General features: G+C 40.9%; 1 protein-coding gene across 1 annotated transcript; it reads left to right on the top strand.

Moving 5' to 3' along the window:
• The first annotated feature begins 13,877 nt into the window (after positions 1 to 13,877).
• Positions 13,878 to 58,328, top strand: ajap1 (adherens junctions associated protein 1). Its single transcript, XM_062392975.1, has 6 exons — positions 13,878 to 14,747; positions 37,274 to 38,034; positions 50,957 to 51,044; positions 51,180 to 51,422; positions 52,403 to 52,536; positions 53,437 to 58,328. The coding sequence occupies exons 1-5, from the start codon at positions 14,719 to 14,721 to the stop codon at positions 52,473 to 52,475; spliced, it is 1,194 nt and encodes a 397-aa protein (XP_062248959.1). The 5' UTR covers positions 13,878 to 14,718; the 3' UTR covers positions 52,476 to 52,536; positions 53,437 to 58,328.
• Positions 58,329 to 144,179: the final 85,851 nt, after the last annotated feature.

The following is a 144,179-nucleotide window of genomic DNA, read 5'->3' on the forward strand; positions in this document are numbered from 1 at the left end:
TGCTGAATTCTGTGAGATTTGCTCATGTGATGTATTCAATAATAATAAACCTTGAATATACAGGCGGCATGGACTCTGTTACGTTCTATGATTGGTCTTTTTTCCGACTGAGTTATTGGTTATCGGTCCTTCCATCTCCCTAGGACTCCTCCAATACCCAGAGAGGCCGGTCTGGGGTCGGAGCCAAATGTTTGCTTTTCTTATTTCGGATTAAATTCCTCCCATATTAACAAAGTAGCCAAAATTACACCAACACATATCCAGTAACCTGACTTATTTTGCAACACATTTTTCTAAAACTCTCAAATTTTCTCTAAACTGCCAAGTTTCCTCCACAGTAACTGATGATATTTTGCAGCTCTCAAAGGCTCAAATATACCCCTATATCAGTTTGATCAACTTTCCATGAAGCTGTTTCTTCTCCCCGCGCTCTCTCGTGTCTCCTGTCTCTTCCTGTTCTGTATGTTGGCGGTTTCGGCTCCTGTCCACTACGGATTCACCTGACTGCGCCTGTCAGCGATCTCCCTGCACAGCTGTTCCTCATTTGCTCACTCGCTCCTCAGTAGCTCCACAAAGCAGAATCCCGCAAATGCTCGTCTGACTGTGTTGTGGAGCTGATGCAGCGTTTGAGCTCTCCCTGTTTGTCATATCACACTTACTGCCTGACTTGACTCCCCCAGTAAAAAAAATAAATAAATGAAAAGAAAGACCAGTAAGTGGAAAAGCCTTGCACCTGACTTGACTCTGTTGAGTCTGCTTTTCATCCAAACCAGTCAGAGAGGCCCGGCGACCATTCACCAGCAAACATGCTGCAACAACATCAAGCCCACTTCATTATTCCCAGGTACAATCAGCTGTTCATATGGCTGAGACTTGCATTGCACAATATAAGTGACTAGAGGATGAGTCTGACTTACCCAGCAAGCAGCACCTTTATACTGAGCTCAATCAGAAAAGACCCATTTATGAATGTAAATACACTTAAATAAATGATTATGTTAATGTTAATTTTTTTTTAGTGTCTTTCGTACAAAGGATTGTATCTTTTTTTAAATGTCATGTAAACTGTCTTTGAGTGTATTGAAAAGTACTATACAATTGAACTGAATTTAATTATGATTATTATTATGATTATTATTATTATAATTATTATTATTATTATTGGGATATCAGTATAAACATATGATGCCATTTCATTTAAAACATCATCCAGTCAAATGCAATCTGGTAAACAGCACTGACACGAAGTGGTAATGCTTCATGTAGACCACATAGTATACTTTAAGTCCCCTCAATAGAAATCCATGCACGTTTTTTTTGTTTATTTTACTTGGGTCCGCAAAATCCAAAGAAAATTGTTCAAGATTATAGAAAATAGGCCTGTTCAGGGATTAAGAAACAGATTAATTAAAAGCTTTCCAGGAGCAATTGAAGTAAAATAAGCCTTCAAAGTAAATGCAAAAAATTCCTACAGCTTCCACAACTTCTGTTGATGACATCGCAGCATCACATATAGACAGCAGGAAATAGCAAATCATTTGGATACAAATTTTGATTTACCCGACTCTCACCATACAAAGCATCAGGATGGAATTGAGAGAATTGAGGGAAGCTTTTAGGATCTTTGCCGGACAGTTTGAAGAACTGCTGCAACAGCTGACACCAAGATACTATTCATTTCTCTAATGGATGAAGGTCCTGTTTGTTTGTAAACAGTCCCAGCTGTGCACATTTAGTTCATTCATTTTCTTCGACAGGAGTTGGGTCACACATAGCTTCATCCCTAGTTTGGTACATCATATCCTTTTCGAGACAGAAATATCTGTGAGTAATGGCTAAAGACAAATATATTAAATAAATCCGCAAACATACTTTATATATTCATATATATTTATATTGATGGTAGTTTTTCTTCTTCTACTGCTAGTGGTTCAGAAGGTGAGGGGGGCCATATCTTGAGAGCTGTTAATCTTATCACCCTCAAATTGGCATGTGTATTTTTAAGGGCCCAATGAAGCGCAGTATCAATAGACTCTGAATGAACAGATTACCAGTGCTCTGCAGAAGTGGTAGCTGGGACTTTTCAATCTAAGTAGAGTTCATAGAAGCAACAACTGCTCTTCCAGTTCGGTGTTCTGTGTATTAAGTCGAGCTTCACTGAACTTAGAATAAAAAGGGGAACACTTCTTTGTACACCTCAGGCCAAGCAAACAGCCCATTCCAAACAGACATGATTAAAGCGGGCACTGCAAGAACCCGTTTAGTGCCAGAGCAGACACCCTAATCCGGGTCTGTAGGAACATTTGAGAGGTAATGTGTCAGGACTACACATGGAATAATGTGAGAGAGTGGGATACAGTATACATCAATCCACTGAGGGAGAAGGGAGAGAAGATGTAGTAGGACAGTAATACAGGCTCTTTATGGGGAGGATAGGGATTGGTGAGGGACACGATAGATGCTCTTATTTTGTTGATTTTAACAACTTAAAAGGACATGCTCATGCTCATGGCTGGATTATTTAAGTGACAGTCAGTAAAATTATGATGTAATCTGTCTATGTGTGTGTTGATGAGTTCATTGCAACAGTTCAGGCATCCTTAGTTTTTGAATCAGCACGACCATCAAGTTTTTCATTTGACTGTTGTCGTGTTTACATTATCTCTTCACATACAACTCATCGTTTATTTAGGGAAATGACGTGGATTTAAAAACTGGTTTGGGCCTTAAGTGGAGCAGCAACTTCCAAGGCATACTCAGATGTATCATTTAAACAGTTACCCATGTGATTAATATGTGACAATGATGAGCCACTTTGATTCAACACAGAAAACCCAGCATAGACTGACAGTGCACTTCTGACTTTAAAGGTTTGGATGTAAAACAGCATCAAGAGTTAAACATTTGTGACCTGAGATTAAATCAGTTTTATAGAGTTGAGTGTCCAAGGTGAATAATCGGTCAGGAGAGTTGCCGCGGTTGGTGCTGAGACACTCGACATGTTGTAAAATATTTAAAAGACTCAGTTACACTAATAAAATCGCTTGCAGGGTATTTTGTTGCATCATCTGCATGAAGATTAAAATCATGAACCATAATGACTCCATCACACTTGACGATTGCAGCAGCAATAAACTCAGAGGACTCAAATAAAAAAACGTAGTGTTCGTAGAGGAGGACCGTAAATGACAATGCAACATGCAGGAAGAAGGCAGTGGATTGGCAGCATCATAGACTGAAAGTTGGTACATTTTCTAGCTTTGAGAGGAGAGCACGGAATTTGACTTCTAGCCATGTTTGAGTTAAGAAAACAGAATCTATATTCTGGGACCAAGTTAAGTAATTTAGGACAAATGTCTTATTTAGAAAGGCACCGAACATTTAGCAAACCCAATCTGACCAGGTTGACTGATCCGGCCAACCAGCTTATGTCTCTCTGTGTCGAGAATTATTTAAGCTCTAGGGGGAGCTGTGTAAAATCCGGAGATGAAGGTCACTGGGGACAAAAGAGCACAATCAGTGACTGATATGTAATCCTGTTGTCGAGTAGGTATGATTGGATAGGGATTGAGAAGACAGGAGGGAACTGTGGGAGAAGCTCTCTTGGGAAAAAGTTACATGAGGCTGGGATGAAGAGAGAGAGGGTCTGGGCAGTGTGTGTGTGTGTGTGTCCACGTGTGTGTGTGTGTGTGTGTGTGTGTGTGTTAGATATTAACAGTTGAATGGGAGGGACTGTAAAGCCTGAAACATGCTTCTGCGACTGCGTCTGCGTCTTTTCACGCCGCTGTGGCGCAAGACTCGTTTTCATTCATGCTTCCCCAACCGTTGCGCGTCTTACAAAGCAATTCCGCGCCAGAACACTAGGCGGAGTAATGCTTTTTCGAGACGACCTTAGAGACGCCTTCTTTCTTCTTCGTCGATTGTTTATTTACATAGCCACTGCGGCTCCTCGTAGCCTTTTTCTGGCGGACAAATCCGCCAGTCAGTGACAGGTTATACAAGTGATCATACTATCGGATATCTTCTGCCAAGTGCTTTTCTATTTGGTCCATATTCGTTCTTCTAAATCTTCCGTGATTTCTGCCGCTATTATGCGGCATGAAACCGGAAATGCAGCTCCAGAAGGGATGTAGAGCAGACCAATCACAGCCTTGCGGGCTGAGTGAGCTTGCGGAGCTTTGCCGTAAATTTTAGAAAAGGGGGTCGACACCCGTCAGCACGTAAGGAGGGATACATAAGCACGTAAGGGACCCGGAAGGGCTCTTGCGCTTACGGGCCCGTGAAAACGCAGAAGCATGTTTCAGGCTTAATGCATGCTGCAAGTTAGCTTATGTCACTTGGCTAACCTGCTTATTGTTAAAAGAGAAACTACAGCCAAACAGATATATTCAGTATCTCTGTTGTACTGTATGTGTAGCGGTTTAGCTATGTAACCGAGGGGGGGGGGGGGGGGGGGTAGGGCCGGATGGATAGACACTGTCTTTCCACAGTTGTTTAAAAGTTTAAGAGGAAATTATAATTATTTTTGGTGCACTCAGACTCCCGTACAGTGAGAGTCATTTGTCTCCACATTAGCTATTACTTTCGGAGTGAAGGCCAGAAGTTGATCCAAGGTGTAAGGGAATGTGGCTCCAGGGAGAAACTGATATTGCACTGCAGAAGTGGATGTTTTATGGTTATGGAATCGCCCATAAGGAATGTTGTGGGTGTGAAGAGCGGTAAAGGGATGATGCAAGTCGGATACCAGGGCAAACAAGAAGCCTGATTTAGGCCAAAGGCATGCAGAGAGGAGAAGGTGGCACGAGCCGTTACGAGAGAGGGGTCCATCAGGTCAGATGGCCGAGGGACTGTAGGGGCAACGAGTGGGGGCAACAGGGGGGTAGCTAGAGGAGGGTCAGCTGGGTGGGCCGGATCATCATAAGGCTGGGTCAAGTAGCAAGTTTAATAATTACATTTCTTATGGAAACATTCTACATTTGCTTCCCTTCTCTTGACAGTTGACATGAAGTCCATGGAGCAATATGTGAGTACATGACTCGTTCACCCTGAGCGTGACCTCCCAACCATACAGTCAGAAGTGAACTGCACTCAAAAAGGATTATTATTTCTTATTTATTACAATGTTTTACGACAACTGGGTTGTGTCTGTGCCTTAATCTTACCATTATCATTGTAAGTAGTAATTTTTGAATTTGTTGTGTTGTATCCGAAGGAACCAATGACCAACATATAGGCTGGAAGACAATTTGTTCTATTTTTCATCGTTTGTGTAGGTTTAATTTAGATTTGACTATATCATTGAAGAGGGACTTGCCTTTTAAATCGCACTCTGGCAGAGCTGAAGAAATAAATGAAACTATATGAATGAGTGTGAGCCAAGAGGCACGGCTAAGAGGGAGTAAGAGGAACAAATATTTAACATGAGGTATTCTCCCCGACTAGACTGCCAGTAAGTTCATTTATTCTTTTTTAACAGACCAGTCGATGAACATCCTATGATGCAGGTAATGCCTGCTGTTATTCAAAGTTAAGGTAGAGGGCTCGCTTTAGTGTTTTTCACCAGTTGGCACAACAATTATATTTTAAGCACACACGCAGTCAGACAAATCATTGGACGAACAAGTGTCGTTCACAGATCCCTCAGCTCCTCCTTGAATTCCCTGAGTCATGAGCTGAGAGCCAGCCGTGACCCGAGAAGAGCTCCCATCCAGAACAGAGGAAGTGAAGAACCAAAGGACAGTTTGATTGCTTCAATAAATCCCTGAACCATGTATCTGACCATTTCTGAATACTTGTAACCTCACACATCATGGATATGGATCTACTCAGGATGATTGTGGCAATAGGCTAAATCAGTGAAATTGTGCAGTACTACAGGTGTTTTCAGACATGAACTCTAGAGAATTTCCACACAATGGGGTCCACACTATCTGCACAGTTTGCCTTTTAACATAGGAAGCAGCAGGAGATTCTCCACTGAGCAGCATTCACAACAACCCAGGAATGTCCAGGAGCGTTCAGGTGAGAGGTTGGCATGTTGAGGCCGGGCTCAACGGATTCATTTGACTTCAGGGATCACGTCTTTATGTTTCTAGCGCATTGACATCGGCATTGACTCTTATCACCGAAAGCTCTTGAATGGTGTTTCCATTCCAACTTGAATTCTTTGCCAGTGATTTATGCTTGTATACCTCCTCTTTTTCATCATGACATATTTGGTTTGTGTTTGTTTTACTCAGATTTGTGTCTGTCATGTGTTTAAAACGTCATCAACACTTCACCTCCTCCGAAGAATATACCGCTATATTCTCACATGGGCAAACTCGGAGATCTTACTAGAGGGCCGGCAGGAGAAACCCCAGAGAAAGTCTGGTGCGGCTAACTCTGTGATTTATGTGGTCAAATTGCCCCCTGATTAATTTAACTAGATATCAAAGTATAACAAGTATCTTTGAGTCCTATTAATGTATTTATGTCACGTCTTGAGCTCTGTTCACAGGGCATTCATATTATCCCATAGCTGACTGCATGTCTGACCTAAATAAAACATGCAACTTGATCTACACTTGACCTAAATACATTTTTGAAGGAAACTTTCAACAAAGTAAGTCAATCTACCTGAGTAAAAAGTAATTTTACAACAGCGATTTCACTGTTTTTGGGGCTTGAGGAAGAAAACATCTGTGATCCTATGCTGCTGTGATTGGCAGCACCTTAGATACCAGTAGCATAAAGGAGAAACTGACAACTTCCCGTATTGCTGAGTAGCAATATATTTTTTCTGCGCTTGTGATTTCAGTTTAAAATTCCCACTAGCAGTGACTTTGAAAGTTGGAAACCTGAGAATATAAACGTCTTGGAGTCAGTGCCTCTCAAGTTTTGGCAAGAAGCCCGTCACACAGATAGAGAATAATTACAATGCGTTGCAAGAGGTTTCATGAGGTATATTGCTTTTTTTTGTCGTTTGCTTGTAAACTATCCAGTAGTCTGAACCTGCTGATTGTTAATCAAATCAAATAATATGACATGTGTGTGATTTCTTTACACTGACTAAAGCCTGGAGTTAAAATTCTTAATTCATCTTAATTATAGCGCCTCAAACCGTTTTCCATTTGACATCGATCTACAATTTTTTTTTTTACGTAATCTTTATTATCATTTCAAATGCAATTCAACTAATATTGTCTCTTGCACTGCAAAAATAGCATTAAATACTGACAAACCTGTCCATCAAATGATTTGGATTCCCTTCCTAATGTAGGAGCGATGTACTGAGTGGTATTTTAAATGTAACTAAACTGTGTAATAGTGCATATACAGTTGAGATAGCTCCTGTGTAATCAAGCAAATGCAAACCTGAAAAGCTGCCATAACACTGGATTAAAGGATTCTTATAACTGAAGCACATGGACCTGTTGTGTTGCTATCACTCGACGAGAATCAACTCCATCACAATGCGTTTTAACATTATTATACGTTTTATTCTGAGTGTGCTCAGTTCACCCTGTGATGTAAGGGCAGACTGCTGTATCTAACATGAAATATGAAAGGCTGCTTTCCTCATTCTAAAAGCCAATCTTACTGTAATATCAGTAAAATATAATCATATAAAGTCAGTGTACAGATTACAAAGTGTGTTAAATGTTCAAAAGATAGACCTTATTAATCCCAATCTTTGCCTCAAGGTTCAAACACTCAAAATTACATGTTTGCATTATAAATGACACAGTATAATAAGGGCTGTAGTTTCAGAAGAGCAAAATGAGCAGTGCAGTGTGAGTGTAATTACATCTAAACATTCAGACATCTCCTGTTGCAGTTAATTATGGTAACATTTCATTAACACGTTCTATATGCTGTGTGTTAATGCTGTGTGTTAATGTTCTGTATGTGTAAGTGTAATGGTAAACAAAGTCCCTTTAGGAAGTACTAGCACTTTAATCTGATTGGTTGTCAGGTAAAAAAAAAAGGTGTATCCCACTGTATTTTTTTCTTTCATAGTCCTGAGCAATGAGTGTACATAGAAATACAAAATGATATAATAGTAACAACATAAGGGAGGCTAATTTAATTTGTATTTATTACAGTTACTGTTGACTAAATACAAATTGTAGTAGAATGGATATTTATTATCCATCAAGTCTAATATGTCCCTTTGGTTGTGGTCTCTTACATAATCAGAGATAGTAGTCTCTCATCATTGGTTTTGGGGCTGTGTATGAATAAGGCAGGTGGTCTGAATGCACAACACGTTTTTTCTTCTTTTTTTAACTTAACCACTTCAATTTTTTTACGGTCCCTCCCTCTGAAGTGACCCCCCCTGTTAATTGCTCCGGAAATATACACAAATTCTAAATCATAAAATATTATCATATAAGTGATTCATCAAAATAAATCCCAAAAGCTCACGGCTTCCCTGGGTTAACCGATACTGGGCGATTGCTATCTAGCAGTGCTTTGCCTATTAAAGCTAAAATCATAGATATTAGTGATGTCTCACCTCATCAAAACTCTAATAACTTCTGTTCTTTAAATTATTTGAATTTGCCGGTTTGCATTAAATGTTATAATGTACTGCCCTCTTGTGGAAGACGTTGGCAGTTGTCTTTGGAAACTAGCTTAACTTTCAGCCGTTGTATCTATTGTATCGCTTATATCACCTATACTGTCACACCGACAAAAATGCCAAGCCTAAACTCTGGGGCTTGTCAAGCGGAGGACAGGACAGCATGTTTGGGATTGAGGATTAAGTGTGGAATCTCTGATGGGGATACTAACTATAGCAAACTACACCCTTGACTCAACTTCAGCCATTCTGACATCAGGTATCTTGCAAATATCAACATCCCCATGTGCAGATTTGTGTGGAATACCATGGCTGAATCTAATTTAGCCCCTGATAGCATGAGCTGTTTGAATGTGAGTGGAAATGACTCTTCTGTGCGATACCTCTCCTCCCTCATTAGCCCTCCTATCCACCAGTAAACCTGTTCTCTGAACGATTCCCCCTGTCCCTTCTTATACTAAAAGCCTGTCTAGTGTGTTTAATGGTTGTGTTTTCTTCTATTTCCATTGTTAATTTATAAATAGTATTAACAGATTGAATAAAACATCCAAATTCCTAGTATAACAAACCCAAATTCCTCCTGGGTCCTCAAAACTGAGGAGTGAGCTTAAAATAGCAAAAACAGGAAAAGGTTGTTGCTTACCATCGCAGTCCTATATCTGGAAAGACTGTGCCTCATGCACAAAGTTGCCAAATGACCCTTTTTACCTAACCAATATTGTATGACCATGTGTTATCTCAGAGAAGTGAGTCATAATGATGAATCTAGAGAAACCTAATACTCTGCTCTCATTAACTGTTTCTAGCCACAGAAGGCACCTAATAAACATGTTAAAATATGTTTTTATCTGCTATAGTCTTTAAGACTTCGAAGCTCTAGCAATACTAAGCACATACCCTTTTAAGATTAAAATTCAAAAACTAAAGATACCTATTGTTATTTTTATTATTACAACAAAGGGCAAGATGGAGATTATATTATTCTTATTCTTATTATTATATGATGAAGAAAGTTAACATGACAATAATGACACAAACCATGTGTAAACACTGACACTGTGTACTTGAGATTGCAGTGCAGAATAAAGCCTCCAACTAGCCCCTCGTATGTGTCTCCCACAGTAAAATAAATGGGTTTTAAAAGAATGACATGAGGGACAGTTTGCTGACAACAGATCAGAACAGACTGAACTCTCTCTTGCCCAATAAGAGCCACATGACCTCACTCTGTCCTCAGTCGGTGACCCCAGCAACCCCCTCCACAGCGTCCCGCTCACCCTGCACACGTGAACTGTATCATCACAACTTCTGCTCAGAGTGACTCAGTCCAGCTTAGCAGATATAGCGACGCTCAAATCCCTCTTCCTTTTAATTCGCACTCTCGCGGCGGGGGTGTTAAGTGCTTACACAGCAGATGTTTAGGATGCTTGCGTTTAGGTCTGTGTAAGCTGAAGTCTTCCGCTGCATTGAGACATGCATGACGACCTGTGACTCCCGTCTCGGGGGCAGAACGGGCCCCTTTCACACCGCATCACACTTGCGTCACTTGCATGAAGCAACAGAGCACATGTGAGGTAGACTGCACACGGACACTGGAGCTCACACACGCTCGAACATGCAAGGTGGGAAGACGACATGCAAAACATTGAGTGTGAGAGAGGGGAGTGCGAATGAGGGGGACGGCGATGGAATAGGTGACAAGAGAGACGGAAAGAGAGAGAGCGCGAGTGAGAGAAGGAGGGGTGACAGCTTCCATCTGCTGAGGAGCTGCCGACAGTTCCCTCAGACAGAGTTACCCACTTGGATCAGTGTGTATATATACACTGTAATGCAGTAATGATGGTATTTGACAGAAGTGTGCTCCGTGGCAACACTTAGTGGGGGAGGAAAGTTGCCTCATCGTGTATAGAGCAATCAGCTTCATAAACAGCTGCAGTTCGTCTGATTGGGAGAGGAGTGTGCTCACAACGACAGTGAAGCGGGTGAAACAGACAGAGCTCCACAGCCTCACCTGAGGAGAGAGAGGGCTCAGTTTCTGAGGCTTAAAGAGACACTGAGATACCACAGTGGTTTTCTGAGAATTTTGCTCTAGATCAGTGTTTCGACCAACGAACATCAATGCATACAAAGAGATGCTGCACAGACTGTGGCTTATGAAACACAATAATGCTGGTTTTAATATCACATATTTTATGATTTTTTTGAATAACAGCATTCATGAGTGGATCATGGCTCATGGCACCACCTAGTGTGTCAAACTGTCTTGGACTTTTCAGGGCCAACGCTTACGTAGAGTCGACACTTTGGGTTCACACTGCGTTATGATATTCAGACACGTTTGAAAAAGTGAACACCCTCTTATCAAAGGTGAGAGGCCCCATGCCACCAGTGACCGCTCCTGGGAATCTAGAAAGTGACTTTTCAAATCAACGTGGAAAACCCTTCACCGCCATATCTCCCACGTCCTCTCCCAACCCTCCATGTCCTCAGACGCGGCTGCTTTAGCTCCGGCTGTCTCACACACACACACACACACACACACACACACACACACACACACACACAGCGTTTGAACTGCTGGCTGTGACGGCCGCCTGTGACAGCAGTTCCAACAGCTCAGAACCACTGCGCTATTTGTTCCTGGTTGCCTCAGCCACGACGTTCTCAGTGCCGACCGCCTGTGATGGCGTTTCACACGCACAACTTCATGACAACTCATTTCTTTCGCAAAAGTGTGTGAGAGCCTAGCACACAACTAGCGGCTGACAGGTGAGTGACAAGTTAACGCTGACGTCGTCCTAGCAATTAGTAATAATTATGCATAACTTCAAACTTTCACATAATTCAAATGACTGAGTTATAAAATAAATGACATAAAGTCTGCTGCAAAGCTGTGCATTTTAACATGGGAGTCTATGGGGATTGGCTTGCTTCATGTCTCAGCCCAGGAGGTTCTGAATGCATTTTCATGTTTTAAGCCAAAATTTTGGGCTGAAGTTAAACTTCAATCTGAGAATTGGAACACAACTCAAATTCAAACACTGCAAACACAAACTCTGGGACCCTGTATTATTTCCATTTTTCAGGAAAGGACTCGAGCACAGAGGCTACAGCAGGTGTTAGGTGCTCATTGTTTTGACACCTTGACCCCGAGGGGGAGCAAGAAGGCCGCCACACTCTCCCTTTTCTCTCACGTAAAAGCTGATCTTGTCATTTGTAATGTTTTTCACCTGTCACGTCAGCACATTGATTTTAATGAAATGGGATTTTGCCTAGCGCTGACAACATGTAGTACAGGTGTGCAAAAAGCCTCCAGGATGACAGTTTAATGTCAAACTCGTGTCATGTGGGAGCGATGGTAAATATGAGCGCGCCCCCCCCCTCCCTAAGTACCTTTCACTTCAGCGTTCAGCCGGTGAACATCACCAGAGCACACAGTCAACCTCTGCCCAGGGAGTTATCGCTGCTCTGAAGCTCAGGGTGATGTGATAGATCCTGATGTCTACGTCTTCCTGAGTTCTGACATCACTACACATTCATCTATAAATATACTGTAAACCAGAGTATAAATTCTTTCTCTCTCTCCTCTCTCTCTCTTTCTCTCTAAAAACTGGGCTTGCACATTTGATAGAGGGTGACAAAATATGGAAATGCGCTGAACTGAGATAAACTTTAATAACAGCACACAGAGAAATATTTGATGCTTTAAAATCTTAAGTTGTCTGTACATGAAAAAATAATAAATTTTTGTTGTCCTTCTAAATATGATCCTGTGTAGCAATGACACCAGTTTTAATTGGAAACCTTTTGTTATAATCAAATATAAAAAATATTTAATTGCTGAGGGCAATTAAACTTATTGTGTTTTTAATTGACTTTGTTCCTTACTGTTTATTCAATTGATTCCTGTTGTGTACTTTTTCCAGTTATTTGTGCCAACCGATATTAAAAGCCTCTTTTTCTTGGTTCTTTCTGTCAGCCATTGCTAATGCCACGGCCAGTATCTGCCAGCATCAATTATAAGAATAATTAATATAATAATAATTAGCCTAAGCTCTTTCCACTTCAATTTTGAGGTGCGGCGTGGAATTATATTTAGCAAAATCATGGTTGTCATATGTTTAATGTTGTGGTTTTCAAACTTATTTCTACCGAAGGGAAAGCCAGAATAGCAAGGCAGTATTCTTATCATGTAAAACCAGTGTTATCATCAATTTGAGCTCCGTTTCTCTCTTTTTTAAGTTGCTCTCCTTCACACTGGCTGTAGATCGAGGTCTTCCATATGTCACACACTACTAGTTCCAGCATCTGACAACTGCACCAACAGCAATTGATATATATGGTGATGATGATTATGTGGTTATGATAGTGATTATGGTGATGGTAATGGTGCTGATGCTGATGCTGATGCTGATGATAATGATAATGATGATGATGATATTTTTGATGATGATGATACAAATTATGATGGTGAAGATTATGATAATGAGGAGGATGTTTATGGCAATGACGGTGAAGATGATGATCATGATGATTATGATGATGGCAATGGTGATGAAAATGAAAATGATGATGGTGAGGATGATGATGATGGTGGTAGTGATAATGATGATGATGAGGATGATGATGATTATGATTATGATGATGCAAATGGTGATATGGATGATAACAAATTATGATCATGATGATGATGATGATGATGGTGATAATGATGATGATGAGGATGATGATGATGATGATCATACAAATTATAGTGATGATGATCATGATGATGAAGATGATGATGATGATGATGATGATGAGGATGATGATTATGATGATGATGATGATACAAATTATAGTGATGATGATCATGATGATGAAGATGATGATGATGATGATGATGATGATGGCGATGATGATGATGATGATGATACAAATTATAGTGATGATGATCATGATGATGAAGATGATGATGATGATGATGATGATGGCGATGATGATGAAAAAGATGATGATAATGATGATGGCGATGAGGTTGGCGATGATGAGGAGAAAAATAATGATAATGATGATGAAATGATGATGATGATGATGATGATGATGATGATGATGATGATGATGATGATGATGTCCCTCCTGTCATACACCCGGCCTGAGGAGAAGCGCGCGCGCGAGGACGCATGACGCGAGCCCCTCCGGCACATGACATATCTTTTGGCTTTAAAGTGACGTCAGGGCGGATCCGGGCTGAGCAGGCAGGTCGTTCGTCAGTGTGAGGAAGAAGAGGAGCAGCAGGGGGAGACGGAGCAGCCTCCTCTCCTCTGTCAGACACAGCCTCTCTCTATTCCCCCTTCTCTCTCTCCAACTCCTCTGGAACAACTCTCATCCTCCAGGATTCTCCTCCGCCGCTTCCCCCTCGTCCTCCTTTTCTCAGTTGAACCTCTTTTTCTTTTACTTTCTCCGCCTCCCTCCTCTTCCTCAACACCTCCAGAAATGTGAGTAGATAACGAGGACCCCCTGCCATCGGTGAGTTGTCTCCTGCGCGCGCTTCAGAGAACGGGAGCATCTCCATCCTCTGCGCCCCCCCTCCCTAATTCTTTCTCTTCTTCTTTTCCTTTTTTTTTGGGACTATCATCATCTTGCCTTTCAGCAATGTAGAAGAAGGTGCGCGGTCATTCCAGCGAGAGGATGCCAACTACAGCAGCCCCGTGCTTCTCCAGCCGATGATGATGAGGAGGGGGGAGACATGACAGATATGCGCGAAGGCAAAGTTTGAGGGCTCCTCTTTCGGTCTCCGCTCACCTGTGCGCCCCCTCTTCTTTTGAAAACTGAGGAAGACCACCGCCACCATCACCACCAGAACAATTCTCAACTTCCCTGAGACCTGACTCTTTTTTTTTTTGTGTTGTGCTCGGGCATCTGTTTTCGTTCTGTGGGATTTGTGCGCGACATTTGGAGGAATTTGATGTGCGCAACGTCGAGGGATATGTGGCTCAAACGATGTTTGCGTTAAAGACAGCTGGAGTAAGGTCCGTCACTTGAGTGTGTGTGTGCTTCGGCGTTTTTTTTTTTTATTTTGTTGTTTATGAGCTATTGTCGACTTTGGTGGAAGCCCGTGTCGATGGGAGGCTACCTGGAGGACTGAGACGGATCCGGGCGGTCGAGACAAAATGTGGATAAAACGGAGCGTTGCGCGCAGGTAAGACGCCAAACATCTTTCATTTACTGACTTTGATGTTGTCGCCTTCGAGTCGCACGCGCCTGTGGGGCGAGCGAATGCAATATTTTGATGACGTTTTTCCTCCGCTGGTCCGACAACATGTAGTGTCGGTCGTTTTGAATCTACGCCACTGCAAGTTGCGAGAGTCTGCAGGAACTGGGGATGGGGTAACATGTAGCAGTAATAAATAAGAAACAAAAACATGTACCGGTAGAAGTCAGGGGGCCGGGGTTCTTCAGACACACGCACTATTTTCTCTTAGACTGTTGACACTGTGGCTCATTAACGCGCAGGCTTCATAGAAGACACGTTTTATCATGTTTAAAGGAAAGAAAAGGAGGAAAAATTCTCATCCTGTACGCTGGGGGTCGCCAGTAGTACGGCGCAGGCGACACACGCACGCACGCACACGCATACGCACACGTACACACACCACAAACGCACGCGCAAGCCCAGGCTCAAGCTTAGTGTGGGTCAGCTTCTCCCTATTTGTGAGAACAAACACATGCACGCACCCCCTCATAGGCACCCACAATTAATTAATTGAAAAACTTAGGCCATTGAAGGCATGAACACAAATTATAAATCGTAAATCAGTCTTCACCATCTCACACCCACACTCACAGCAGCATAAATAATGGAAGGAGTGGGTGTATATACACGGAGCGGTGCTTATCCGAGAACGAGTAGAGGGTGGCATGGAGACTGGGTGGATGAAGAGGTATAAGCTTTACCCCATTCAACTAAATCCACTCACTCTGCCCCTCCTTTGCGCCTGCTCTCACATCACAATGACGGTGTCACACAACCAGACGACAAAAAGACTTTTATACGATAAATACAAATCGTATACCTAAAGTGAAGCAGGTGAAGGAGACCAATCTCCTGACTCTGACTCAGTCAGGAAGTCTGCAATCAGAAGCTCAAATTGAGCCCGTTCATTTGGCGTAAAATAGGTTTAGAGGGAGGGAGTGACACGCTGTGCAATGAGACCAAACCTGCCAGCGGTGAGTTTCTCTTGCCACCTGCTGGATCTCATTTCCCAACCGAGAGCTGTAACTCCTGCCCATTTCGCAGTGGTGTGTTTATTATGCGTGACACACACACACACTGTACATCTTGGGGCTGACCTCGCAGGGTAACGGCAGCACACACAGGGCAGTTGTAAAAGGAGGGTTCAAATAGAATGCACCTAGGTCCCCTGTGTCTACCTGCGTGGGTCAGAGGCACAGAGGAACCAATTTCCATCTGCTGGAATTACCCTGACGAGTGTCAAAATGGGATGTGTGGTGAGCAGCAGCTGCAGCTAGGGACTGAAGTCTTACAATTCACCATGTTGCAGATTGGGATTCATGCTGAACGCTTGTATTGTTATTGTTATTATCGTTTATCACCAGACATTGATGGAGCGACTTGGGGGGGGGAATTGCTGGGATGAAATTGTTGTGGTTTTATGGGTTGAGATTAATAAAAGACAAATTAAAGAGAAGAAATGGGACAGTGAACATGTGCCGAGAAAGATAATGTTCCCGTTGAAACAGACAAAGAACAGACCACCTACTGCTCCTGTGTACGTGGGCGTGAGCGCTACAGCCCTGACTTCAGCAACGCTGGAGAGGAGGACTGATGGAGAGATAACTGATAAATGAGTTTTAAAGGCGACGATTTGAAAGATGTGCTGCTGTTGTTGCTCCTCATGTGTCGTGAGGCGCAAACAGACACCGCGCGTAAATCAGTGTTCAGTGACCTGATCATATCTCGACTTCGTTTTACCAATTCTTGTTATTCAAAACAACCATTCTTGTCAATTGTAATTAAAACAGAAATAAATTGTTCAGGTTTTCTATCTAAATATGTGAACTTTTTGCAAATGCAGTACACGTATTAGTTAAAATCTATTTGGTAATTACATTTTGATGTTTATCTCTATCATAGCGAGATTAACACATTTTAATAATCTGACATTTAGGGCTGCACGCAAGCTTGAATAATCAATGAATTATTACATAAATTATATTTGAAGAGTCTTTAAACAAATTTAATAGCACTTCAGCTTCATGAATTACTGATCAAAATGGCGTAAACCGTGGATGATGTTGATTGACATTTAAATATTGATTTAGGGTGTCATCAGATATATGATTAATGGGTGAAAAAGTGAATCAAAATGTTGGCCTTTCAACAGTCACATGGGATTGTTCATCATTTGTTCAATGGCCTGAATAGTGAGAGTACTTCAATAATCTCTCCAAGCTATTACTGGGGATGAAAATGAAAAATCAGTATCTTGCTGTGATATGTTGTTCACCAGCATGACCTGTAAATCCAAGTAAAAAAGCACAATTAAACGTGACATTTTTTAGTCAAAGTAATGGGTTTTGTCTAGTTTCATGAATACACCATGCATTTCAATGATGATCAATTTAGATTTGATCTGAGATGCGGGCACTTGTACTGGTAGAAAATGATAATGAGCTTGAACCGGAGAGGGTCTCACTGGAGACCTACCCTGTCGGGATTAGTGTCTCTCGGGCTTGCAGAGTCCGCGCTCAGTCTTTCATGGACGTCACATGGTTTTATGTTCCCTGTTGGGAGCTCTCATTCCGCTGAGGCACTGGAGATGCTATCAGGCCTCGGTGCGCTACAGCAGCAAAACTGCACTGGCACAGACACTAGTTGCCTTTCAGAAGGGCTTCAATTGTCTGTGTCCACTCGCTTCCAACAGGACTGTTCAGGACAGGTGGCTGTTTCCTTCAAGTGTCCCGATTTTTCCAGCCTGGATAAATTCTGGTATTAAATGGGGGAAGAGAGGGAAACTGTGAGTTTGTTCGAGAGGAATCGTAGTCTACACTGCCACAACAAAAGGGAGGGCACTTTGATGAATAATGAGCTTGGGTACTACATCCTCATATCAATATTCCTGGTTATGACATGCTTAGTATTCTGTGTGTTATCCCTGTGTTAAAAAGGAAATGGACTAATAGTCTTTTCTGAATAATATCCCTGGCTTAATGGAGCAGGGCCTCAGATGCATTATACTTTATGCTGAGATGTTTTCTCCAGTGAGAAACAACTGCTCTTGCACAGCATCATCCGTCCAGTGTGCATGAGCAGTCCTCATCCTCACAGCTCGCTCTACTGAGAACACCAGTAGTGGCACTACTGTGCAAGGGGCCATCAGATATTCAGATATTCCTGTGATTTAGGTGCCATCTTAATAGCCTCGATGAGGCTTATTAACTGGGCCTCTCCGGAGCGTGATTAGCCTAATTTGCGGCGAAATAGGCTGTGTTGCTTCTCTGAGAACCTATCCTCTGGAGATACAGATGCATGTGTGTGTCTGTGTGTGGGCATGTGCGTGCGTGCGGTAAACACCCTGTGCTCAGCAGTCTGTTAAATCCAGAAGGACCAGAACAGGTTGTCCCTGTGAAGCAGCGAGAGAGAAGAAACAGACGAGGATACTCGTTCATCTGACCATCCTTAAAATACCACAGAGAGAGACAGACGAGAGAATAAGAGAGAAGGTAGCTGTTGTTCAAAGACTTGCCTACTCACTCACACCGTAGTTAATATGGAGAAGATAGGGACATAAAAACGGCCTTCATTTCATTTTCCCACTATTACACATAACTGCATATTGGATGCTTCAAATGAAAAAACTGGGATAAAGACTTGTACAGCGTTTTAAAAAGTACTAACACCAAAATATCCGAATTTGTGCTGTGAGCTGTTAATTGGGATAATAATGACCCTTTCTAAACCTAAATACCCACATTCTGATCTCATGAAATGGAAATACAACATCCCATCACAGTTCTGACAACCCATCGGCTGGTTTGGGTTTAATGACAGGCCGTGTCCAGTCGGAGCTACAGGAGAAAGTGTGTGCTTCTGTTGCACTGAAGCACATCCATCCCACAGCGTGAGGGAACCAACAGCTCAGAGCTCATACTTGATTCATGTAGTGAGCTTTGCTGGATCAATACTGCCTCTACAAAGGATCAGATTTATCCGTCATGGCCCTTTCCACTAACTGGCATTCTCCGGGCCTGGGGTGGGGCGGGGGTGCCGTCTCCCAGCAGGCCGTTTTCTACTAAAATACTTAAAAAAAAAAACTTTGAAGAGAAAAAGAACAAAAAGGTAATTGGTATGAATTTTTACACAAGTCAAAATCAAAACATTTGACAGTGAGGGCCTGGTTTGATTGGAACATTGTCCCCTTTCTCCGATTTCCTTTTCTCCACATTCCCATCCTCTGCTGAACTCAGATTATCTTTCTGGGCATGTGGGCCGTGCACCCTGTAGTGTGCAGTGGAAGTAATAAATGGGATGATGCAGCACCGTTGGCTGTTGCATCTAGGACCATGACACCACATACATGTGCACACCCCTTTTTCTCTATGAATTATGTTCCTACACATGCAGCCGTAGCAGCAGTGGGTGCAACTCGGCCTTACAGGCATTTGTGTGTGTGTGTGTGTGTGTGTGTGTGTGTGTGTGTGAGTGTGCGTGTGTGAGTACTTGTGCATGCTTATGTGTGTGTGTGTCTTGCATAGTCGAAAAATGTTTTGGAAGATTTCATAGTATATTTGCCTTCCAGAGGCGTGCGCCACAGAAGCAATCCATAACTCTGTGGAACTCTTTGGAGAGCCAGCTGGTATTTATCTCCCCAATTCTGGATATCTACTGAGGAGAGCTTAACTCCTACACCTCAGAGCCTGCATCCTTCAACAACACAACCACAGGCAGCTGATACCCTGGGAGCAAAATAATAAACACAAGCAAGGCACAGAGACAATTCCAACCAGTGCCTTGTGATTTATGATGAAAAGGTGTTTAGAGGTCAAAGTTATTGCACAGTTCCAGTGGAACATGGAATTTGTACTGCCACACACTAGAAGACCATGTATCTACGACAACACACACACACAACTGAGTCACACGGTGTGTGAATTTGTTTCCTGGGGAGGGATGTAAATCCTCAAAGCTGCATTTCAATTTCTCGTACTCAAAATAAGAGTTGAGGTAGGAAGTGTGTAATTGCAAAAAGAGATTTTGTTCAAAAATCAGAGTGACACGTCTGCCCCTCGTGTTTAGTTGTTAATCGCTGAGAGCAGGGATTGTGAACACCTGGCCCATCTCAATGCTTATCACAGCCAGTGATATTAGTGGCATGTCACTAAGTTGCAGAAGGATCAAGAGGATTTAGCAACCATAATCAACAAATTAGAAACACACCATAGTGGGAATAAGAGATTTGGTTCCTGTGTATCTTGGCAATGGAGCTTGCCACCACGGAGCCATTTGCATGTGTGGGTGCTTGTATACATGCTGGGTTATATTTGCCCCGTCTCTTTGTCTGAGAGCTTGAGCACACAGCCCCCTCCAGTTCAGACAAAGACATGATTGCATATTCAACAGGCTGCAAATAGACACTGAGGTATCACAGCTCCTCCTGTTAGTGGACGGACAATGACGAACGCCCTCAGCTACACTGTGATTAACTCGGATACTTCCACAACTGGCAAATGTTGAAATGTAAAGGCTGGTACGTTTCAATAGGAAATTTGAAAAGATTCTGACTTTGAACTATTGAACCGTATTCTCTGGCATTTACCATGCAATAATGCCAGGACTTAATCTTGAGTCTCATGTACAATCACCTTCCTGCTGCTATAAATAATCAGAAGAGGAACAAATTTATTAATCTCAGGCAGAACATAGTCTCAATTCTTTTTGAGTAATGTTCACATCTTCAGTTGGAGAAAATGTGCTTGATAAGATAGGAAGTATTGAGAGAAGGACAAACTTATTGCAGATTTACTGTGGTCAATTTGTCGATAAAGGTATAATGTTAAGGCTCTCAGTATTTTGCACTCCTTTCACCAAGGCCATAACAGTCCCCTTATGAAAGCACATCAATTCTCTAGACTTTTATTTGTATCTGCACCAGATAGTACACACTCATAAATATCAGTCCTATAAACATGTCACGCTTTTTTTTAATCAGGATCCATGAATTATTCTCTGAAAAATGAAGTAAAACGTTGAAAACTCGATCTCACAATGTTACAGAAAGTGAAAAAACAATCCTGGAACTGGCCCCTGATCTGGATCAGGCCAAAATGTAATGGTTTATCCCCTGACCCACACCGCATCGTTCCACCAAGTTCCATCTGTCCAGTAGTGTTTATAATCCTACTAAGCAAAAGACAGTGGGGGAAACATAACCTCCTTAGCTGAGCTAAAATGTATGTGTTACTAACAAGTGATAACCCTATAATGCAATTTTACCAATATCTGAAATGCTGCTAAATTACCACCTGGTTCTGAAAAACAAGGAACATGAATTTCATCATCTATGAATCAAACACCAGTACAGTTTCCAGACCTCAAGACCTTAACCTCCCCGATCTGCCCCTGTGATCTTCCCTCAGGAACAAAAGGGCTGCTGGAGCTTTATCACTGAAAAATGTGATGAACAATGACAGAAGAGAGGTTTGAAAAAAAAAGTGCCAAGCCAAGGGAAAAAAATAAGCAGCACTGGATTAAAATAACAATAGAGCGTTTTTGCTAATGGTCCTTTTATAGCTTCTGCCTCAATATGATACTGTGTGTGAGAATTACAGTGGATAAGAAAGGTGCTGATGTGTCGGAAGACGTCCTAAATGCTTTGCATGCTGCACTGTGTGACAACGCTCCTATTTGAAAACAGAAGCATGCTTTCGCTTTTTTTTGCTCTCAAACTTATTAACACACATTAAGGCCTGCAGACAGTTGTGATGAATGAGGTCTTGATTTCCTTTTGTGAATAATTCGCATTATTCACAAAATAGCGAAAGTTTGCTCTCAGTGTGGGAACAGATTCTATTGTGTCCAGGACTGCGGGCCAGGTGCCAGTTAAAATGAGTTTTAAATGGAATAAAAGGGATCGTGTAGGCTCATAATTCATAAATATCCAATATGCAGCACGATTCATCAGCGTTGCAGAGAATTGCTTTCAGCATTTGTATACTTTCGTTTTCAATTTGCTGTTTACAGTTTATTGGGTTTATTTGACTGGAACGGCGGCCCTGTCATATTTTTCATGTGAATAACACATTTCTCTGAGGAGTTGGGCCTTTCTAATGGCTGTTTGTTTTTCTTAAATGACAGTCGGGTGTTTCGTTCACACTTTAAGCACGAGCCTTCTCCCCAGTGTGGATTTTACTATCGTGGGCAAGTGGAGATGATTCCAGTCAATTTAGGATTATATCTCAAGAGATCACAACATTATACTAGACAGCATACTGATCCACATGTGAGGCGTCAGTGATCCTTGCATCAGAGCATCCAGGGTTTGGGGATGAGGTCAAGACAACCTCACAAAATACTGCAGCATCCCTGAGCACATTGGAGCACCATGATCAGCAATTACTTACACAGTTGGGACATGTTTCACACCAGCATTGTATATGCAGGTTTTTTAAAACACAAGTAAACACCCTTTAAAAAAGCACGTCACTGCTTTCCCTCTGCACGTTTGCCTTTCTTGTTTTTTTCCGCCCAGTGAGTCCTGATTGACAGCACAAATGCACTGAAAAAAAGCAATGTGTTGGGAGAAGTGGGAAACACAGCTCACATCAGAAGAAAGCCCCATGGAGACCAGTGACAATGTTACCGTGGTTACCCTTTGGTTCTATCTTTCACCTCAGTCCCTCTTTTAAGCTCGAGGGCGAATTAATGGTTTTCGATCGCTTGCATCTTGCACGATACGAAAACAGAAATTGATGATGCACGGTGTTACCAAGATGTAAAAAAACAACAAGTACATGAATGTTTATTGCTGTTTACACGCCAATGCCCGGAGGCTCAATGTGCATCACAATGTCGTACAGGAAAAGGGGAAGCGTCAGCATCTAGATTGCTGGAATAAAGAAGAAATTAGCAAGTTCATCCCGGCGTCAACTTTCCATCCCTGCTGATGGTGAAACATCAGATGCAGATTCTGTAAAGCAGTAAGCAACACTCAGGAAGAACATTGCTTTATACTGTAGGTCATGGAAGTCAGTTCTCTGGGCACACAGATGATGTGACTTTCAAACAGCTGGAAACAAATATGGTGCCGCTACAAATAAGGCAGAGTTAGTTCGCTCCCTATGATGTAGTTTTATGTGTTTGCTGGCCCGAGCGTGTCAGTGTAGAAGAGGAAGGAGCACGTGAGAGACAGGTGGATTAAGAGCAGCAGAATAGTCAGGGAGCTCGTTGAATTGAAGCTTCTCCTCATTCCCCTTCGAGACCTTTTTTTTTTCTTCTTAAGTGCTTCACGTTTACTCAGTAACCTAAAAGTCACAAATGTCCCCATGCAGCACTTTCACCAGCTTTATCCCACACGTGCACACAGGCAATAAAGCGGCACTGCAAAATATGTTTAAATAAGTCTGTGTCAAAATGAATGCCAATCAACCAATATATACAGTATATTAGTTAGATTGGATGCAGTACTCTACCCCTGTTGCTGCTCAAATATCTATTATAGGTCTGATAACTGATGCCTGTCGATTCTACTAATCTTTATGATGGTCATAGCAGCACCTGACAATCTGACTGTAAATAAAATAACTTTCTCAGTTTGTCAATTTATTGTGCTGGGTGGAAGTTACAGTTGTATTATCAGCAGCAAAATGTAGTTAAATTATGAAACTACAATTGTGTTTTGGCCCAATGGATGAATATATAATATATATGACATCATTATATTTGATTGGTTTGATCTATTTTATAAAAATCTGTTAAATGAAAACGTGAGATGTCTAGAAGATTCCCATGCTGATTATTTGGATTGTAGATTTGAAATTGAAAAAGTGTAATAACGGAATGGAAAGTAAGGTACAAGTACCTCAAAATGTTACTTAAGTATAGTACTCGGGTAAATGTATACCGCCACTTTCCACATCTGATTTTAAAAGGTACTCTAACATGTGCTGCAGGTTCAGTTCCCTTTGTTACCAGTACTCAACAGTCCTTGTTCTAATTTGGACTAATTTGATCCTCAAAACGTAGATATGTTTATAACTCTTGTCTGACTCTGACTGTGCTGTTCAATATTTCCTCCAGCGTTAGCATTTGGCTCAGGGTAAAGATTTTGGGAAGCGACTTGCAGTTGCAGCCAAACCCCACTCGGGTGAGACAGCCATGACAAGCTTGGGCTTCAACCCAGTCCTTGTAATTCCTGACCACTGAATCTGTCAGTCTCTCATCCGACCTCTAAAAAAGCCAAGGGTTTGGAAGAAAAGTCTGTCTGAGGTGAGCGGCGTGCTCTCTTTTCTGCTCATTCAGCAGGGAAAACTTGATTTACTGAAAGTATTTGAAGCTCCAATGGAGTAGAAAATGTGCAATAAAAAGTAAAGTATTATTTTTTCTGTCCTTTTCTGCTGAAAAAAACAAACAATATATGTCTCCAGTTGTAAATTAAATTTGGACTTTAACCGATTGTTATACACAGATCAGAACACATTGCCAATCCTGATTATATTGATTGTAGCTTTGGTTGTAGTGCTTCTCTTAAAAAAAGAGCTGCAGTGAAGTTCAAATGTTTAGAGCGTCCCTACTTGAGTCTGTCTCGACTTTACAGCACATCTCTGCCGCCCTCCTCTTGAAACCAGAGATTATTCTAGGTCAAACTCTCTTAAAGCCACATGCTGGAATTAATGGAAGTGGGAAGGGCAGAGAAGGACTGTTATCATGCCCTCATTTTCTCAATATGCTGCAGGCGAGGCAAAATAAATATATAAATGTTTTCCCACACTAAACCCAGAGGGGTCAGAGCAATTTCCACGAGATGTGAATTTATGTTTTCTATAGGACAGCAAGGCAATTACCAGTATATTAAAGGCGTTGGCAAAAACAGAGTGATGTTAGTGTGTGTTTCAGGGCTGGTTCATGTTTACTTTAGAGGTCAGCTTAGTCTTTGGACATTGGACAGCACAGCTCACAAAGGCAGATGCTAAGACACGATGAACCCTCCTCTATAATGCAAAGCTCAGGTCAGTTAGCTCAGTGTGACAGTGCATGATGTCATTGATGTACTATACATCCATCAGTCTCAGTTGAGTGAGCGGTGATCTGCCGAGCAGAAGATGCTGCTGGAGAGAGGTCCTTGCGACATGGATTTTATTTTCCGCAATCAGCAATAATATGTGAGATTAAAAAAAATCTGTTTTAGCTGTAGATTTAGTCAAATAACTGTACTGTTTTATTGATAGCTGAATGTAGAGCATCTGGGTGAATTGACATAGACACAAATAAATAATAATACAAATAATAAATAATACACTGTCAATAGAAAACACTTGAATAGTAAAATCATACAGTCATACTTTCACTTTATTAAATTTGCTGTCCAACCTAATGGTTCCAAGATCATTTCCAGAGTGGATTGTCCACTAAATAGAAGGTCGACCGCTCAATCCCAGTCTCCAATGATTGACCATTGCATGCTTAAGTGTCCTTGAGCAAGATACGGAAACCTAAATTTCCCCTGACGGCTTTGCCAGCAGTGTGTGATTGATGTATGGTAGAGAAAGTGCTGCAAACAGATGTACTGTGTGAATGTGTGTGTGAATGGTTGAATGGCAAAACAAGAAAAGTGCTCTATAAAAACAGACCATTTACCATTTGAGATTAATTTGATCTTAAAAGAAAGTCAAGGGTTGTAAGGAAACCACATACGATTGTATCATATCAAGTTGTGTTGTATGGTTTTCTAAATCACATTGACATTTGCAATACACTAGAACTTTTATAAAAACTCATATCATTCAACAACATCTTTTGTAGTTTGATCATCTAAATGCACTTTTTAAGACTGACTGCTATTTCTATTACACTATTCCTGATTAAGTGACCATTTTCCACATTTCCCACATATAGTGGGTCTGAGACCACGTTGTAAGTCTGTCATATTTTTAAATAAACCTGGGCTTTTTCAGAAAGTTTGAGTATTCAAAAGAATTTAAAAACACAACACAGTTACGACGTGCAAAATGAAGAAGAAATGATTTAGAACTATATATCAACCTACAGCCAATTTAGGGCATTAACCAACCTGACTGATGACACTTAGATTTGATCTCTTGTTCAAGTACGTCAACGTTCATCGAATGTTCACCTGTTATAAATATGGCTGTGTCTCAAGTTTCCATCACATCATTGTTGTCTAAGGAGGAAAAATCTGAAAATGTATAGCCTGTTCGTGTGGGTGTGAGTGTGTGTGTGTGTGTGTGTGTGTGTGTGTGTGTGTGTGTGTGTGTGTGTGCTTTGCCAGTGGGGTCCAATCTGCACTCCTGTGTGCACTGCCCTCACAGTGAGTCATCTGGAAGAAGAGAAGTGTCCTTGTTCTATGGCCTGGATGTTATCAGAGAGTTTTTACGCCCCACAGGGGTAAGACTGCCACACAGCTTCTTCCCTGTTCTTTCTTTTCTTTCTCCATCTCTGTCGCTCTCATAGGGTAATGCAAATGCATACTCTGTAACCCCCCACCCGTCCCAGCTCTATTTTAAGAAGCTTCTCCCCAGTGTGAACGGGCTGTGCTTAGGGCTGGCAGAATCAGGGAAGGTGGAATGAATGAAAACACATTGTATGCGCTCCAACCAGCATACCCCTGTCTCTCTATGTATTCTTAATCCATGACCTTTTAAAGTTGTTCAGCCTAGCAACACAGCTACTGGAGATACTTAATAGTAGATCACAAAGTGTATGTATGAATTTAAAGAAAGACTGAACCAACCCACACATCCCCCTCAAGGCTTTTAAGGAGAGCAATGACACTGTATGGTTAAACAGACAACTTAGCTATAAATAACATCTCACACAATGATCCACACAGGCACTGGAAGCCGGAAACATGTGTCTCCACTGACACTATCAAAGAAAAGATGAACATTCTGTTCTGACAGAGCTTCCCAATAGTCTATATAAAGTATATTGTGTTACTGTGAATAGATAGCTTGATAAATATTTTTTTTATTCAGCATCATATTCCCCAAATCAGATGGAAACATATGCATACTTTCCCTCATGTTCTGCTCTATTAGAATTAACTGTAACTGTAAGTTATGCAGATGTAGAAACTCTGCGTTCACAGTTCCCTCCCGTCTAAAACAGAATTAGGACCTTAAAGTTATCTCCACTGTAAACAGCCATTGTGGAGCGGCTGATGAGCTAATCCTTACTGTGCTGAAACCAGCAGTCTGTTTGGCTCTGTTCAAGTGTTTGGTTAAGCTCAGAGGCTTCACTCTCTGAAAGTGGTGATGATACAACAGTTGAACACAAAAGCATGAATCACGGGTAGGTGGAGAATTCCTTCATGGTTTGTTCTTGAAGGGATCTTTTTCCATGAAAAGAAGTACGCAGGAAAAGCCCCCCCCCCCCCCCCCCCGTCTCTGCAAAGTAAATATTCTACGTGACCACTGGCAACTAAACACCAACGAATATTCGCAGTCAGTAGTGTAGTACAGGGGTATACGCAAGTCTATGGAGTATACCCTCTTATTTCCCATCAGCTTGGCATACACCCACTTTTAAATCGCCTGTTGTGCGCATCATTCGTGTCCTTCAAGGCAGTTTGATCCTAGGCCAGCGAAAGCATCACACACGCCTTTCTCTGCATCTGATTGGTGAGTGATGATAAGAAGTCAGAGTAAGCCGAGTAAGGGAGGGTCATGTCCGTGTTTGTCTTGCTGGTAAAAAAGAAAATCCCCTGCTCTTTACCTGACCTCCTGATTAACCAAACTCATTTCAAAAACGCAACTAAATTTGGCCTTGAGGGAAATTCAAACATGTAGCGAACAACCCAAACAAAAATGCTGACGGTGACAGAGATTTTATCTTTTGTATAACGATTTAAAGTGAAGACTAACCCTAACCCAACCATGGTTCCATAGACGACTGAGTGGCCTCAAAACGCATCATGTAGTTACATCCCCCTGAAGTCTGTGGGCCAGTAGTGATGCAAAATGTGCATCAGAAATTAAGTGACAATTTGAACCATCACTGGGTGAACTAAATATGCAATACGAGTAGTTTTGCATGTCTCTATTTATAACCCACAACGTTTATCCTTTGCTGGATGGGCTTAAAAAATAAAGAAGTATACCCACTTCTTCAAGCACCACTACGCCACTGACCACAGTATCGCACATACAGTGGTTACTGAATCCCTGTCCGTAGCACTGGCTGTATACATTTGGCAGTGACGTGCAGCAGTGAGGGGATTTGCCGGCTCATTACTGTTTGTGCTTTCACAACATGGCGACTTTGCGTTTCCGTCGCCTGACTTACAAACACCCCTGTTGAGATCAAATGAAGTAATGGATTAGGGTTTAATGCATGTCTCTCCTTACGTCCTTGTGTCGGGGGGGGGGAATTAATAAGGTTGTATGCCTGCAGCTAAGGGGCACCTCAAAATGTCTCACACCGTCTCTGCCAAAAATCAGTGTCTTTAAAAGCATAACTTTTACTGCGATAAAGAAAGCAGGCAGTAACATTTTTTGGCAAATTCATCTCAAATTTACTGCATGTAATTTATTATAAAGACTCCAGAAAGCTGATGCATGTACTAGGCTGTCAAGTCCGTAAAAAACTAGTTTGTTGTTGGGATGTGACCTAACTGTGTATGCTCATAAAGTCTCATTTTAACCTCTCGCTGTTTCTGTTTGGACCCACCAGAGAAAAACACCCACTGCTGCATGAAAGTTCATCAACTACAGTTGGCGAACCTTTTCCCCGCAGGAATCTTTTTTTTTTTATACCAAGGGCTGTTTATAGAAGTGTGTGGGAGAAACATGGATACCATAGTTCAATGTGTAAATGCTCCATCAATTGCTAGCGCCACCCTGAAAAATATAACTCTGGTTCGTTTTTTTGTACTCTGATATTGTTAACTTGAGGCTGAGATGCGCGATTCTTCCAGGGCAGGGAAAACCCCACTGAGAGGTTAAAAAAAGCCAACCTCTGATTCAGTCTAAATCCTGCCTGGCAGATTGCGTCTGGCATCACACGCAGCTTTTCAGCCGAGGTGGAGTCACCTTCAACAAGGCACTTTTCAATGACTGGAAAATGATGTGTACTCAGTGGCAGGGCTGCCGGGACCATGCTGATAGAATTTGGGTTTATGGCAGCACGGGGACGTGGGTAGTGGGGATTGAAGGAGGCATGCCTTCTTCACCTCCCTCAGGTGGGAGGCCCATCTGCTGAGGCTTCACTTCTGCAAACTCCCAAGAAGTTCTAATTAAGACCTACCTCGCACAAGTGATCACAGTGTGATGATGACACAAGAAGTGGGCCAGAGGTGCAGTGCAGGAGACAATTATTAGGTGCAATATCTGATTAGCTGCAGAGATAATAGTTTTGTTCCACTGGGTCTAAGATGATGCAAAGGAGTTCACGGAGTCAGATAATCCTTCATCAACCGCTTGTACTCACTGGAAAAAAGGCTATTGGCTCTAAATTTAGACTTTTTTTTGTCATTCCCAAGTGTAGCGCTGCTTTAATGTATTCTTAACTGCTGTGCCACTTTTTGTTAAGGATGACATCGTGTGATTACTAAAACATGGAGGCTCTGTGAATCATTTTATAAAGGCTTCAGATGAGCCTTTAAAGTTGACCTCGTTCACACACAGACTGTATCCTGCCCTTTGTTTCTTTGCTTATCTTGGCCCCACTGGCACATGGGTTGCGGAACTGCTCTGCATAATAGCCTGCACAGCACTCGACTGCTTTGATCTTCTGTGAGGGGAGAGCAGAATCATCAGCTCCTGGGCGTTGCTGGGCTTTTTCGAGATGCTTGACATGATGCAAGCATTCAGTACATGTATGGTATACTTTTACGATTCTATAATATAAAGTTATGCCTGTAGTCAGTCAAAGAAAATATAAAGAGAAAATCACGGAGTTCCTACAGATCATTTAAATAGGCACTGTGCACTAAGTGAATTGATTATAAATAATTATATAGAATTTGCTGCATATTCATTTTAAATGTATTAATAAACCTAACATACTGAAATATGCCACTTCTGAGAGAGATGATGGATTATCCTAATGCAGACAAGTTAGTTCACTGTTTTTTGACTTATGACTCATGTTGGCTCTAGAGCTGAGATAAGCAAATCGCTGCTGGCTCATTCTGTTAATCAGTTAGTCTGAGCCGTCTCCTTTAGATTGGGTTGAGTTATGAAACAATTCTGTTCTAATTAGCACTTTACTCCATATCAATACAACACTGGTGATTGTCTGACCAAATACTCATTAGTAGGACAAGAGCATAACAAACAATTCAACCAGTCCGATGGGAAACTGCAGCCCTAGAACCAATAGTAACTACAATTTTATATTCCAGTCCTAAACACGATGAGCATATGAATAACCTCGAGGGCGCTCTGAATTCAGTGGATGGCTGATAAAAGAAAAGGCAATACACATAAATAAATAATAAATACCTCTGAAGGAAGACAAGGGTTATGATCTATACCATCATCACCAAGCCTGCCATTCTGCACTTAGGTCATGTGATTATACCGAGTAAGTTTCATTAGCTAATAAGACTGAGACAAGGATGAAAAATCTAGTACGTGTGTTCTTCAGTGAAAATCATTTTTGTATATTTTGTACATACTGTTTCCTTGCTCACTCAACCGAAAAAATGTGTTTTATTAGATATGAGATCATAATAAAGCTGAGATTGTGAAATGATAAATCATCTGCTTACAGACTCTGCCACTGCTATGATCATTATTTTTCATGTGTCTCATTTGTTAGTAAAATGTATATCTTGGGTAGACAAAAAAAGTAATCAGAAACCGTCACTTTGACAAACATCTTGAACTATTTTCTGACATTTTATAGAACAAAAAGGATAAATCCAAGATGGAGCTGTAGCTGCAGCTGATTAATCTACAGTGAAAATAATAATAGATGCAAGCATATAATATTCAACATAGCACAAAGTATTCATCAGTAACAGTAATGTTACATTGGTGCTTCATATTCAGCTGTTAATGCCTGATCGAACTGGCCTGAATATACAGTAGATCTATAGTGAATGATGCAGTGAGACGTGTGTGATCCTCTATGAATTAGCATTTGCACATATAAAGATTAGTCAGCTTTGCATCAGATCACTGATGACTACATACATACACATGATGTGAGTCATACAGTGACTGACTTAATACACAGAGAATCCTGCTTTGCTTTAATAAGTAGAAAATGATACTGGATACAAAAAACAGTTTTGATGCTTAACCTTGACTAAGATTAAGAAGGACTCCTTTGTCATCATGTTATTATTGGGGCAGGGCTTTTTTATATATATATTTTTTTTTTCCGATACTTGGCTAAATTGATACTTTTAAAATGGTTCCAGTGCCAATCGTGCCAGAATCGATACTTTTGGGCAAGATGCTGAACACCAAATTGCCCCTTATAGAACAAAAAAAGTGCTGCCAATAGATGCACTGTATGAATGTGTGTTTGTGAATGGCAAACTTTAATGTAAAGTGCTAGTGTAGAGTGGTCGTCAAGACTAGAAAAGCTCTATATAAATACAAACCATTTAAATAAACAACTATGAATAACTAAAAAGGCTAACCTATTTACAAAATATTAACACTTAATAAGTGTTTCAGCGCTTAATACAACAAAATATTCAAGCTCCAAACTCGTTATCGATTGCGTCCCAAATGCCGGGGCCAGGGACATCCACGCTCCCAGCTGCTCCCAGTGCTTGTCATGGGGTCACACCTTGTGGGGCAACTATTTCAAGTCATAGTTCAGGCACTGCATGAGGTACCAGAACCAACAGCTTGGTTTTAACACCTAACCATGTTTTATTCAAACCAATTCACATTCTGTTCGGAATTTTCTGCCTACTTGATTCACATTATCAGAGCTGGGAGTGTTTGATCCCGTAAATCCCATATAAATTCACAGAGTGCAGACACAGTGATCCTCTAACTGCACAGTGTAGACAACCTTTTGCTGTCACAAGGCAATATAGCGGAGGAGCTGGGTGGGTGGTTGGTGGGGGGCTGGGTAATTATTTCATTAAGAGCGCCTTAGTCATTGTGCTGCTGGGAAGAAGAGCAGTCAGCTGCTGGTCTGGCTGAATGCGCACATCATGAAAGAGTGGAAGAGTTTGGAATCGGGCAACACTTCAACAGCAGTAGAGCTCTTCACGTGTCAACAATGTGACATGTGAGGTGTAGACAAAATCTCTCCCGTGCAAAGTGATCTTCAAGGCAGAAGCATGAACGGCCTTTTTTCATTAATCCGCTAACTCTCTGCTCAAGCATTTGATTCAGGACTATGCTGTGAGTCTTTCACACACTTCAAAGGCTACTTTTCTTTTTGGTCGTTTGATGGTGTTATGTTGGTTATGTGAGGTTTCCAATTTCAAGGGCAGGTAAATGGTATTAAGTACTGTATGCAATGGATTACTCAGCTATTCCCCCCCCCCCCCCCCTCCCTGTTTGCACAGCAGCACAGCGTGGGTTTTGAAGAGGAAAGTGACAGGGAATCAGTAAAAAATGTCCACTTGTTTGCAGCATTAGCGTGACGGACAGTGTGTGCTCTAGCCACCAACAAACACTCCAGGTCTAAATCTTATATTAAAGTTTATATTTTTTAAAGTTTTTATCCCCGTGTGCAAGTCTGCACTTTTTAGACAGCCCTTTTTTGGCCATAGGCACGTTGTTATCATTGTTGCAGAATGTTGTTCCTTATGACTAACACTAAAATGCAATTTAGCTGAATAAATCAGAGCTTGAGTCATATGCCAATGATATTTTAATAAAGGCGGGGGACCCTAATTATGTACTGCAGACTGCGGTTGTCAACCGTGAAGTTCATGTGTTTAATTTGGAGTGCCTGTCAAGGACTAATCCTAACCCCCCTGACAGTGGCATTTGTAGGAAGCTGCAGAATAAGTTGGAAGTAGATTTACTGAATATAGTACAGCTTAAACTGGCAATGAAGAGAGAGAGAGAGAGAAGTCAAGCTTGGTGAACCCTCCTCCAGCGCTTTTTCGTATTTGGACTGAGAAGTATAATCCAAATATATTGCTCCGAAATATCACATCTTACACATACTGTTACATCACTAGGTCTCTGTTGAACCTCCACATAGCTGGAGTTTGTTAAAGGGCAGCAGAAACATACATTGCACACACACACGCGCGCCCACACATGCAAGCACGCACACATTTGGAGTTGATATGGAACACATAAGGAACAACAGTGTCGATTTAACCAGTGTGGTGGATTTACCTAGTCCCTCAGTGGTGAACATGTCGCTTATTCTGCATCATGGAGCTGGTTCTGTGGTCTTTCTCTCTTTTCTTCTTTCTTCTTCTCTCTATCTTGCCTTTTCTTCACAACCACAACAACTGTCCATTTTACTCGGAAACTTGTCTAAAAGTTTATCTGAAAGGAGGCTGGACGATCGCTATGTGCATCGCGAAGAGCAGAATTTTTTGCCGCTATCCTTGATCGAACACACACAAATAAGGTCACACATACACAACCACACACACATACATTTACAAGTATTCTACTGAACACTATACAGTCTGTTATTGTCTTGGCGGAAATGCACGTGTGTGTGTTTGTGTAATTACATGCTGGACACTACAGGAGTGTATATGCGTGTGATGCAGTTAGATTTCGGTTTGTGTCTGTGAGCAGAAGCCCTGGCTGCCTCTTTCATCTGCTGTCTGTCAACTTCAGGTTAGAAACATCACTCAGGGTCGTCTTAACCTGACCTTCACACCGAGTCCTCCAGGCCAACAGAGATGCTAATTAGCGGTTCCCTCCTCAACCTCACAAAGTAATTGTACGTTCGGATCTGGAATGGCATTGGCATACTGAGATCTGGGACTTGAATATAGCCACTTGGATCACTGAATCCTGCCTATATACTGCATATAAACATGCTTAAAGTCAACTTTAACGTTGTCCAGTTCTTATCCGTCAGCCTGGATTCACTGTAGGGACTGAATGTACAATCACAATGCTTTGTGTCGATAGAAATGTGAGGTGGGGGTTGTTGGAGCTCAGCATCAGGGGACGTCACAATCTCCACTAACGGGATTTCTTGCCGTATTGTTAGGGCTTAACTGTATTCCGAAGTTAGTAATGATGGTATGATGCAGCATGTGCTCATAAAATAGGACACCAGACACACATTCCCACCAGAAAGCAATCTGCTATCCTGTGAATACTGCCCTTTATCTGCCATCTGTGCCATATATTTCCAAATTATATTTTCATTATGTGGGATGTCCACGTGAATTACAGAGAGAGAGTTTTCACATTATGAAACTACAAGTCTCAGGGAATGTTATTGGCAGTCCAGTTTATCCACCCCATGTGCTGGAAATACAACACGTTTCTTTTTGTTTGTTAAAGTACCAAGACCAAGAGAGTACTTTACAACGAAGACTGGACCATCCAAGTGTAAATGTTTTACATGCCCCTTGCTGGCGTATTTAAAATGAATTTTAGAAACAATGCAATAACTGCTTATTAATAATTTACAGATATGTGCATTTGATTGTATTTTTAACAAAAAATTGATAATTCATGATTAAGACTAAAGAGAAAACAGTTGAGCTACTTATTCTAGCATTATTCAAAACAGGCTTACAGCTTTAAACTGTAGAGTCGTATTTTACTGGCCCCAGAAATCCGGACTGACAGCTAGCGAAATGCAGGCAAGGGAGCATTGTGTAGCCAAGATATAAAACATTGGACTGTGGACTGACAGAGTGGTAACCACAGTGAGCATATTGCCCAGGTCAGAGCTCATGGCACAACATGATGCCGAGGAACTAGAAATGTGAACCTTATGTCACGTTGCTCTTATCATTACTTGTTACTGTCTGGCTTACACCCTTACAACCTGCTTCTTCCAGAGATCAGGCTTCCGTCTATAAATCAGTTAATTACTTACTACATACTTAAATAACATGATTGATAAAGTAATTACATAATAAACAATGCATTCTTCACAGTGATAATTAAATGGGTTGATATGTTAGACGTTATAAATTGCTACCCAATTGTTTTAGGAAACATAACTCTACCGGCTGAGTCATGTCAGGGACTGGATGTTCAATATCCTCTCAATCAAATCCAGCACTAGGCTTTCCAAAGTAGTTTTAATTGGTTCACAGTTAAGGTTCCTTTACTCCTCGACTTGTTGAGTTTTTACTCTGGATTGACTTTCAGCCAATTAACACCATATTGTGTAAATGCTGCACTACATCAGTAACAACATATTACAATGAAGGTGCAAGCTGAACAAATAAACCATAGTAGTAAATGTTATCATCCTCCAGACCAAGTTTGAACATGATAACAGATTTAAAAATGGTGTTGTTGTGAACAGAGGACTGGAAAAAGCGTAGACCACACAGTACATGGTGAAGAACATTTCAAACTGATGATTTTCAGTGAACCAGAAGCTGTTATATTTGCGAACTGGTGCCGTGCTGGCCAACAGCACTAAGGATTTTGGAAACATTCCTCATCCTTTAATGGTGAGCTACTTGAGAGCTCTGATCCTGATTGTGACACAACAGAATACGTTGGTGCAGCAGTAAAAAATCCCATGAAACCAGTTACATCACTGCTTACTAGGCAAGAAAGTGGAGTGTCACTTTTTGCAAGTCTGTAGCACCAATGATTATTTTTATGACGTGTGCAAGAGAGGAAAAGAGACACGTTTTTACTTACATACACCCATTTTTTAGAAAGTCAGCTTTATTTACACTTTTAATGACTTGACTATAGACTATGGTCGTCACAATTTTATCTTTTTCCCTCCTTCGAATCTTGTGTGCTGATTGGGGCCTTTCCAGGAACTCAGGTTGTTGCCCTAACACTCACAAGACAAATTATTACCCACATTTTAACTCACAATACTGCACCGATCTTGTAGATGCTCTTTCATGACCACATAAGTCACCATTTACCATTGCACATTTTTTCTCAGTTAGTGGTTTGTAGGTTGCAAATAACTGAAATTCAATGTGGGGTGATTAAGAAAAACATGGGTCAGAATTACTTATACCAGTTTAAGGTGAAACTGTTGACTAAAGAGTCTAAAGTCCTGTTACAACATCAGAGTCATTGCCTTGACAGTAATATAAAAATGTAAGTGTACAAACACAAAATTGCATCAAGAAGTAGGGGTGTCGCTCTTTAAGAAGAATCAAGTTTGAATTCATTATGACGCAACCCAAATATACTAGCGTGTGTTATAGGCTAGAGTCTGCCCCTTCACTGAGGTGACAAGCCAACATTTCTGTCAGGCATTTTATGACCTCTGCAAAGAGCCATAGCTTTATCTTTATACCTACATCAAACCCCAAATCCCAGGTTTGGTTTGGGAGAGCCATTATCATTCCTCAGATTACTTGTGTTTACTCGGCATAGTGTAGTCTAATTCTTTGTCATTTCCTGAAACTCAAATAGATTTGTAAGTGATTGATGAATAGAAAACGGTGTTTCCGGTCATTTGTTAATTCATTGCAGCTAGATGATATTTAAGAGACTTGTAAAAACATAACTTGGTAATTATATGATCGATATACATTGCGATGTTGCCTCTGACAGTCGATGAACCCATTCACACTTTCCCATCTGTCATCACCTCTCTGATGCTGCTAAAATGAGTCCTCAGTGTGGGCTTAAATTGGCCAAGGACAGCAGAGATGAAAGATAGCCCATAATGAGCTTTCTTCCTTAAGAATCAATGTGAAGCGCTGTACCCCAAGGTTGTCTTTAAAATCAGTCCACTTCAGGACCTGAACAGCCAACCTATCTATAATTTATCCATCTTTTGAAGAGAAGAAGGGAGGTTGGCATTGTAACAAAGGGCATTTCGGGGAACACTCTGGTAGAAAATAATTCAATGCCAGCGATGTATGGCCGAAGATTTCTTGTATAAACTTGTCATGCTGTGTCTTCTGCTGGCTTAGCGTGTTACCTTCCCGATCATTGCACTGCATAATCTAATTGCCCTTTGGGAATCAGATGACATTGTGTCTGTGGGAGATAATACACAATATGATGATCAGCTAAACCAGGTCTGACCTTGTGTGTCAGTGTAATCATCTGTGGACTGATATGAATCTGTAACATCAAGGATAAGTCCTTACTGCAAAGAGTGCAAATCCATAATCTTTCCCATGTTTTACAACATTTACTTTGTGTCTGACCTTTATACTGTAATTCAAAAAGATAATTATTATCGAAGCTCAATTAAGTAGGAGTCTAAGAAGTTGTGGAGTAGAGCTTTGCCGACAGCGCAAATGGACGGTGAATGCAGATGTGAATCTTTACAATGGTCCCCTAACTTGAAGGTGGGGGACGAAGGGAACTTGATTTGTATGTTTGAACATGTACCTTACTCTGTTGGAATCTTAAACGGTTTCTCTCATTTACTCTCTCTTTCCTCTGCAGCCCGTCTGCTTTGAGGCCAGGCAGCTGCGTGGGGCACCGGATGTGGATCCTGCTGGCGATGACCCACCTCACCCTGGACCTCTCAGTGTGTAGTCCCCTTAACCAGGGTCCGGGGATCAAACTCACGCCAAAATTGGTGCCTCGCTCAAGGCCCCGCTTGCAGCCCCTCTGGGACACTCCTAATAAGCTTCACTGGAGAACAGTGAGCCCCTTGGCCCACCGGCTCTTCAACCCTATCCCTCCACCCAAAGACAGCAGGGCAGGGATAGGGCCAAAAGTCAAGGGTCAACAGCATCGGAAACCGACACATAAAGGAAAAGCAGCGTGTAAGGATTGCCAGTTGAGATACTCTCAAATGCAGACAAGTGGTCTTTCAGCTGTTATAGCAGAAGCTCCAGCAGCTTTATCCAATGGGAACAGAGGAGACACGATGAGGTTGTTACTGAGAGCCAGAAGGCAGCTGAAATGGGACAGCTATGACAAGTCTCAGGAGGGCCGGACTACCACGGTGGCCGGATTTATCGACTGGGGACCCACAGGTACTGATAGCATAGATGGCGATGACAAGCCGCAGCCGAATGTAACGCTGTTCGCCAGGGCCTCATCTACCACAGTGACCACAACCACTAGTACAGCAACCAGGCTCTCCCAAAGGACGGTCACTGTAGGGACCACACAAGAGCCCAAGAGGCCAGGCCCCACCAAGACCCCAATCAGCTCGGGGACTGTCAAACCATCAAAGCCATATGGGGACACACCAGGTAAGACATCGAAATCAGCTGCAAATCTGATCACTCAGTGTGATTTCATTGTTCATAAATATGAGCTAGAGAAATCCTTGTTTTATTCTCCTTTGATGCATTTTCCCCAGCAGGCGCCATGTGCAAACTCACCCTTTGTCTTAAATATAAAACAGAAACAGTGCTGTCAAGGAGTTCTCTCAAAGTCAACAGTGTTTGGTTGGCTTAGGTTGGTGGGTGCCCAAGAGTGCTTACGGTTTAGTTCCGCATGATGTCGTTTTGATAAAGCAATAGTTAAATTCATATATAAGCAGATATTTTATAAACTATAAAACAAATAAGAAACTTGCATGTTACAGAAATAAACATTATGGATTAAAAGTAGTGTTTCAACTTTTTTGGTATATACATGAACAGAAGTTTATCCAGTGCATTTTTACAAATTCATAAATTGGCCTTACATCTTTGTATGGCAACCTCCCAGATTGACTCGAAGAGTAATGTAAGTAAATGTTCACTTTCGCCTATTTTAACAAAAATCACCTCATCAACTGATTGTGTGCCTGTTGTGGACATCCATTCATTTGTGTTGTGTATGTGTGTATGTAGTCAGAAAGCTCAGGACAGTCTAGATATAGGGAGAGACCTGAAAGCTGAACAAGATAAAATACACACCAGTCGCATAGATGCAGAATTCTGAGCTACCACCATCACCACTAGAGGCCTGTGGTGTGATGATCTGTGGTCGTCCATCTATAGTCTGCGTGATTCAACAAACACAGTTGGTGTGTGTTCACAAATTATAATTTATGTTGGCAGCCAAAGAGACACATCATATGTGTGGTGGAGGTGGCAGAACACCCTGAATTTCCATATCGGGGTAAAATGCTAAGATCAGATCAAATTTAAGACCACTAATACTATTAATTTTAAAATAATATGTTTTCTGGTACCTGTTCCCTGTAATTATTTTGCTGAACTAAACATTTTTACCTTTTGACTACAGTGAATGACTTCGAGTAATGTGATTTTGCAACTTATCCTTGACAATACAGTAGCCTTAAATACTGTATCTGGGCATATGGGATTTTTATGGACCGTCCCTCTTTGCTGTGGACATACTGAGCCAGGATATTAGATTTACCATTTCATTAAGTCCTGCGGGAGTTGGCTTTTTTAATGGGCTATACAGGTAGTCATAAAACATAAGTCATGTTTAACAACTTCTGAACAAGTGCTATGCTAATTGAGCCGTTCCCATTTGGTGCATTAATATAAATGTCATAAAATTAGGCAGCCAACAGTTAGGGTGATCAGAAGTCCTTGGCCACCTCCTATTCAATTACATTAAAACTATTTTTTTTAAAGCACAGAGGAATGGGAGAAAGTATGCAGTGCAGACATCCAAAACAAAATATCCATTTTAACTCAATTAGCTGAAGTCACCAGACATTTAATTTGTGCAGTTTTTAATCATTTCATTAATTATTCTGGCTTTGTGGAACTGTAGAGAGTGCCTGTATTTGGTGGTGCTAAATGCATAATATTTTTTAATAAATGTGTAATACCATAATGCTACTATTCAATTAAAAATACAGGCACTAGAACCTGGATTGGTGCCAAAAGCAAACAAGGATCTGTTTGTTGATCTGGGCGTGTTTAGTGTCTGCCTAGTTAAAGAATGCAGAAAGAAAGGTAAAAAAAAAAGTAGGTTTTAATATTCGTCATATATAAACATACAGTATGTTTAAGTGAGACAATATGAAGTGTACGTATTGAATGTGGAATGTAATAGTAGAGACCAGCTGTGAATCAAAATCATGGCTTCATATTGTATCCGGGAGGAAATCAGTAGCCTCTGCTGAGCTGATGATGGGAAAAAACAAGTCAGATTGTTTTCCGACTCAATACACATTGTTGTATCAATACTACGAGCAGACTGTGTCCCATTACAATCACTTTCAAAAGTTTTCTCCAACTTCGTGTCAGCCTCATACTGACCCCAAGGCAAGATATAATTACCGGAGCGAGGGGGGCACATCATTGGATTGCTGATGAAATGAAGCTATTAGTGAAGGAGAGGTACTTCACTTTGTCTCTGTCTCTTACTTTCTTTTCTACTGCTTTGTCTTTGAGTGTTCTTTTGATACATTACATTCAACTTTTGTCTGATTAATGCAAACTAAAATGCAAATGCCTAAAACTGTTTTTGTAATCAAGGTAATTTAGAACTCACATAATTATACTCACCTACATTTCTGCCTTTGTGATTTATTATGTTATGTTCAGCTCATTTAAAATAGGCCTTCTGTTTTATCACCTCTGTCACTTAAGAATAGATTGCATGCACAAGTAATTGCTGGGATCTGAGACCATGACTGCATCAGGGTTTGAGCAACAAGCATTCATGGTCCTTTCAGATGAAACACAACAGCACTGCAAAACCCATTCTTCTCAATGGCATGTGCTGCAATAGGACCATCTGACGCTCAGGAAGCTCTCTTGCGCACCATGGTAAAAGGTCATCGATAAACACTGACTGCTGCTGCCGGGCATGTAATACTCAATGAAGAAAAAGTGATATTGTGCTTGAGAGTGCAGTATGGGCCACACTTGTATTTCCGAACCTGTGCGAGGCCAAGAGGAAACCAACCGAGCCCGGTGCAAACCTGGCAGGATTCCTGTTGTATGTGTCTGAACCTAATCCGAAACCCAATGCACTTTAAATAATCTGCATTGACTTTGTGTTATTCTGTCCCACACACATGGTTATTGCTTGTTTTCCCTGATTATTATGTGCTGTGTAAAAAAAAAAATCAGAGCAGCCAACTTGACTGATCCGACCTAAATAACCACCCCTGCCCAACGGGCTCAGGTTGAATATCTACACTCCAGTGACTCTCTGAGTTCACTGATCTCCACTAGTTAATATTACACTTACACATTTTTACAAATCATTCCGAATCAGGTAGGCAAGTCAGGTGTGATTCAACACTCGGGTAGCTTGTTGTAGATAGGGAAAATATTTAAGCGAAAAAAATGACTGTATGGCCAGCCTAGTGCAGACCAAAAGGGGCAATGCGCTGAACGTTTCCATTTGAAAGAGCCTTCAGTCAGTCTTCAATGCTTGTTGGCTGCATTTTCATTTTTTTTTTATAACCCACAAAGAAAGTGAAGTTTTAACTTGATCAAAGAGCAACATTTAGTAGCATCGTATCCTCACGACATCACTGTAGCGCGTGAGTTTCCCACAGAGCTGCACGTTCATTTTTTTTATGTAAACTTCCTTTGAAAAAGCACAATGTTAAATGTAGCGGCCAAATGAGATGACTTCCAAATTCTGTAATATGTTCATAACAAAATATGTCAGTGCTTAACTCAAAGGTGCAGCCTTTGGCACTGTATTTTGTACCAGACCAACAGGTTAGTGCTCATGCAGTGTCAGGATAATAGAGACATACTACATAGAAAAATGTAACACTTATTTCAGGTGAAAGATGTAAGATCTGTTTACAATTTGAGCATTCGCAAACAAGCAGGGAAGATTGCAAATCATGCCCTTTCAGTAGCAATGTTATTAAACTCAGGGTTCGGGTTAGCATCTATGTCTCCTTAAACCTTTCCCTCGGTTTCTCTCATTCAGTTCGAGCTGAGACGAAACCTCTGGGGGAAATTAACCCAGTCACACTAACATCCACAGCACTCACAGCTAATTGTAATCTCAAAGCACTGATGCAGCAATGACAGTTGGCTCATGTCTGTATTAAATACACAGCTGAGACCAGGATTTATTGTTGTTTTCTTAATTTTTTTTTACTTTGGATTCAGTTAACTGGGAAAAATTGCTTGTCTCTAAAATGTCAACAAATAATCAAAAGTGCATGTCAAGTTAACAAAGCCCAAATTTATGTGCTGACAGCGTTTAATCAGCTGGATCAGCAAATGACAAAAAGTTGAATTTGCATCAGATAAATTACAGAAGCAATTATCAGCTCATAAAATATTTGTGCAGTTTTTGTCATTCATCCTTTTGCTTGTTTTCTTTATCTCCTTATCCTGTGAGCATGGTTCCAATATGGGGTCATAAGATCCTGTGTTTCCTTATAGAATGAAAATACATATGTTTTTAGCAAAGAATACTCATTATTTTTACATGGGTCAGAAAATGTATCTTTCAATGTCAGCCCTGCAGTAACCATGAGGTTAAAGTATGTGCATTCACCCCTTGCAATAAATGGGCTGTGTAAATTACTTCACTATGATTCATGAATACTGTAGGCAACCAGCACAAATACAGACCATTAGTGTACTTTGTCTCAGGCCTGTATGGCGTGTGTGCATCATGGCCGTTATCGTATTATGTTATATATATGTTACATTGGTTATTTATACTATAAACTGTATTCTCATGGCTGTCTTTGGCTTGGTCTGTTTGTTTTTCTTGTACTGTGACATTTTGCCGACCATTTTGGCTCGGTTGGAAACCTGCTATGTAGTGACACATAGAAATTCACAGCTTGTGTTGTACGTGTTGACTGAGGGCTATGTGTCTTAACTCCCACTCACTGTTTGCAGTGATGGCGATGGACCACAAAAGGAACAATTCTTTCAGTTACTGTGGAAAATCTTCTCTCACAGTATAAAGGCCGTCGCATATAGCAGGTTGAAAGGCCTTTAGCAACTACCCTATACATGTTTTCTAACATGGATCATTTTTGCTCTATACACAAGCATAGCTTTCCATTAGTTAGTGTGCACACATACTGTAGGTCTCAGTTCAAGTTTAATGACTTTCAGCCTGAAGTGGCTCTATTTCTCCGGCAATCAAAGAAAAACTATTAATCTGAATTCCTTATATTTTTGTGGAGGTGGATGACCCAATAAAAAGGCCAATTATTTTTGTAGTGGATCAGAATAAACGGGGGGGGGGGGGACCAGCATTTGAAATTTCTCTACAGCATTGCACACATCATTATTTCAATATATGGCGGTAGAGGAGCTGCATGCACACAAAGCACACAAGATTCCTAGGGACAGGTACACAGACACAAGAGTGAAAGACATGCTCTTATTTTACTCATGCATTAGTCTTAGTGGAGGAATTCACCTTTAATGTGTAATATCCTGGTAAGTGTGTTTACCACCAGTTTATTCTACACGGTCAACATCAGAATTGATCATGTGCAGATCCCAGTCAGTCTGGATACACGTTTGTCTGGACGCTGCAGCTCTGAGTGGACAACTCCTGTTGATCCTGTTCTCACAACACTCTGACCGTCATACAGGAGCTCTCAGATGACTGGCGGGAGGGAGGGACGGGTGGTGGTGGTAATAGCTGTGATGCCTCCAGATGCTCGCTGATTGTTCCTGGTGATTGTGCTGCTAGTAACTGTGACCCCCCTCTACTCCACACAGATGGAGCTGTCAGCTCCATTAAGGATATGAGATGATTAAAACTACAGTCGGCAAAGCCACAACAGATAACTTGGGTCTTGCCTGACGGGCTGTGAATCGCAGTTTTAAATGTTGAGTGTTAGTTCGGAGTAAGCGAAAGGTCCCCAGTGTTTCTTAAAGACGCATTGAAGCCTTAATAACTGTAGTCATGAAACAGACACAGTACGTAGGAGTTTGGAATAAAAGTTAACATCCAGTGATAAGGGAGATAAAATGTATAATAAAATCTTTAAAAATTTAAATTACAAAGATGCAGGTATTTAAAAATAGATCCATCTGGTCGCAATTCACCTGGAGTTTGTGAAGGAAGTGGAGGGTTAAATGAATGGAGTAAGTAAGTAAGTCAATATCCACTGTAGGCCAGAGTGAGCGCATTTAAAATGTATGTTAAGTGTCTTAGAAATCTATTTTTAAAGAAGCGAACATTGTGTTGCATCATTTTGACCTGCGGTAGACCTGTAGAGGCGTAATGCAGCCTCTTCAACACTGAGAGACGCACAGAGAGACAGAGAGAAACCACTTCTCCCAACGGTTACCATGGCAATCCAATAAATGTGCCATTACTCTCTGTATTGACTCTCAATAAAGTGGGTAGAAATGAATCTCCTTTTCTGGAGCGTTAAATCGGGGCTTAAATGCTGATGCCTGATGACAGGCGTGCAGAGTCAAAGCCCCTTTCCCTGATTTACAGAAAACCCGGCCAAGAGGAGATGAAGGGGCCAGACTGAGCAGATGCTGTTTCAAATTCTGTTTCTCCGCTGCTCAGCTCTTTCTTCATGGCTTGACACATCTGCCCAAAGGAAGTTCAGATGTTGACTGAGGCACTATTTGGTATACAGGAGATTGTCCTGTCAGTCTGAACTGATCGTTTTCATTTTAATATGAAAGCCTTTATAAAAATATTCATTTATTTCAGCTTTTGAGACTTGACTTTTTTTGGAATGTGTTACTTGATAGAGAACATAGAAACAGATATAGTATGGAGAAGAGAGTCAGACTCAGAAACATTGCAGGCAGGCAGTGTGCTGAAGAGCCTGTTCACAAGAATTCAACTGCGCTTTTGTCTGGTGAGAAAAAGAAATAGCCTCCTGTCACCAACATGACAGTGCACAGATTTCAGGATGGTTGATTGAAGCCGCCTCAGCAGCGATGCCATCTAACACCCACCTGAAAATTGCAGTGATTTTCATTTGTCTGTTAACAGGATGAGCTGTTCCTACACAGGCAGGCACACAGGACAAGCATATCAGGGTTAGTCCAGATTGATGAGTTTGGTGCAAATTCAATGCCTTTTCCTCTTTGGTTTGTTTCTTATTACCCAGAGAAAAAAAAAATCGAACTCAAATTCATCTCTTGTAACGATGTGACACATAGACTGTGTAGAAAGAAAGACGACACAGAGCAATACACGCACACCATTTTGAGTAGGTCTCACCTGAGTAGGTCTCACTCAATCATAATGAGTTAGCTGTTTTTATGGAATTATATCATTTTTCTATTAAATTTCTAATTAAAACCAAACACATGACAAAAATCAACACCTACTTCAGTGCAGTAAGAACTACCTAATATGACAGAAACCATCTTTGAAGTTAGTTTATTTGATGTGTCATTTGACTTTTTTTCGCTCCACGTCCCATCTGCTAACATGGAGATGTATATTCACTACCCATACTTCAGCCCGCCACCAGGTGTCGTCGAGATGCTTAGGCTTCACTTTTGGGAGCCATCGTTTCATCCATCTTTTTATACAGTCGATGGTTAGAGATGACCGGGGCAGGAAGGTATATACAGTCAGAAGATCCTGTGTTCAGGCCTTAAGCATATTACTTTGGGAGAAACATTGCCATGCAATTAACATGGAGCTGCTACTACCACTACCCACAATACTGCAGTAGTTGGGTTAGATCGAGGTTAGATCATTATCCCACCACAAACAAACCACAGTTTCTTTGGAAGTGGACTGAGATCAACTCCTCTCAAGGGTCTCATTGCAGTAGTTTTTCTCGATGCCAAAATATTAAAACGTGCAGGTGTGAAAATACCTAAGGATCACCACCATTGAAGCTGTACACTCGGCCTACCTCCTCCTTTCGTTGGCCATTCTGGCGTTTGCTGTCCAGCTTAACGGAGCAAAAAGGAATGTCGAGTAATTGTTCCTGATCTCTCCCTCCTCAACTTTCCCCCCTCTCTCTCCCTCTGTCCATCTCTTGTCTCACCCTCACCCAGCACCCTCTTCTTCCATAAGTGTTTTAGATTGCTTGGGTACTCAGTGGAAATCAGCCCAGATTGACACCCTGACACCAGCGTTAATTGCCAATTCCAAACTATCAGCAGCCTTTGATGGAAGTCTTCCCTCAACCTGGCCTGCTCAGGTGTCTGCTTGTGGGAGAGGCTGTCTTGGATTGGTCATGCGGCGTATTAGTGTGCATTGAATACTCCTGTGCAGATGTGCTGTGTGGCGTGTGGGAGTCGAGTGGCTCCACCTTTGGAAGCTGTAACCCTGTTGCACTAATGAGGGGCCTTTCCTACATTTGTCAGGAGTTCATAAGGCAAGTCTCAATGGGTGTAGGCACCATTAGCCTTAAATGTGCTTCACACGCACACTAAAGACTCTTAAGCTATTGACAATAACTCATGTATACATGCATATTACATTACATTACATTACATTACATGTCATTTAGCTGACGCTTTCATCCAAAGCGACTTACATTTTTAGAACACTCATCATTTTTTTTTATGAGGGGCCATCTAGGGGTTCAGTATCTTGCCAAGGACACTTAGGCATGCAGATGGGATAGAGTGGGATTCGAACCGGCAACCTTCTTGTTGCAGAGCACCCACTCTATCCCCTAGGCCACGCTCTCCCCATACAACTAGTATTGTCATATTGTGCATTTGTCAGAGCTTAAACTGCCTGTGCTTCAGATGGTGTCATATAATTCACCAGGTAAATTACTTAAACTACTCACTCAGGAATTCTGCAAGGTCCTAAACTGTATAGACAAACTACATATGCATGCAGTGTCAAGGATGGATTGTCTATTACATGTTACTGTATAACAGGCCACAACAAAATGTTCTCATACATGCCACATGTGGTCTCAAGTACATCATTTCATATCAGTGTAAAAAATCTCTGACATGTCACAGTAGAAAAAGCACAGGGGTAAATAATAAAATGGATGATCGCTGAAATTCCATTTAGCCGCTTCAGGGTCCCCGGTATCGTGTAATGGCTTACTGGGACACTTGGATATAACATCCGTCGTTAATTTTGACAATTTAAAACGTCTGCTGTTCAAAAAAAAAGTACAGTTGTCTCTCATTAGAAGCATTAAAATGCTCCTCATCACGATAACAACAACACATTCACATGTTGTTGGTTTACTGGAAGTGCTTTGTGTGGAAATAAGAGCTCAAGCTGATGATGATACTGCAGGTTAGTAATTGCCACTCGTAAAAGCTCCCCCCGTAAGACTGATCGATGACTCACGTCAGAAGTTTTTGTAAGTTTCAGCTCAAAAAATTTTACCTTCACAAATAAGAGAATGAACAAGGTACAGAAATAAACACAGCAACAATATAATACATTTCATAAGCACTGTTCTAATTACCGCATGACAGCTCAGGAAATTTGTTGAGCTCATTTGTGACTGTAGTTATGAAGGCTCAAGTTTGAGCTCACAGCAGTACTCATCGATTTGTCTCCTTCGCCGCTTAGGGGCAGCGGAATGAACTGTAAACACAATGTTGACATTTTAACACAGTCTCCTCATGAAACCACATTTAAACTCCCTAAATCTAGATTTTTATTTGGGTCTGCACCAATTTACACACACTTGTAATTATCAGTCTCCTAAACATGGCAAATTTTTCCTTAAGATCAATGAACTGATTCATGGCAATTACGTAGAAAAAATAAATTAAAACAAACTTGCAATGTTAGAGAAAGTGATACAAATTATCAGGATCCACCTCCTGTTCCAAATTTGCACCAACAGTTTATGGGTACTGGCCTGACCCAAACCACAACGTTTTTTGTTAATCCATGTAGTAGTTTTTGTGTAAACCTACTTGCAATTAAACGGACAGGGGTCTGTATATTTGTGACAATACCAAGATCGTTTGATGTGAAGGGGTTTTGAGGTCCTACAAACCAAATATCACCAGTCAAAATCATTTACTAAAGTCATGCCAACTTTTCATGTTTAAATTAGGAATCTTTTAGTACAGCTAGGTATCCAGGGGAGATTTAATCTAAATGCTATGCTTTTCGTTGACATGTTTATCAAACCGTCATGGCGGAGAGAAGGTGAAAAATCTCATTTATTCCCTGCTGGGAGCGCTGATGTGGTCTCTAATCCTGCTGCCATAGAGGTCATGAGTGAGATGTCCCTACTCTCTGCATCCCTTTCTGTCACTCCCTTTTTATCTGTCCCTCTCTCTCCCTCTCCCTCTCTCTTTCCGCCTCCTTTTGTTTGGCTTGGATTTGACCAAACAAAACCGAACTGGGTATCTCTTAAGCAAGGTGACTGCCAAAGGTGATTTTTCTACCTGGCTGCCAGGACACAATGATTTTTAGATGGACAGGCCAACTCCTCCTCCCTCCAACTGGCAGTTGTGGATGAAAATAGCCCTGGCCTCTTGCACTCAGATTTGTCACCGATGTCATTAGCTGCTCTATTATCCTCGCACCCTTAAATGTATTGCCCTGAAAATGAGTTTATAATAGACTTAATGTTGGTGTTTGTGTTTCAGGGCCTCACTTTCTCTGGTTCATTTGTTTCATTAAAGAACTGCACTTGGAATGGATACACACTTTTGGCTCCAAATGGCAGAATGAAATAACTCTCAAAGCCCAATTTAGACTTAAATACCTTAAAACACGGGACGTAGCATCAGTAAAGAGCCAGTTGGATTCTTCTGGTATAAAATTACCCACTGGCAAAGCTGCTGAACACATGTTGTGTGTTTACTGACAATACATTCACCAGTCGGCGGAAATTGGATGTTTAAATGACTTGTAATTTCCACTGGTGTCCTTTGCATGGACAGAGGAGAAGTGTCTGCAAGTAGCACGGATAGAACCCAAACTAAGGCAGCCTTGTGAAGTGATTTAATCAGTTGTGGTGTGGAGGACAAAGTGCAGCTCTGGGTTTTAAACCTACTGACTGTGGAATTGCCCCCTTTCACTTTGACACTAACGTAAAATGAAACGATTCTCACCAGAGACTTCAGCTATTGATCAAGGTCAGGGGCGAGCTCTATTATGCCTGAACTCAGACAGATGTTAACTTCTAACCGAACTTAAGAGCCTTGATGTCGGCCGGAGACAGGCAGAGCGGCCGACAGAGGGCTGAGAGGGGATAGGAGGGAAATGCAAATGACTCCCCGGATAAGTTAATGTGCCTTTGCAGTCGCAACACACTCTGATTGCACTGGAGAGGTAAAGCTTCCCCGAGACGGCCTGAGATATCATTAATCCAAGGCTGACCTGGCCTGTCTTCAGCGGGGCCCTACCCATAGAAGTTTATTATAAAAGTGGAGGCTCTCCAGGCAGCAGGGACACCGAAGAGAGACCATGTGCTTTTCCAAAATGACTGAGCGGCATTTCCTTTTAAGCATTCCTGAAGACAAATTGGCTTGGATCAGCAGTTAGGCAGCTGGCTGATGGAGAGGTGAGATGTATAAGGCCCACGTGGGCATTTTCATCATGAAGGCTTTTCTTTTCCTTTTTTTTTTTTTGCCCTGCTGCGGCACGTCACCTGCTGCAGTGTGTCATTGTGTCCTAGTACCTCTCACGCTCGATCACTCACACACACACACACGAAAACACGCACACCCACACACACACATACACACACATGCACACTCGCGCACACAAACACACACAAACACACACACACACACACAATACACTAACCATTCAGTACAGTGCAATAGATTTGCACTAATCCTCACTTTAGACGTGTACAGCCCGGTTTTGTTTGTGGATTACTCGTCTCTGGCAAAAGTGAGAGATCAGCACACAGGGGAGTCTTAAGAGTTTAAATAAGAACAATGCTTTGGTACTGTAGTCATGCAGAACAAAGGGAGAGGGCAGAGAACAGTTGGTCCACAGTCATATCTGTAAGCCGGTAAGATACAGTGCACAGGCAGAACACTGCATTCAAAGAAAATTCACATCTTTGTTCTGGCTAGAAATCTCAGTATAACAAAGTTAGACTTTAACTTCGATACCTAGAAGATTTCACATTTTGATAACTTGCATGTTTACATTGCTTTGACTTGTGCAGAGATGGGTCTGTTTAAAAATTCCTTAATTACACAACAATTGGTGAAAGGCACCAAACCCTCCAAGAGTTTATACACAGGGTTTATAAGATATTGTGGATTTGATCGTGTTCCTGCTGTGCATCATGATTGGGTTCCTATAATGATTGTCTAGGAGTAGACACACAAATTCAAGGCGAGGAGTTCAGGCACTGTTGACTGTTTGCTGTTTTTCAGATATTTAGTTTAAAGGCAGATCATTGTATTACTAACGAAATAATGAGGGGAATAAGCCTTCCCAGGAAGTAAAAGGGCATCTTATCTTAAGCCACATTATTCAAATGTGTTCTATATTCACAATGAATGAATGAATGTATAGTGGGAGATGGGGCTGCTTTAAGTTGGAAGTCAACTATTTGCGTCTTTATTTTGGTATTGAAGGAGTCTTTCTAAATCTAAGGTATGGATCTCTTTTTGTCTCTATTTTTCCCTCCTAAACTATTAAGAACAACATTATCTAAATAAATTGTGCCCAATGAAAATAGTTGCATTGCTTGCATGTGATCTCATTCCTCTATCCTGCATTTACATGCGTCACCTCCCACTCAAACTCATCTTCTCTATAAAACATTTTATGTGACGCACCACATTAGATAATTTGCTGGCATTTGACATTCAAATAAAAGCCTCAGGTAAAACTCAATATAGATTATACAGGTTTGGAAAAAGATAGCTCCTCTTGAATGAGGCTGCTGGCGAAGGAGTCATTTGGGAGGACAATAAGGAAGGTATATAATGTATTAAATAGGAAAATATATATTTTATGTAAAAATGATAGACTATATTAATTTTGGTGAAGTTCCCTATTGTAATGACAAGACTGATAACTTCTAAGTACTTGGAGAAAAGTTTGACATGAATTTAGCCATCAATTACAGTTGGCTGTACCGTAATGGAATAATTGATATCACTCCTACATGATGCATAGGAGAGGATGACACTGTCATGAATACTTAGTAAAGAGGAAAACTGCTCTGGGTGTCACCATCTACTCTCAACAGTGAGCTGCCCTTGATCCTGTGGAGTGAGGTGGGCTTGCACAGATCGGAGAAGGAAAGAGAACAGAAGTTGAGTGCAGGACGAGGGGAAATATTTCCTCCACAAAATGACTCTAATCCTCTATTTTGTGTTTATGTGTGTCTCTGTGCAGGTTTGGCAGTTCACCAGATAATCACAATCACTGTGTCTCTCATTATGGTTATCGCAGCCTTGATCACAACACTGGTCCTTAAAAACTGGTAGGAAAGATTCTTTGACTTTTCACACATCCCAACTTTACTGTGCTCGCCCGCTGTCACAAACCCTTACCCAGGGGCAGAGGTACGAGGTATGATTTTATGTTTGCTTCTTGTCTTTGGTACGTGTTTTTGTAGCTGTGCACAGTCGGGAAATGGTCGCCACAATAGCCATCAGCGCAAGATCCACCAGCAGGAGGAGAGTTGCCAAAATCTGACAGACTTCACCCCGGCCCGGGTGCCCAGCAAGGTGGACATCTTCACTGCTTACAATGACAGCCTGCAGTGCTCACATGAGTGCGTTCGGACTGCCGTGCCCATCTACACCGATGAGATGATTCAGCAGACACCTGTCTACAAGAGTGCATACAACGGAAACAGGTACGCTGACCCAGGAACGTCTGGCACTAAAAGGTGGATGCATACGAGTTTTTTTTCACTTGGGGTTTTTCCACAGGAAAGTAAATATAAGCAGTAAAGGACGGTTGACGATTACAGCACCTTTTTTTATTAAGGCAAATCGGGAAATTGAAATTTAAAAAATTAACTGTTAAAAGTTGAAAGTATAGTTTTTCTTAAATATAAAAAAACATAAATAAGTGCAAAACTATCAACAATTTAAATACCAAAATAATAAATAAAACACGAACCAACTACAACAATTTCACAGTAAATAACTGTTTCAGTGTTTAATACAACAAAATACTCCAACTCGCCATCGGACGTCTCCTCAGCGACGGGGTCACGCCCACACTGCGGCTAATGTTTTTGTCATGTGGTCACACAAACAGCCAAACACTCTACTGGGCCATTTTCTTAATAATCTTGCTGGCAGCTTTTCATAAAGAAAATTGTTGCAGTATATACACTTTATATATATGGAAATTGGAAATCCTAATTTCAATACACCTCCCTTCACTCTGAGCTTAAATTTCTCTGTCTGTGGACGAGGACGCGTCGCTCTTAGTCATTCAAACTGACAAGGCAGGTGTGTTTTGCATAATGATCTGGCCTATTGTAGGGGGGTAAACCATCATTATATTTGTTTTGATGTTATGTGCTCCGTAAAGTGTTTATTATGTGGAGGGATAACAATAGCAGTCATCTAAGCTCATTACACTGGCAATAAATAGCTTTAGATAGTCCTGAGCGTCTGGGCTTGTTAGTTTAAAGTCGTGGGAGGATGGAAGGACCTCCTGAAAGAAGTGATTACCTCCGTGTGTTTCTCTGTGACCAATGGCACAGTGTTGACAGTGGCAGTAAAAGCTAACCAGGGGGTTTGTTAAGCCATATGTAATAAGATCAGACTGCATCACGTTAATCAAAGTCACGTTCTAACTTCTTGCACGTTTACCCCACAGGCCCTCCCCCACTGAACGTCAGCTGATTCCCGTGGCCTTCGTGTCGGAGAAATGGTTCGAGATCTCCTGTTGACGAGCCGAAAGGCCTTGTTCTTTTTGTGTGGGTGGAAGGGACTCCCTGAAAGCACGCTCTGGTGAGTACTGTGCCACTCTGTCCCCCCTTGCAAACCATCATATGAGCAGTGGCCACCTCGATCCCTGTGGTGATGCTGCCCCACTTTGGGAATAGAAGGGAACTTGGCATATGTTTGTTATTTGTGTCTTGATTACGGCCTCCTCCCGGCCTCAGTGCAGTGATGAAGACATCCTGTTCAATGCAGGATCAGAGGGCTATGATTAAGATAAGAGACCAATTATGTATACATCAGGATTAATAAACTACATAATCATCCTCATTTCTGAAACATTTACATTAATATTTATTTTTGCCACTCTCTCTCACCAAGAGCATATTGATTTGAACATTTCAAGGAGTAAAGGAGCACTTTCACTTGACTTGAGAGGCATTTTTATGTACGGCTAATGTGTGCCTGAACAGCCTGCATTTGAAATTCAAAGTGTGAAAGTTAAGCACATGCTCCGGCCCCACAGTGTTGCTGGAAGCCCGGAGGGAGGAGTAACGTCTGCTATTGACCCAGATTTTAAAAGGAATAGATTGCCTGCAGGTAGCGTACTGGGAGGACAGCGTCTCTCCATTGTCTGGACACACATTAGTCTCAGTCAGCGCTGCTCTCCACGGCACGCTCCCAGTGCTGCTGTCTTAAAAGACATACGATTCTTTATTATCTCACCAGACCTAATGTATGTCCACAGCAGACCCTAAAACAGCACAGTCTCAACACAGCCTCGTCGTTTCATGTCGTCTAAGAAAGACGTGGAGCTGCATGTTTTTTTTCTTATATGGACCCCCCCCCCTCTTAAATCAGTGCAAAAGTAGGTTAGCTTTGAAAATCCTGTCTGTGTTGCTGTGTTGTCTCTTTGAGCCAGGCCCACAATGATGGATAATTGTGTTTTTGTTCCTTGCATCTCCACAGGATCCAGCTGGAAATGAGAAACACAACAACAGCTTCTTTTGTAAAGTAGTGTAATCACTCTTTGGACACTGGTGAAGATATTTATTTTTCTAGAGATGACAAGCGGAGCGGCTACGACGCTGCCCCTCCATATTTCCAGGAACGTGCAGTCATTTAGATATAGATTACATGTAGGTATATTTACAGGACGTTTGGGACGAGACTGTGGTCGTCACAGATGTCCCAAGAAAAAAATAAAAAACACAGGACGTTTTGAAAAGGAACCTAAGGAGCTACTGCGGCTGGAAGACAAACTGTATTTATGAACAATGTGCCAATAATGCCACTATGTGCCACAACCTGGATAGACGGACATTTCAACAACTGATGGACTAAACAAAGAACGCTATATTAACCCTGTAATGACTCCAACTGCATTGTTTTCTTTTTTGGTTTGGTCCTTCTTTTTTTAAGAAATGTGACAGTTAAAAAAAAAAAATGCTTCAAGATGTGTTTGAATTTGTTTTGAAATAGTTTTAAGAATTGTGTTGCAAAAGAGTCTTAAAGATATTTATACGACGCACTATTCTATTAGTTGGAGGGAAGAGAGACGGTGGAAAAAACAGAAACGGTATATGCTTTATGGAACAGTTGATTTTAAAACATTGTTTCTACAGGTCCCATTTTAGGAACAAAAAATTGTTATGTCTATTTTTTTACACAGTAGAGTCTGCCACAGCCCTAACATTGGAGGTCTGAAGCACTTGGTACTCCACACTGTTAATTAAATAACCCCCCCACCTACCCATTCACCCCCACGGCTTCGATTATAACAAAAAAAAACATCTGAATACACCTGGTGCGAGCCAAGCCCAACGCCTGCTCCAAACGCTTTTTGTGTACGCTCCAAACCTAAATTTGGGTTTTATCGAAAAACACACAAAAGGTTTCTGTGGCACAGGCTCATAGCTTCAATGAATCCCAATGCAGCACATTCATGGACAGAATGAGTAAGGACACGGCCGCAAAACACACTGCACGGAGCTGGACAGGACACACATACTGCCTCAGGTCTGTCTAGCTCTTTTGCACCGTATGTGTAGGTCTTAGCCTCGGCAGCTGTTTTGGGATGAATTCTAATGACTTTTTATGATTCATATCTGAGCTGCGACGCTAAAAAGAGGGCGGAATAGATTCAATTTGAGCTCCACATTCATGTGATAATTTGCTTTAATAGGAAAGAGATTGAAAAAACTAATCCCTTCAAAGATAGTACGTTAATATCTCCTCCCGACTTCCAGATTAGTTCACTTTAGACAAATTATTTTTTGAAACCTCAAAGTCTCATTTACGGTGAGAAAGTCATAAAGAACATGAACCAATTTGTCGAAGATGGAGCATTAAATTATCTCCAGTTTATCGGCTGATAGCGAAGAGAAGCAGGCTGTGACGGAGGTGCTGCAGGAAGGGGCTCCCATCTGGACTTAAAGGGATCTGCATGTTGTGTTTTAAACGCAGGCTGCAGGCAGGAAGAAATTCCCTCACTGAATGTGTCGTTAAAGGGTAGTCAGCTCTCTTCTGAGCCCAGATCCACTCAATAATTGAGGACAATATTTCTAGTATATCACAATTTCTGCTAACACAGCCATTGCGCAAATTTGTGCGGAAGGAAGCAGAGCGAAAGTATGGAAATTTAAAACCCTCCGTCAGTGCAAGAAGAAGCGAAAGGATTATGACAAGCCCGTCAGCCGCTGCCAAATTGGTTTAAACTATCTCTTAAATCAAGATGAGGGAACTCCGTGGTCAGGAAGGGACAATAACGCTCTCCTGAGAGTTGTCTTGCACCTGTCATTTTATTATCAATCTCCGAAAGACACATTACCTTTGTGCTATGAAGCTTTTGAGGAAGCCGCCTCTCGATCTACCTTGTGCTGTGGGTTTGTACAAAGCACAAATACAATTCTGTAATTGTAAATGTTTCTTGGTTGCAGACAACAATATGTACGGATGAAACAGGTGGGATTCGTCGATGTGGAGCTCCAGGAATTGGCGTAGGTGGCGTTTTAAGGCGGGTTTTCGCTTCTTCGAAGGATTTGAGTATGACAGGCCTCCCCAGTGAGGTCGGCAGCCGTAAATGTGAGCCAATCAGGAGGTGCCGAGATGACCTGGGACAAACACTGTGGTGCAAAAATCCTGATTTTGCCCGTTCACAACATGACAACCACACCCATGAATGACCCATACCAGTTCAGCCTCGCGCGTGTGTCAGGCTACGGAGTTGCTTCTTTGACATAACATATATTTTTCTGAATGAAGAGTGTTATCTCACCTAGTCAGAGGGTTACAAAAACTTACTGTATATTATAACACGTGTAAATGTATTTTCTATATATTTGCTTCTATTTGTGTACAGGTGTGTTCTATTTTTCAAGACCCCGCCCATTTTTGGGGAGGTCTCAGCTAGGTCGGGGATAGTGTCTTTGTTTACATGTGTAACTACAGTAATTTCTTTCAAAACACAAAAACTAACCTTGTGCCAAGCTTCCTACCTGCACTTTCAAGCAGTACTTGTATTATATCTTTAGCTAACCAGTATAATACTTCAGTAGACGCTGCAATAGAGACGGGGGATTTCCAGGTGGTACGTGTGAAAGGCACAGCGCTGCTTGGTTCTAGGGCGCGTTGTTATCATATCTCGGGCTGTGCTGTATTCACGGTTGGCTGGGAAACCAATGACTCGCTCGACATTAATTCTAATATACAGCGCTCCATCCCACGAATGAAAAAACAACAAACAGTGTGAATCCAGTAGCTGCCAAGAAACCGACGAAAGTTGATCAATGCTGGGTTTCATTCCTTTGTCATATTTCTCATTTTGCTACAACTGCCCCAGAAAATGTATGATATGTCATTCATACTTTACTGTAATGACTGTGAAGACTAATATTAGCATTTATGAGCATATGAAATAATCAGGGCGAGGCGTCTACATGGGGAATTGTAAAAGGAGGGCGGTGTGTGAATTACTCTTGGTCTGCATTTCATTTTGAATGCAACATATATATCAACCTATTTCGAAAACGCCATGATCAGATGAAATGCAGTGATGTGGAATGCCATTCAACAAAGGATGAAAAGGATGATTCTGCTTTATTCTGACTTTGGCCTTATTGTTAATCACCTTAGCATCTGTAGGCTGCGCTGGTCTGTCACATGCTCAATCCACCACTAAGGTGCATCTCCATTACTATTAGAAAGCCCCTGTCTGTCATGCTAAAAGGCTGAACCCACGTGTTGAGCATGGTAAACAGTACATCGGCGTATAAGCGCTTTAATCGTTAGCACGTACAGTTCAGCCACAGTGAAGTTAAGCTGCATGGGTACAATGAAGTCTGGCAGGGTAAAAACACAAGCGCACAACTACAGTATGAGCCACCTCAGCAAGTGTGCAGAGTCAAACTGAATCCTTTAAGGTGTGATGGATGTTTACAACAGATACTTTGTGAAAGGGTTTTACTGTTTGCCCTCACTTTCTCTGCTCGTGTTGTTCCTCTCGCCTCGTCAGACTTTCATCTTGGCAACTTGATCTCAGCAATTAATTCAGTGAGTTCAATTTTATCATTAATATAAGGAACAACATTTTGTGCTAAGTGTTAAAACTAGACCCAAGTTGCATTAAATCAGAATTATCAATTTAAGCTTTCAGAGTGAAGACTGTGAGAGGTCTGTTCTCCCTATCATGAAGAACAGTCGTTCCCTTCTACACCTGAACTCTCAGAAAATCTGGCTATTGAACATTTGTGACATTGTTTCTGTCGTGATTCAACAAGGAACTACCTTTGGTTTCTGCACTATTAACACTGTACCCAATAATTGTAAAATATAAATATTGAGGTTTGATACCAAGCTGATGATGATTGTGTGAGACAAGAGTTCTGATTCTTTGAAACATAGCAAATCACACCATTGAACCCTTTTGTTTGAATTTCATTCTGTGTCTCATACAGATGGGGTTTCTAGGGTTTTACTGCAGTTTGCCTTGTGTGCACTGTTACCATTTCTCATCAAGGTGGACATGCCTTTAGCGAGCAGCTCTCAATTCACCATGCATTCCTGAAGGACATTCAGACAAGGAAAAATGTCATTTGCAGCTTTTAAGTTTATTCGGAGACTTCGGCGCTCATCAGCCCTTCTCCCTTTTTGTACCTCTGTCTGAAATCAAAGTGATATGTAAGGAAATGCCTTACTGCTCTCTTGCCTTTTCGGTTTATATTTCTGGATGCCTGATGTGGTTTATTATATAGCTAAGAGGGAGGAAAATGATTCCCCTTTGCTGGTCAGATTCGATTCAGGAAACATTATGTGAGAGCAGCGCAGGAGGAGAAGGCAGCAGGAACAGGGGGGGGCTTGGAGGGAAGTCTTACACAGACACCAAAGACTTGATATGCCTTTTTCACAAGAATGAATATTTCGCGGCTGCCATTTCTCTCTCTCCAGCAACCCACTAAACCTATGCTCCCTTCAGCACAAACAAGCTATCAATCAGCGAGGCTTTTCCTGTCAAGATGAAGGATGCGCTGCGCACTCGTTTGCAGAGGCTGTGATTCCTGTTGGCATGTCAGACATACAGAGTGAAACTTATTGACCTATGTGTTGTTTGGATAGGATGCTGGCTGAACATCTCCAAGGCCTAGGTTTGTTTTTCCATTTTTTTTCTCCATATCACCAGAAGCGTTCGCATGAGGAATCAGTGTATCGACCCTGTTTAATCATGGCCTACAGGCGCCTGATTAACCCAGAAACGCATCTCACAGCTGGCACCTTTGAACATACAGTGAAGATATTAATATAAGTCCATACTGCAGGTTGCTCAAACAACAAGGCAAGACTCAGCAGGAAGAATAAAATATTAGATGTTACAATGAAACGTTAAACTCAGAGCAAACGACCAAGGTTATCTTCCTAGATTGATATGTATCTTACTTAATCCATCTTTCAGCCATCAGAAGAGAAGAAAAAACTGTAGCTCCTCACTCTACTCATCATTATAGACAAATCACATACTGTGCGCTTACTGTATCTGAAGCGGAGGGCTCCGACTCTCCTCTGGGGTCATGTTTTTACTTTTCTACTCACAAGAGCTAAGGCGCTGTCGCTGTCAGTGCTTACCAATACGGTCAAAAGACTTGAAAAGGGGAAAAACAACACTTGCCTTGCGGCATTTCAATTCTCCCATAATCCCTCTTGCTAGATGGTGACTAGCTGTGCGACCCATATCTGCTGTGGCGGCGTTCAATTTGCATAGAGGACCTCCGATGCGATGCGTTTCCTCCAGGATACAGATATGTGCTACACCGCGAGGAGATCTGGGATAACAAGGAATATATCAATCCACGGCAGGTCGGCGGGTCATTCTCTAAAAGTGAATCAAAATTAAAATGACCGGATGTGTAAAATATACATTCACTTGACATTACAGGAAGTGTAATAGTTTGTTTTTGCTTTGTGTTGAGGGGGGGAGGGAGGATTTTCACATGTGAACACATTGATTTGTTCATTGAAGCTGACTTACAATCACAATTCATACCAACCATGAAGGAACCGACTCGAGTTATGTTGTCGCCATAAAAATGAAGAGTTTGTACTTTGTGACTCTTAAACTTTTTATATTTGTGTTTAATATATCAATGAGTACCTCTGTTAACTTTTGTATAAGACCTATGATTATAGTATATACAAACACTTACACGCACGCACGCACACACATATACACACACCTCCACGAAAAGGACTCCAGTCTGTCTCTGTGACGGCTAAATGTTGTATAACTTTTATTTTGTGTCTTATGAACCACATCTCTTCCTTTTGTAGTTATTGGTAAACGTTTCGATTTCCAGGTGACTTTGATTTGGTTACTCTTGTACTACTAAGCTCTGTATTTGCAAGCACTGTAAATGCGATTCTCATTGGATTCGTCCTCTGTACATTTAGTACTCTGATGTTGCTATTAATAAAATGTAAAACAACATGGGCTTGTGCTATAGGGAGTTTGTTGGACTGAGTTGCAGGGGAGAGGGCAGTGATCAGGGCAAACAGCACAAAATAAAAGATTTGAATATGAAATCAAGCTCTGTGTGTGTTTGTTTCTACTCATTTTTTATCTACACTTCTTACAACCACGATAACTCATATATGTAACGGATTTTTCTATTAAAAAATAAAATCCCCTATTACGTTTAAATGGCTGAAATGTAACTTCACACCTATAAATACAGCAACATTGCTCCCCCCCATCCCCCATCAGAGCACCACCTGCAGATGCAAAAGTATTTTGTAAAACTACCTGAGCAATGTGTGTAAAGCACAATATAAGTGAATTCATTTGACTATGTTTGTAATTGGCTTGAAGCATCACGTCATGGGTCTAATTCTGATCAACCAATTGCACCAGCAGTGGAACATCAGCACTTTAATAAATGTTGAACACTTTGTTTGATATGATGTTATTGTCAATATTTCTTTATGGTCATTATGATCTGTTTATTGGCTCCAAAGCACTATCGCCTTGACAACTGACCAAAATAAGTCTGGCACCGTGCTCCGTCTGGAGAAAATTCTCCGAAATGAGCGGTGACATATGAGTGGAGAGAGCCGTAAGTGCTGCAAAAGCTATTATTCTAGCTGATTAAAGTGTGAAATGTCTCCTCAGCCAGCTTCTCTTCCTATCCAGAGCAGTCAACCATTAATAATAGCATTGATTAAAGCTTTGTGAGCACAACCCCTCCTTGTTTAGTATTCCCTTCACAATGTTTTTGCAGGCTGAGTGGAGAAGCTGTGAAGGTAAATATGTTGCAAGATGCGGGAGCTTGTAGACTTAATGTGAGAACAAAAATCTGAGCCTGTATGTTTTATGTTTTACTTCTATAATACATTCACACAGTTACTTCAATAAAACCCATGTGAGCTTGTAGGGAGATTGGAATTTAAACATTCACCAATGTTCATTCATTCATCTATGTATTAATTATCCATGCCGCCTATTCCTTTAGGATTGTGGAGGGGTGAGAGGCGGGGAACACCCTGCACTGGTTTCCAGACTATAACAAGACCAACATACAGACACAAACAATCACTTTCACATTCACACCTAAGGTCAATTTAGAGTTTGCAATCACATTACCAACAATATGCATGTTTTGGGACTGTGGGAGGAATATGGAGTACCCAGTGGAAACCCATGCAACCATGGGGAAAACATGCAAACTCTTCACCAAACCGATTCGTACCGGGAACCTTCCTGCTTTACGGCAACAATGCTGCCCTTATTAACTGATGTGTAGATTGAGATTTTAAGACATACAGCAGATGCAAAATTGTTATCCTTCTCTTTTAAACCAATCAGAAATCAGAAACTGGTGAAGCCAACAGCCCGAAAATTTTGACTACACTCATATTCTGACCTTTAAGGTAAATGCTAAAGGCAATCAATGGTGTTTGACACAGGGGCAAACAAACATGGACAGAGTCAGTTCCTCACACACACATTCACAGCTGATGCCATTGATAAGACAATAAATGCTAATTTCCCAAAGTAGGCAGTTAGTGTTTTTCCATTTAACTGCCTTCTAACCTTCCATGTAACCCAGATGCATATCCCTCCGACCTCTGCGTTGTCGTTTTTCTTTCGGTCTCGCCTTTTACTTCTCTCTCACTTAATGTTTTTGGGATCACCTGAAGATAAAGTTCTCCCCTCCCGTTTGACGAATCGGCATAGGCAGAATGAGTCCTCCTCCATGCTCCCTAAAGCCAGCTCTCTCCTCAGGGAGGCCTGCCAGGCCGTATTAGCATGAGGCCAGTTGGATCAGTCCACACTGACTGTGACAAGCCTGGAGCCCCCTTCGCTCCTCATACATTAAATATAATTATCCAGCCCTGCCTGCACAGACGGACCCGATCAATGGGGTGGACGGCGAATGCCAACAGCTGCAAGGGAGTTACCTCAGTGTGGTGAGATTAATTTCCCGCTGCAGACCTGCACCTTTCAAAGACTCTGCCACCACCGAGTCCAGACAGCGCAGTCCAAGTCAATTAGCTTGGTTGTTGTCCGGCGTGGAGTGGACCAGCTGAGACAAGTGAAGGCAGAGCTGAGAAGACTACCAAACTATCCAACTCAAAGCTCTGTTTCTTATGAAATTGCACAGCCATGATTAAGGTGATCAGCCTCTACCCCGTTTTTTGGAGATAACTAGTGTTAGTGCCTCGATTAATAACGATCTGTAAAAACCCTGCTTCTTTCTGAATGAAAGGGGCTGGTTCCTTGTGCTCCGTCTGTGAAAGTAAACTTACCACACATTTTCTACTCTGTGCCATGAAGTAGAGAAACTTCAACTCTGGTTACCAGCTGGTTTGGGCAGCAAAAGCTGTTTCCATCTTGTTGGGATTGTCCTTCTTTAAAGGAGGGGGGTTCCAACGTGTCTCTGTGTGATACACTTGCAGGATAAAGGCTAACTAATGCATGTGTTTGGTCCTTCAGTGTTATATATTGAACGATGGCATTGCTTACTAGACAGAGTGTTCTTGTTACTTGTTACACTAACCTAGAGTTCTAAGTGGTGCTTCATCAATTGCAGAGTTATAATATAACAATACAATCCAGTAACAGAACCTGGGATAGCATTTCAAGTAAAAGGTCAAAGTTGTGGAAGATTGTTTCTCTCAGTTAAGGACATGTTGTAGAACGTGGCATCTTTAGATTCCTGACCATCTCGGCACAGAGCAAATAAGGATGATGGTTGTTGTGTCATCCTAAGTTTGCCACAGGAACAAGATCATTTGAGTGTTCTCCTGCTGGTATCAGACCCTTGTATCCTCACAGAATACGTTCAAGGGAGAATCCAATATGAACTCATCAGACTGATCCTCCCATAAAGGCAAAAGGAGACAGACCCCAGGCAGCAGTGTCTTGGATTTTGTGACAGTGGTCACAGGTGCACAGGTTGGCAAGTGCTGTCTCAGCATTAAACATAACCAGATATACTGCAAAGCTGATTTGTGATTTTTTGTCAAGGGGAAGGAATTTGCAGTAAAATGGGCATGGGCGTTAGTTAGCCGTCTCAAATCCAGTCAAACTGACGTGCCAGTGTTACAAATGTACAGTGGAAGATTGGTTGTTGTTAAACAGCAACAGAGTTCGTAAAGCTAATATATTGGTTTGGAAAGATTTGACAACATCACACACCTAAACGGATCACTGTTTGTTTCCTTTTTCCAATTGTAAGTATTTCTTGATTTCAACCATGATCCTTCCTTAACCACGATTGTAACCATGACAACGAAGATCCCCGAACCCTAACCACGTAGCTATTTTAACCCAAACGTGTCACCTGTCATTCTGGAGACCGCTGATCAACAAAGTATGTAGCCCTAGAATTGCACATTGGTTCATTGCTTCAACACCTGAGTTGCTTTCCAGTTCAGGCAGTTTGACAGTCATAGTGGACTGTGGACAAGCTACAAACTTGACCCTGGAGACCTGGTTGCTGGTAGATTAGAGCTATAAGAAACTCTTCAAACTGCAATGTGGAACTTTGGCTTTGAGAGTAAGTACACAAAAACTGTCAATATATTTTAAATTGGTCTTCACGATTGATTGCTGTATTTTTTAGACTGTGATCCTTCCTCCTATTGGCAGTTTGTTTTATATCTGGAGCATCAAACACTTGTTTTTGGATGTGTCCTAGATTTTTCCGACATGGGTTCCGCATTATTCCAGGCCAGCAGTGGAAGAATTGGAACTTGAATTAGGTCTTGATTAGTTGTAGCCATGTTTACAAAAAGTTTGAACAGCACAAACAATTCACTGCTAGCTCAGAGCATGCACTTCTAACTTGTAACTCTGCTCCAGTCACCAGCCATACTGTCACACACACACACTATCTATGCACAACTTGCAGTGTAACTACTTAATTTACCTGCTACTGTATTGGTGCATGTGATTAGTCATATATATGCAAGATACCTGATCTCAGAGGGGGAGAAGCTCATCTGTAGTTCACCAAAACCTCCAGACACAAAAACAGTTTCTTCCCCCTCACCGTCTCACTTCTGAACAGCCAATCCACTGTGGCACTGTGCATAACTCTGGATCTTTATAATAACAACTGTACAAATACTCCCAAAGTTATATTATATTGTTATTATATTTAATTATATTATTTATTTGTACAACTGTAATACTCATACCGTTCAATACTTATCCCTGCACTTCTTTTCTTTCCTTTCCTAGACCATGACACTGTTTGTTTTGTTTTGTGTTGTTATGTGTCTTCTATGTTAGCACACTGAGAGCCACGTCAAATTCCCTGTTTGTGCAACTTACTTGGCCAATAAAACCTGATTCTGATTCAGATTCTTATTCTACAGTCAGTTACACGTCAGAGATCCAAGGTTTTATCCTCAGAGCGAAAAAGTGAAAAACGAGCTGCTCTCTCCTCAGCTTGACAACCTCACAACGTTGTCAATCGAAACCAGTCACACCAACAATAATGAGAGAAACGATGAGGAGCATCATCTAGTATTAAAACCATCTTGTACAGATAATAGCCTGCTGCTGCCATAAGTAGGCAGTAAAACATAAATTAATGCAAACAGGCCTCATTAGATTTGGGAACACTGTGCTTAGAACAAAAGTAATGAAATAAATTGCTTTCACTTAGGTCTCATCTATGTGATGTCGATTTACAGCTTTAACATTTCAAGCACATTTTGTCTTGCTTGACTGGTTCATCCCCTCATATATTCTGGGAGGCCATTCATTGCTGATTGATGAACAATGCATCGCTTTCATTGTGCCAGTGTGAAAATATGCTATGCACATAAGAGATAGTATATGGCGCCTACTCTGTATTGTGTGAAGCTGTTTGTCAGCGGCTTAAACGTAGATGTTCATTTATGAGTGAATGTTTGAACTTAGTGAGGGACCCAGGGTTTGAGGTGAATTAGTTTTAGTATGCTGTAAGACAGAGTATTCCAGTTTTGTACTTTGTCAGTACTTTCAACATTTCAATGCAGAACAGTGAAAGTGATTATTTTTCACCAAGGTCAACATTAATGTTTAAGTTAAAATCAAGCACTCCTACGAAATGTTTGCAATGCAAATGATTCAGATTAAGGTTTAGGAGACGTGGATGATTTTAAAATATACAGCTGTATCAGAATGAATTGTTGCCTCGTAGAGGATGATTCCTCAAACCACTTGTCAGCTTGATGATATTTTAAAGTACTCATTTGCCAAGTCATGATTTGATTCTAAACTTCACCCACCACTTATTAGTGTTAATAAGAGTTCTTTTTTGATGGATATATTTCTCTTTAGGAGTCAACTGGATGCAGTGTTTATCCATTACACCTCAGCATCGTCCAACCTCTATGGTTTGGACTCTTAGATTTCCTGCCTTCAAAAACTGCTGACTTATAGATCCAAATCCAAGCTTTAAAGTGCCCCTTGACAAATCTAGAGGTGATTCTTCAGATGTTTATTTTATCTTTTCTAAAAAATCGTGGTAAGAGCTTGATCCTCCAACTGAGACCAAAAAGATATTTAATGACCCTGATGATGAGCTTCAGGAAAAAGGACAAGGAGCGACACATAGTTACACAATGCTTACACTCAAATGCCAAGCTGTAAAAACACACTTTTCCTTAGCACTCCAAGTAATGCTTTGTTGAGTCTGAAAATGGCAAAACGTTTTCGGGTGACTAAGTTAATGTCTATCACTTAGAGGAGATCGGAGATGCCAAAGGGTGAGAGAAGGAGCGTGTGAGAGAGCACAGATTTGGGTTTTCAGGGCCATTTCTCCAACAAACTTGCAACCACAGGCATAGGAGCCATAAAAAAAAAAAAAAACGACAATTTAATTCCTCTTGCAACCGGAAAAAGAAAACTCAGAAACAGGCCAGAATGCAGAGCTTGGAGTTGCCAGGGGTGATTTGTGGTGATGTCATCCAGCTAAAATAGCTCCTCATTAGCACCTCTGAAGCAGGTCGTATGATTAATCGTCACCAAAGATTTACAATCCAATTAGAGAGTGTCTGGGTGTGGAACAAATGACTCACCTTTGAGGGAAACACATCAATGAACAGTCCCAAATGGGCTTTTTTGGGGCAATTTTGGTGCGTGGTGCTGATTGATGCTGAAGTGGATGGGCGATGTCTCCAGAATGACAACGTTTTGTCAGCTCCACGGGCCATCACTCGGCATGCTGGGAGACTTGTCATCGAGACATGGCACGTCAGTAGATTCACAGTTATTTCTCGACATCAAACACTTTGTTGAAGTGATTTTACATTACATTCCGTCAGAGACCGGCGACAGAAAAATTGGGTCTAAGTTTGAGCCGACTGGTGAGTGTGCGTGCACACATGTAGCAGCGAATGCATTTCCCTGAGAATGACTAATTTAGCAGCGATCACTTCTCCGCTCTCCAGCCTCGCCTGAAGTTTTAATCCCCACATTTGCATGGCTAAACATAGATCAGCCTCTGCACGTCCGCACTGGATATCAACTCGAGGAATATATAAATGCTTGTTTTGACTGCACATTGGAAATGTTGATTAAACATTCATGAGCCCCCTGCTCCTTTGTCTCTGCGGCGGCCTCTCAGACATTACCTGTATATGATACAGTGAGACAGTATGTATTCAGGTTCCCAGCTGGAGGGAAACTGATTCTGGGTTTTGTTTTTTTTATCCGTGTTGGGCCAGGCCCCTCTATGCTCCAAACAGCGATTCAGTTCCTTGCAAATGGGCTTTTCCAAGAGCATCTTTGCTGAGTTTAAGGAGAGCGCTCACAGACGCGGAACGGATGCAATAACCGCCGACTCGCTGGCAGATAGAATAGCTTTATCACACACTACTTGCACTGTTGAATTGAGGGTGTTCTATCTTTCTGGCATTTGCACACACACAGAAATAAAAAAGACAAACAAAAATGCTAAAGAAGAGATGAAGAGACCCATATCAATTCGAAGGCCGCCAGTTTGGCATCAAGAGTCTTACAGTAGAGTCAAAATATTTGAATACCTTTTAATTAAGTAACTTTGTGTGTGTGTGTGTTTTTTGTATGTTGTATCGCTGGTAACAGTAGCTGACACAGAACCCATCCCAGTAGCTAGCCAAGGCCTCCTGCTTGGCAGAGCTTCATATCTCACATTCGTTCATGCCCTTACCTAATGCTGGATACTTGTGAGAAAAGATTATGACTGAAGAGTTTGTTTTTTTCATATATATATATATATATCCACTGAGCTGCTTTTACTTTGAACCTGAGTCACCTAAGCTCACTCAGTTCACTCCTAAACTCAGAGGAGGGACACGGGTGACACTGTTGCTCTGCCAGTGAACTTAATGTGACTGTAGTTGTCAGGTGGTCGGTTTGTGTCAGCGATTGTGAAATAAAACATGAGGCAATAGTGCACATAAAGAAATTGAATTGATCAGTTGGGTGTAATGAGCAAATGTTACATGTTTTGTATCAATTTTGCAGGTAATCTGCTAAATCAGAGGAGGAGCTCACTGGTGCAGGACAAAACAGTCTTTCAGGTTATAGAAAAAACAAATACCTGCAACCTCTTAAACTCCAAAGACTAAAATGATGTCTTGAGTGTCAACCTACTGTTTTGTAATCAGCTAAAATCAACCAGCTTGGTCAATGTTTACCTTGAGGCTGTTCTGTGAATACATTTTCACTGAGACGCCGGCGTTGGTTCATACTGACGTTCAATAGTCAGTCAATCTCGACCTTCCTCTAAGCATCTATACTGATGTTTACAAGTGGTCCTAACGTGACTGTTTTCAAGGACCATTAACAATCAGAAGTGGTACTGGCTGGAGGTCCACATATTAACACACACAGACACAAACACACACGCACACACATAAACAATAACATACAGTGGTGTAGTGGTGCCTGGAAAAGTGTGTATAATCGGACGGAGCGCGTACCTTTCTACTACCGTCCCTGCATAAGCTGCTGGCAAGCAATACAGGGGTAAAGAACATCATGAAACGTCAGCTGACATTTTTGTTTTGGTAGTTTGCTTCATGTTTGAATCTCTTTCAAGGATGAGTTCGGTTAATCAGGTAAAGAGCCGGTGATACCAGGAAGACAAACACAGACATGACCCAGCCTACTCGGCCTCTGATTGGCTTACTACTGCTATATAATGTCCAAAAGTGGACCTGCGGCATGAAATGATCATCCGCATGACAGTGAGACTTAAAAGCTTAATCTGTATTTTTCTAACACTGACAAAGAGCTGTGGCTTGACTCAGAATTGCACTGACTACCTGATCGTCTCTGACACACCACCTACTGTGTCTGTTGTCCCACCTCAGTCAGGATCAGTCACGTTCACGATGAGTCACCACAACACCGAAAGGAAACTGGCAAGAAAAGCTGCACTTGACTTATAAGGATCCAACACACCATGGAAAGCAAAACTTTATATTCACAGAGACACAAGCAACGTGCTTACTCAAACAGAGTCAGACATGTAAGTGGTGATATTGAAGTCTAAAACTCAATATAACAGGCTACAAGGTTTATTACAGGATATAACAGGAACATAACACATAGAACAAGCATAGAACTAACAATGTGACTATTAGGAAGGAATGATAAATGTAAGGTTTTTTCCTGAAGGGGGGGCTAGAGAACGATCACAGGGGACATTAGACTGTTTATCTGCTCCTTAGTGTGAACGACAATATGAATGACAGAACAGCTCCCATGAAGGGGAACCAAGGCATCTCAATTGCCCCCTGGTGGCTGGCTGCAGTATAGGTGAACAGCCCCTGCCCTGACAGTACTTGTATTCAACTTGACAGTTTGGCCTGTATGGAGGACCATACATGACATAAGTAAAAATAAATAAATAAATAAATGAATAAATAAAAATGGAAATAAATAAATAAATAAATATGTTAATACCAAAAGAAATGTCAAAAGAAATGTCTTAAATATATTTTAACATTTATTTTTTCCCTGATACATTTCCTTTGCATTTGCAGTGTCCTTATGCTAATGAGAAAGGCGGGCCTAACCGCAGTCTCATGCAGGATTGGTCACAGGAGTGTAATGATCCAGCCCTACTACTTCTGCCTTTCAATGCTGGTGTCCAGTAGCTGTTTGCAGCGTTGAGCCAGTTCACACTTAAAATGAACTAGTTCAAGTTCAGAGGGTTAGTTAAGGTTATTTTTTATTGGGATGATTTAGCTGTCAGTAGTCCTGACTGTGAGCGTCACGTCTCGTGTTGTAATGAGCACAAGGAGCGAGCCGAGAGGAGGAGGAGGAAACATAAACTCCAGATCGTTACAAACCACCTGCCGCCTCTGCTCTGAACATGAAGCCGCTGATCTCTGAGCAGATGTGACCAGAGAAGCTCTGTGTTTCCACTGTTTCCACTGTTCCACAGAGTCACTAACTGGCTGCTTCACGGTGAAGAGATCAAGTCTCAGTCACTGCCCGTGTCTCTGAGCGAGTGTGTGACGGAGCGCAGGGGCTGTGTGTGTGTGTGTGTAGTTCAGTTGACCAATCCTGCTCGAGACTGAGGTTAAGCCCGCCTTTCTCATTAGCATAAGGACACTGAAATGTGGAAATAAATAAATGTGGAAATAAATAAAAGTTGCAATAAAAGTGGAAATAAATAAATAAATGTGGAAATAAGTTTAAGACATTGATTTATTTAATTCTGCATTTATTTCCATATTTATTTATTTATTTCCACATTTATTCCAACTTTTATTTTTCGATTTCAGTGTCCTTATGCGAATGAGAAAGGCGGGCCTAACCTCAGTCTCGAGCAGGATTGGTCAACTGAGCTACACACACACACAGCCCCTGCGCTGTGCCACACACTCACTCAGAGACACGGGCAGTGACTGAGACTTGAGCTCTTCACCGTGAAACAGCCAGTTAGTGACTCTGTGGAACAGTGGAAACAGTGGAAACACAGAGCTTCTCTGGTCACATCTGCTCAGAGATCAGCGGCTTCATGATCACAGCAGAAGCTGCAGGTGGTTTGTACCGAGCTGGAGTTTCTGTTTCCTCCTCCTCCTCTCGGCTCGCTCCTTGTGCTCAGTACAACACGAGACGTGACGCTCACAGTCAAGACTACTGACACCTAAATCATCCCAATAAAAAATAACCTTAACTAACCCTCTGAACTTGAACTAGTTCATTTTAAGTGTGAACTGGCTCAACGCTGCAAACAGCTACTGGACAACAGCATTGAGAGGCAGAAGTAGTAGGGCTGGATCATTACACTCCTGTGACCAATCCTGCATGAGACTGCGGTTAGGCCCGCCTTTCTCATTAGCATAAGGACACTGCAAATGCAAAGGAAATGTATCAGGAAAAAAATAAATGTTAAAATATATTTAAGACATTTCTTTTGACATTTCTTTTGGTATTAACATATTTATTTATTTATTTCTGTATTTATTTATTTATTTCCATTTTTATTTATTCATTTATTTATTTATTTCTGTATTTATTTATACATTTATTTATTTATTTATTTTTACTTATGTCATGTATGGTCCTCCATAGGCCTGATGGTGGAAGCAGCAGAGTGTATATAAAGATGGACCAGATGACAGCTCCAGAAAAGTAAACAAAGTGTTTTGTTTCGTTGTTGTCCAATATGGCTGCCGTAATATAGGGTTGGGTAGTGTTACCTGAATATACAGAATTCGCTCTGTCATAGAAATAAGTGACAGAGTGAGACAACAGAGTGATTAGATTTTCATTCTTTTGCAGGTAGCAGTGTGGGAATGTTACAGGAACTACTATATCAGCAGTTAGCGGCAACTCACTGGAATACGGAGAAGTCACCTCCTGTGGGTATTGATTTTCCCCCCCTGCGAATGTTAAATGTTTATTAAAAGAGTTCAGCGGCAGCAGGAGAGGCGGGGTGCCCTGAGGTGATATCCTCTTTTCTAACGGAGTATGCCTTTCCACCGCCACCACTTCATTCCCTCCCTTTGAGCGAACACAGATTGACTGCAGGATAGCCAAGGAATACGCCTTTTCCCATCTATCCTGGCGGTACGGCGTGCTTTCTTCTTCAAACCGATGTGCCTTTCCACCACCCAGGACTTTGATTACCTCCTCTCAGCCCAGTGGCTCTGAATCGCGAGACAAGCGAGTCAGGAGTCCAACTAACATTGCAGGGAGCAGGGGGGAAGAATGGGGCCGACTGAGACAGCTACAGTAGAATCACTGTCGGCTGTCTGAAGGGTTGTTTTCTTACTCAGCGGATAGAAAACGACTTCTTTCTCTGTGGATGAATTCTCTTTCAAACCGGCAGGATACGATCAAAGAGCCAGAAGTGACAGAGAGAGTGAAACTCACGTCTGGATTTGGTTTTAAAAGTGTATGCAGAACATAGTTTACTTTTCTTATTTATCAGGATTTAAGCATATTGCTGCTATCTGAGAGTGTCACCTCTCCATTGATCCATGAACTGAAAATAAGTCTTCAAGCATCCATTGCAGCAAATGAAAGACACAGAAATATACTGCACGTCTAAAAATGTAGAGTCGTAAACACGCCCTCACATGGATCCGATTTCTTAATCAACAAAACCTTATCCCTCAGTAACAAACTTTGCAGGTCATATTTTTTCTTAAACTACATATTTGACCCTGGTTTCAACTTGAGAGGGTTAAACGAGATCAAAGCTGCTTCTGCCTTTAATATTTTAAAAAGAGCGAGAAAGTGAAGCTGCACTTTGCGAGGAGCCTAAAGCTTTCATGTCGGTTTTGTTCATTGTGCCGTTTGCTGCTGATGAAAAACACAGCCACGCGAGGATTAAGCAAACTGAGCATATACAGGTTGATGCAACACATGTTAAACATTGCGTGTCAGTGTGTGTTTGTGTGTAACACGATGGGGAGAATCAAGTGGCGAGGGAGGAAGCCATAAAGATGCTGTTAAATCACCTCAAATTACACATGACAGCTCGATTAAGAGGTGTCTTTATGATCAATGAGGCTGATGATTTAAATGTACAACATATGCACATAACAGTCAAACAAAATGCACAACTGTCACTGTCATTCTCCTGCATGTCTCTGATTAAATCATTTCATCGTGTGCTGTGTGTTCCTTTATGAAACAAATTTGCTTCGTCTGACATATTTCCATCCAGATGCTAATTTACAGCAGGCAACAGACGAGGTGGCACACGCTGATTATAATCACAGATAAGTCGGAGATTTTCATATTTTGCAGACAGTGTCTCGACGGCTTGACCTTTCTGCTATTTTCAAGGGACCGCCCTGTTTATGATCAATACAGCAGCTGCCCTGCCGAGGAACCGACGCCGTGCTCAGAGTCCTTCTCAGCGTCGTTATTACAGCGAGACTGGCTGTTACCCTCCTGTGGGTTCAGTGTGGGCTGGATGTGGCTTTTGAAATGAATATCTGGACGCTCTCGCTGACTGGGCTCCAAAAGTGTTCAGCTGGCCATTACAAGAGACGGGGCTTGTTTCTAACAAGACGTAACTCACTCAGTGTGTTTTCCCTGCCTGATACAACGTGACTGCTTGACCTCTGCTCCTCCAAGAGTGTGCACACATCAAGCCTTCATGGTGGAACAGTTATTGTGGTCACAACTGTCAAAGTGAATGGTTTTGTGATGACTCCCTAATATCATGATATCTACAAACATCAAGCCCCGGAAATACTATTAGTGCTGAGATATTGTCAAAGTACGTCACACGATGAAAAAGACCAACAGTAAACCATTTTGCCTTTTATGTGCCCTGCAAAAGCATTTACATAAAACACTCTTAGAGCTAATCCCTTGAGGGTCATGGGGGGGAGCTGGAGTCAATCCCTACTGACACTGGTCGGCTCCAATCTGCTAGTCTTTGGACTGAGGGAGGAAGCTGGAACACCCAGAAAGGACAAACGCAAACACAGAGAAAACCTAGAAACTCAACATTGCTGACCACTGCATATACCAACTAATAAACAGAAGGAAACTCATAATGTATTTCATCTAACAAGAACTGGGCAAAAAGGTACTGCATCTTGAGGCAACGAGGGCAATCCCCGTGAATAATATAATCACCTTGCAAAGAACAAACCTGTCTATGAACTGTATTTCACGTTGTTCTGGAGCACAATCAACCACAGACGCTCAGGGGTACAACGAGTAAAAGGCCGAGCTCTTGTTTTGATGTGCGATTAGACGATTGAATGGATCCCAGCTCACACTTTCGGTCGACCTGGTGTGAGGGCACACACACACACACACAGAGAGAGCAGTGCCTCCCCTGAACTAGAATAACTCCATCGAGCGTCGTGTTTGTTTCGTAGGAAAGTTTGAGCTTTTAAAGTCATTACAGCAGGTTTCAGCAGTGGCAGCTGGTGAGGACATTAATTGCCAATCAGTTGATCCCAGCAGTTTGCAGGGGTTAAGACCATCTCATCTACTTAATGTCATCCACTGCCTCTCCCTCCACGCATTGATCGAATGTTGTTTAATTACCATCCAACTGTAGAGACTCAATGAACTATTAAATAACTTAATGATTTGGCACTTTCCCCCCCACAATAGCTCGGATCCAGCGAAGCGGCCCCCGATACATATTATACAAACGACTACCGGCGGAGTAGTATGAGCCCCGCGCTCCTGTGCTCACAGCAAACACATTGTAATTTTGCTGCTGTGAACCTCAGAGGCCATGTAAGCACCTCAGAGATCCTAAACACTCACAAAAAATGTTATCCTAGATTTGCTCTTTAAAGGCCTTTAAAAACACATAAGTCATTTATTTCTCCACCATTGACACCGTCCCCTGAGCTTGTAACAATCTGAGCCTTTCGAATTCGCCTACTTTGCACTGCCAACCCACCCCCACCGCCACCCGCCACCCCCAGAGGTGCTGTATCACCAGATTGAACAGGAATGTTGCAGGCTTTATGGATCGGTGATGAGATGACTGCCATCGAGCCGGCCCGCTGGCTTAATGCTTACAGCAGAACTCCCAGCTGCCGCTTCTGCTACCTGCTCGCTCGAAGAGTTTAAATGGAAAACGGAGAGTTGTGTATTATTTAAGAGATCTAACCGGCAGCAGGCGTAAGTCGGTGCCACTGGAGAGATGTCGGTCCCCTCCACTCGGTGGCTGGAGGTGGCTTTCATCCAGCTAAAGAGATCTCTGCGCGCTGCATACAGTGGCGCCTGCGTCTCCACTTACAGTGACTGAATGCAAATGTATAATCATCTCGAATAAATCATTCACACATGTTCCTCTGATCTCATAACGGACTAAAAGGGAGTGCAGCATGTACACACACATACTGAAGGACCGTACTGGTGCCTCTCCATTGTTCATCATTATTTCAACATTAGCTCCAAATAGGTGCATAATAACATTACCGCTGGTCACTAAGTAGCCCACTGTTCAGTCAGCTCACAGAATGAGCAGCTTTCTCTTTATGTGTTTATGTCTTTTTCAAAAAGGTGTTATTTATTTATTATTTGCTTCCAGAGTTGGATTTCCAAGAAGATTACACAAGCAGTGAAATACACTTGCCTTGCTTTGACTGGTGAGTGCGACAATCTAACAACTGAACAAAGACATGTCCGTCCAAAGAAGTGGTCATGTGATCATTCATCAGTATTGGCAGTTATGGGACTATGGTAATGTTAAGTATTAATATGTATTGATAGTATTTCGGAAATGTATATGAAAGGAATAAACACTTTTTCTGTGTTTATTCCTTTCAACACAGAAAAAGCAATGGGACACGTTTTTAAAAGATGTAAATGTTGGATAGGGAACATTACAACTGTACAACCATGATTTCCTGCAGGTTTCTGTAAACTCTCTTTCGATGCATTTTCTCGAACAACCCCATTGTTTATATTATATTTGGCATGTTAGGTTTTCAACTTTTGTATATTACATTTTTTCATATTTTGTAAAGAATCTATAATTTATAAAAAAAATTTACCTCATGTTCAGTATGTTTTGGCTAGAATACCTTGGAGAGATAACATTTCCACTGTAAGATGGTTTTCATTGTTTATATGGAGCGTGAAATAATAAAAGAAAAAAACAATATTATTAAAATAAATCAGATTAAAGGCATGAACATGATCATCACAATAAATCCGTCTCACATAAGTTATCTACTACTGATGGATCTGCCTCAAATATAACTAAACTGATTTATTGCTCTAACCATTATGAAAAATAGGATATTAAATGTCAGTATTTGAGTTGTTGTTTGGTTTATATATTTTATATGACTTTCGGTTTACTTGAGGTTTTGTTTAGTTTGTGATCATTTCATTGTTGAATGCATCATAGTCAGTCACTGATCCATTTTCTCCAGCTCATGGGAGGTCAGGTCATAATGGGGGCAGGCTCAGCAGGGTATTCCTCATGTTGCTCTATCCTACAAAGTTCCAGCTCCTCTTCGGGGATCACTGGGGCTTCCATGTCCAGATGGGATATATAATCCCTTCAATGAATTCTTGGTCTACCCCATGGTCTGCTCCCAGTGGGATGGCCTAGTGACTGCACGGCCTCAACCACCCCCTGTTTACGCAAAAGGTTCAGCAGCTCTGCTCATGACTGTAACACGTTTCTGTACCGATGCCTCTGATGACGTCATGTCTGAGATCAATACACACTGATTCTGATCCAGCTGCAGTTAAGCAGGTTTGGTATTAATAGCAGATCCGGATATATTTCAAAACCCAGGCATGTGCCAAATCCCACAAAAATCGAACCTAGCGAACACACTCAGAGTTTCAAAGTAAAACTGGATGATATTAGGTTCTCCTCTTTAGGTTTCTCTCTCCTTTCTTATCTCTCTTTTATGCATTCCACACATTTAAATGCCAAAGTCTTCACGGCATTTCCCCATGGTTTTGTTAAACTGCCATGTTTGCTTTAGCATTTAAGAACAACTCAGTGCTAATCAGAAGGCTAACGAAGAAGAGAATCTTCAAGGAGCCGAGTGTGAAAGACGCACACGGCCACATGCAGGGTCCAAACCCCGGTTCAAAACACAGTGGGTGTCGTGGCTCGCCTCTGAGTCCAAACGCGACGGGTGCCGGTCTTTTGGAAGCTACCCAGATATGTTTGTTCCCTCCGTCCTAATGTCCACGAAAGACAGAGAAGGTGAGTCATCCATCCTCAGCCCCTTCCTTAATGCTGCTGCTCAGTCTAACCATCTATCCCTCTTTTGTGCACCGCAGAAAAACTATCCATTCATCCTCACTCTGTTTCAGCATGACCATCCATCCATCTTCGGCAGGCTGCAACAAAGCATTAGCAATGATGCACCATACATCTCTGAAGGGTTCAGAGTACAAAGTAGGATGTATATTGTTTCGAAAAGAATTTCCTCATTATCACCATATTTCACTACTTGAATATGACAAAGACAATAGTGAGGTTGCTCCTTGAATTTTCAGAACTTTTGGATATCAAGAAAAGTGTAATGGTCCCAGATCTAAATATTCAGTATTTGAATTAGATATGCTTGTACAGCATACAGCGACCCATCCTCCTGTAACTATACCACAGGCCGCAGCTGTGTTGTCTCCCCCTCAGCTCTGTTAATAACATGCTTTACATCTGCAGGGAAACAAAAAGTGGTGCAGATGTAGTTATTATACACTCACGGGATAGTAGGCGTTTTGTGTGAGAGAGAGATGTGTTGAAATGCTGTCAATCCTCCTTGATATCTCGACCTGCTCATAGTTTTAATAGCAGCCTCTGCTAGAGAAGTTCCCAGGCCTCTTACAGTCTAACAGACAAAAATAGCAGAAGCATGCTCAGTTGGTGATGTGCAGTGTATTTGTCAGCTTTTTGATCAGATTGAAGTGAGTGGGATTAACTCCACCCAAAATGAGGCAACATTTAAACCATTTAGCTCTGTATGTGCAGGCATCGTCACTTGCAGCAGCATCGACTTCACTGCAGCATAACTGCTCTTATAGCCAGGCCGCACCGGATACGTGAGAGGCACATGGACCGGAACATCTTGCTCTTCATTTCGATCCACATGTTATCAGGTTAGAGCAGCCGCACTGCCTCAGATGCACCTGAGCGTTACAAGTTCTTCTAGAGAGTCTTGGTCTCGCCTACTTTCTCCACATGCTGTGGGGGGGTTCAAAGCAAAACAGTCAGTGAAAATGATCTTTCACGTCAGTTTCAATGTCTATCTAATGTAACCAACATATATATTTAAGCACTTCAGCATTTCTGTTGACTGAATCCACTCATTTGTTTTAACAAGGTTTTATTATCAAATATTTGCAGGACTGTGAGATGCATGGCTTCGCACGGTGCAGTCATGCGAACACAGACACCCTCCACAGACCTGGCAGGGCTCCTGTAACACCTGCAGGAAACTGCTGCTCATGTTTTACCAGTCAGTAGTGGTGTGCTGGGACTCTTAACAAACTGCTGGACATCACGGACAATACTGACCACCCCCTGCACACTGACTGGGCAGAGGGGCACATTCAGAGGCAGGATGGTGTCTCAGTCCTGCTCAATGGACTGACGGAGGAGTCTTTCATCCTCCAGACCGACGACTGCGTTCGCAGAGTGCGAAATTAGAGTGATGCAGGTGCTAGGAGGCAGGGAGCTCCACAGCCGAGGGGCCCAAAACAAATTGGCCAGTCACCTTTAATGTCATTTTACGATTTTGGAAAAGAGTGTAAGTACCCACCTTGGCTCATGGGAGGCTAGCAAATCACAGACAAAGAGCCTGACTGTTCAAGGCGTCCACAACAAAAAGTAAAGTCTTCAAATAGATTCTAAAACTCACAGGGAACCAGTGAATGAATGGAAGGGAGGATTGGTGTTATGTGGTCTCCTATCTAGTAAATATTAAAAGCCCGGCAGCAGCGTTTTGTATAAGTAATCTGTTTTAAGTTTAGCTTGCTGATACCGGAGTGAAGTGCACTGCAGTAGTCAAGTCCAGTCTGGACTGGATAAAGGCATGGACGACCAAGTTTTACAGTAACATTCATTGTCCAACAAGCATGAACCCTAATCACTTTGGTGATACCAAGGACTTTCCTCTAATGAAAAACAGCAAATTAACATTGTTTTGGGGTTGGGTCTCCATAAAGGGTGACATTTCTGCCCAGATGATGTATCCTTACAATTATTTTGGTGATCACAAGATTTTTCATCCATTGCCAAGATGAGATTCACATTTTGGCTTTAGCTTTTGGTTTAGTTTTCCATTTCATTGGATTTGTTAATAAACAGTATTATACAGGACTGTCATGCCTTAAAATGAGCTATGAATAATGGAATGCAAATCTGATGGATAGAAATGACCAGAATCTGAGGTTTCCAGCTGATTTTGGAAGCTTTATATATAAATGTAAACCATTATATAAAAAGTTTGGTAAATGGTCTACAACAGTGAAGTATTTGAACTGGGTCACACATAGGCAGGTTCAGTGTGAAGAAAAGAACCATCAGGTGCATTTATCCGGCGGTTGTGTTGTACTGTACTGGCCTGCTGAGCAGTAGGCAAGGAACCAGTAACATGCAGTTTTGTGCATCAACAAAGTGAGCACATTGCTTGAAGGAAGAAAAGCAACATTGTCTTTGACCTAGATTACTGCAGAGAGTCTCCTTAAAGTAGCCTCGTTCTCATCTTTTATATCAGTTCTACTTTTGCACGGATGCAAATTTGCCAGACAAGACCTTTTGCCTTTAAGTGTCACGAGCAGGTACAAGAAATGTAAAACTTGCATCGAGTACCTTGGTACATAAAAGTCAGGAGCTACCAAAGCGGCATTTTCCGCCCAACATTATTCCCTAAAGCTGTCCTGGTAGTTCCTTGTTTCCCTCCCTTACCCCCTCTTCCCCTGACTCCCAGCCGTTTGCTATTATAATGCAGGGAGGGAGAGAAGAAAGTATTGAAAGCCCTGTTTTCAGCGGCTGGTGTGTGTGTCTCTGTTGAGTTTTTCCTAATTACCTCCCAGAGGAGCGCTACTGCTGTCAGACAGAGAGAGAGGCGGGTGGAAAGAAGCAAGACAGAAGAGAGGAGACAATGTAGTAGGCGATAGGATGGGAAGAAATATAGTCACGACAGCCACATAGACAACAGGAAGCAAGCAATACACAGCGAAAACTGAGCGAGTGAAAGGGATATAAGTTTCATATGATCTTCCATTCACCCCTCTCTGCCATGTTGACTGTCCCTTCAGCTCTGGGCAACACGTACAACTCCTCCTCCTCCTCGTCCGGCATTGACTTTTAAAAAAGAATTGAGCCACTGTGTCCGAATTAAATTAAGAGGGTTAAAACACAGGCTACATGAAAAGTAGTATTTCATCACGTTGTACAGCTGTGCGTGACAGTGATAGTGTCATTCAGAAACATTGGATGGCAAGTTAATAGCATCAGAAAAGCACCATGCATGCCTATGTGGGTTAAACCTGACAGATACGGAAGCTAAACACTAAACAGCAGCAGAAAGAACCCTATGAAGCATTGATCTGCAAAGACAGAGGTGCTCTCACATCCTACATACTATCCACTCAATTAAAGTCAGATTGTGTATTTTTGCTGCTGTTGTGGGCACAAGTAGTAGCTTTTAAGTGTTTTAGAGTCATTGCATTTATATAATATTTATAATATCATTAGTGTCTCAATTCAGGGGTTGCAACCTTTGGTGGCTACAATTGAAAGGCGATTATCTAAACATTTCCGATCACCAACCTTTCCAGGCTTCGTTGTGCTTCAGTTTTTCAAAGATGTAATGGCACCAGCAAGTGCCCAAGAATGTCCAGTTCGTGAGTAACACACTTCAACTGAACAGCTAACAGTGCATGTGTTTAAAAAAACAAACAAACAAGGAGGATTCAAATGTTTCCGTAGTGGGGCTGAGCAGCTTTAAGGGTGAGACGATCTAGTGATACAGATCACGAAAAGACGCTCGACACCTGCCTGTCCCATTTGGGTTTGTAGTCTATGGTCCACAAGGGATGCAGTCTTCCTGGGCTGGGTTAAACCATGTCCTCTGAAGGATGGAGCGCCTGACTAGAGACACAACTATTGTCATAGATAGTAGTGCACATTTTTCTTCTGGACTGTTTTAGGAGTCAGTGCAGTCCCCAAACAGTCAATGTACTGACTGTAATGCATTAACCTTGCAATGGATTCACCAACTGTGTTACTGGAAGTGTTTGCACCTGCAAAGCTGTGTTTACTGGGAGTGTTTGCATTCCTCTCAGACTTTGACTAATCTCAGGAGCTCACCAGGAACTCCAAGTCCTCATTTTTCCACCACTCCTTCGGCATTTTTCTCTCCTGTGTGTTTATGAAGCAGATAAAACCCCAGATAAAACCACTGAGATAAACAGAGCCAGCCCTAGCCTGTATGGGCCCTAAGCATTTCGCCTTGTGCTTTTCGTGAAAAGGGGGGGCCTGGTATGGAGTCAAATTCTCAGCCTGAATTATCGTCCCAGTCCACTGCTGATCGACTGACCAGCTTACTATAGTTACACAACAACTACATGTTGTTACAGTGTGCATGCACGCATGACTATAAATGGTAAGCAGAAATTCATTCAACCAGTAGTATTAACATGCCAGCTCATTAACATAATATTGTTTTTGTTTGGTTGCTGTCATTGACTTAATAAATCCAAATAGGTAACATAATCAATCTTTCTTGTGGGGCATTTTAACTGCTCCCTGGGGGCACTCTGGTGGCCCTAAGCAGCTGCCTACTTCACTTATGTGTCGGGCGGGAACCGGAAAAAAAGTCAAAAACATTTAATTGAACAAATTAAAGGATTTTCAATTCTGATTAATTTATATAGTTTTTTGCCAATTTATTGCTTGTTGTATTGTGGGTTCATTAACATCACATTTATTTTTGTGATAACAGCTTTGATTCATGAAGCTAGAGGTCTGACAGAACAATTAATTTTCACAGCAATTATGTATCTGAAGTGAGCTAACAAGAGCTAACCATGAGCTACTTAAAACCAGACTAATTCAAGCTGTAGCTGCAAAATCCCTATTGAAATAGGGACCGGACAAATAAATCCAACTTTTAATTTGCAAGTAGAAGATGCCCCCATGTCTTCTTTTGAAGCTTATATTACAATCATGTATTTCACTACTTTAAGCTTTGCTCTGTCACCAAAGGAAAATTGCAAGAACAGTTTTACAAGGATCCTGAACTTGTCAAGATTCGTCTCAATAGTAGGAGGCAAATCTGCATATTGTCCACTTTCTGGTTAGTTGACATGAACCCAAGGCCTTTGTGTTATAATATTCTGGCTATTGCATTCTCTGTTTTGACCCAACAATAATAATATTGTAATACTGTGCGGGACAGATAGTAAAACACAAAGGGAAAAACTGTTTGTGTGTCACAGTAGCAAATTTAATATGGGAGAAGCCACGTTTCACATGATCAGAAGATGAATTGACTCAAGTTATTACACTCGTCCCTGTGTTTTCCCAAAACTAGGTTACCGGAGTAACAAGGTCAGGACTGCAGCTCTCTGTTCATAGAATTGAGGCCACTAAAAACCCAGACTCCACACTGTCAGCAAAGAGAGCTCTGCATTCAGACTATCTTTATGGAAAAGCTAATACATTTTATACACATACATCAAATATCAACGTTGCAGCCCAAGTTTTAGATATTTTAAAATTTCAAAAAACCCATGTCTATAACCCTAATCAGTCCTGTGTAAATATGGCCTCAGAGGTTTGTATTAAACTCTTTCACACTGTCATAGAACTAATATGGAGGCAGTGAAAGCGAAGTGCTGTTGCAAAAAGGGAATCAGGAGGGATTTCTTTGCTTTAAAGTCAGAGAATGTTTTTTGCTGATCAAGACCAAAATGCTTCAGGTACCATCACCTGCTTGACTGAGATAAACAGCTGTAATGAGCTTTGTTAAAGATGCTGTTCAAAGTGCTAAAAGGTAAGGTAATTCAAGTGTCTGTCTATACACTGTATACAAACTATATGAAAATGCATTGCAGTACAATGCTTTGGGTCAATAATTACACAGAGGACACATTGGAAATATAACCAACATTCAGTGACCGGCAGTTTTCTACCTTTGTGTCTTAAAAAATAATGTTCTTAAATCTAGCGGTGATGGTAGCTTCCCCAAGGACGTGTCCTGTCAGTGAATGAAGGCGTTGTCACCTTGTCAACAAATTAACATTTCCTAATAAAGCCTCTGTCGGGAGCCAGAAAGAAAAGAAAAGAAGAAATTCAAACAAAAACAAACAAGAAAAAGGTACAGTAAGTGAAAAAAAAGAAAATAAAGAAATTTATGATTTATCTAAAAACAATGTTTTTCTCTTGTGGCCTCAATGAGTCTTTTTCACAGCAGATATTCTAACTTAATTTAGAACAAGGTTGGGGCGAGTCCAGCCTCTGGGCCGTGTGTAGCCCTGGGGACAGTTTGATTCAGCCCACGAGACAATTCATTAACAGAAACATTCTCATGGCAGCAATTACTTATTTTTTTTATATAAAAAAAGCATGAAACAGTGAAAAAGAATCTCTGTGAACTAACATGTTGCAGCTGAACACCCCTCACCTCACCCGATTCAGACATGAAAGAGAACCTGCTGTGATAAAAACTCAAAAGGTGTTTAATTTGTCCAATCTGGGCAACTGTAAAAATCATGACGGCCTCCGTAGAGAAGACCCGCTCCCGATGTAAATATAAAGTATTTAAATATTCAGGGTCTGTTCCAGGGTGAAGAAAACAACAATTCGTACAAGTTAGATGAAATTTAGATTATTTTATATTCAATTTCCGCGAATAGACCCGCTTCTACTAAACCTTACACACTTGCATAGAAAGTATGAATCAGACTTTTGAATAGCACAAAAAAAACTCAACACATGAATTATAGGAGCAGTGTCTATTCATGTGTTATGAATAGACACTGCTGGGGGGGGGGGGGGCTTGTTTGCAGCTATTAAAGCAGATAACACGAGCTGATTTATATGGCAATAAGTGAAGTCCTGAATGATTCTCCCAGATTCATCCTGCTTCAGCCTCTTTTCCCAGTTTGCACTTTAATACACCAGGGAGCCTCAGTGTCTCACCAGTGCTACTTCACAACTGAACTTGAAAGTTACTTTGTAGTTTTAAGAAGTTGCAGGGTAGAATATGGAATCAGATGATACCAGAATTGACAAATGATAATCTTATTTACCAGTAAGCCCTTTGCAGTTAACTTTAGTCAACCAGACACATGGCTTAAACATTAACTGTATGCACAGTTGAGTTCTATTTATCACATTTTACAGTTTAACGTTGCCTGTATTGTGTCACTTGCTGCATGTATTCTACATCTCAGGAAAACAGAGACAGTCTGGGGCCACATAAGGTCAACACATCTGTGCTTCAATTTCCCATCATGGCACTCAGTCACTGTTCTTCATAATAAAAGATGTCAGTACTGTTCACTGTTTAATCGACTATGTAATAATATATTTTAGTCATATTGGGGTAAGTGGATACAATAGAATAGGGACATCGAACATTTTGATTAATTAATTACACTTAAAAATGTTCTTACACTTGTCATGTGAGGGAAAAGAGTGAACTAAATACTTCCGAGCTATACTGGTTGTCCGAACTCAAATATATGTGCAACTCAGTACATAGGTACTTCTCCCTAGAAAACATTTATTTGTTTTTCTTTTACTACGTTTTCCTCATTTCAAGGTAATGTGTTATTACAAAAAACACAAAACCCAGCTTTATGGAGGCTTTTTCCATTCAGGATAATCAGTGATGGTGTGGATGAATTCAAGGTGGATTTCTCCTTTGTGAATTTACTCATGGAAATGAAATGGGATTGGGCAGAGGTATTTATTTATTAATATATCAAATGAGGGGTATTACCTCGGTGGCATATTATTTTCTCTTCTCCCAGTGCCCCCCCTCCCCTCCCCTCAATAGGCAGCATTAGTAAATGTATGCTGACAGCAGAGGTAACCTTGAGCAGGCTGCTGGACCTGGGGGCTGTATGTCTTCATTTACCCCAGTATCTGCAGATGCCAGGGAAAAGGGAAAGTTATTTTCTGTGTCTGGCCCACGGGGAAAACTGAGGCTAACGATCTTGGCCATGTTGATTGTTACCTTGCTCCTAGAATAGCACTTTACCTTTATGAGCGAGGGCCAGGGAAGGCAAGCAGGAGTATTGGGTTGGGGTGTGTCTACGGCAGAAGCACAGGTGGAGGTTGGGGGTGGACGTGTTTGGGTCGCATGCTGGACTCATTCCTGCAGAGTGGGGGAGAGCTTTGAACCCAGGCTCAGACACAGGTCAGCTGCTTGGTGTGATTAAACTGAGCCTGTGTGTCAACCTATTAATCATCTGGATTATTTAGGTCAACCTTAATGCAAACACCTTCCATGAAGTTATTAAACTGTGTCCAGTAATAGTCCATAGGTTAGCGTGGCTTAATGCTGCTTCCTGTGAGCTTAGTCTACCATTTTATGCTAGGGAACCTCCGGGCCGGTTAAAACCTGAGAGACAATTTTATCCAACCTGTAATATAAATCATGAGAGCAGAATGTCCTTCAACGTGGTCTCTTCTGGATGTTTGCCTATCAGGCCACGGTGAGGGTGAAGGAAACACAGCCACAGCTGGTATCTGTCATCATAGCATGCTATCAGACTTTGTTGCAGTAGAGTTGGTCGATTTCCAGTTTTCCCAGTGAAGTCCGGTGTTGCAGCTTTAACCGGTTTGCTTGTATGCAAACGCAGGCACTGCACTAAGGTCCAACTTTTATTGCCGTTGTAATGTGGTTCCAGTAGTGCTCCAGTTTTCACATAACACTATTGTATAGTGGTGATCATACCATGTACTCTAGCTCAGGGGTCTTCAACGTTTTTCAGGCCAAGGACCCCCAAACTGGGCAAGAGATGGAGCAGGGACCCCCTACTATATATATATATATATATATATACGTATATACAGTAGGGTAGAGCGGCATCATTTGGGACATTTTTTACATTTGCTCCCCCCTAGGCGAGCTTAACTGATATATCAGTAAAATGTACACATTTTCCATTAATTCAGGATGGTTTCTAGCAATATAAATGATCAGCATGTCTTCAGGACAAAGTGCTGTGAAAATATGATTGTTTTAAAAAAAGTGATCTTGTGTCCCACTTTACCCCAGCTACGGGGTTAGGCGGACCACTTACTTTTTCCACTTCAAAACTAAAACACATGTTGTAATAGTTAAAATCCCGACAGCTAGATTGACTACCACTAATATTGGACTAGTAACAGAATCATGGGGATTAGTCAATTATGCACATTTATGATTATTATGATTCATGTGATCTCTTGCACACCCTAGCTTACCTGCACATTGTTTCTCTGTCCAATTGGCAGGGACAGGGATATTGTTTTTCTCGGCGTATTCAATGCCAGTTCATGGCACTTAACTGGAGCAAGGCCATGTAACTGGTCAGCTAGTTGTTTCAAGTGTTTGACAAGCTCCTCCTCCATCTCATCCTTGAATATTCTCTTTACCTTAGCTACTGCACCCCAGGCTGCTGATTTTACTTTCCATTTCTCTTTTTTCTTTATGAATCTTTTGAGGGTTGTCTTGTCAATATTTCTATCCCTTCCAGCTTTTCTTAAAGACTTCTTTCCTTGCATGACCTCAGCAGCTGCACTCTCCATCTCTGCGAGGGGTGTTTGGCCCCAGGTTGTCTTCCTGGTGTATAGTTTCTTGGCATGATGGCTTTTCTACAATGTTTATGACATTAAAAATAAAACATATATAATGTAATATATAATGAACGATTGATTAAGTTCAAAGCAAGAAAATGTACCTTTTCATGCAAAAACATTTTTGGGGTGAAAAAACATACTTTCCACAGCACCAGCACCAACTCCGCCTTCAAGGCAAGGGGGGAATGGGAGGGGCTTGAAAACATATTGGTCAAATGACCAACAATGTGTTCCGTTGCCTAGATACAGGGCGTTTCTCACATTACCTGATGTCCCACATTACCCTGCTCTCCCCTATAAAATAGTGTTTTATATTAAACTGGGCCTAGTGCCTTGTATAAACATAGCTACCCTGTTATTGTGCATCAATACTAAGCTTATCAAATATAACAAGGGTTAATTTATTCATGTTTTTAATTTAAACATGTGCAAGGTACAGGGTGGCCATGCCACTGCCATTTATAAACATACATCTTGCATACAACACTGAGCTATTAAAGTAATTCACAGATTCATGTTTTATTTTAAACATGCATGTAGAAGAGACAGTGAATCCTCAAGCCATCTGTGGATGGCACACATACGGCCACATTAGTGAGATGTCGGACCCTGATGGGTAGCACACAACTTATCTAATCTTGGACGGATGGAGGTTGTCAGGCAGAGGGTCAAATCAGCCTCACAATATGTTGGATGAATGTAAATGTGTATTCAAAGACATTTAAGATGTGGGGAAAAAATTGGTTAAAAAAACCCTCCGCGGACCCCCTAGGGTCACCCAATGCAGAGAAAACTTATAATACCAATTCTCTTAAGAAGAAAACAATAGCGTGGGATCACTTTGGTTTTCCCAAAACTTGACATAGCTGCAAACTGGCTGGCTTGGGGTTTTGCTAATTTTTCACTTACGGTTTTCTTTTGTTATTTACCTTAGTTAGTTTTTCACTTTAGATAACCTCACTTCCAGTCTGTACTTCCTGTATTTGTGCCTCGTCTGCACAACTGCAGATATTTTATTAACTGATGTTTTTTCTGACTGTTTAAAAAAAACAATCTATCCACATGACCTGTGATTTACAAAATATCTCAGTCAAGAACACAAAAACGACTACAAACACTCAAACAAGCTTGCCAATAAATACCAGAGAAGAACATTGTGAACATTATCAACAAGCGTTTCTCCTCTGGAGGTACTAACAAAACAATAGCATTAGTGGAAATATGTACCGAACCCAAGTCTGAGCTTAGACTATTTTAAAAGTGATTTCTGAGTCTTAAAACTTGAATTCTCATCCGCGATCCAGTGTTACATAAAGTTTTACTAACCAAATAATTTTAATGGAGAAAATGACCAGCAGACTACTCCTTTAGAAACTGTTTCAAAGAGCTTAATCTCAACCAACAGTAAGATTCTACTTAGGTGGACATTTGTCTTACTGAAGCACTTGTTATAATACTTTAATACAATGGATGGATGGATGGATGGTTGGTTTTGATAGAAAACGTTGAGGTGTGAGCTTCAAATCAATCCTTGACACTGTCCGCAGTTTGACGCTGACATATTGTCCTTATCTGCTTTGAGCAGTGCCTTGCCCTCTAGCTCTTCCTTTTTCATTATAATGGAAAGGATAAAGACCATATGTAGATTGTAGAGAGCATGAGTCTGAGCCACAGAGCCAAAATGAAGGGTTATTACAGTTAAATACAGCCTGACACTCTGTCTGCTAATCCTCGGGGCGGCCATTACGAAGAAAACTAATAGGCACGGCAGTAATCAGGGCCAAATTCACTGTCTCATCTTGGCCTGAAAAGCAGCTCTAAATAGCACTATAACAATCACTGAGAGATGATCTCCCCCCAATATTTAGTAAGAATTACGGACTTTATAATTGGGTCATCAGATTTTTTAAGCTAATAAGCTCAACCTTGAAAACAACAAGTGACGGTGGTTAAAGTCAAAAACAATTTATTTTTGACTCCACTTTTTCCAAAGCTGCACAAGTCAATCATAATTGTAACTACAGAGAAACAGACAAATTATAAACAGACTATCTCCCAAATGTGCAGTTTCCTTTACCTCTACAGAGCTCGATTGCAGTTTTTAGGACTTTGATTAGTATTACGGTTGACAGTGTTTCAAATCATTCTAAGATTTTTTATTCTAGACCTGGAATACATCACTGGTCTGCCAAATACCATAGAGAAATTCTGTAGCGCATTAAATATTGGGTGAGGCAGCGGATCTATTGCTGAAAAATGCTGTGCAGTGATACTAAATTTAGCTGCCAACTTGTTATTACACCTGAATGGGGTATAGCCCCTATTGTTGGTCTTTTCAGTGGCCAGAGCTAATTAAAAAAACAACTGTGGGCAAGTTAGCTTTGTTTTTGAAACGCTGCACTTTGGAAGCTGTCTGTTTTAGTGACTTAAAATGTTGTTTGTGTGTTGACAAGAGGCTCTAATGCAGAAACAAGGTACAGAGTAGTAGTTGTAAGCCGCTGCAGCCAGTTAGCAAACAAGCTTTGATAAACCTACGATTCTGGGAAACATAAGGTTAGACGACTAAATGATACGCTATATTCCGAACATAGAGGCCACAAACACTGACCAAATAATAGCATAGTACTGTGTTAGCAGGATGTGTAATAACACCAATGTGTACTAACTCTGTTTGCTATAACAACTTTATAAGGTAATTAATACGTCATTACTATGCTTACAGGCTCCTCTGAAAAATCAACTTTTATATTATGATATGGCTTTTGAAACTAACGAGTTGTCATCTAAAGGGAAAAAATATCATCCACACATTATATTTATTGGTCTTTCAGCCTCCATAAACAATAAAAATGACAGAAGTCTTTCATTTACTGTTTACTGACAAGTAATTATCACACCAATATGTAGGTAAACTTTGGAGAAGGTATCTTCCTCGTTTATTTAGTGTTTCACACTTCTTTGTAAACTGTAGGTGTCCATATAGTTTTGGCCACACAGCTAATATTAGATTGTCAGATAAAAGGGAGAACATTATTAAAACAGTCAGTATTCGTCTGATGAATCACTCAGTCAACATTGAACTCACTGTAGCTAAGACGCCTGTTAACTCATGAAAATGTAAAAGCATTTGAAGAGGCAATTCCATTCATTCTCCAGTGTTGCACAAATACACACAAAGTCAGAAAGCACTTGTCACTCAGGTCTCCCCTGATGTGCTGCTGTTAGTGACCTCAATTTATTGAATCGAGTTGATTTTAATTTGACCCTGGCACCTCTGATGAAACGTCAGGGAGCTTTTGATGCTCCTCACTTTGTTCTCAGTCAGTTATTCATGAGTACTCCACGAATACCGATGGCATTACTCCTCCAGCAGCAGAGAGGTCAGCACATTTCAGACATTCTCATTGTTCACAGGCTAGAGTGTGTGAGGTTTTCAATTTGATGCCGCTATTGTTTTTGGAAAGCAGCTTGCCTCTTTGCTGACAGAAGCATAGTCACCCTCCAGTGTATAACAAAATGTGTGACTGGTTAACATGCAAAATGAACATGTCAAAACCAAAGTCAAGATTTATATTGTTTTATCACAGGTTACTTTCTGTGTAACTGACCTACATTCCCCAGAATTCCCTACGGCAAACCCCAGAGAGTGTGCTGGAATGAATAATATTGAATGTGGGTGGAGGATGTCACTGTGCTGCTGGACCTTTTCGGTTTGAAAAAGCCACCCTCGTCAAGTCACCCATCCTGCTCACCGTGCATCTGGTCAGCATGCTGCATTGCATTCTGGTCTATGTGCACTGCTGTTAGTGGGAGAACAGGTATAGTATATTTACATCGATCAATATGTGAGAGCGTTACACATTAGTTTGCCAGGAAAGCAGTCCTCCACTTTGATCCAGGCCCAGGTATCTCATGGATAACTACATGGGTTACTCAATACTTTACTACAGGTATTTGTTGTTGATGAATTCTACAAACGGTTGGGATCCTTTGATTTATAATCTGATGGGTCAATGTTTTTATTTAACCTGTAATGTATGACAACATCTATGAATTGGCACAAAATGTTGTAAATGTTCATGGTTGTGATATGATGTATTATACAGACGTTGGGGCTCTCAACAACCATTGGAGTGTCTTAAACATTGGTATAAACATTCATGCTCCCGATAAGATAAAATGTACTAACTCTGGTGACACAAATTTAATTTGTCAAATAATTTTGATCATATATCTGGAAAATCTAATATCATTAATTTCAATATAAGCCTTTCGTTTTTTTAAGAGGGGATCAGCAAATCCGAGCATGCGGACACACTAATAAACAGAGATGGTGAACATGCTGCTGCTGTGTCAGTGTCAGTGTAGTTGTCAACAAGAAAGTATGAGGAGTGACATATGGTTCATCTGTCACATATGTCAGACATCTTGGAAACACATGGCTAAATTTCCATGTCATTTTTTTTGTGGACCTGAAGATAAATGTGGGCGTTATTGTGACCCTTTGCTGACACCATTTCTATGCAAGTGCTCCTGGAATTAAATGGACAGGTTGTTATGCAAAGCTTATCATTTCATAGAAACCAGAGGGTTTACATGTTTACTGACCAATAACCATCTCTAATATGGTCTGTGTAGTGTAAAAGAACACGTAACCTGTGGTTTCCTCAAACTCGCCTCCTGAGCCACACAGACGTCCATCTGTTTTCACAAGCTGCATCGTACCAATCATGATGAGTGAGATGACTTGTATGAGTGAATTGGTTGTTCCTTTTTTAAAAGCTTCCAGAAAAACTGGCCTTACACTTAAATCAACATTGTTTTCTCAAAACCGATTATACAGCAGCTACTGGAAATATTGTGATCTTTCATTAATGTGTCCAGTTATTGGCAGGGCTGAATATTGCAGCTGCTCCCACAGTTCCAAAATATTTTGAATTTTGGATTTCTTCCTCTTATCGTTTCATAGCCAGCTGAGCATAAAGGGATTTGTGAATATCATGTTGTTGTTAGGTCGACTGCAGAAGCCCCAACAGCTGCAAGTTTCTCTGCAGTGTAGAATGGGTATTTTTATCTTTTCACTAATTATTTTTCATCCCTTACACTTATTTTAGCTGTAGGGAATACTCTATATGTTTTATAGCTGTTAGAAAGTAGAACTGCTTGAGAAATGAAGGTGAAACAGCCATTTGTTTAAGTAGACCACTGATGCAATACATTGTTTGGCTATGTGCATATGGGCCCTGGCTTTGAGAGGAGGGTGAGTACTGTTTCAGCTCATTGTTTCCTTCAAGATATTCTCTGCATGCACATGAGGGCAGGCATTCAGTGCTACCATAATGCACTGTGCTTGAATTACTCTCCCTGTCCCTCTGTGGCTTTACTGGAAAACCCAAAGCATGGCCCCTTCTGCTCGCCAGCCACACGCCAAGCCCCTGTACATCTCCCTTGGCCTTTTTTCAGTTTTCTTGTCCTCTTTCACTTTCCATGCCTCCCTCTCTGGTTCTCCATGAGTGCCCTAGGCAGCAGCAGGTGCACTTTGGGGCCTATCGACAGTCTTTGCCAGGAGTTTGAATGAAGCCTTTATAGACTGGTTTTCAATGTCCCCCCTGTGCTATCATAGAAAAACCACTATCATCATGGTTATGATCTACAGCTCTCCGATTGTGGTCTCCCCGCAAGACAGGGGGCTTAAAAAGACCTCCTGGGGGTCGTGATGGTCCATTTCAATCAGGCTCTTGAATCATCCCCCCTGCAGACTAGCCACAGAGACATTAACTGCATGTAACTTCAATGCAGCCAGGTTACAGTGACAGGGAACAAGATGGACACAGGAGTATGACAGCTGGCTTTCAGTGGAATAACTGCAGAATTAAGCTGGTGAGCTGAGAGGAGAAGAAAAACGAGTGAGCACAGCCTGTCATTGTCACCAGTCCAGCATAACACCAGGGCTGTTGTACAGCTAGAGACGCCACTTCACTCTTTAGAAAAATGTTATCTCCACAAACATGTTATGCAACTATCAGCGATTGCTATGCAACAGCGATCCAACCTATTTTCAGCTCATGAAAGCTTTTCTATGGATTCAGTGTCCTTAATTGCAAAAGGAAAAGTTTCTGCCACACAGGACAGAACATATTTCACAGGAATGTAAAGTATATGGACTGTGTGAAATCACTGCAGGAACAGAATAGATTGCATGAGCAGATACAGTAACAGTGACAGACAGACGAATTGATGTTTGGCAGTACAGTACCTTAATGTTTGTTTCCTCACTGGATGTTGACAAGATAACCTGCAGGTGCTACAGATGGTCATGGTCTCCAGAGCTTGAATCCTAATGACTTTAATGATCCCTTCTCGTTTCCTCTAATGTTTATACTGCTTTTGTTATAGCAACTGTTAGAGAGTGATTAATTGCGCCGATTGTTAAACCCTAGGCAGCATCATCAGCATTTAGACAACATCAGACATTTAATTCCAAAGATTCAATGTGTAAATATTTTCAGCTTATAGGGGTAATAACATTTTTGGAACCTCTAAGTATGGTGTAACCCTTTATTTTCACGTACATATGTTGAAATGGTTTCAGTTGCTTTGTATAGAAGCTGTTGTTGGTTGCATTGGACATTTATAGTGTGATCTGTTAGGGTGTAAGTGAAACAACACGACAAGTTTAGAGCAGAACTGGGGGTTAAGTGATGGCAAAGCTAATAGAAAATGTGTAAACACCAGGTGAATATATTAATAGTGTTACTGACTATTGTCATTAATATTCTTTTCAGGGCAACATAATGTAATTTAATGTGTTGCACAAATCTGGACCTGAGAGTCTTCCATTCTGAGCCTGTAACAAGCAATTTTACCTGCATAACATTAATACTCATCCTTAAACTTGTTGTCATGCTTATATTATCATTTAGCTGGACATTGATTCAGGGAACCAGCAATATCATAAGTCAAATTGCAACTACAGGCGAGACACAAATGGGCAAAATCTATTTAAAAACCAGCCTGAGTGGTGAAATGTTGTCGTACCCAAAACATTTCAACTACATGAAGCATGATTGAACAGGAGCTAAAATCCCAGAGTAGCATATTTGTTTCTCTACATCAATACCCTTTCATCCTTGTCCATCCTTTTTTATAAATCAGGAATTAAGTATTTAATAACACATTAATTTAACTGATTCAGATATCCATGCACATCCCTCCCAAAAGATTCCTACAATATCCTGGAACAGTAGCAGTGCGGTTAAGATGTGGTCAACCACTATTACTGTTGTCTTGCAAATATAATCCTAAACTAATAAGTGCACATCCTTGACCTGCTTGGGTTTTCCCTGTCTTTGTGTGTATTGATTTCATCAGTATGCTGGCTAAGCCATTTGTGTGATGCTGCCATGTGAATTCTTCACACAGTTTGTCCCAAGGACAAACTTATTGTGGACAATTGACAAACAGATATTTGTATTGTGTTTAACCAGGACACAATTCCATTAAATTACCAAAACTGAAATTGAAAACCTAATTTTTGTGTGGTAGGATCCAGTTATGTTTAAAAAATGATGTTTCAGCTCTTATGTACTTCAGGTCAGCTATAATATTGATTGTTACAATCAATTAAAATCTACTGGAGAAAACCAGAAAAATCCTGTGTGTCTTTTAATTTCTTTAATTCACGATGGTCAGCAGTCGAGTAAACAACAAAAACATAGCGGTATTGTAATGTAATGTATTAGTCGAGGTAGATTGACACAGAAACTAATGTTTCACTTTTGGTTTTCCTCGACACTTTCATCATGAAAGGTTTTTGTACTAATTCAAAAGCATAACACTTTCTTTCATCTCTAGCTGTATCTATCATGGTTGTTGTATCAATCCAGGTTTTCTAAGAAGTCTGTGTTCAAACACAGAGCTGCATACTGTGGATACTGGAACATAGAACAATTTATGAAAAAAGTTCCTGCAAAAGTTGCAGTGGTACACCTCAATACTAATTTATTACACCTTAATCTCAGAACTAAAGGTTAATTTCTGTCACATTGTTCAGATTTGGAATGGTTAGTTCACAATGTAGTTAAGGGAATGCACTTAAGAATTGTATATGATACAATGTATATCCTGCCATAATCGTCTACGTGTGCTGCTTCTAGCTGTACTTGACATCAATTGGTTCTTGGAAGTACGTGCTTTTGACATCGGCATGTTATCAATTCAGCTTTTGTATTCACTAACTTTGTACAACTGCAATGAAAATGCAAAACAACTTGTCTTTCTGTTTGAGTGGAGAAGATGAATAGCATTATGGTTTCACTACCGGCAAAATGCACTTCCTCGTCGTTCAAACTTTATTTGATCAAAAGCAAAACAACTCCAAGCAATCCTGCGAGCTGCTTTCACTTTTTTCACTTCTTCTATCCTCCAATACCGTCTCATCTTCCTGCAATTGGTCCAAAAGTCTGATGTGTTATCGCACTGCAAACAAACCCAACCATGATTTGATTGGATCAGGAGTGAGACTGCCTTGCTGGATCAGAGGGAATTCGGTTTGTTAGTCTGAATCAAACTCTGAGGCTCATTTCACACCTGATATTCTGATTCGGCTTTAACTTAAGAATCTGAAGTGCCAGACCAAACAAGGGAAGTACTGAAAAAGCCCAAAGTCAGTGATGTGGCCACTGAGGAGGAAGTTACTGACAGCACCCATCAACCTGAGGCAAGTAGACCTAATGCTAGTGATAGCAGCTAACTGTACAGAAGACACACGCAGGGGCCAGGTTGTCGCAGTATTCTTTACAAAATGTCAAATAACCACTATGAGGTTCATTGGGATTTGTGAATCTTGCCTGTAAAAATACAATTTGATTGATTGATAGATTGCTTGATATACACAATTATTCTTCAAAAATAAAATTCCACTCAACGGTTTATGTAAATGATATACATATAATTAATGACTAATATTAATGGGGAAGCAAACCAACTACATTTTCATTGGCACTTTGTTGCTGCAGTTTGCTTTTTTCCTGATGGTATGTTGACATAACTCAGCTGTCAGATGGTTAATCCATTCACTTAGACCTGAGCATTCCCCTTCATCTTTCATTGAATATTCATGAAGGTCCTTTACCTATATGCAGGGACTACTTGCAATTCCATCCTCATTGCCAGTTCCATTTTATGGGGGGTACAAGCCTAAGAAGGCCAATTTGTTAATTATTAATTGATTGCACTGATGCACTGCAGTAATGATGAAGGTGGAGGCTTTTAGGAGCTCCTCTCCCATCCACAGCAACATTTAGATTCAAAGCCTTGATGGAGGAACAATAAAAGCAAAGGCCAAATTGCAGAGTTACCTTTAAACTGGAGATAGGAAACTGCATTGAGTAGAAGTTTCTGAGAACAAGTTTCCCTGCCAACCAAAGAGATTCAAAACAATCTTTTATAAAAAAGCGTTGCAACATTGCCCTCCGTCAAACCAGTTACCCATCAACCATCACTCCAGTCGAGGGGTGTTAGCGCTGGCACTGGCACTCAATCACCGGCGCCTCTGTGGATTTCCCCAATGTACTAATCCTGCCAAAGACTCCATCGCCTTATTAAAGTGTAGTCACAGAGGCGGTGCTGTCGCGAGGTAGGATGCACTGGCCTGAGGGAGGAGAATGGGGAGCCAGTGACAAGCAAATTCATTAAACCACTTTTGTTGATGGTGTTGTAAAACGGGAGCGTGAGATGCTGCACAAAGGTCGTCTGCTCATCTGCTTTTTTTTGTAAAGGAAGGATCTGACTGACTGAAGAAGCTGGAGGCGATGTCTTGACCCTTCACTTGCATCCAGCAGATTGATTGATTCTCTACGGAGATCGTTGTTGTGTCTGAACCAGGGCAAGGCAGGTCATGTGATTAACATCGAACAACTTTGCGTCTTAAAGTTTTGGGAGGAGATCTTGAATAATCCGTTTATAATGAAAGTATCAGTAGCTCTTCATAGTCTGTGAAATCCTTCTGTGGCTCTGGAGGAAAACTGTCGGAATCATGAGTCTGTATAATACACATTTATAATACAAGGAATTTGGCAAATGGAGCATGAATAAAACGCCATTCACCAGGCAGCGAGTGCGTAACTCGCTGCCTTAACATGCCGGATCTCGACATGTTAAAGAAAGTAAAAGGTCCATGGGTTCCTCTTTTGAATAATCCTGCTGACAGACATGCAGACAGCATTGAAAACATAAGCTATTTGGTGAAGGTAATGAAGTTAAAGCAGTGAAGGATTATGGTGAATGTTGGAACTTGACCCAGACTAAACATCCGGAAACTCTGGCTTCCATTGAAGGGCGTGTGTCTATTCCTTTGCTAATCTGTCTCCTTCAGTTTAATGGAAGGTCATAAGCTCTGCCAAGGCTCTTATGTTGTTTTTCTCTGTGTAGGATTGCTTGATCATGGAGGAGAGGGGCATGAGGTAAGAAATAACCCATTGAATTTGAATGGATAGATCCAGGAAATCTGTCTTTAACATGATGAGATAGGGGTTACCCTTGGTGTGGACTCTCCAACGCCCCTCCAGTTAATAAATTCTTTGATTAATCTTTTTTAGAGAATAGACAACAAAACCACCAGCTGTATGAGAATACTCACAAATATAAGTTGTTACACTACAAAACTAGATTAGCGCTTTTGTAAATTCGTAAAAAGTAATTGTTGAGTATTCTGAACTATTGAGGGAAATGTAAATCATTGATATCCACAGTGGACGTATGTGACACAATTCCAGTGAAGTCTCCACTATTCATGTGCATCATTGATCAACAGTGCCTGATGGCCAATACGGTAAGTCCCAAGGGTCAAATTTTGTAACGCTTGCATTGCTAAATGCACAGTGAGCTGCACTCTGACACTCATGCAGTAGCAGAGTTGGTTAGTGCAGCTGACTTGATGTTATAATGTGACCACTGAGAGAGAGTCTGCAGCTGCGAGCCGAGATGATCTGCACACCAACTTCGTAAGTTAAAATAAAATAAAGTTTAATTTTCTTTTCTTATTTTACTTCTTGGAGATGCTTGAGTTGAGCACAGGGCTGTTGATAGGTTGCTTGAGAAGATGACATCAATAAGGGTATCCACCTTTTCTTTAGTCATGTTTCATTTCACTGTGATCCGTAGATTGTTTGTCAAATTTGTTTTAAGTGCAGAGTAGCCTCTGTGCATTGAATCAAGTTGAATGCTCATCATGTTGTCACCACAACACGACAACTGCGCTTATCTAACAGCAACTCATATCGCAGTTCACAGGATTTGACATCAAGCACTGTGCATACTGAGGATCTAGTTACTTAACAGAGAGTCTCATTTCACCTTATTGAGATAAATATTTTTATAACTGAGAAACATTTGTGTGAAACCATAAACATACGACTGAACTACAGTGCAGAGTCATTTTGATGGTCAAGCTGTTATGTTCAGTCTGGTTTGTTGCCATAGTCAGTGTGCAAAGAATAACAAAATCTGCAAGGAATCCCACTGCTCTGGTCCAAGTCTCATTAAAAACAAACAAATGTTGACATTTTCAACACGCAGCAAAATACATATAATCAGGGGATTAATTACTCACGTTAAGATACTTAATTGATCCTCGAGTGATAAAAACGATTGATTGTACTTTAGCACACTGTGTAGAAAGTGCAAGCGCAGCTGAGTACAGTAATTGCCAGGCAGCAGTAATGCAATAACTGCATAATTGGTCTGTGTTCACACTGGTACATGCAGAGCTTCACATATGATATTTTAAACTAAGGGGCGTTTTGTCAGGAGCCCAGAGCAGAGCAAGGTGAGAAGGAAAAAAAAATTCGCTGCAATTATGGTCTGAACTCTTTATATGGGCTCGCGGCATAATTAATCAACCTTTACAGTACCGGGGTCACAGAGAGGTAACGGGCATCACTAAAGTATTGAAATACTCGTGCAGATGAATAGCCACAAAGTGACCATCTGTCATTGACCCCTGACCTTTCTCCCTCTGCCCCTTTCAACTCTTTAATTATAAAGTCCTGGAAATAAAGTCATTAGTGAAATAAATTGGCTCCACACTATAAGCTTAACTGTGTCACCTGTTTGGTTGATAATGTAATTTATTTGCACAGTTTAAGGTCATTAAATACAGCGTTGGTGGATTTTTGTTTCACAGCGAGCTTTGCAGGACCCACTCCATCTGTGTCTCACAAATAGAAGAAGCAGGGGGCTGCAGAGAGGGGGTGGGTGGATTGTAAACATGTGTGCGTGCCAGATTCCTGCCAGTGAATATCAAATGGTGAAAGTGGGTGATACATAATAAGAGCTGACATATCTGTTGAGGCATGTTGTTTCCATACTGGATGAAAGTCTTTGTCGAAGTTTTACTAGAAGAATTATGATCTATAGTTTAGAGATTGGACCAGATATTCAACCTTATGGATCACAAAGTAATGGAAACTCACTGAAAGGAAACATGATACATCAATATGTCACATCTGATATTAAAATCTGTCCATCCAGACACCTTGGGAGATGAATTCACTATTGTGAATTTAATCTGAAAATTAACCAAACACCTACATAATGATAAACAACTAAAGGAGAACTGAGCCTCTCTTTGTCTCTCTCTGTGTGTATTTGTGTGTGCAGGGTTTTAACAAGTTAAATTAAACAATTTAAAAGATTGTTAAGATCACAATGAAAGAAATTTAGGATCTATGTCAAAAAGGACACATATGAAAGAAGGTTTTTCTTTCTCACAACCAAGCTGACTGAGCTGCGATAAATTCACACCGGGGTGTTTGAGTCATCAGTTTCACGTTGGTCTTTTTTGAAGTTTTATTACATCGTGCAAATATCTGTATAGTTGTGAAAGAACTATAACACGGAAACATTCTGAACTTCAACTAAGAATTTGAAACCTACTGTATGTAACTTCAGCAGCTGGTGGTCTAAATCTAAACAATAATAAAAGAACTGAAGTTGTAATGTCTATTGATATCATGAAGCAGCATAGAGGATATAAGGCAATTAAAAGGTGACCAAAATAAAAGCATTGTTTGAAGCAGTTTGGATAGTATGAGTACACAAGTCCACAAAATATATAACATATTGTAGGTCAAGTGGTTTTCAGATATTTTAATGAAGAATTGTTTTATATTACATTTTGAGGCATAAACTGCAGATTATACAACTTTTTTAGACCCTGTGCAAACCCTGGTGTCTTGCCAAAACTACTGCCCTTTACCCGCCCCCAGCAGAACATGGCGTGGAAGTTAATCACCAGAACAAGAAATGCATTACAGTATCATGATTATCATTGCATGTCTACAAGGGATTAGTAATAACATCTCAGTTAGTAACCTCAATAACCTCCATTACTTTTCACAGTCTTACTGAGAGTTTGGAGGAAGGGTTAAGGAGAAGATTGATATTTATATTATATATATATACACAGCCTACATTCAGAAATATGAGCTACAGCTGTTAATGATCAGTTAATGTTTGACTGATAAGTCAAACTATGACTTGTGTTGATGTCTTTAGAAGAGGTGTTTATCATCAGTACCAGATGCGAGATGAGTGAAACTGGGTAGATGAGCTGTGCAGACATACACAAACCTGAGCTGTCCTTGGAGAAAGGTGGATTATAATCCTAATCAAAGGGATCAAATTCTCTGTTGAACAAATATATACAAACTTTAGCTCATTTTACCTAACAACTGTTGTGTCTTGTCTATCGGTCTGCAACAATGTCAGAGTGCATTCTCGGAAAGCTATTCTGTACCTTTCTCCAGCTACTATCTGTCTAGCCTCCGAACCCAATGTTTGGGCCTAGAGAATAGAACGACATGAGAGAGCTGCCGGGCTTGTATGCATGTATGGGCTCTGTGTCTCAGCCCGATAAATTTGAAATAATGGATAGGACATAAAAATTCTATATTTCTATATTTATTTGTAGTAGACATCAAAATCAATATATAGCACCAGCATATATGGATAATTTTGTTTTTCCTTTTCAGCTTTATATACATTTATTAGAAGAATGTGTATTTTCCATATTATCCATGCAAAACCAATCTGTGAATCTAAACATATGTGTAGCAGGTCTGTGTGTTCGGAGCTAAATTTAGATTGCTTAACACTGCAATTTGACACTGAGGGTTTTAAAGTGGTCTGTCTCCACAAGCTGTGTATTAGTGTTGTGTCGTTCGTGAACGATTCATTCGTTTTGAACGAATCGTTACAAGGACTCGGGAGTAACGAGTCCTCTCAAAGAGTGATTCGTTCATTTTCTCGTGGCCGCGCATCGGGACTGTTGCATAGGCTGCTGCAGGTCACGTGGAAAATGATCCAAAGACTCGTATCCGGCAGATGAACGAATCACTGATCCGAAGACTCTGTTGGCAGAAGAACGAGTCACTGATCTGAAGACACGGTCGGGAGGTGAACGATTCGTTCATCTGCCGGGTACGAGTCTTCGAATCATTTTCCACGTGACCTCCATAGACTCAGAAGAGGAAACAGATACGTCATTCCCTATCGCGGGACCGCTGTTAAAAAGCAGCCATGACTGACTGCTTTTGTGTGGCAGATCATATTTTTTTTAAGAAAACCTCCTCTATTATATACAGTAAAACATGGCAGTTTGTATGGTTTTAAATTGTCATTTATAGTCACACTGTCATTTAATTATCATGGGAAATAATTACACTGCACTAAACTGTAAGTGTAAATGTAAAGTGAAAATAACAAAACCAGTCATTATGACTTTTGAATAGGGCTGAACGAAATGGGGAAATAATCTAATTGCGATTTCCCCCCCCCCCCCCCCCCCCCAAATATTGCGATTAAGATTTAATATGCGATTCTTTTATTTTATCCTCTCTTTCCCCCCCAAAAAAACGTAATGAATGATTTAAATATGACCAACACAATATTAGATACTGTACAATATTCTTTCCCACATTTTTATTTAACTGCTCATTACAGAAACCAGAATAACAAATCAGTGTGCATTTAAGTAATTTAATCAAAGTCATTTTAAGTATAAACACAAGGCATGCACTTTTTAAAAAGTGTGTGCAAATTTACCATCTTGAGAATTTTTTTTTTTTAAATATAGGTGTCTTACTGCTCTCAAGTCAGTAACATTTCCAGTGTTGGGAAGGATACTTTCAAAACGTATTCTGTTACAGAATGCAGAATACATGCCAAAAAATGTAATCTGTAACGTGTTCCGTTACATTAACTAATCTGAGTAACGTATTCTGAATACTTGGATTATTCCACATTGAATTACATTTTATAAGTGTAGGAATGCGGCGTTGTTATAGTCAGTGGATCAGCAGCAGTTTAAGCTCTGTGTCCGCGGATGCGGCGGGCCAGCTGGATGTGCTGGCAGCGTGCGGATCAGCAGCTCCGTAGATCCCCGCTCATGTCCGGGTGGACGTGCAGCGGTATGGAGGCGCCGGGACGCAGCAGGAACAGCTGAACACCTCCGTCTCGCAGATGTGCATGTAGGTGACCGGGGGGCTCTGGAGCCCCGCCGCCCCAGAGCTCGGCTTGCTTTTCCGGGGAGCGATTTTCCCGTCCGCCGCCCGCACCGCGGTCACCGGCGAAATGAGCTCGCTCTGTGTGGCCGACACGTTGGCCGAAGACTCTGTGGGCAGATGAACGAAACACGCCGGGAGTTGAACAATTCGTTCATTTGCCGGGTACGAGTCTTTGGATCGTTTGCACCCCCCCGTTGAAACGAACGAATGACTCAAAAAGAGATTCGTTCATTCTAGTGAACGACATTCAAAGAACCGACACGGTAAAAGGATCCGAACTTCCCATCACTACTGTGTATAAATGGGCCAAACTACAATGAGCTATTTCCTGTTATCTTTAGAATCCTAACATGCCCCTGTGTCTTTAACCTCATACACTATCTTTGCCTCACGTCTCTTTCTCTGCATGTCTTCTTTTACAGTTTGAAATGTGTCTTAACTGTTTAAAGGTGGAAGCAACAAAAATAAAGTATCCCAAAATGTAATAGCTTGAAAAAATATTTTCTACTCACCAAGTTAAAGAAATAGTAGCCCAACTGGGATTGATAATACTTGGCAACACACTCAACTACGTGGGAGCTGCTAGCTTTATCTGTCTGCTACTGTTGCCTGGCACGTAGCATCTGTCACAGCCAATCAAAGCTCCCCTACTGAAGAACAGCGCCCTGCTACTCCTGGAAACTACGATAATAAGAGTGGAGACCAAAACAATTGGTCGATAATCCTCGGTGGGATTGTCAATTCAAACAGCATTGTAAATGAGCACACTGTGGGTATACAAAATACTAAATAGAGAAGCTTAATGTGCACAGAATATGGAGAGACAACAAACCAGCACATTTTGCATTAAATTGGGATTCAAACTGTATAGATTGACTGACTGATAGCAAGTTATCAGTGCCATGCTTGCTCAGTGGTTGCATCAATCAAACTTTCTCCAACCCTCCCACTTGTTGCTTCTCCAAATGATATGCTTATTCCTTTTATCCAGTCTCTGTCTAAGTTTAGTCGAGCAATATACTACAGTAGCTTGAATGACACTGAGTGAGAGCACTTAATGGCTTTGAAATAAGCACCGAGCTTTCTGCAATTAATAATAATGTTGAGAGCCGGCTCCCTCCAGTTAAGCATGTGTTTACAAAATGTCTGACTTTGATAGGCTGAGAGAAAGTGTGACAAAGACGGCATAGAGTCTCTAATCATTCTGTCAACGCTTCCTTTGCACCGCTTCACAAGTTTATGACAAACTTCTCTCACAGCCAGACTACAGTACTGACAGCTTCACCTTGTGGAAGTTGTTAGGGTTCTGAAACCGTCTTTAAGTTTTACAGCCTCAACCCTGAGTCCGCAGCGAGGAGGGGAAGCATTGTACTGTTGCTGTCCGCAGGGAAAAGCCAAATGAGGATTTCGAGAGCAGCGAGGAATATTGACAGCCCGAGACTCGACTGATCAATGCCTCCAAACCTCGAATAAATACACAGACCTTTTGTGATTTACTTGTGAATGAAATTTATATTTTTGGGAATAATACCTTTGCAGATTGTTTTCCACATTCTCCTCTAATTATGAACGAGAGACAAGATTCTCGTCCTCCACACAGCCCTCCACCAGCTGTAGACAGACACGTACATCTCGATGACAGCTGATAAATGATGCTCTGTTCTTTCTACCAATAGCATTGACCAGAGGACAACCAGTGAACCAGGGGGAAGGTTGACATCAGGTCTCTCCACTGAGAGCCTGGGTTGGGTTGCACCTGAGCACTCAAGAAAGGGTTTCATAGTTTAGGCTGCATTCATTCTACTACGTTTTCGTTTCTACATCAACATTTCAAACTAAAAAGAATTCGGTCTACATGATGTGAAAGAAACCTGAGGAATCAGTGAAGGCTATGTTGTGTCCAAAAAGACCCAATCAGCAAATAGTTGTGTGTCTACATCATGTCCAGTCAAAAACAATAACGCAGCCTATATATACATAAATTCTTTAAGTTGCTTCCAACCTGCCAAAACACTTGGTTGTATGTTGGACCATGATACTGTGTATCTGTCCCTCACTGTGACACCTGCCAACCCATCATCGATCCACACGTGAACCCATGATCATCCCTCATCCTCAGACCCATCCATCCCAAACAGAGGTCATCTTACCATATATTGACTAAAAGAGGTTAATGACAATGCTAAATCAAATATATTCCCCAAATAAACATTTCACATCAACAAATAAAAACTTAATATGAAAGATAAACAGATAATTTACAAGTTCCATGGACTCATACATTATAGCCTATCTTTTGATTCCTTCCCATACAAACCAACATGTCCAGCTGTTTGACTCATTGCTCTGCCAGTAATAAAAAAGCATCTTGCATCAGTGTTGGAAGAAGCAGATTTATGCAAACATTTTACTGAGAAATATGATACGAAGGGGCAACAGGCAAGCAGCAACATTATTCACAAGACTAAGCCATAAACCTTGTATACGGATGGACCATGTGTGGTGAGGACATAGACTATGTAGTGGAAAACTGTTTTGCAACTGCAATATGCTCATTATCATATTCATGATGGTGTGGTGTATTTACATACTGCCGAGAGTCAGCCAGTTCCAGCCCTTTATCTGTTTGCACAGTGACTCAATCGGACATTACACACTCTGTACTATGGAGCTGGCAGGGTGAGGTCTGTTTCATGTCCACTTCACATGGTTCACACATTTGCATTGACACATCTCCCCGGGGTAATGTCAAGAAAGGTTCAGGGCCGCTGTGCATTTTTGAAAGCAGCTTTCCCTCACACACACAAAAAGAAAGGTGTGTGTCATGCACGGAGGGCGGCATTGGTGACATTTTAGGAGCTTTAAAAAAGAAATAATAATTATAAGTCAAGGATACTCCTTTTCCACCGAGGCAGTTCAGGGCAAAGTGAGCGCAGGTCAGAGGGGGAGCGAGGACATGCGACAGGGAAACACGGCACGCTACAAGGCCACCAGACATGCAATGTGCACCTGCCTCGATGCTGAAGCAGCTGCAGCAAACACCCATTTACATTACATTACATTACATTTCATTCAGCTGACGCTTTTATCCAAAGCGACTTACAATAAGTGCATTCAACCATGAGGGTACAAACCCAGTACAACATGAATCCAGTAAGTACAATTTGCTTCAAAAATGCCAAACTACAAAGTGCTACATGTAAGTGCCCAATTGTTTTCAAAAAGATTTTTTATCCAATTTGTAGTCGGAAGAAATGTGTCTTAATTCCGCGGCGGAAGATGTGGCGACTTTCTTCTTTCCTGATGTCAATGGGGAGCTTGTTCCACCGTTGAGGAGCCAGGACAGCAAACAGATGTGTTTTTGTTGAGTGGTTAGTTCCCAGTGAGGGAGCAGCCGATTGGCAGATGCAGCGCGGTTTTCTTCGGTACCTCGGGGGCTCTAATAAAAAAGTGCTGTTAAGTTTTTAGAATTTGGGCATCGACATTGTACCGAAGTAACAGTTCATATGACATCCCTAATAGAAACTCTCTGATTTAGTTTGAGACAAATGTGCTTCTATTACTCTATATTATTATACAGTGCATGTAGTGGATGTGTATGGTGTATGTAGATGTCAATTTATGTTACTTTCAGGCTTGTATCTATCATGTGACTTTCTGAAGGAGTGAGTAAGTTGCAGGATTAATTTCGGCAGTCAGGTATCTGACATTTCAGATTCTCCTCTTGAGCTAAACCCAGACAGTGATCAGTATTTTAGTGAACAAGTGATTGAATCCAGCCTCTGAATGATCCACTGCTTTGTAGTGGAGCGAGCAAGGAGCTGTCGTTATGTGAGGTGAGCACAAAGAGAGAAGGAGTTCTTCAATTTGGAAATGATTGGATTTGCTGACGAGAATCGGTCTGATGTATCGCTGCAGAGCAGGGGGACATGGACCCGGTGTGTAAACAAATAACCACTGCTGTCTCCACTGACCTTGGGACTGTAGCACAAACACTGGTCGACTGCCATAGAATGAATGATATGTGTGCCAACACCAATAATATAAGGTCTCCAGAGGACGATTCTGGATGTAGAGCTTCAATGCATCCTTTTTGACACCGGGCAGGAGGGTGTGGGTGGGTGGATTTATGAAAATAACCTGTCACACTTTGATTTAATTGAATCGCTCAGCAGTTTAGAAATATCAGACAACTTTTTGCCATTTCTTGGAGTTCCTGTCGCACGCCACTGACTGGTCTTTTTTTCTCGCTGTGGCAAACGGGCCTAAAGAAAATCTCAATGTCAGTGAACTATTTCTTGCTAATGGAATACACTGCACACACACAACACAATGCTTTACATGACTCAGCCTTTATGCAATCTTTCTGCTTACTAAAATAGTTACTTTGCATCGGTGCGCATGTTTACTGTACCATCCCGCAAACAGAAGATGTACTTTCCAACATCTTGGTGGATTGTTTTCACGCAGGCTGAGCTCAGGCTGTGGAATTTGTCAAACAGGGATGGTTGTTGAATCTATTTACTCTTCATTAGACGCATAGACTCTGTGAGTACGTGAGCTGTTGTATGAGTGCATGTGAACAGCCTCTTGGCTCATGCGTGCGCTGCTCGGGGACAAGCTCTCGACAGAGAGTAAATTCCGGTGGTTTAAGGATGATGAGAAGCCCTGAGTGTGAAGGAGGCTTCATCTGTCTCTTTGGTCGTGTTTGCTGAGCTGGTGGTTTCTACCTTAATAACTCAACCCCCGTGTGCAAAGAACTGGACCCGTCTGACAGGGATCAGCTCCATCCACACCAGGGGGGCGCAGAGTGGAGTCGGGGGCAGAGATGTGAGAATTCGCAGTGTGGTTAAAAACCACTGAATCACTTAAATGAAGTGCCTACTTGTCCTGCGAATAGGCTTTCCAAAGCAGGGGCAGATTGGCATACAGGCTAGAACCTGCGGTAACATCCCTATGTGAGTATAAGATCACTGCATGTTCTTATAGGTCAAGGACAATGGCCTGAAGCAATTGAAAGAACAGAGTGTCCAATTGACCTCCAACATGGCTTCAGCAGTTGCGTGTTAGTAATAGACTGACGTCTTTGTCGATACTGAAATAACCGCAATAAGCTCATGTCAGTCAATATATTCAGTCAATATATCGGCCTTGGTGAGGTATTATTCGAGTTTCAATGTACCTATTTATTATCTCTGGTGAGCTCACATGAAACAACACATAAAGCTCTGGAGCTCATACTGACACAAACCTGTGTGCATGAAAAGTGCAGATTAATAAATGCAGCACGCTGTTGATGATTGACATCGGTTTCAGTCCAATGCTGGTGATGTTTCAAGAATTATGGATAAAAAATGGTTTTAAGTTGAACCTTGGAGGATCAAAAAATATCTGTATATACAAGCAATCTGTCGTGCGTCATTATCCAAGACGAGATGATATCTAGGTGAACAATAACTTTGACAAAATTAACGATGGAAAAATCCAAAAGACTAAACTGCTATTCCAAACTTTTAAACGTACTTTTAAATATGCAGAAAAGATGACATAGAATGAGAATGTAAATGGATGTGTTGCACCTTTCTCTTCTTACATGCTCAAATCATCTTTCTGGTAAGTAAGATTACTTGCATGCATGTAGTTAAACTATTTAAATCAATGTCTGTAGAAGATTGGATAACATATGGTGAAGGAAATATAACAGCCACAAAATAGGTTTTCATTTTGTCCCACTTTGAATGTGCCACCAAGAGAAACAGTGTGCAGTAATGTAAGGAGATAAGTCACCTACATGATGACTGGGGGGAAATCCACAAAACCGAATATACAACAATAAAACGCGGGACCCATTTCATTTATTTTCTTGACTTTTACACTTTCATCCTCCAAAATGTTTCCAAGATTGTTCAAACTCTGAGAAATTCTCAATTTTGTTCAAGGTAACTGACCTTTCATTTTTGTCGCCTTTTAATTGCATCATAGCCACTTTACCTGTGGCTTTGTCCATCTGAACTCCCAGGGCAAATGGTATTTGACAAAAGAAGAACACACTCCTAGCTTGTTAGACAGATTGTCGATAATTTCCTTGCCATGAATGATCCCACGCTGCTCCAGGAGGTCATCAAAGTAGGTCTTTTGTATTCTTTTGATTAAGAGACAAGTTCTATTGAGACAACTTCTAAAGGCAGTGGTGTTATATCGTCTATTAACATCTCACACAATAGGGCATTGCATAATTTATTGCAGATGGAAACTTTAACTCAGTGAGAGTCAGTAGTTCGGTCAGCTAAGTTCACTGACTGTTTGCATTTAACATGCTGTCCATGCTAAAGCACACACAACTTAATGGCAACAGACATTTCAGGCCTTGTCGATATTGATTGTGTCTGTGGCAGCTAAATTAAGTCGAACTGTGAGGTCTAATGTGTACAGCATATAATGTAGGAGGTGGTTTGGGGTCTGGGAAAAGTGTGTTTTAGGTACCAAATTGTTCTTGTACCAATTTATTTAAAAAACAGCTCATTCAACGTATTGTAAACACTTATTGATTAACACAATATAGAACAACATAAGGCCTTTAAAATACAGAGTAAAAACAACTCCTTTCTTAAACACACAGGGTTCAATATGAGTATTGGTGCTTTCTTTTTCCAGTTCACTTTCTGATCATATTGGAAGAGTGAGGTTACACTGTTGCCTCCCTCCAGGTTAAGGGCCTCGTCACACATACGCAAATGTGTCAGAGGTGACCTTTAGCTTCTGTAAACTTCTGATCTGTGAGAGCCAGAAGGCCAGTAAATCACTTCCTGTGGCGAGGTAAATCGTTTATCGTTGACGCCAACTTTGGTTAACTTTGACCTCGCAATATTTGCTTTCTATTGGCTTATATGTGTGTTGCATGAAATCTGGTTTCAGTGCAGTTTGACTAAAATGCACATTATTGGTCTTGACTAGACTTAAGCTATAATAAATAGGGTGATATTGATGAATATATGGACACGTATTCTATGGACTAAGACGTGGACTAAAAATCTAAAAATACCTGACAGAATATACACTATATTGGAGGTTGTAAAATTATGTTGTTATTCTCCCTTTGTTAATGGACCTGGGTCTCAGGGATGAGGACAGGAAAGGTGAATTAAACATATTGAAGGGTTTGTACTTTATCATGGTGTCAGAGACAGTTCCAAAGCTTTTAGGGGCTATGGATTGACTACATTTGCAAATGATCACTGATTGCAGCCAACAATGTACAGGAGGACAAAATGCAGCAAAACAAACCATATTGTTAGAGAATTAGTAAAGCTCTATATCTATATGTAAGGACCACATCAGAAAAACACACCAAATCTCTTCATCCATTCTCTGCACAACCCGTTCAGTGTCGAGCTGAGCAGATGGAAATCTGTAGCCCAGTGTTTAAATCCTTACTTTACTTTAGCGGGAATGCTCTGTGTTGAAAAAGAAATGTAGACTGATGAAGCAAAACAAATTGATGTGTTCCTAATCTGCATATTGATTGGGAACTTCATCAGGCATCACTAATGAGCGCACAGATCCTCTGAAAATGAGATTGGTGATGATTAAGTTGCCATTCAGAATCGTACGTGGCTCTCCAAATCAAGACCCACACACACTTATATGTAATCGATTGAAATGTTCCCTCATGTCTACGACGGACAGCGGCTCCCTGCAGATGTTTAGAAGCTGATGTAAATCACAACTTCATGTCAAGTTTTCAATTCTCACATCAGCAGCGTGTGTGGTTTTACAGGTGTTGCAGTATGAATGTGCAACTCGACATAATGACAGAATGCTGGAATAAGATTGCTGAAGGGTCTGCAGAATCCCCACAGGCAAGTAGCTGTAACTGTAAACCACTCAATTAAAAACACTTTTGTTTTACTGTCAACATCACTTACGATCATTTTGGTGCGTAGTAGGAGGCCTAACACTTATTAATATAATATCTTTATAATATTTCATTATAGAAAATTCAGTGCCCTTTCCCTGTGGCTTATCTGATACATAAATGTAGCACACGAAACTGAAAGGACCATAGATTGTTATATTTGTCTAAAAACTGATTAATTGATAAGAAAGATGTATTTAAAAAACCCCTATGAGACGAATTTTGATTTGTGAATATGGGCTATACAAATAAAATTTGATTGATTGATTAATTTCCCAAAAGCCAAATTTTCCCAACTGTTGCCGTGTAAGATCTTTTAAAAAAGTGGTGTAAAATGCTGTTGCCCATTCAAATCAATAAAAAATTCACAAATGTTGCACTGCTGTGGTGATTCTTATTTTACAGACTTCCTCTACGCTCAATCCCAGAGCCATGCATGCAGCATAACTAAAACAAGCCTTTCTCATTGCATCATAATGCCAACAAAGTCACAAAAAGTGAGAAAAGAGAAAACAGGAAGAATACTGGCTACCTGTATTGAAAAATCCGTTGGCTCTGGGGGGATTCCACCATAAAGAATGCACATTTTTTTTGAGAAATGTAAGGACTCCTGCCATGCAGTGTAGCTGGTGTGTCCTCCTTCCCTTGTGTGTTGTAATCCAACACCTAAGAAAGGCTTTTTAGACCCCGGGCGAATACGTCCCAAGGTGTCCCTGAATCAGCCATGGCTGCAGCAAACCAATTAAATGCTGTTCTGGAGTCCGAGCTCCACCTGACTGTCAGCCACTGTTTTCACTTAGCGCACCTTCTCCATTCCCAAATAAAAATAGTGGCAGTGTTGTAACTGTGAGCTTATGCTATACACAGTGAGGGAGCCAGTACCAGGCCCTCATGCTAATTACCTATTATAGCTAACTTAGCTTAATAAATGAATGGACAACTAAGGCTTTTATGGACAACTGCCTTCTGTTTCCTGAAAGGACCCTGACCCACTGTAGAGTTTTGCCATTAAATGTACTCATACATAATCATTTATTCAAGACACAAATGTCCGTATGTGGAACAGACATCTTGTGAACTGATCCTATCAGCTTCACACTTGGCAAGTGCATTCTTCTTTTCTGGCAGAAGTGCAGTGTCAAATCTGTTTGATTTAAATAAAATGTAAATAAGTCCATTAGGGTGGAGCTCAGCAGGCACTGTGGACTGAGTTAAAGATGTCTCTTTTCAATTACTTGGATAAACTACAGCATCGGTTGGCAACTGGCACTGTTATTTCGATAATTTTATTATTTTTATGCATGCATGTGTGTCGCTGGCATAGCAACAACATTCAAAGAATCACCTTCTATTTAGCAATTTTCCTACAATGTAAATGCACAATGTTTTTTTTGTGTGAACTTGGCTCTGAAGATTATGTTGATTGCTCAACAGACATCTGAAAAAGCTGACAAGAAAAGTAAAACATAAAAACAACAGTTTAGTCAATCACGCAAACATATTGAAACTACACACATGAACAGTGATAAAGCAACATTTATGAAAAACATTGACTCAGAATCTGATTGATTATAGGTTATTTTTACAATAATAATAATAAAAACTACCAACTAAGCTGCTTCTACTGACACTATTGCTCACACAGAAACAAAACACCTCTACTATAAGTAAAGAGGGGAAAAAAAATAATGACTGAGGAAATATTAACATAGAGAGCTGTTCAGGCTTTGACTCTGATCATGAGACAGAAGTTTTGTGGTGATAGGACAATGCACACTGGAGTTATGACAACATTGTCTCCTTTGGCTAAGAATATAACGAGAATATTTATTTCTCGTTAAATGCAACTGGATTTCAGTCCAGAGTTCTTAATATTGTTGTAATGAGTTGAAAATTTAGGATTGTAGGATATTCATGTGAGCATTAAACTCTGCAGTCACACAACTGTGTTAAGCAGCTGAGAGGAAGTTGGTAATTAAACTAATTTGTATGAAGCACACAATTCAAGAAAATAGCAACAGAAAGAAGAAGCAGAAATATGCTTGGATGGTAACACAAAGTATCTTGTTGCAGATTTTCACATTGAGTTCCCAAACTTTCTGAGGGAGGTTCACCTGGACAAAAATAGCCACAGTTTTCTCACGAGAGTTTTTAAGTCTGTTCACTGTAGGTTTAAATATGTGTGTGGTTTTCTCTTCACCTTTATGTCAGGGAATATATATTCCACACCTGTAATTGGTAACCTTAACAGATACATAAAGTAGACTGGGCAAGTGAATGAGATGTTGTTTAAAAAAAAAGGTTTAACATGTATTCACCACTTTAAACTATACCACGTACTGCTTGTCCGGAGCCCACGCTGTATGCATTTGCAGAGGGTGATGACTTCGGACTCAAGATGCCAGATACCCAAATCAGTTGTGTCTAAAGACAGTACAGGTCAGCCTCAGAAATGGGAAAATAATGAGATCCCATATCTTTGCCATGTTTAATGGCTTGACATCTAAATTACTGCAAGACAAGGCCAGTCAGGTGTTGGTTAATCTGTTGGAAGTTATGAAAAATGCTCATGGTTTGTGTCAGGGCCTCAAAGACTTGAGTAAAATAAGTACAAGGAAATCCATGTGTATTTTGCCAGGTGGTGACCTTTAAGGTGATTGTCTAATGTTTCCTTTCCTATTTATTATTACTAAGGTCTTTATTCATTTTTTTTTCTTTGATGTATTCTGCAATAACTTGCTTGTCAGCAGTGGTGCAATCTTTGTTTCTTTTATACAAGATGATGTATGACAAGTGAATACCTTGTCACTACCTGATATATCAGTGTGACATCTGCCATAACTACTTAGTTTTAGTGGTTATATGTAATTTATATATTTGTGCTGTTTCCGGAGAAATTCGAACATGTATTTTTATGTGTTTTTTTTCTGGCTTTTCAGAATTTCAGCAGGACACGAGAAATGTTGCAGCTAAAGGTTACCTGCTAAAAACAACTGTCCATGTGAGCAGCCGAGGTGGGCACAAAGTCAGGAGAGTGGATGTTTCGTTTTTTTGAGACAGAAATAATCCGCTCACCATGGCAACAACATTGCTGTATAGCCCGAGGCCAGCTCAGTGATTTGGCTTCGCAGTGCCAGCATAGTGGGCAGCCAGTCACTGCCTGGACAGAGAAGACTGTCACTGCAACATCACAACTCCAAGCTCTCTCAGCCCCCTCTCACTTCCTTCTCTTCACATTTGTTAAATGTTGTCCTGGCACTTGGTGACTGTCAAGGGCATTTCATTTCCATGAAGGCTACTTAACATAAATGAAGATAAATCAAAATAAGTCCCTGTCCTGACTTCCTGTAATCCATCTACAAGATTAAGATCTGTTTTAAATAGGTGTCATTTTTAAATCCAATTTAATTGCATCTCCGCTGTCAGATCCCTTCCTTTGTGGTTTTTGGTCAACCACAAACCACAAGAGCTCAGGAAGTGTTGTTTTCCGAATCATGGCGTGGATAGTCACATCAAAAGTCTTGTAAGCCCGGTGAGTCTCCCGCCATCTTAAGGGCTCCTTCATGGGTCACTAAAGGTCAAGTGCAGCAAGTCACCCAAACTCAAGCGTTGACATTTACTGCCTGTCCAGAGCTCAGGGAACACCTGATGATCTAAGGGAGGCATGGAGGAAATAATGCAGCAACAACAAAGAATATGTCCTCTCATGGGGAATCGACAACCTTTCATTTAATATTTAATGTCTTCACCTTTACCTGATGGCCCGAGCAGACCTTTCACTGCAATGAAATGTGGGATTCTCTACCGCTGCATTCTCTTTTTCCCCCCTATCCCTATTTGAGAGCCTGGTCTTTCGGTTTGAGAGCAGGACTTCAGTGATTTAATGTTCAGATTTTATAATGCTTTCACTCAAAACCCTGCTAGCTCTTAAATAATTCCTCCTTGTCTTTAGATTTGCTCTGCATGCGCTCCAAACTCTGCGCTTACACCAGATTTCCTGCTCCCCAGCTTGTGCTCTTCTTCTGGTGCTCATGCTACTTCTGTGCATTGTGTATCGTATATGTTCTCCTCTGCTGTTGTATTTTTCATGTGTAACATGTCTGTCAACATGGTCCAACCAATACAATGCCAGATGGAGTGATGACGAATGTAATAGGCTCAACCTCACTGTGGTTGCCTGAGCTCTGCTTCTTTGAGAGTCCTGTACGGGCAGTTTCTTAACCGGGTTCATGCACTCCCTACCTCTATATCATTATTATCACACTGGCTTCCCTTTGGTGTGCTTGAAGAAACACAAAGACATCTTCATGGAACAGGAACAAGCAGATCCCTGGTCAACATGGAGCAGCAAAATCAAGGGTCTCATTAGTGTTCATTAGTGAACAGTACACCTGCCTTTCAACTTATTTTGACGGACTTGCACAAAAATGTCCAAGAACAGAAGATAAGTATTCAAAAACAAAGAGCTGGTTTTTCACATGCGCACATAATCAGAGTAACCTTGAGGAGAAGAGCTGAAGCTGGTGTACAGAAAATCTGTGCAAGCAACAAAATATCTGATTGCCAGTGCAAACTTAGCGCACAAGGAGAGCAAATCTAAACACAAGGAGGAAAAAACTTGGCTATCAAGATGTCCTGTGATATGATGTAATGAATTTAATCTACTGCATTCAGTGCTACAATAGTGTCAGGCCTGGACTAGAATGAGGACTCAGATGCAGAGGATTCACGTGCCAGCACACTTTATTGAAATCAGTTCCTCTATGCAGAGTGACAAAAGATCGGGCTATGAAAAAACTCACTTAATCTATTCAAAACACTCACTAGAAAAAGGAGGTTTTAAAACATAAAGCGCTCCCGAAGGATGTCAAACAAAAGGCTACAGCAAGAAATCAAAAGCGCTCCCGAAGGAGGAAAACCAAACTTTGAAAACAGGACAAAAGAAAAGGCTCACCTAAAAAGGAGGCTCAATAAACTAACTAAAACTCTCTAAACATAAATCACTCCAAAAGGGAGGAAGAAAAACAGATTACCAAAACAAACCAAAACGAAGCTAAACTAGAAAACTTTAACAAACCAAAAATCACTCTCAAGGAGGAAACAGAAAACAACTTACGCGGCGTAGCAAAGATCAAGGCAAAACACGACTATGGCTGTGGACAAGGGCTTAGGTGCACGAACAAGAACGAAACACTTCGGCACAAGACAAGGGGAGATGCAGACTATATAAATAAAGTAAATAAATGTACTCCAGGTTTTCAGCCGTTTTTATGATACAATACATACTGCAATGTTTCTATCTATAGTGCTTATTTAACAAATATGGATAAATAAAAATATATAAAATATTTCACTTGTAATTTGATTTAATTAAACTGCTCCGTCTCAATCTTTCCAATCATTTTATTGTATTAGTCAGGCCTGAGCCAAAAGCTGCATTCGAGAGCAGGGAAGAAAAGGGATGTTTTACAGCTTCCATTGTTATTAATAGAACTTTATTAATTACTCACTGAGGTATTAAATATAGCACAGACAACAGGCCTCGGCTCAGCTGGAGCACGGCGGCCAGGCAGCGCTGCTGACCGTGGAGCTGGGCCTGGAACAGCTGCTCAGCCCCTCAAACACCTGAGTCCACAACGGGCCGAGCAGACATAGCTCATCCTGCCCCTCCATCAGCCGTGGATTAGCTCTGGATTTGCCTTCTCCTTGGCCGTGCACGATTCAATGTCACTGCCAATCTGAAGCTTCTGAAGATCATTTCATTTGCTGTGTCTCTGCATATCCACCTCTTACAATCTAAATGGTGGATCAGGTTGAAAGCTCCAATTCTATTGATGGTCTTTATTGGATTTATTTAGAAACAGGATAAGGGGACCTAAAGTTACACTTAACAATAAGAAAGATTGGAAATATTAAATAAATTGATATTATTATTTTACTACTGCTAATAACTGTATCACCTTTACATCTATACATTTTGCTCCTTTTATTTTCATTACTTATTCTCATTTTTCTTTGCTCACCCCAACCAGTTGAGGCAGACGGTGGTGAATTTACCGAGTCTGGTTCTGATGGAGGTTTATTCTTCTAAATTTAATAAGTGTTTTCACTAAGTGGGAACTGTTGGGTAACTCTATAGACGTGTTATACGCCCCTTTTTTATGTATTGTCCCTAGGGATAATGTATGTTTTGATTTGGCACGTAATCAACTAAAATTGAATGAATAAAAGATCTCCACGTGGATATTAATGGTTAAAGAAAAGCTAAACGTGGTAAGCTTTGCTAAAAGGGTTGAAATTCTGATTGTTGTAGACATTCATTAATCTTAGAATATGGAGAATAAGCTCCAGGATAACGTTATACTTTTTTAGAAAAGGTCAATGAGACACTCCCCCAATAAAGGTAGAGTTAGATCCCGGTCAAAAAAACTCAGACAAACAGACTGAAAAACAGCTTTTACCCGTCGGCCATAACAGAACTGAACTCTGTTGAATTTTTTTTCTTTTACATTGACTATATTGCACTTCATTCTGCTATAATTATCTGCTACAATGTTTTTCATAATTAAATTCTACCTCATTCCACAATTTTCTTTATGCACCTTTTTTTTTTACATGTTTATGCTTTTTCTCGTTGTTGTTTATTTATTTATTTTTCTTTATACTATGCACCTAAGGATTGCTGCTGAATTCCGTTGTAAGCAGTGCGATGAAAATACAAGGTTTCTATTCTATTCTATTCACGTTAGCAGAGCTGCAACTTCTCTAACTCAGAAGTCTCCATAAAATAAAGCTTTAGATTTCAGCTTAAAAAACACCTACATAATGTGTGAACGGCTGCAACCAAAGAATAGATTGAATGGACATTGCGTTAATCCATAATTGGCTGAATTAAATCAGACTGTTCTCTAAAGAATTGTCCTAATAACAGCTTCTTTTGTTAGTATGTATTTACAACATCATGAATGTGATTGTACATCAATACCAAAATCTAAGAACATAACAGTATTTTTCTTTTCTCCTTTTTTTCCACTTTACAGGGATGCCAAACCTCATGTCTCTAATGAATCCCTGAATTCTCACACCAAACAAGAGGAAGAATACAAGTCACTCACTCTAAACGTTCTATAATAGTAATAATAGGCTTTCTGTGCACACAATACTACGTCTGAACAAGAGGCAACAGACGTCAAAGAACAAAGTCTGAGGGGGTTTAGTTGACAGAGGTGCACACATCTGCCTCGCCACAAAATACATTTCATTTTGCCTCACTGTGTTTCTTATCTATATGTTGAAATGTCCATAAATAATAAAACCTTTGGTCCAATCACGATTAGATCATTTTAATGAGGCTCACACATAGCATGAAGCTTGAATCCCTCCTGCAAATTTTAAACTCAAACAGCAATCATCATCATCATGTATTATCTATCTAATTATCCATAAGACCTTGTATTTTGCCTTCATTTAGATGTCAATGTGTCAGAAGATGAGTTACCTTTGTAGTTTTAACAGTAAGTGTGAAGTTCACCTTGAGATCATGTGAATTAAAATGATCTCTCCTCTTAAATGATTGACTTTTAATCCCAGTGCAGCTACAACAGATAGTGAGGCTGACATACAGGTATATGTAAAGTACAGCTTCATTCAAGTTATTTTACATTTGTAGCAATTGTGATATTGCAATTGTGTTTAGCCTTGTGTATTTAAATCATTTTGTTATGAGTTGAGAGGTTATGTCATTCATATAAATGGTTGTTGTTGGACAAAGCGGAGGTACCGGCTACTTTTTCTTACAACAACAATCTAATATGGTTTCCTGTTATCAGCTCAATGGCCTCTTGGTAAAAAACACAGACACTAAATAATGGTGTGAACAAGGTTGTATTTGTTTTATTATAGAAAACTAACAGGAAACGCCACAACATGCGGCCACTTGCAGCAGAAGCACTTAAGCTCTCATCCTTTAGTTCATAATTGTTGTATGACCTATACATGTGGCCCTTCCAAATGCTGACAGCAGTTAAAGCCGCCAAAATGCAGAAGCGCTCACAGCAGATGGTATAAATACACATCTTGCCTGTCATGTACAGCAAAATGCTTTTATCCTTTGACAGACAGAGCACTATATGCACGTTGCCTTCATCGCTGGGCTAATGTGCCAGACTACATTAAAGCCAATCCACAATCTGCATTTGCTGAATATGCATCAGGCAGAGGAGGGCATGTCCTGTGTGGATGGAGCATCTGTGTCGTTTTTTGTTTCCAGTGAGTGGACCCTTCTCTGATGCCCAGTGACAAGAACCACGGATCACATCACCGACAGGTTCTCCGTACATTGGGAAACACATTTGTTACGTGGCAGCGGAACACAATGCTCGCTACACAACATGAACCAGTATCAGTGAGGAGATGTGCAGTACTTCCAGGATGGACCTGCGGATATCCGGTACCTAAACGAACCTGATCTCTTTCATAACGACTCGTACTGTGTTCTGTGTCACACTGATGAAAATGTCTCCAGGGGGTCTCGGGGGGCAGCGTGGAGCCATTTTGCAACGCCCATTGAAAAATTCTCCAGAATACGTACATTTTCACCACTTTCTAACTTTCTGCAAATTTTGGTACGAATTTGAGAATATTAAAGCCCTCAAAAAGCCAATTAATTTGCCTGAATAATAATAATGATAATAATAATAATCCTTACAATTTCAATAGGGCCTCACGTCTGTCAGTGCCTGTCAGTGCTCGGGCCCTAATAACTCCATGGATCCGCCCACTCCTTTAGTATAAATTTGTTTACAAACCAAACAAACCATCACCAACAAATGAACAGCAGTGAAACAATTACCTCTTTGGTAGAGATAATACATCATTTCAGCATAAATAACTTTGTTGTTCTCTACAGTTGACCCAGAGAGACGTGAACTAACAAACCTCCCTGACCACTCTCAGAAGACCCACATTCACTCACGGAAACTGCCTGTATGCTGCAGCCCTGGTGGTCGGCTCCATTTCTGTAACCTGTTGTGGAATTCGATGACGGATCCATGAAATTGTAAAGGCCACTGGCTGTAGTGCTCTCCTGTATTGATCGGAGCTTGTCTGTGAATGTAGTCAATAACCTGTAACTGGGGACCGCAGGCGGACAATCAGCGCGCTCCCAAAAGGCTTCTTCAACGTGCTTACCACATAAGCTTGCCATTAACCGATGATTGTGTGGCTTGTGAAACGCTCGATAACAAATCTAGAGGTGGCTGTAATGATAAAAGTTACTTTGTGGCTTTGGCCACATGGAGTCTCACAATCCTAAATGCCACCGGGCCTGGAAAAGGACATTAGGGAATCTATGAGGTTTATTGAGCTATAGCGTTTATTGACAACCAGCACTCAACATCACATTGCCATGTTTGATCTTAAATGTTATGATGCTACTTATTCTTTTTTCTCTTCTAGTTGAGAGTGATGACACCTCGTAGCAGATACATTTATTGTTTATGGTACTGGATGTTTTATTGTCAATTGTTTTAGTTCTTTAATGTAAGTTGAAGGTTTAAATTGTGATGTAAAACCAGGGTTAATAAAAATCACGATTTGGCAACGTATCATTTAAAAACAGTTGGTTTTACCACTGCATGTTCTCATTCAGCAGGATTATTCTAGTAGAGCGATTTCCATGAAACTTTGATGGGACACAACCAAACGAAGAACCAAATGCATTTTGATGAGGATCTGGATCAATAATTACATTTTTACTCTTAATCTGTGAGATGGGAAGTTAAGATGAGGTATCCAGTGGGATTTCAAACTGCTTCCACAATTTGCATGACTCTCCTTCTTGTGGACTCCGTAGTGTCAAATAGACTCAGGCCAGATAGTTTCATTCAATTGTGCCGCACCAAATTGCAGACACTCATGGATAACAGTCCCTTAAGCATGCCTGATCATGTTCATTAAAAAATACAATTTATTCTAATTATTATAAAGAATGAAATTCCTGAATCTGCCTCTTTGTCCATATCTGCCCAAAAATTGAATCGGTTTTGTATCCTTCATTTAAGTTTTTTAGAAATCCGCTAAGTAGTTTATGCGTAATCCTGCCAGGGAAAAAAACCCACAGGGGTGTAAACATAACCTCCTTGGCAGAGGTAATCAAGAAATTGTTTAAGAAACTTTTTCGAGTGCTTTTAACCTGGTTTTATAGTCAGTAACATTTCCTGCAAACTCCACCTCACACTAATAATTGATCACACATTAAACCGACAGGAGAGGCGGTTTAATTTTTAAAGATGGCTTCAGGGGTTGCGTGGGTGATGCTCAGGAGAGAACCCAGGCCCATCACTGCAGTGAGCTGCACTCAGCCCCCAGCCGTGGTGTTTCGGGCTTGACCAGCTGCTCCAACAAACGTGGTTGGCTAAATTAATGCTCACGGACGGGATGCCAGTGGGAGATCATGTTGTTACCGCTGTACACAGGAGGGCTGGGATCTGGGATGGACAACACAGACCTCTGCAGACACGTGGCACAATACAAGCACGACAGTGTGTGTCAGACAGCCTACTTTATCATGTACAGGGCAATAAAATGGAGCTGGTGGTGTTTGGACTTAGTCATTAACCAATGAGATCCATACAAATGGGAAATTCTAAATATGTTTATCCATTAACTGGCTACCAAGGCAAACATCCTTTGGAGGGGCAAAAAAGGTTATAAAAATTGTTTGATTTCATTTTGTTGTGTTGTTTGTGTCTTTCAATAACATGCACTGTAACCTAAATTATCAGTTCTTTAGTATTTTGTTTTTCTTTTCATGCTGGTTACGTCGATAACAAAGCTGCTTTCAAACATGAACTGAACTCCAAATACTCTCCCTAAAATTATCCGAAGGTGCTGTATGTGAGAACACACATTTTCTGGAGCTTCTCCTGTAAAAGCCTGCAAGACCACAGCAGGAGATGATCTGCTGGAGTTTCAGCTAGGGGGAAGGTTGATGGCACTTCTAACATGCAACGTACACAAAACTGGAAGAAACACAAAGAAAACCAATATCTCAGGATGAAAAAGAGGAGCTAAACAGATAGAAGACACAGATATGATCTCTGCAGTGGAATTTATACGTTACCTCCCGCCTCTGCCTGCTATGCCAGCCTTCACTTTAACACTATGGCAGTTTTTCTTTTGTTGTGAATGCATCTGACTACAGAATCTCCTTTTGTGTTCTTCATATGTAAAAGATAAACTCTGTAGATAGTCCAGATCAAATTATTTGGACAATTTCAGGCGTGTATGTCTAGACAAGGCGTAAGTGAACTGAAATACTAATACATTTGTTTGGATCTGTAGATACAGTATGTTTGAAAACTCTTATTTAACCTAAATCCGCTTCAAATCATGCAACATAGCAGATATGTGCTCATCTTAAGATAAGTTCAGGTGAGCTTTAATTAACCTTGTCGGTTTTCAGTGCTTCATGGTGCTTGTCACTGCAGGGATCACACATGAGCAGACAGATGCTTGTAGCAGAAGGGCCTCCCCTGATAACCGCGGGCTCTAAAAAAAACAACTTGTAACTCACCTTACCAGAAAAATACTCAATTTACGTAAGTCAATCTATACTCTCAGGGAACCGAAGTCACAGGAGGTTAACTTTCCTAAGCCCTGTTGATTCAGGCGTGCACAAACTGCCAGCGCTCTGAGGTTTCACCGATAGTCAATAGATCATCTCAGTCTGGCTCTAAAGCCATTTTCTGTCCCCTGAAGACCTCGTCTGATGCCCCTAAATCTGAAACTAGCAACCCAGTCGATGAGCGATAATCATTCTATGATGTCAGCCGCTAAATCCACTGAAAGAGGCCTGACAGTCAGACTGAGACACAGCCCACTGCTCTGATGCTGTTAGCAGGTGTCGGCCACAGTTTGCTGTTAGTGCGACACATATGCAACCACAAACTGCATCGTCTTCAATTAATTAGATTTTTTTTAATCTGATAGAACATCTTAGAGTTGTTTATCACCACAGTGCGACATGTACCCTATAATTATTATGTAGTATTGTTTGTGCGAGTCCGTGTTCAACAGTGGGTGCTTTTTCTTTTTTTTCCCTTCCCAGGCAATTATCTCTCCATTGTGTTTATTTATCTCACTGTTTCTGCAAGTTGTGCCTAATAAATATGTATGATTAAAGTAACCAGGTCTTTTGTGACTTCATGTAGAACTAATTAGAATTTAATGACAGCTTTTAAATGCTGCGGAATCTGGTCGACAACCAATTAATCACAATTTTATGAGCAATATATCGCTACGTTTATCACTTAGCTTATGACAATATGAATACATTTGTGAACGATGCTGCTGATGCTGCTGCACTCGTTCTTCCTGCTCCTCTTTGGCAAATACAACCTGCATTTTTTCCTTTTGCCCTTCAAAGACACTTGTTCTTTTATTAAACTTCTATGAGTCTGCTTGATTATTGCACTGGATGCAATAAAATACATCAAATTGTATGAAAAATAATGAATGGACTGGAGCAACATTTGACACAGATGGCATAAAAGAGTTTCCATTACTCTGTAAAAGGACAACTCATCAGGTGGGAACGACTAAAGCTACTGGTAGCTGGAATAGCTCGATTGGATAGATTTTTCTCAGCATGTCCAACCCACTGGGGAATCTGCCTGAGCTCACATGAACATTAACCGCGTCTTGTGTGAAATATTGCTCAATGACCCAGTCAATGTCATAGCCCTGGTGACAGAGAGGGTGGAGATTAACTCTATGAGCCGCTGTTGAAGCAAATATTCAACCGGGGACGTAATTACTGCAGTGTATTACATATTTTCAGACATTTGTCTTATTTGTGGGGAGTAATGGGAAATAAAGGAGGGGAGGAAACCTACATGCAAGAAATCATGGAGAAAATCCAAGGCAAAAACATGGAGGCAATAATACACTGAATAAATGAAAATATAACAATTCCTGTTTTCATCCCTCAAACCCCCCAAATCTACTGAACTGCCTTGGAACTGTCAGGGGCTTTCTTCTGAGGGGTTACCACACTGTGTGAAATCATTTGGCCCTGAAGGTTATCCAAACAATATAGAGGTGACATGTAAAACACAGTGAAGTCCAGAGGACCACAGGATGGACAGAAAGATTCAGCCAAAGAATGGGTTGGGCAGTGTGCGTGATTGTTTATATTTGAACCAGTAATAGAGCGGGAAAAAATGAAGACTGCAAATAAAAATGGATGTAGTTTGTAGTGTTATAGTGCCTGAAACCTGAATTGTATCAGATGATCAACAGGGGGTGACTCGACAAATTTGGTTTCTATAGTGAGTTGAGGTCTAAGAAAAATCCAGCCCCTCAATTGATTAAGTAAACCTTCTCATACGGATTTATGGTCTCAATTACTAGTTTCAAGTCCTCTCCAATACAGCATGATAATCATCTGTTCCATTAGAGTACAATAGACGATAAAGCTTGGCAAGCCTTGGGGCATTGGGGATAACATATGATTGACGACTGCTACCTTCCATTGGGTGCAGGACGCAACTGTAGATGGGGGTGCAAAGTCATTAAGTTCTGAGTCTGGTTCCGACCCCCATTCCTCCAAATATGGTTACTTCTGGTTATATGGTTCTCAAAAGTTCAGAAATGAAATACCACACTTTCTGTGAGTTTTGAGTAAAGCTGGGTTAGTTTGACTGGAGTTTCTTTATTAAGAGATAACTTATCATCATGAGAGCCTGTTCAATTTATGGACAGTTTCAACATGGCCTCATCTCTACAGCTGTAACTGCTTCATGTGTTAGAGGAGCCTAATTCAGTGATGTTGCGCCGGCATATTGTCCTGACATTAATGATTCAGCACGCAGCCGTTTGATGGGGGCTTTGCAGTTTCTTAATTTACTTACAGTAATATTGTTTGGCCAGCTGTGGTGAGGGGTGCAGTGGTGGTCCAGATCTCATGTTTAACAAGCGCAGTGTCTGCAATCAGTTTTCAGCAAATGTTAATAAAAATGTAAATCATTTCCTGGTGCCCTATTAATCACAAGCACAACCCTGCTCTGTGTGTATGTACGCTCTTAATGAGGGGATATGTCACCAAAACATTAGAAGATCATATCTAACTAGAGGCATCCACCTCTCCAGCCTTCTTTTGTATGCATACAGTAATGCATGCATGAGAAGAAATTGTTAAATGTGTAATATTTCCTTAGGAATATAGAAAAGTCCAATACAGTGTATTATCCACATAAAGGTTTGAGAGCTCAAGGATAATTTTACCCGTTTAATTTGACCTTTGCAGATATTATTTAAGCTATTTCACATCATTACCAGCTAATGAAAGATAACAAACCCACATTTCACACAGTGGGGGTGTGTGTGCCATTACAATGAACACTGCCAATGATGGACTATCTCTTCTTCCCCACATGCCAACTCGAGTGCCCTGCTGCCACAAGGAGTCAAAAGTGGCTGGACCACAGCTAACGTCATTTCCACTGGTGCACACCTTTGAAACACATTGTATCGGCTGGTAGGTTTTTTAAACCTACGCAAACATCTCCATGACTCTATCACATTAATGATGGAGCATAAAGATTCTCAGGTGGGTGCTGGTGGAGATTTCAGAAACTGTAACTTAAACGATATGAGGGCGGGGAATAAACTCTGAAGGGAAACAAGCCACTGCCAAAACTCTTCTGTTTGTTTCTTGTCCTTCTTTGCTTTTTTCCAGAGCCTGTGGTTGTATTTTCCCTGGGCCTCAAACGTAAGTATAAAGGGGAAAGGTGTTGTGTTGGCAGGTGCAGAGACCAATCTGTCAATCGGATTGAGAAAAATGTTAAGAATTATCTACAATGAAATATTGTAAACAATTATCTAAAACATTACTGTCTATTACCATGCAGGTGAATCATCGCCATGAAAAGAAAATGCTTGTATTTCTCACATTATTCCAGTTTTTTCCCACGTTATTCTATCAAGGTTGTAAAGGAAGAGCTACCATGAGCCACAGTTAGAAAGACAGCGGTAATCACATTTGTATTCCAGGTCTGTGTTTTAAACAAAACAAGACATTCGGTCGTATGATATTATGTACTGACATATATTTTTCAAAGCTTATTAAAGCCATGAAGACAGCGCAGAATAGGACGGAGCCTTGCACCAGCTTCTTTTATTCTCATATCAACCAGGCAGGTCTTCACTCATGGAGTGAAGACCTGCTTTGACATGGATGAAAGTTAGACGACTGGATTCTCTGCCTTGTCACTGTCTCCTCGTCATGTCACAGGCAACCATCACAAAAACACTAACCTAAAGAACCTATATTTATTCCTTCGGCACAGCGCAAAGCCTTGTATGCCATCACAAGAAGTATTTTTTTCATGCGAGGGGACATAACTTCCTGAGGAAAGATTTACCTACTGAGACGTCGGAAGTAATTCATCAGTTAGATGATTACAGATCCTAGCCTTCGATTTGAGTCATCTCTGTGCTGCTGCTTACCTTTTCCTGTCCTTCAGGGCACAGATAGCGGGGTATTGCAGGAAAAAAGAAAGATCTATTTTCTTCCATCAGATAGCACTATTTCAATTGTGGAAGCCCTGCTGCTGTTTTAGCTGTGCTTCGGTGGCTGAGGCAGGGGTTTCCCAAATTTTTGTTGGTGACACTCCACCAATCACCCACAGCATACTACAACCTTCAAAGAAGTTTACGGTTACAGTGTGATGCTCACATTGTTGTTGTGGTTGAATGCTGTGTATGTTGCACATGGGCGGCTCTGGCTCAGGAGGCGGTGGTTTGATCCTCGGCTACTGATGCTAACTCCAAATTGCTACAGAATGAATGCTGTGTTATAGAAGACATATTGTATAAATCAGTCAATCTTATTAATTTGTATGGCTGTATGAATGTGTGCTTGAAAATTGGTAAAAGTGGCTTGTACTGTAGTGCTTTGAGTAAGAATGGACAACCTGTCTTCTTGCCAATACGTCTTCACATTCCCGGGCTAATGTGTCTTTGCATTTCCCCTCACACTTTCCAGTGACTGTATGTACAATCCCGCTGCGTGAAAAATCACTGCGCAGGCATCTTAACCTCACTTTTTGATGAATCCATTCAAGTTTAATAGGGTTTCTGTGCTGCCTCTGCTGTGTTTTTATGCACGCAGTAATTGCCTGAAGGTTTGGTGGCAGTTGGGGAGAAGTAGATAATATAGATAAAATGCTTTCCGCTTGTGCTAAATCAGAACCCTAAGATTGACGATTAAAAGCTCTACACGAGGTCCAGAATAAATTCTTGCCACCGACAGTGAATAAAAATATAAGTTGGGTAATAAAATAAAGAATGGAATAATAGAATGGCACTCAGTGGAGCGCAGGGTTCCACCAAGGCCCAACAGTCTCTTCGAGTCGCAGACACAGATAACATTCCCTGAAATATGCATGATGCATGAATTATTTCTTAAAAAATGCATAACAATTTTGCAAAAAGTGCTATCCATCAATGTTAAAGACAATGAGTGAAAAAATATCTTGGATCCATTCCCTGATCCAATTCTGCACCAACATTTAATAGGTTCTTTCTTTACCTGTACTGCATCCTTCTACCAAGTTTCATGGTACCATGCTGTGGAAGTATACAAATTCCAGAGTGTCCGTTAGGTTTGATGCTGCAGAAAAAAAGAAATGCTCATGAAGACCTAAGCTCCTTGACAGAGGTAAAGTCAGTCACCATTGGCAGGTTGCTGGTATTGGCCTCCTTCAATAGGAGCTTTCTACCCAAATATACACATTTATTTGTGTTTTTACAGATAGCATTTCTCTGTAGCTGCACTTCTTTAAAAAATGAGTAATCTACCAAATCAAGCATCTAACTCAACACAATGGTGAGTTAACTGAGCAGTACGATGTTGAGCGATGACACATCTCACTCCTTGCTCTCTTAGGTCTAAGCTGGCTTTACTATGCTTGATCCCAGCTCTCCTCCCTCTCAATAACTGCCATTCAGTAACTTCTTTACTGCAACCTGAGCTTATGCTCTTTATGGCTGACTGCTGTAACCACCACTAATACCACACAAATGGACTGTGGCTGTATGTACCATTATTATGACTCTTCCCTTGAACTAAGGGAGAGACTCACTTCCCACAGCAAACCCACTAGGAGTTATGAGTCCCACTAAAAGGCTCATTGATGCTCAATGTTAAATACTATTACGTCTCCTGAAGGCTTACAGTTACAGACTAGATCATAGGGGGCCCTGCAACCAATGGTTCAAGAGAGACAACCACAGGATATGAGGAAGACAGGCATCTAAAGAATTTTATTTCAGCGACAAACGCAAAAACAGCTGCGTTTCAGGGCTAGTCTCGACTCTGTGCTGCCCTCTAGATGATGGATTACTTGACTAACTATGCCAATGTAAAGGACGGGTGGAAGTATGTGGGCAGTGACGGTTACATAACTTAAAATCTTTCCGTACATAAAGGCAGCGTAAATTTGCCTTTAGGCTCTTGTTACATTATTGCATAAAGCACAGGAGAAAAGTAAACTGTCACTGGTAATCTACTTGTATTTATTAATTTAAACAATTCTTCAGTGTTTGTTTACCTCCATGGACAGAATGGAAGCATGAATTAGGGATGAAATACTGGGAGATGGAGAGATCAGATATTCCAAGATAATGAATAGATTAATTAATGAAAACACAAAGACTAATATATTCTTCATGAAGCTGGCACCTGCTGTGCAAAAAGTTGACTGAGGGAATTTTTCAGGCAGCATAAAATAGATGTGCTTGATACTTGAACATGAAGCACTAAAATTCCATAGTTGGTCTTATTACCAACCATCGTTTTGTACTGGTTCAGGCACCGGTAAAAAGTATTGTGGAAATAAAATATACCCAACCCCTCTCACCAGAGAGGGGAGATGAGACATTATTTGAGACTTTAGCTTTAAAATTCAAGATATCACTTGTCCCTATAAACTCTCGACCTATACGTTGGACCTACTTTAAAAAACTCAAGACTTCACTTGGACTTGAATAAAAAGACTTTGAATGAAAAGACTTACAAACAGCTCTGTCCCAAATGAATGAGAGAAGAACCCAGATTTAAACAGACAAGTCCTCCAGCGGTACTGTCTGCAGTGTATCCCATGTTAGTCGATTTTAGTGAAAGGTCTCGTGGACTCTTAACCTCTTTTTTATGCACCTTTTTCCTTCTTTCTCTCATTCTCTGTGGTTAACTTTGTACAATTAAAACTCTTCACACCGCCTAGTGATTTGTCTTGAAGCTGATGTGATGCCTGCAGAATGAAACATTTAATTAAGTGACAGTACGAAAGCAGCACTGTCCATCCGAGGAACACATGCCAGAATGAGTTGAAATATAATAAGACCTTTTGCATTATGTTCAGATTGGAGACCTACTCAGCCACGTGGACACACACCCACCCACCCACTGAATTATTCATGAATGTTATAATTCTCACCCATATAGACGGCATGAATACTGCCAGTTTTGGCAACATGGATTATGCCACTTTCCCATTGGGGCACGGCTGAGATATTGAACTGATAAATTAAGTGGCTGTGTCATTTGCAGAGTATAAATGGAATGAACCCCAGAATAGAGAGGTCTTTCATCTTTCCTGATAAGACCGTCCTGATTACATCTAAATGTAGAGCAACATTTAGAGGACTATCAATCAAGTGGAACCATGAAAAAAGGGGGTGGGGACTGACGGAATTATGCCCCCAAATGGCCTCCCTCCCTTTAATATCCTGTGACAGTACGCATTAGCTCTCATCAGCACCTCACTGCCATTAGACTGGCAAATGATTATGGCTACTGCCTCTACCAGCAGTAGAGGGGGAGCTAATGTAGCGTTTTCATGGTATTTTCGTCTCGCATCCCACCCCTGCGATGCCGCTTTTGCATCTCTGCCTCTTTTAAGTGTCTTCCAAGACTTGTTCCACTCTATCAGATTCCATTCATTTCCCCTCTTCTGAGCCCCATCTGTCTCTCAGGCCCCCAGGGCGAGCCTTTAAAACATCTTTTTGTGTACTCCCCTCACTAAGTACAGTAGCCGGGGTCAGTCAAGCTTTAAACTAACTCAGTGTTTGAGGACCCTCACACAAAGGGAGAAGAGCGTTGTGTCGTGTTGGCTTCAGCTCTACTCCTTTGCCGTCGTGGAGGGATGATAGACTTTTGCTTCTGTATCAGGATGAGAAGATGGTGTGTTTGTGTGTGTTTGAGATACAGACAGAGACATCTGCTGTGTGCCACCGAAAGATGTGCAACGTCTGCAAGGTATCTATAAAAACTGCAGGAGTAAAGAATTGCATCAAAGAGCATTTCCCTTCATTGATGATGAGGTTTGTCCCAGTTTAGATCCCCCAATCGGACGCCTAATTAGCATCCGCATCTGGTTAGCATTGTCATTTACTCTTACACACACACGACAATAGCATTCTGTTAGTGCCATACATTGTAAGTCCACCATTATGCATGTATAAGTGTTTACACTGCAGATACGATGTCTTCAATCATTGGATTTACAGCGTATCTCCATTTATCACCAGTGTAACTAATGGCTGAGATGATGGATTGCAGTAATACTGTGTCTATCACTAGGTCCTTAAGTCCTCTTAGTGTATTTTGTGTTGGTAACCCATCTCATCTATCTTCCATATCCCAGCGCCCTGCTGGGTGATACACAGCACATTTTCCATGACCATGGCCATACACTGTGTCATGCTTAATGGGGACTCGCTGCCAGTTCCGACAGGGGAAATGCATATGAAAGCCGTTTGCTGTGTTGTTTGGTGGGTGACATCAAACACTTCCTCCCTTGATTTGTCTGCATCCACAGAGAGGTTTGGTTCTTTTTAATAAGACGATGAAAAGTCCTTAGGCGTGTTTCTTCCCCCCTGCATCCCCCGCCTTCTGCTTAATGGGCAACATGAAGAGTCTGCAGACTACAGAAAATCCCCTCTGCACTGAGATTCCTCCAGAAAGCAACACATCTTTATAACTTACAGGTTTTTACATATTTGTGATATGGATTCCCTTGGAGTAATTTGAAAAATACTTTTTCTTATCGATTTCAACTTAGTTATCTGAGAGAACAACTTAACAATTGATTGTAGAAAGATATTAGAATTCAATTTTTCACCATGTCAACAAAGAATACCCATATATCCAGATAATGTGCCACGTGACCCAATTTGAGAGCCCAAGCTCATGTGGACAGACCAATTGGGATAAGTTCAGACAAAAACCTTAAAATGATATTCAGTTTTGGTCTGAGATCAGTTACTGATTTTTTTGTACTGCAAATGCTTATAATTGGAGAACACAAGCTCATGTCAGGAGACAGACAATAGAATGTGGAACACATGCATTTTTTCAAGTTACATGTGTTTCGCGTGTCATTACTGGGCAAAATTCTAATTAAATCAGCCAAATGTAAAAGAAAAAGAGGTGATCCGTGTTTTCTTTCTGAGATCCATGCCTCAGGCCTTCCTCCTCTCTGAGATGAAATAAACATCAATTACTGAAACATGTTACACTGCACAGCACATCCACACTGCACAAGAGTCAAAGGCTAAATGTCATGATGTCTGTCATTGAGCATGTCCCAGTCATAATGAAAATGTTTGCTGTGAAACGAGTTGGAATGTTAATGTCCTTATTACAATGGGAGGGCCGTTTGCTCATGGGATCAGTCAACAGGTACCAGGCACTGAAATGACGAATGACCTTTGTACATATGAAGTGTAGGAGGTGTCCACCCTGTTGAACTGAGGGGAATATTTTAATGTCAATCTAATATAAAAGTGTGAAAGCAAAAGCAGGGACACGATCCAGGCATAGCTGAGTCTGTGCCAGCACTGCAACTCTTCCTATCTCGCAACACCTTAACGAGAAGAAAAAACAATTGTATTCTTTAAATCCAACTCCCCTATGTCCAAATCGACAGTGCAGTTACAAAAAGCTTGAGGAAGCTTTGCTCCAGTTTGGTGACTCCTGTTTTCACAAAGGCGCACTCTTGAGAAATGGTTCACCAAAGCACCCATCTAGCCCGCCCACACGAGGATTTAAAAAGTGGCAGCATTATGCATTAAACATTATGTTTCTCAAAATAAGGACCACATCTTGGAATCCCGTTACATCCCGAAGCCAAAACAGTTACAGAGTGTGTCCTCAGACTTTTAGCGGTATCCAACTTGGGAGTATAAAACACTCCACTGCCAACTTTGAGAGAACCTTCAATCCTCTTGGAGTGCAGCTAGTGGCATAAACATACAGTGACTGTGTTGTCTTTGAGTGGCCAATAGCTACTTCCCAAATGTTGGACATTTTATATAATCAGCAGTAGAAGTAGAGCATAGCATCAGTGTTTTCTTCAAATGCGCAGACACACTTCTTTTACCTCCATGATTGAGGCTCAATCCCAGCTCAATCTGAAAGTTTACCTTTCATTTGCATATTAACTCAACGTTTATAAATGTTATATATAAAATGTATAAATTTGAGCTGATTGTTCTTACTGTTTGCCTCAGCCATTTCCCATCATCCCATTCACTGTGTCTGTAAGCAAACGTCTCGTTTCTATTCTACTAGACTCTTGTTTTCTACCTTCACTTCAACGCTGCAGTTCCACACCTTGTTTCCGCTCCTCCACGTCCTGCGTTCTTCAGGCAGCGAGTGTGTTCACAGAGTCATTTAGCTCCGGGGGCCAAATGAATAAACAATGTGTGCTCACAAACACCATGCGAATGTTTCCACACGCACCTAAACTGTTGTTTCTAAAAGCAGCAGCTACAATGAGGAGACTTTGTAGGTGATATGATGAGAAAATAAAGTGGAAGAGGGAATGTAATCATTGAACATTGTTGGTTTAGGTTGTTGGCTGATTTCACTGATAGCAGTTTACGCAGCGCTCTGTAAAAGGCCAGGGGAAGGTGCATTCACTACTTTTACACTGAGGGCAACTTTTATTTCCCGTGTTTACAGACCCTCTTTATCCTGGATTTGAGAGCCTGCATCTGTAGTACTATAAACTAAATCACAGACTACATTCTGACATTAGATAATGAAAGCTCCGATCAAACCAGAGATGACGGTTTACGAGAACATGAGATGCATTAATGGCACAGGCGTAACGGCTGCTGCAGAATCGATGCGGGACTTAAATGATATAGTGCAGATTAAATTGTCAATGTCTTTTCATTGGCAGTTTAAAAGTCCGGTGGAACAGACTAATGTACCGATGCAAACACTTTATATCATGGACATGACTGAAAAAAACACAACCATGGATGAACAGTTGTGGTGGGCAAAAAAAAACATGATGACAAACATTTGCTGTATTGTATTTTGTGTTTATTGTAGGAATAATAATTCAATTTACAGTTTGCAGTTATTCATTACTGCACTGGCATATTGTAAAGAAAGCGAACTGGACAGAGTGATGGCCGTATCAATTCAATAAAATCACAAGAATCAGTTTCCTGTTAATTCCTCATGTTAAAATAGGAAAATCTGAATCCATGATAGGAACTGCAGAGAGCAGTACTACGAATAAAAACGACTACACTAAACACAAAAGGTCGAAATGAATACATTTCATTAATAACAGCCTTTAGTTAATCTCATTATTTGAGATAGTATAAAACATATTTTGCAACATCACTACGTCCAGTCACCAAAAAGGTAAAATGCTTAATATGATAGCATTCCCTAATTTTGAATCAACATTATTTGTCTTTCATAAAAGAAGAGGAGCAAAGTGGTAGAAGAAGAATCACTTCCTCCTCTATTCAGTCTGATATGGAGTTTATTTGTCAAATTATTGAGTACAAATTATTTAATAAATTGTTCTTAGCCATTGCTCTTGGTTACTTTTACCTTTCACCTAGTTAAGCCCCCTGTTGTAAAAGTACATCATTTTTAGCTCTACTAAAAACAAATCTTTAAATGTCTCCACCTCCCAAAAAATTGTGAAGACCACATTAACCCAGTGAATGGGTCCTATTGATTAGTATCGTAATGCAATTGGATACTAAATGTGTTTATAGGTCAGGCTAGAAGGCCAAGAACTCACACAACCTACAAACGTTCCTCATCGCACATCAGAGGGATGTGATGCAGCCTGTACTTGACGCTCAGATCAATCACAAGGTGACTCAACTCCTGTCAAGGAAATGAATATACCAAATGCTGAATGTCACTAGTCAAGCACATCGAAAGGTGCCCCTAAGTTATCCCCCGTCTCATGCAGTTTATCTGTGTCGCGGATGATGTGCAAAGGAGAGGATGTGAGCAAGAGGAGGCCGGTGATGTGCTCTGAGTCTCAAACATACACGCTCACATTCCTGCTTGAAGGTCACGTCTCTGTGAGCAGGAGCCAGAATGAGCACAGAACTGACCCTTGTAAAACTTATAGTAATATTTCAGTCGAGTGGGGGAGGGAGGACCACCAGGCTGAGTTATGGAGGAGAGCAGTCGCTCGGAGGGATGCACAGGAGACTTATTTAGGTTTGGTTGGGTTATTAGGTTCTGACACAACGAGAATCCTTTCACTGAAAAGGAGAATGTAATGGGCTCATCGGTGCGTTTACAGGCTTCGGACGAGAAGGCTCGATGAACTCAACTCGATTCCATTATAACTGAATGAGTCATACGTGCATCTGGCATACCTGCGTTCTTTCATGTGCATCAAAGTGTCCTGGCCTGTTTTCCGCAGTAATCAGGTTATCTCTGTTATTTATTATAAATGTGACTGGGCATCGCTGTGCTATTCAACCGCCATCAGGCTTGACAGGTAGGGGACATCATTACGACTGGCTTCAAAGCACGAGGAGAAAAAAGAAAACACACATCTCCCCCTTTGAAATACATTTCTGCAGGCGATCAGAGTGAATATCCCTAACACCAGTGAACAGGGACGTTTTAATCAGCATGTCCTCATCTCATACCTCTTGTCATGAACAGCAGATAACATTAACAGAGATCACCGGCAGCTGCTACCCCGGGGGCACGATGTGGAGTCTGTGCCCTCAAGTATGTTGGGAACACGGAGATGACATACTTTGACGACAAGAGAAATGCGGAGCAATGAACGTGACTTCAAAGAAGGAGGCATATGAGCATTGAGACAGACAAAACATGTAGAGACCAAACAGGGAGAGAAAAGGGCCGTTGGCCTCAAAGCACACCGTGTGCGCTTATAGATTTGAAGGTCCTAGTGTATTTCAATGTGCCACCCAATGGTGATGCTTTAGTATCAAAGAAATTGAAGATGGTAAAAATGATTGATTGTTTCTACTCATCTCAAACTCAACCCTCAAAAAGTATAAGTGGTTCAGAAAGTAAATGGATGGATATTAGCCTACCTGGCCAACACTGACAGCTAGGCTACATCTTTAATGGGAGAAAATATGCTAAAAGGAGGAATATAAAAGCAAGACAACATGACTTTTGAGTGGTATTATATATATAAATAGCTAGCTGCATTAAAGTCTGTGTGTATACACTCGTCTATACTATATACTTCTGTATTTACCGTAGGTGTTAATGGTCTGTAATTATAGAGCACTTTTCTAATCTTGACGGCCAATCAAAGCTCTTTACATACATGCATCATACAGATATGTAATTCAACCATTCACACACACACATTCATACAGTGCATTCATGTGCAGCACTTTGTCTATTACTCACACAGCTGTCAGGGGCAATTTGGGTTTCGGAATTTTGCCCAAGGACACTTTGGCACACAGAATGGAGGAAGCAGGAACTCCTGGCCTTCTGATCAGTGGACAACTCACTCTCCCACCTGAGCCACAGCATGTGTATTTAAATATATATAGGCCTACTGTATGCTGCATTACTATCATCCATTGACTTTTGTATTTTTGGCCTCCGGACAAATGTAAACCTCTTGTTTTATCTGTTTTCTTTTCAGCTGCTCAATGCTCCACTATGTTCACCAGCTGGTTGCTAATTTTGTTTTGTGTGCCCTCTGATGCCGGCGGTTTTCTTTTTTTTGCTGAACACAGTTGCCTGCAGAGAGAGGGAACAATGCTGAAGTGAATGACAAGAGTGAACACAAACAGAAAGTTGCAGGAAATAAAACCAAGTTAATGAGCTAAAAGACACAAAGTAGCTTGGAAGAACTGCAGAGTCTGCAGATCATTCTTTGTTCTTCACTACCATCGACAACTTTATGTTATACACAACATTTCAGCAAAAGTACTGAAACAGGCAGCTTCAATGGATATGCAGGTGAAATATATTGATTTATGTTAAAAGCTCCTGCTTTAAATATTCCATGTTAGCAAATGATTGACAGAAGTGTATACATGTATTTTATAGGTGAGTGCTAAAATATTTGTTTCTGGAGGACACTTTCCTCCAGAAGCAAACTGGTGTGAGTGTATCCATGGCAGCAGATTGGGACCTGCAGAATACTGTGCCTTTGAAGCCAGTGTGACATTATTCTGAAAGCACCAGAACATCGCATTTCCAGCTAGCATCTCCTGACCCCCATTTCTCCACATATAAATACATTAACAGTAAAGACATATACCATGATATCATCCCCTCTATTTGAACTTGAATTTAACAACATGAACGTTTTAGTGTTTTTAAATCATGTTTTAAAATATCAAGTATTTATGTTTCAATACCTTCATTTCAGGTGCAGCAGTATTGGTGTGTAGGTTTCCTATGTTCTCTGAGGGGATCCAATCCTCCTGCCTGTTCATCTCTGCTCTCGGCCCCTGACGGAGCCTTCATGGGGATTTTGAACTATGACCAGGGCAGTTCCCAGTTCTGTCAGCGTATGTTACACTATCTATCATAACTGTTTCACTTGCAACTGACACTTGCTCCGTATCTTTCCCAAGGAAACATGGCAGCTGTACAGGTCACGGATGATTTAATTAACTGTGGAGATTTGGAGAATGACTGTATATTATAAACAGTATTCTGTATCATCCCATGTGATTCCTCCTCTACACACTGGTAAAGGAGTCTTGTAAAATGTATTAAATGAAACTGCTAATTTCAGATGATTTCTATAAAAAAGAAATTGAATGTTTCCTTACCTTTACTATAAATAACTATGGATAAAAAGAAAACACAAATGCAACCAAATATATACAACTTGAACTAAGAAGATTTTTGTTTACACATATGACTGTGAATGGCTCATATCAGTAAATGAGTCGGGCTTAAATCTTGATAAACATCATAAATATTAAATTACATGTGATGCATTGATGGCACAGGCGCAACGGCTGCTGCAGCATTGATGCACGCCTTAAATGATCTAATGCAGGTTAAAGTGTCAATGTCTTTTCATTTGCTGTTTAAATGACTGATGGAACAGACTAATGTACTGATGTTCTTTGGTCACCAGCAGGTAAACAGTTCACGTAAAGAGCCACAGGGGGGGAACAAATGGAATGAAATGCATCAAGTATCTAATTTACATGCCTTCACGTAGAGATAGCTCCTATTGATACAGAGATTAGACAAAATAGAGTCTGAATTTAAAACCCCTACAAAAACAATCACTGTGTGTGTTTTGTGAGGAGAAGCGTTTGATTTGTGTGATAAAAGAAACAAGACTGAATGTAAACAGTGTACAGCTAATGGAAGATGGATACCGGTTATCTGCTGTCTGCATCAGAAGACACAAAATATTGGCTGTTGCCCCTAGAGGCTAATGCATCATCTGACAATAGTTGATGTGCTCCAAGATTAATTTCTCACTGAGCTGTGTTTTTTTGTATTTCTAAAGTAATACGTATGAAACAGATTGGGAGTGACAGGCACACAGACGAACGGGTGAAACAGACGTTCTCATGGGGGGGGGGGGGGCGGGGGGGGGAGCTGCATTGCCTGCAGCTGAATCAATGAGGTCCAACCGTCTACAAGGATGGTAAAAAATGAATTGACCAGAGTGCAAGTGGTAGCAAAAGCAAAAGCTAGCAGGCGGTGAATGGCGCTGCACCCACCAAGTAAGAGATTTATTATGTTATTATGAGAACGGGTAAAAAAAAGTTTGGTCCAGTATGAAACTATGGCAGGACTAATTGACATACGGCAGGATGCCTTAGTGTACTAATAGGAAACACTTTGTTGTAGATTTCACTAGGCCTCATGGAACAGCAGCCATGTTTCTCCTTCAGACACAGAATCCTCTTTTCAGAACTAAACCTCTGCAGCACATGCACAATCACACCGACTGACCTCTAAACCTCAATAGGTCAATGCAGACGAAATACTTGATGCCCTAAAGTAAAATTGAAGCCTTAAGAGATATCAGAAAAAGGAACTTATTCTTGACACCTCTCCGACCCTCTTTATCCCACCTGTCCTCATTGCAGCACAAGCTGCTGATTTAATCATTCCACATTGACCGGCTGCTGGCTGGGTATTTGACTTTGTCTCCTCTACTCGCCGTCAACTGTTTATTTTCCGCCTGGCCAGAGTGGCAGCTACTTTGCCTTCTGCCACACTTGTCAGCAGGCAGAGACTCGCCGTGTCAATATCTCTTAGTCCCGAGTAGATACACATCTAAAGGGCAGCAATGTGAGCTGGGGAGGGTTGATCAATTCTACCTGACCTTAATTTATACAGAGTAAATAATGAACTGGCCTCCCTGTATTAAACATTCAAAGAAAAATCATTCCGCAGGGGGACAGGATGGGATCAGGTCAGACAGGGTGAGGGATTTTCTTTGGCTTCACTAAGCTTTGGAAGTCGGCTCTAGGGAGGGTCCTGAGACCCCTGATGGAATTGCAGGTGAGGAGGGGCCACATGAGCAGCGTGTCATTTTACAAATCACACTTGTTGACACATTCATTGCATCACTGGCTGTAATAAACACTCAAAGGACTTAAGCTGAGCCAACCAAAGCATTTTTCTGTTGGTAAATTCCTCTATTTTTACATTAAATCCATTGAACTCACCGTCTTCATATTCAAAATAAGCAGAATTAATTAAATTATAATAGGTATTCTAATTCAATGACGTCGGTAATTTGTATTTTTCCAAAATCTCTTAGGATTGTCATTACACACACAAACACACACACACACACACGTCTGATGTCGTTTCTAAACACTCTTTGTTCTTCAAACATTGTTAGAAGCCTGGCGGGAAGTGAGAGACTTTATCTGAAAACTTAAAAAACATGTCTAGTGTACACTAGCCTGTCAAACTAAAGGAATGGCTGAATGCGTAACGAGTCACTACAACATAATCATAGTGAAGTCTGATTGGAAGTTGGATGCCCACTGTGTGAAGGGTCACATTGCATATTTTACCTGATTCTGTGGATAGTATTATGAAAACCCCAAAACCTTTTAATCTCAGTAATGAATCATCACATTTATATCCAATATTTGGCTCAAAAACATCTTTCACTTTTAGCCACAGTCTTCATTCCTCTGGGAGGGTTCACAGACAATGCATTGAAACTCTATAATCAGAAAATAAAAAGAATGGCATAATACTCTACAGTTAGAGACATTTCCTCTGCCAGTCGCTGCATCTTTCAACTGAATATCAATAGTTTTATTTCAATGGATTCCTAACTTTATATTATTTCCATGAAAATACATTTAGTCTTTATCCTTTTGTTGAGAACCCAGCTCAGCAATGTTTTCATGTTTTCTTAAATCAATGGGGCTGAACTCGAACTGTAAATATTTGGTTCCTCAATATGGGACAAAGGTGGTTTGGGGGCATTGGACGATTTTTATTTAGCAGTAGATTAATGATAATATGAGATTATATAATGTAAATCCCCTAACAAATTCACTATGATATGTGTTCAACATGCAGTGTCTTTTTAAACAAACACATTATACCCTTTATAACCAAGATAAGGCGACACAGTACTCATTAAACCTGAACCAATCTGCTTTTTTGTCACTGCCACAGCCGCACACATTATCATAAACCTGACTATCAACTCCATTATCCACAAGCTGTTGTATCAGCTCTTCTCCAGCCTGTTTATTTTCTGAAGACAAAAGCCCATTGTCTGGAAAAGTACAACTCTTCCAATTGAGAGGTGGCAGAATGTAACCTTGTGTTGTTGTTACTTGTACTTTGAAAGTATGATTGTATGTTAAGTGGGCTTTGATTGAGCCAAGATGAAAGGGTAGAATAAAAAGGGGAGGAACACAAATGGTAGAGAGAAGGATGGCTGGAAACCATCAACAAAACAAAGGTATAAGGGGTGGCAGGTCTTCAAATTGGGTGGTTGGGTGGGTTTGACTTATGTGGCCTCTGTCCTTGGTTATAATTTAGCATTTTGACTCACCTGAAATGGCCAGTGCTCTCTATGGAATTGGATTTCTCTGTTGTATGAGCACAGACCTTGACAATTCAAACCATGACTTGTTTATGCCATGGAAGTTTTTGTGTTCAGAAATAAGGAATTTTCACACACTAGGCAGAGTTTATTATTCATACTGTGGTTTCCCACGATAAGCGAACATGGCTCCCGGGCCCTACTCTTTGCTGAATTTTTTTTTTTTTCCATTTCGGTTTTTATATAACTGTTTAAGATTGATGACAGGACCACGGTATGCATATCAGTGCATCAGGGCAGCACTCCAATGACGGTGCTAGACCACTGCCTTTACCCCTACAGTAGCAATAACTGTATTCTGTTAAATCACTAAACAAAAGAAAACCTTGCTAGTAGATTAACAGGTATTCATGGTCAACTGCTCCACTGGACCCTCTCTGTTTCCACCAGTTTAATTACTATGATTGTGCTGGCTGGATTGTGCTGACTGGAGCAATTAATATAATAGTTATTAAATACATAGTTATCTTAAATCTAAACAGGTGGACATTAGTGTGAGTGCACTTTGTATTTTGCATGGTCTAGTTTCCTTATCTGAACTCTCTGAAAATTGGAAGTGCCTGGCTTTAGTGAAGATTTTGGGAAAGCATCCAACCAAAATCTTTCCTTGAATCATTACTACTGGGCATATGCCAAAGTACATGTAGCATGACTGTGTAAAGAGAGAGGACAGCAGGCCTTGGAAAGTAGAGCAAAGCCAGCTTGGGGGGGGGGGGATCAAGTCACTTTTTAATTGAACAATTCATCTTAGAGGTAATACACTCTATGCTTCGTCTATCTCTATAATCCTAGATACATATTATTAAAACATTTAAGATAACTCTCTAAAACTGCTTGCAATGCAGATGAAGCCCCAACACCCTCTGTTGGCCTGCAGCCACTGACCAGCCTGATGGACAACGAGCCGGTGGAAGAACTAGATAAGTCCGCGAGTTGTGGTTCGAGGCCACAGGGCCTTACAGGCTTTGACTCAAGTTCTAAATGAACTTGCAGGAGATAGCAGAGCCAGGCTGCAAGAAGACACCAGTAATTTAGATTAACCAGACTTCCACATTTCTGAGACGGTTACTGGTGAGGCAGAGTCACAGCCTGGTGACAACAATGGTGCTTGTCCATGTTTTAGATGCATCTCCTCTCCCTCCGTCTTCCTGAAGAACAACTTTCTGGCCCTGTCTCTTGAGGGATGTGCCATCAGGATGTCAGAGTGATAAATAGGTCTGGTTACAAGCCAGGAGAAGCCGTCTGCCTCTGCCACTTGTAAGCACACCACATCAGATCCCACTGCATAGCAGAGGCGCCTTGTGCTGCTTTAAAGAGAGGCAGTAATTTCCCATTAGTTATGGAAAGCAATTCATTTAGGAAGACACAGTATATTAGTTTTCATTAACTGCGTGTGGCACAAATATTACTCTTTTATTAAAAGTGAAATAATGTCCAATCAGTGTTGTCCACCTTTGCATGTGATGCAGTGTGTTTGATTGCATATTGCAGTAGTGCTGAATGGAATACGTGTTGTGTATGGGTAATGCACAAAGATCCCAGTACACCCAAGAACAGTATCTGTGGATGTATCTATTATAATTTCTAAATGACTGTGTTAATTTTTTTCAAATCACAAATATTTGTATATCCTATATAGTACAGTCATTGTTTCTCATAATGCATCGCATGTACAGCTGAGCACTATGTACCATCATACATTGCGCTGGTGGTAGAGAGAGGAGAGAGGTCAGCAGGAGCTCAACCTGTCATACAAAGAATCACAGCACAAACTGCAGCAAACAAGTTTATTTCTACATTTAGAGATGGTCATTCAACCTGTTTTTACCTAAAAGTAATAATGCCAATGTACGTCATACTTCTGCGACAATTATGTAATTACCAGCGCAAAGAAAGAAGTCATGTCTGATGTGAAAAACGTAGCCCTTAAATGCATTGTTTTCAGACGATAGGAGAGGGTTCTGCGTGGGGATGCCACTGGTTAGTACAGTTTTTAGAGCAGTGAAGAATAAGTAAGAATATTGTAGTGTAGCGTTAGCCGAGCTAGGGTTAGGGTTAATATTTCCAGCTGGAGGGTCCCACGAGTATAACAGGGACTGTACTCACGTTCATAGATTTGCTCATCTGTGTTGTGTTTCACTTCTGACTGTCAAATTAGATACTAAAAGAAATCTAGGACATCATGATGCATTTCTTTAGGTCATTGCACAAAGTCCAGGTATGTCTAGTAATGTGTGATGTATAAACAGTTTTTTGCCATGTTTGAGTAAATAAGAATTTAGAAGCCTCAGATGTGAGACAATGAAAAGCAGGAGCCATAATTGGAAAATAGAGTATACACTAAATCATGTAATGCATGTAACTTTGTATACAGTTAGTATGGAGGAGTTAATGAGTGAGTGATTTCTGGCCTTTAAAGTGGACATATTATGAAAATTCCACTTGTGTAGTGCTTCTACAAGTTAATTTGGGTGTCTGGCATGTCTACTGACCCAAAAACTATGGAAAAAAAACAACTCTAAACAGTGCCTGTTTAAAGGAACAGGCACTCAAAACAGATCAATCTGAGGAGGGCTGTTTTAGACAGGGTAAAAAGGGTGCTGTTTTAAATGATCCTTGTGGTACATTAACCAAAATATGTTACAGACATTCCATTAAGACCCCAATGAACCTTATCAACTTGTGGTAAAATGGGCAAAATATGTCCCCTTTAAGATAAAAACCCATGAAGTCTTTTGGACTGTACCAATCAGCCCATTAGTTTATGAGGCCACAAAAAACACTGCAGAATCTGTCTGAGGAACACAGTCTCACCACCGACACAAGCTGCCGCCTCAGAACGTCTCCCCAAGGATGTAACCTTGTGTGCTGTATCTACATCAAGCCAATTGAGTACCTAATCATAAACATGAACCTATGTGCTTACCCACTTCATGTTGTTTATCTTGACACTTTTTACAAACTTACAGCCGACTTGGATAAACCAAATGTCCATGAGACACGAAGGCGCTGGCTGTTTATCTTGGCTGTTTACCTCTTTTCGCAAGACTCCCAGACGGCTGTAGCCTTGGTTGCTATAGTTACTACTGATGGGGAATGAGCTGATGAGCAGATATAAACAATGAACTATTGTTTATAGTAAATGACATGTCAGTGTGACCGGTGTGGAGGAGCATGGTCTAATACAGCATAAAGAATGGCCTCAAACATACAGGCAGAGTCTTGTCCACACATTAAAAGAGGAAACTGACTAAATAATTCAAGTATTTTTCTTCAGAAGTTTGGTATCTAATATGTTCCGTATTTGTCCATAGCTATGTCAATTGTCTGTATTGGCAAATAGTTTAAGAGTTAAGTATGTGGCTGGATTAAAAATATATATGTAAAAAAACAACAAGACAAAGTGCTGGATCAAATCTAACATTTTATGTATTAGGTCTGTCAATATTCTTTCAACCTATACTGCATTAATAAGCTTTATACTCTCTTCAATTTACGAGTATAAAAACTGAGGAGGTTTCTCATTATCATGTACGTTAATTAAAGGCTTTTTAATTACTCGTACAATAACAGAGGTGTGATCACGCTGCCGTCCTCATCACTCATACTCACAGAACAGTGTCTTCCAGTCTGTACCAGCTGAGGCAAAGGGGACACACATTTGTGTCAATGAGCAAAGATAAAAGCAAAGATGGGAGAAAGACAGACAGAAGCAGGGAGTGTTTTTTTTTTCTGGAGCAGCTTGGGGGGCGTTTTCTCGGAGGGTCTTCTGTTTGAAGCTCTAATTTGAGCCTCTCGCTCTGTGCTCAGAAACTGGATAGGTGGGGCCGGCAGCAGGTAAGCTACCCACAGCAACAGAGGGACAAGATGAAGACAACGCACAGATAGTGAAGCTGTAAATGTAATGACTCCAATTGATCAATCAAACAAATTGTATTTGTATAGCCCCCTATTGACAAATAACAATTTATCTCACAGGGTTTAAAAAGGTGTGACATCCTTAGCCCTAAACAAGAGAAAGAAAAATGTGTCTGATAGAGATGATGGGAGCAGCGATGAAAAATGAATCGAAGAGTTTTAAATGAATATACGATAACTTTGCACTTTGTTCTTTGAGTGGAAATCGTGCTAAAGGAAGAAACATCTTTAGGATTCAAGGGAAATGACTGCCTGATATGGTCTTTTGGTCTATTTTTGTCTTTTGACGTGATCGCTGTAGATTAGGCCGTCAGATACACTGATGGTTTTAAGCGGGTAAAGAATACCTCAGACAACACAATGGTGAGCGATAAACCGCTTGCAGTCCTTCACAACTTTGGTATCGTACTTAATGGGATGGGGGGTGTAAGTGACCTACTTCTCTGTTCCACCTGACAGCACCAACAACATCATACCTTTGTTGCTCTGCCATGTTAACAGTTGTGTGCAGAAAATGACAAATGCTGTTTGAATGCATGGGTCAGGGTCACATTGTGAATAGTTTTTTTTGTCAGGACATCAGGTGACCCCCCCCCATAAAACGGTACGGGGCAATACAAAAATCAACAATGATCTTTAGTAGTAATTATGACGTAATTATAATGACCCTGACTTCATCATAAGCGCATGTGTGTGGTTTGTATACAAGTTTGAACAATTTACCGAACTGCTGTTTTCTTATAAATGCATCTCGACTATTTCAGAGGTCTATTAAGCAATCAACACAATGGTCAGACCCACGTTCACAACTTTTAAAAACTTTGCTATTCCACTCAATATAAAGGATTCAAGCAAAGAAGTGAATGCTAAAAAGGAGGTGATTATATGGTGACAGAGAACAGACCTGCCACTCTCAGTAATGTCTTTACAACATGGTGAAATACAATTGTAATATCATCAATATCATACAGAGGAGCATGATATGCTGAAGGCTGCCAGTTGCCAACCTTTGCTGTAGATTATCTGAGTAAATAGAAGAAGTCAAACTTGTCTGCAGACTGACTGCTTCAGACTGCTGGTCGCCTTTTATTCAGATTTTATAAATATTGAAAATATCACGTCACAAAACTTGGCACTAAAATGTATCTGGCTATGAACAATACACATGCCAAGTGTGAAGCAGATCAGATGAACAGTTCTGGAGATATGCGTTCCACATAAATAGAGAACCGACTTTTGTCGGAATTAGCAGACAGATAATGAGAAGAGGTCTTTAACCTTATTTTAAATAACATTAACCACATTTGTCATTGTTGCTTAGATATCACTTAGAAAGTGTTTTTGTTTAGTTCTCATTACCGAACTAAGATGATAAACCTAACAAATATTATTAATGTATAAAATGGTTAATGTCAGTGTGTCATTATTTACCACATTTGGACCAATGCATGTCCATTTTCCACCTTCCAGCAGTGTTGTGATGACTTAATCCACCTCCATGCTAAACACAGTGTGCTCAACTCACTATTTTAAAATATAATCTCACCAGCTCCATTCAGACGCAGCATTTATCCTCTTTGCAACACGGAGCAGTGGAATTAATGAAAATATGGGGATAATGTATTTTTGCTGAGTTGGCGACATTGCATGTAACTTTTTAAACCCTTGTTTACATCCCCATGGGAAACGTTCCTGATTGGGTTTCTGTGTGAAATAAAGAGCTAACCTTTGTGCCTGTTTGTTTCTTTGACCCGAGCAAGAAGAGGACACAGAAGAAGGAGGGTGATTCGAGCAGAACAGCAGCACAGCCACCACACCACCCCTGAGTCTTCTCAGCCCCCGTAAAGCTACCCAAAACAGACCCAGAAGGTCTGCTTAATAGCCCCCCATATTTTTCCATCAGCGAGGAGTGACAGACACATACAAGGCCAGGTTAACCCAGGTTAACCGGGGAGTATTTCCAGCGGGGCCACTCCTCTGACAATTCCATACCGCACCCAATTAAGGAATCTATCATAGCGATCTACCTTTTTTTTCCCCCAGAAGAAAGTGTTTTCCTTCCTCTGGTCCAGAGGAATATCAAGTCCCTGGGAGGTAAACAGATGTTATAGTGAAAGGCTGTTCATTTTTTTCGTTCCTTTTCTTT

This window comes from Platichthys flesus, chromosome 7, assembly GCF_949316205.1.
Source record: "Platichthys flesus chromosome 7, fPlaFle2.1, whole genome shotgun sequence".
NCBI classification, from domain to species: Eukaryota; Metazoa; Chordata; class Actinopteri; order Pleuronectiformes; family Pleuronectidae; genus Platichthys; species Platichthys flesus.

Excerpts from the sequence above, each read along its gene's own strand:
- ajap1 (XM_062392975.1), top strand. The coding sequence starts at position 14,719 with ATGTGGATAAAACGGAGCGTTGCGCGCAG. Across the intron at positions 51,045-51,179 it reads ACACTGGTCCTTAAAAACTG|CTGTGCACAGTCGGGAAATG; the intron begins GTAGGAAAGATT and ends GTGTTTTTGTAG. Across the intron at positions 51,423-52,402 it reads AGTGCATACAACGGAAACAG|GCCCTCCCCCACTGAACGTC; the intron begins GTACGCTGACCC and ends TTTACCCCACAG.